General features: G+C 42.5%; 1 protein-coding gene across 2 annotated transcripts; it reads left to right on the plus strand.

Annotated features, from left to right (window-relative positions):
* The first annotated feature begins 33,381 nt into the window (after positions 1–33,381).
* On the plus strand, positions 33,382–110,968 carry dpm1 (dolichyl-phosphate mannosyltransferase subunit 1, catalytic). 2 transcript variants are annotated; one of them, XM_068048169.1, is made up of 9 exons: positions 33,383–33,557; positions 63,601–63,700; positions 79,060–79,093; positions 90,186–90,262; positions 90,341–90,366; positions 92,817–92,912; positions 98,493–98,561; positions 99,497–99,611; positions 110,700–110,968. In XM_068048169.1, exons 1-9 carry the CDS (start codon positions 33,433–33,435, stop codon positions 110,802–110,804), a joined length of 747 nt encoding a protein of 248 aa, XP_067904270.1. In that variant the 5' UTR covers positions 33,383–33,432; the 3' UTR covers positions 110,805–110,968. The 2 variants fall into 2 exon arrangements, with proteins under 2 accessions (XP_067904272.1, XP_067904270.1); XM_068048171.1 differs by lacking the exon at positions 92,817–92,912 and having other exon boundaries at positions 33,382–33,557.
* The last annotated feature ends 8,927 nt before the right edge of the window (positions 110,969–119,895 follow it).

Consider the following 119,895-nt stretch of genomic DNA (forward strand, 5'->3'; position numbering starts at 1 on the left):
GGGATAGAATCTCTTGCAATTGATGAACACTCCAGGCTGATCTGAGAGCATCTCAATTGCCACATGTGTGCAGTCAATGACCCCCTGCATCTGTGTGAACTCAACCACTGCAGCAAAACTGACAGACATCATCCATGGCAAAGTGGACATAAGTGGAAAATAAGGCATTGGTGACCTGGAAGATGCACTTTTGGGCAACAGATTGTGAGAACCTGGAGATGGCACCAGAAGATCCCTGGAAGGAACTGGAGGCAAAAAATATTCAGGGCTGTGGTGACCTTGATGGCCACTGGCAATGTGTGGCTGCCTGGCCCACTTGGAAGACAATCTTCTTCCAAGAGGCTGCAGATGTCAACAACCTGCTGTGAAAGCCTGAGCCTCCTGAGGCACTGCTGTTCTGTTATGTTGATGAAGCTCACCCTCTGTCTGTATACCCTGTGCTGTGGATACCGCCTCCTTCGAGTTGGAGGTCTGCATCCATTCCCTCTGTCATGTAGAGCGGCGTGTGGGTGTGGAGAAGGCAGCTTTGATGTTGTTGCTGCTGTTCCCGGTGCTGCTCTTGTTGTTCTTGCTATTCCTGGATCTGCTGCTATTGTGTGGCTCCTGGTGCTCCTCAGAGGCCCAGGCTACTGTTGCATAAGTTGCTCCCATGCTGCAATGAAGGGTGACAGCAATAAAATTGAGATCAAGGTGCGTAAACTCCAAGGTAGGTGAAAACTTCAAAAAAGTTGTAAATGACCTTCAAAGTAGTGAAATCAGGCCCTCAGACCAAACCCTGTTAAGCACAAGCCTTTCATTGAGGTTGGCCACAAGCTTTGCAATTTTACTCCTTAAATGTTTCCCAGCCTGTCAATTTCATTGAACAATAATTCCCCTCTGTACTCTCACTGTGAGTTTCTGACAGCTCGGGTAACCCACCTGTTAAAGCCAGAATGCTGGGTTAAATTCTCAGTTAATCGCCTCTTTGAATATTGTAATTACTCACCCGACAGCTCCACAGAGATTCCCCTTTTGCCTGCAAACCTGCCCAGGTTAAACCCGGAAGTGGGCAGGATCATGTTGGGTTCCCAACCCGATGCCACTTTTCAGGGCTTACATACAAACATACGAATTAGAAGCAGGAGGAGACCATTTGGCCCCTCAAGCCTGCTCTTCTATTCAACAAGATCATGGCCGATCTGATTGTAACCTCAACTCCACATTCCCGCCTATCCCCGATAACCTTCATCCCCTTGCTTATCAAGAATCTGCCTCTGCCTTAAAAATATTCAAAGACTCTGGTTCCACCCCCTTTCAAAGGAGAGAGTTCCAAAGACTTACAAACCTCAGAGAAAAAATTTCTCCTCATCTCTGTCTTAACTGGGTGACCCTTTATTTTTAAACAGTGACCCCTAGTTCTGGATTCTTCCACAAGAAGAAATATCCTGTCCACATCCACCCTTTCAAGATCCCTCAGGATCTTATATGTTTCAGTCAAGTAACATCTTACTCTTCTAAACTCCAGCAGATACAAGTCTAGCCTGTCCAACTTTTCCTCATAAGACAACCTGCCCATTTCAAGTATTAGTCTAGTAAAGCTTCTCCAAACTGCTTCCGACGCATGTACATCCTTCCTTAAATAAGGAGACCAATACTGCATCAATACTCCAATGTGGTCTCACCAATGCCCTGTATAACTGAAGCATAACCTCCCTACCTTTGTATTCAATTCCCCTCGCGATAAACGATAACATTCTATTAGCTTTCCTAATTACTTGCTGAACCTGCATACTAACCTTTTGTGATTCATGCACTAAGACACCCAGATCCCTCTGCACCTCAGAGCTCTGCAATTTCTCACCATTTAGATAATATGCTTTAACCACCCACCCCCGCTCCACCGGCCGTACCTGAACCCACCTCCCCTTGGCAGTTAAAATTCTGTCCATAGAAACATAGAATAGTACACAGTGCATGGGCGGCACAGTGGCGCAGTGGTTAGCACCACAGCCTCACAGCTCCAGCGACCCAGGTTCAATTCTGGGTACTGCCTGTGTGGAGTTTGCAAGTTCTCCCTGTGTCTGTGTGGGTTTTCGCTGGGTACTCCAGTTTCCTCCCACCACCAAAAGACTTGCAGGTTGATAGGTAAATTGGCCATTATAAATTGCCCCTAGTATAGGTAGGTGGTAGGAGAATATAGGGACAGGTGGGGATGTGGTAGGAATATGGGATTAGTGTAGGATTAGTATAAATGGGTCTACGGCAGCGAGGCCTGGACAACGTATGCCAGCCAAGAGCGACGTCTCAATTCATTCCATCTTCGCTGCCTTCGGAGAATACTTGGCATCAGGTGGCAGGACTATATCTCCAACACAGAAGTCCTTGAAGCGGCCAACATCCCCAGTTTATACACACTACTGAGTCAGCGGCGCTTGAGATGGCTTGGCCATGTGAGCCGCATGGAAGATGGCAGGATCCCCAAAGACACATTGTACAGCGAGCTCGCCACTGGTATCAGACCCACCGGCCGTCCATGTCTCCGTTATAAAGAAGTCTGCAAACGCGACATGAAATCGTGTGACATTGATCACAAGTCGTGGGAGTCAGTTGCCAGCATTCGCCAGAGCTGGCGGGCAGCCATAAAGACAGGGCTAAATTGTGGCGAGTCGAAGAGACTTAGTAGTTGGCAGGAAAAAAGACAGAGGCGCAAGGGGAGAGCCAACTGTGCAACAGCCCCAACAAACAAATTTCTCTGCAGCACCTGTGGAAGAGCCTGTTACTCCAGAATTGGCCTTTATAGCCACTCCAGGCGCTGCTTCACAAACCACTGACCACCTCCAGGCGCGTATCCATTGTCTCTCGAGATAAGGAGGCCCAAAAGACAGACAAGTATAAATGGGTGGTTGATGGTCGGCACAGACTCGGTGGGCTGAAGGGCCTGTTTCAGTGCTGTATCTCTAAATAAAATAAAATACAGCACAGAAGGAGGCCATTCAGCCATCGAGTCTGTGTCAGCTATTTTGAAGAACAATTCAATTAGTACCATTCCCCCCTTCTTTCCCTATATCCCTGTAATTTTTCTCCTTCGAATTTTCATTCACTTCCCCTTTGAAAGCTAATATTGAATCTGCATCCACCATTCTATCAGGCAGTATATTTCAAACCCTAAACATTTGTTGCATAAAGACATTTTTCCTCATGTCACCTTTGGTTCTTTTGCCAATCACCTTAAATCTGTGCCCTCTGGTTATTCACCCTTCAGCTATTGGAAACATTTTCTCTTTATTTGCTCTATCTAAACCCTTCATGATTTTAAACACCTCTATCAAATTTATTCTTAGCCTTCTCTGCTCCAGGGAGAACAATTGGAGCTTCTCCAGTCTATCCATGTAACTGTAATCCCTCATTCCTGGAACCATTCTAGTAAATCGCTTCTGAACCATCTCCAAAGCCTTCATGTCCTTCCTAAATTGTAGTGCCCAGAATTGGACACAATACTCCAGTTGGGACCGAACTAGTGTTTTATATAGGGTTAGCATAACTTCCTGGCTTTTGTACTCTATGCCTCTATTTATAAAGCCCTGGTTCCTATGTGTTTTATTAGCTGCTTTTTTCAATCATCAAAGATTTGTGCACAAACACCCCTAAATCTCTCTCTGCTTGCAGCCCCTTTAAAATTGTACCATTTAGTATGCATGGTCTCTCCCCATTCTTCGTACCAAAATGTATCACATTTACTTTTCTATGTTGAATTTCATCTTCCATGCATCTACCCTTTCCACTAGCATGTCCATGTCCTCTTGGAGTATTTTACTATCTCCCTCACTGTTTACTACACTTCCAAGTTTTGTGTCACCAGCAAATCTCAAAATTGTGACCTGTACCCCCAAGTCTAAGTCATTAATATTTATCAAAAAGATCAGTGGTCTTAGTACAGAACCTTAGGGAATGCTACTGTATTCCTCCCTCCAGTCTGTTAAAACAGCCATTCATCACAATTCTTTGTTTTCTATCCCTTAGCCAAATTTGTATCTATGGTGCTACTGCCCCTTTTATCTCATGGGATTCAATCTTGTGGCAAGTCTAATACATGGTATTTTATTAAACACCTTTTGAAAGTCCATATACAGAATAGATTCAGAAATGTGGAGGGTGCATACTAGGAAAGAGAGCCGGAAAATATTTCCAATGTAGGCTGCGGCAAAGCCATGGCAGGATTTGAACATAAGAATATGGATTTTGAACCATGCGCACTGAGAAAATCAGCAATCTACCACCATCCCAACTGAATCAGCTCTCTTGATGTGGATCAGAGAACAGAATCCCAGAATTTTAGAGCACTGAAGCAGGCCATTCAGCCCATCATGGCAGTGTTGGATCTCAAATACCTCCTTTTTATAAGTTGCTGTGCTTCAAGCATTATTTATTGCAGGGCATTCTATGTCCTAACAACCCTGGGTTTAAAAAATTCTCCCAATCACTCCTTTTGTTCTTTGGTGAAGGTTTTAAATTTAGGCCCTGTACTTAACAACTCACTGACTAGAGGAAAGTTTTTCTTGACTCAACTTAACAAATCTGCAGCTTTTCTGCTCTGTGTATCTTAACTAGTCACTGGATAAACACAGCAAGAGATTCTAGGCAGTAGATTTACCACACCCTGAGATATTCAGCTGGTATTAATGGTCACCAATCTGTAAAATGTCTCATTCTCCTCCCCCCACCCCAGTAGTGATGGATTACCAATAAAAGGCAAATGTTAATTAGGGTTATTGAGGGAAGGGTTACCTGCATCACCATGTCGTGCTCATGTTCCAGTGTTAAATTGTTGTCGTAAGTAGGCTTCAATTCTGAAAGCCAATTTATGATTTATTTATTTTTTTTAAACTTTTCTGTTTAGATTCACTTTTCTCATTTCCATATGCACCAGGATTACTCATGTTTATCTTTCTTTCATTTTTCTGTGTTATGCCAAATGTAGAATTGTAATCTCATAACTAAAACATCTGTCTGGCCTGCAACAACGGAGATGGTTTTGAAAACATCCACAAAATCTTTGAATGAGGCAATTTTGTGGATTTGCCCATAAAAACTGACAGCTCACATAACTGCACGGGGTAAAAAAAAATGACCAAATAGCATTATGTGTTGGATGATTAAGTGATGCAGTGCACTACTACTACTACAAGCATAGATATGCTATTATTAATGTAGAAAAACATTCCAAGGCACCTCACAGAGGCACAATCAAACAGAAATGGATGCCAAGCCAAAGGAGGAAATATCAGAAGGTCAAAGCTTGGTCAAAGAGGTGGATCTTAAGGAGCATCTTGAAGGAGTTGATGAAGGAGGGAGGTAGAAAGGTTTAGGCAGGGCTTTGCAGAGTATGGGTCTAGACAGCTTAAGGCACAGCTGCCAATGGCAGAGCAAAGGGGGAAATGTACAAGAGGCCACAGTTGGAGGGACATAGTGCTCTAGTGGGGTTTGTAGGGCTGGAGGACGTTACAGAAATAGGAGGGGCAAGGTCATGAAGGGAATTAAATACAAGGATGAGAATTTTAAATTGTTGGCATTCAAATGAGGAACCAATATAAAGCAGCAGGAATAAGAGTGATAGGTGACTGGGACTTGGTGCAGAAGAGTATATGGACATATGAGTATATGGAGTATATGAATGAGCTGAAGTTTACAGAGTATGGAAGTCAGGAGGCTGTCCAGGAGACCCTGTGAATAGTCGAGTCTGGAGATGACACAGATGAGAGTTTCAGCAGCAGATGGGCTGAGATAGGGCCAACTACAGGTAACATTTCCAAGGTAGAAGGCGTACTTTGTATTGTAGAGGATATGAGGTTGGAAGCTCAACTTGTGATCTTATAGGAGACCAAGATTGTGAACACTCTCGTTCAAACCTGAAACAGTAGCCAAGGAGGGGGATGGAATTGATACCAAGGATATGGAGTATGTGGGGTTTAAAAATGACTTCAGTCTTCCCAACGTGGAGGAAATTGTTGCTACCCAACTGCATGTTGTACAAGCAGTCTGACAGCACAATGACAGTGGAGGTGTCAAGGGAGGTGGTGTAGAAATGGAGCTGGTGTTGTCAGGAAACCCCACCTGCCAAGACTGAGGCACACATTATTTCACCACATGAACATTAAAACTTTAAAAATTGCAATCTCTGATTGGAAAGACTTTTCCATGGTAACTGACAATGTTGAAACAATGGAGACTCTGCAGTTGCTCTTCAATACACAGAAGTGGTCAGACTAGTTTTAGTCACATGGCTAGCTGGCTGGGGCAAAGAAATTTGAACCTCCAACAAGGGATGTGAAGAGACTGTTCCATATAAGGAAATAATCACATGACTAACCTGCTGAGCACACTGGGAGCTTTTTGAATTTGAACTCCCAAACAAAGGAATTGCCAGGCAGAATGCCGTGAGCTCTCCTGGAACTAAGAACACCCCTGCCTGCCTATCTCTCAGGGGATTGAAACCATTGAAGACACGTGAAAAGCAAAGAGAGAAAGGTTTGCCCCATGAACCAGGTTTTAAGATTACTGGGCCCCAACGAAACGCAAAAATATAACTTCAGTCAAGAACTATAGCGAGCTCAAGAAACAGTAACAATATATTGCCTCAAACTGTTCTACTTACCTCTTCTACTCTTTTCTGTCCCCATCTTGCATGTTTATATTGTGTGTGCATGCTAGCGTGAGCGTGTCATATATCTTCCGGCGTGAACCATATTAGAGTTTAGTTTAAGGTTTAATAAATGTCATCTTTCTGCTTTAAACCAAAGAAAGCCTGTTTGCGCTCAGTTATTTGCCTGATAATTGGAAACTGTGAACACGGATTCACAAAAAGAGAGCTCAAAACACAGTGTATTTAAAATTAAACCCGGTTACAATAAGACCAGGTGAAGACAGCAAGAGACCCCCATAGACACATTGCTCACCTGGTCGTAACAGCGTACACAGCGTAGATGTAGAAGCTGACCCTGCATGAATCTCTAGAATTATCAACTCAATATATGGCTAGTGTAAAAATGTAAGCAATATTTTTACACTGCGAGATGTTATGATCTGGAATGCACTGCCTGAAAGGGTGGTGGAAGCAGACTCAGTAGTAACTTTCAAAAGGAAATTGTATATATACTTGAAGAGGAAACATTTGCAAGGCTATGGGGAGAGAGCAAAGGGGTGGGGCTCTTTCAAAGAGGTGGCTTAAGCACAATGGGCTGAACGACCTCCTTCTGTGCTGTAGGATGCTATGGAGATAATGAATTGCATCAGCGGAGGGATAGATTACAAATCAAAAATTGCTTTTATTTGGGGTTAGTGCGCCATGGGGTCATTGGCTCCCAATCTGCAGGTCTTGTGCATACAGCAAGTGACAACTACAAAGAAAATTTCTAGATTCACTAAAGCCAATGATCATGATGATCCATTTTATTGACAGCAAAACCAGCATGTTTAATCTGAGTTGCCACTGACTGTGGAAGACCTGCACTTCTGGAAGCATTGGCCCTTAGATTCCACTATTTGCAACATAAAGGAATCTTTTACTTATACTCTCAAGTTATTTGAGACCTTTTAGCAGATTAAACTGGCTGAACCTGTTTTACTGGAATTGCAAACATATTTTCAGTCTCCAACAGACAATCTGTTACGAATGAACTGTGCAAAAGTAATGTCTTTTGAAAAGTCTGGAATTGCTGGTCAGTTTCATAATTAACCACTGGAAGTATTTTCTATCAGTTATATATGAAAAACTTACATTCAAAATCGCTGGAAGATGGCAAAAAGCAATTAGTTCCCGTTTCAATTTAAAAATCTTTAACCCAAAATTTCGGAATTCCCAACCTCTCTTAGAATCTGATTCAATGTGGGGGCAGTTCTCCATAATTCATGGTGTTGTAGCTACTTCCATTCCCGATCCACCTGCCACTTTTTGATGGCGGGCTTTCTTAGGCAGGCACCTCATTAATCACAGAATAATAGAATTGTTATAGTGTCTGCGCCAGCTCTCTGAATGAGCAATTCACCTAATGCCATTCCTCCGCCTTCTCCCCGTAACCCTGCACATTCTTCCTTTTCAAATAACAGTCTAATTCCCTTTTGAATGCCTCGATTGAACCTGCCTCCACCACACCTTCAGGCAGTGCATTCCAGATCCTAAGCAGTCACTGCGTGAAGCAGTTTTTCCTGATGTCACTTTTGCTTCTTTTGCCAATCACTTTAAATCTGTGCCCTCTTGTTCTTGATCCTTTCATAAGTGGGAACAGTTTTTCCCTGTCCACTCTGTCCAGACCCCTCATGATTTTGAATGCCTCTATCAAATCTTCTCTTAGTCTTCTCTTCTCCAAGGAAAACAGTCCCAACTTCTCCAATCTGTCTTCAGACCTGAAGTTCCTCATCCCTGAAACCATTTTCATGAATCTTTTCTACACTCTCTCTAATGCCTTCACATCTTTCCTAAAGTGCGGCGCCCAGAACTGGACGCAATACTTCAGCTGAGGCTGAACCAGTGTCTTATACAAGTTCAACATAACCTCTAAAATAGAAGCAAAATACTGCAAATGCTGGCAATCTGAAATAAAAACAGAAAGTGCTGGAAATACTCAGCAGGTCAGGAAGCATCTGTGGAGAGAGAAACAGAGTTAACATTTCAGGTCTGTGACCTTTCATCAGAACTGGCAAAGGTTAGAAAAGAATTCGATTTTAAGCAAGTGAAGTGGGGGAAGGGGGTTTGGTGGGGCAGAGAACAAAAGGGAAGGTATGTGATAGGGCAGAGGGCAGGAGAGATTAAATAAGAAAGCTGTCCTGGGACAAAGGCAAAGAGCATGTTAATGCTTGTGATGAAAGACAAAGCATTAGTCCAGAGAGAGTGTTAATAGTAGAATAATGAGCAGCTCAGCTCTCAATGTTCAGACTGCAAGGCTGCAGAGTGCCTAATTGAAGAGCAGGTGCTGCTCCTCAAGCTTGCGTTGATGCTCACTGGAACACTGGAGCAGGCCAAAGACAAAAATGCTGGCACGAGAGTGGGAGGTGGGTGGTGGGGTGGGGGGGGGCGCGTGGTGGTGGTTGGTGGTGGCAGGGGTGTTGAAATGGCAACCAGAAGCTCGGGGTTATGCTTTCGGACTGAGTGGAGGTGTTCCATAAAGCAGTCACTCAATCTGCATTTGGTATCCCCGATATAGAGGTGACCGTATTGTGAGTAGGCTTTCCAGGAGAAATGCGGCATCAACGTCGTCTGAAGAGAACTGCTACAAAAAGATCCCAGTCACAGCCGTCTATGCATATTTGGGAACGCCAGAATAAAGGAACAACTGATATCATTCCATACCTTCTCCTTTTCCTTCAAAGATTAACAAGTATTTATTTTGTCTTTTTTTGTAAAGAGATCTCTGCAGAGAAAACGTCTTTATTTTTTCTTTAGCGTGCGTGTGTGTGGCTAATTTAGAAGGGAACTGTCATTTTTCAATCTGTGTGTTCTTGCTTTGCATCTTTACTGAAGGAGTCTTGTTTTAAAATAAATTGATAATTTTGTTGTTTATTAAAGAAATCTGGTTAGTAGATTTTGTTCTGAAATAAAAAAAGAGTATATAATTGGCCATATCAGTATCAGAGTAAATATTGAAATATATGTTGTGACCCGTGGAGAAGAGGAACTAGAGAAAGACTGTATACGCCTCCTGCCTCGGTGGTAACAACTCTCACTTCCCTCAGTATCCTTGGATGCATCTCATCTGGCCCTGGTGCTCTTTATCAATTTTAAGTATAGACAGCCTTCTAATGCTCCATCCTTATCAATTTTAAGTCCTGCTACTGTATCAATTACTTCCTCTTTCACTGTGGGCCTGGGTAGCATCTTCTTCCTTGGTAGTGATAGATGCAATGTAATCATTTAATACCTCAGCTATTCCCCTGCCTCCGTATGTAAATCCACCTTTTGGTCCCTAATCGTCCCTGCTCCACCTTTTACCATTTAGTATGCTTATAGAAGACTTTGGGATTCCCTTTTATGTTAGCTGCCAGTCTCTTTTCATACTCCTTTGTTTCTCTTATTTGCCTTTTCATTTCCCCTCTGTATTTAAATCAGGATACTATGGTATCAATTGTAACCCCATACCACTTTAAGTTCAATAAGCAGTAATAATGCACACCACTGGACTTGCCCAGTACTACTGAGTGTTACAGGCTGGAAAAATCATTTGCAAGTCTTATTTTAAATGGCGCTCACCTACAAGTACTTAGATCATTTGCAATTCACCTGGATGGATTTTTTTAAATGTTTCAGCCTTGGATATCACTGTATTTCTGCTTTGTTCTGTTTCAAAGCCATCAAGAAGCTTAGTGGGTTGAGGGTTGTGGGTTTGGCGGGGTGGTGGGGGGAGGTGACTGCACTGTACTGAACAGTGCCATCTAGGCCACTCTGTTTGGAGGAAAAAGAGCAGAAGCAGCAGCAGCAGCAGCAGCAAAAACAATTTTGGGCAACTTCAGGGAGTTGTGGTTGGGGGTCAGACAAGACCTGCTCATAGGTATCCTTAGCCTGCCCATAGGTTCTATAGAACCAGAGCCACCTGCCTTCAGTTTTCCAAGCAGCAGAGTGTCAAAAGACTATGCTTCTCCAGACAGGCTGCCGTGGACTATCGAGATTCTACAGCAAAACCTATATGCCACTTTCCCAACTGGCCATGACTTGGCTCACAGTACAAGTAACGATGAGTCTCAATTCTTTCACTTTGGGTTCTGTCCAAGCTGCAACGGGTGGCATAAAATTAGACAGTCTGCAGTTCATAAAGTAAAAACAGAAAATGCTGGAAATACTCAGCAGGTTTGGCAGCATCTGTGGTGAGAGAAACAGAGTTAACATTTCAGGTCTGTGTGCACTTTATAATTTGCCTACATCCCACACCAGTCCTCCATCCCCCCACTCTGACCTACCTGCTGACTGCTTAGGAACAAGAGCTATCCTCTTTACACCTCATTCATGACACCTCTACGAAATCCATGCACACAGCTGAAAGGAGATACAACCTGAATCATGCAACCACGAGAGTCATCATTGAACAGACCATTGGAACAGTGAGGGCAGATCGTTTGGGATCGGAGAAGAGGTGAGAGGGATAGTGAAGATATGGCAAGGGATGAGATTTAAAGGAGGGATAGGATTAGAAGAAAAAGAGAAAATCAGAGCCCTCTCCTCTGTGAATCCTGCATGAATGGTAGAGTTTTCAGAAAGCTGGGATCCCAAAATTGGCACCTCTGTCCTTCCCACCAAATCCTGTTCCTGCTTACTTTCACTCCCTGGGCAGAATTTAATGAACCCCTCACAGGTCCTGGTGACAGAACCAGAATTGGGCACTGTCACCACTTATCACGTGTGTGGCCAACCCATCACGATCACACGGCGGGCGGCCAATTATAATAATGGAGGCCCAAGGCCCAGCCAATCACATGTTGGGGGCGGGTGGTGAGGCACCAATGGCGTCATCAGCAGAGACTATGCAGGTACTGGTACCATCTTTAAAGCACTGCCAGCCCTGCTTAAACTACTCTTTCACTTACTAGCTTTGCCTTTGATGAAGTTTTGCCATTGTTGCTGCTGACCATCACCACCCCCCCCCCCCTCTCCCCTCCTGCCCTTGCCTGGAGTCCCTCTGCTGCTGAACAGCTGTGCTGCTGATTCCCTGCCTGGAGTCCCTCGACTGATGAACTGCTGACCAAGAAGTCCAGGAGCTATCCGGAAACCAAGAGGGTCAATGTCAGGTGCAAGACACTGGATGGTCCCACAGTTCAGTGATGCCTCCCTGGAGGTTTTATTCCAGGCTGCAAGGGAAAAGCGGGAGATTCTCTTCCCCAGCAATGGCAAGAATAGGTCCTCCCACCTGACCAAGCAAGCCTGGATGGAAATAGCTGAGGACATTAACAGCTGTGGGGCCACCCCCAGAACATGGGTACAGTGTCGCAAGAAGGTCAATGACCTCCTTTGTTTTGCCAAAGTGACTGCTCCACAGCTCTTTTTTATTTTTAGTGATTGCAAGTGGCTACACAGGAGGAAGAGGGACATGGGGAATGAGACACTACAACTGCAGAGGGGATCAGGCTTCACCTCATCCTGACAGATGCATAGCTGCACCTCAGCCACCGGTCACCTTCTTTCACAGCTCACCGCTGAGAGCAGGCAGCAGCATGAGCTAGATGTGATACCTCATTAGGGGACGAGGGATAAAACTAGCAGAATTGTCATGATGATCTCTCTTTGAAGTATGACATCTTTCCACTTGCAGGACAAGAGGGCAGACAACAGGAGGGAGGCAGCCCGAATTGGCGGAGAAATCCCAGATCTTCAGTCTCTCTCTCTCATTAGCCGAGGAAGAGGCTTTAGAATTGGCAGGGACCCTGGGCAGCCACGCCATATCCAAATGGAGAGACTAGAGTCTCCATGCAAGAGAGTGAGGATCAGCTTCCATCAACATGCTGTTCACTACTGTAGACCCACAATACACATGGTTGGCACGACAAAAAGTCCTTACCAGCCCGCTCAGCTTGGGCTGCACAGACCAGCTTGCAAGATCAAGACTGTACTCCCCTCTTTCTGGCTAAAAACACCCAGGATGAGTGGATTGTTTGCATTCCCCCATTCCCTTTGTGATGAGATGATGTACCTCTTCCATCCTCATCCCATTTATTGGATACTGTTCCACTCAGACTACCTTAACCAAACTCTCACAGGTTGGATGGTGGCCCAGTATGATCTTGCATGTTGAACGGTGCATTAACCGATGCTTGCTATGCCTTCAGATGAACCCGCCTCCTCATACCAATTGCATCTTTTTACGTTCACAACTGCCCCAAGGGTCCTTGGACACAGTCAGATTGACTTCATTGGGCCTTTAATTAAATCACCAGGTAATTACTCTGATACTAGTAATCGTTGATCAATTCACTAAATGGATTGAAGCTTTGCCATGTCACAGTAATACAGCTGACTGCTGCCAAAACCCTATTGTGAGGTGTTCTGCAGGTGGGGACTGCCCCTACAAGTGGATAGTGATCAGGGTTCACATTTTACAGGTGAAATTTTTTCCTGCTTACAAAAATTGTTAGACATTAAACATAAATTGCACATTTCTCATCATCCACAATCAGAGATTGTGGAAAGGGGTAACAGAACACAGAAAACAATGATTTCTAAATTTTGTGCAGAACACCTAACTCAATGGGTTAACATGTTTCCGCTTTGCCTAATGGCTATTAGATCAACTCCACATAGGACCACTGGAATTTTGCCATACCAGTGAGCTGATGAGGATTCCAGGGCACCTGACTTTGATAGGTACTACTCTGCTAACCCTACAACCATGCAATCAAAAGTGGTTGGACAATTTGGTAGATTACAGAGGTGAGATTAATCGAACTATGGCTAGGAATTCAGGGGTGTTAAAGAAACAATTTAAGAAGCAATTTGACAAAAAAGGTCCAACCTTTCGAATATCAGATTGGTGACAAGGTAATGACTCACAATTATAGTTCAAAGGAACATTCCTTTGAACCAAAATGGAAAGGTCCTTTTAACATTGTGGACAAATTAAATCCGGCTGTTTATTTGACCCATATTTCCCCGGATAGGAAGTTGACCTAAACTTAAATGGTACCACAAAAATCAGATGAAAACGGAGAGAATAAATATCACTGCTAGCAATGACCTCAAGGAGCAGTTACATCAGTATGTCAGTAGATTTGGTTATGACATTCCCTCTTTTCCCTGGACATCTGAATGACCTATTACAAAGAAAATCAATAAATCCAAACAAACACTTTTATGTCCTGCAACAACAAAATGGGGAGATTAAAAAGAAAATCCGAGATAGGGGATAATAGCCACTGGTAATTGCTCAATTGGTGATAATTCTGATTTTGGTGTGTGCCTCAAGACTAATCAGGGGAATAATAAAGAAAATGAAAATTAGACAGGAGACCATGAAAGGATATGTCCTCCTTAAGAGATAATGTATGAGGATCAATGCCATCTGGCATTTCACCCTCAAGTGGGGACTGTAGGAACTAAAGGGTTATCCTCTGCTATGTTTTATCTGTTGGGTGTATCTGTAAGTTCTGGTCTGATAAAACTCACGAGATGCGAGGTTTTAAATTAGAATGATTTTAAGTGATGTTGCGGTTATGCATTAGATTAGAATTAATAATGCATTGGATTAGAATTAAATTGTGGACTTTGTGTTTAGAATCATGTTTTTAAATGTGAGATGTATATTGGTATACTGTAGCGGGGAGATGGTGGGAGACAGTGTTTATTATAACAACCATAGCAGAAGTAATGTTGCTATGAGACTGGATGCCCATTTTGCATTTTAATTAAGACAGACTCAGTCACAATAATGGACTTGTAGGCCTCATGAAAGATGGTAATGCAAATAACAATATTCAGATACCATTCAAGACAGTCCCAAGTAGACACGACACCCGAGGAGAGTCATGCACCAGTACAGGAAACCCTCAGGCAGCCGGGGTCCTCCAGGCCTCAGGCAGCCAGAGGATGACTGCTAAAGTCATCACAGGCCGAAGGGCAGCCTGATCAACAGCATGCCTCCAGCCCAGCTGCTATTGCTGGGATCACGCCTTGCAGAAGCACTTACAAATATAAAAAGAAAACTGACTAGACATACTTGGGGGTTCACAGGTGTTGCTTCATATAAAAATTCTTTTGTTCAAGCCAATACCATTGTGTAAAAGTGATTACTCTATCATGCCTTAATTGGGAGTTACTGACTCCACCATTACCCCTTAGTGGAATGACAATGTACGCATAGCCCTCATTTGAATATGATCTCCCATGGGCACTAATGCATATTTCAGCTGGGCGCTAGGCACAGAACATAAATGGGTAGGAACTAGTGACAGACTACATGCATTGAGGTGACTATTGTTTGGATTCTCTGAGTGGCCATCAGGGTGGCTGGAAGTGGGTAAATGAGATTGTCGCTTGTCTCCTTGGTCATTCAATCTGCCTGGCCTCTGGTGCAAGAGCTTCAACATCCAATGCTGCTTGCTCCTCTCCCTCCTCATTGGTGGAGGAGTGTCGCTCAGGCATCTCATCATCATGCAATGCCTCCCCTCTCTGCAGTGCTAGATTGTGCAGTGCACATGAGACGACAACAATACATGAAACCCTCACTGGGGCATACTGCAAGGCTCCACCGGATTGATTGAGGCACTGAAACCTCATCTTCAGCAGCCCAAAGGCCTGCTTGATGGTCACTTGGGTGGAGCCATGGCAGGTGCTGTATCTGTCCTCCGCTGCTTTGCGAAGGTCCCACGCAGGCATGAATAGCCAAGTCTTCAATGGGTAGTCCTTGTCCCCAAGAATCCATCTTTGAAGACAAGTGGGGGGGCTGAAAAGCTGTGGCACTTGGGACTGTCAAAGTATGTAGGTATCATGGCTGCTTCCTGGGAAGCGGCCACACACATGCAGGAAACGCTTTAGGTGGTTGCAGACCATTTGAACGTTGATTGAATGGAAGCCCTTCCTGTTGATGAAGGCGGCTGGCTGGTCCGTTGGAGCCCGGATGGCCACATGTGTGTAATCTATCACACCTTGCACCTGGGGAATCCAGCAATGGCCCCAAGTTCAATGGCCTTCTCGGCCTAACTGTCAGAGTCGGTCCGGTAGTGTGCATAGTCGCCATTCTTCTTGAACAGGACATTGGTCAACTCCTGAATGCAGAGGTGGGCTACTCCCTGGGAGACCCCACACATGTCCCCAGTGGATCCTTGGAATGATCCAGATGTGTAAAAGTTTAGTGCCACTGTGATTTGAGAGCCACTAGCATAGGCGAACCTCAAATGCCACAGGTCGCAAATTGTCCTGCAGCAGGGCACATAAGTCAGTGATGGCCTCCCTGGAGAGCCATAGTCTTCTGGCAATGCCGCTCAGATATTTGAAGGTAGCTAATTAGAGTCTGGTACACTCTCTGGCGCAGGTAGGCCCTTCATGGCATGGCCGGCTGCTGCCTTTCTCGTCGTGGAGCTTCACGGGCAGGCGCAGCTGCCTCTTGGCCCTCCCTCCGTAGGAGGTGCCACATCACATCACAGAGGTCCAAAAGTACAGGGTGTATGAGACTCATGTCAGATGACCAGTGGGCCTACAGAGTGCTGTCATGCAGAGACAATCCTGCGATATGAACTGAGCTTCTGCAACTTCTCCCCTCAAACTCCCTAATGGCCCCTAGTACCATCCTTGCTGATGGCCAACCCTCTCATCCAGCAGTATGGGCAACCACAAATCTCACCCAACAGTTTGGTCACCCGATAAAGTCATGCAATACCAAGGACCCCCTTGCAGACTCCCACCCCCAGAGCCAACCCCCTGAGATCCTGACACCCCTCCTCACCTTGCAGAGCCCCCCAGACCCTGATCCCCCTTGCAGTGACCCTCAGACCCGACCGCCCTTGCACAGACCTCAAGATCCCAAACCCCCTTGCAGAGCACTGCATCCAACAATGGCCTCCACACACCCCCCCTTCCCCTATGCATCACTGTTCATGCCTAGCTGTCGCGACAATGAAGCCTTGCCTCAGTGCCACAAGCTTTTAACAGTTGTGAACCCAAAAGCACGCGAGTGCTGCCCACTGAATAATAAGCCCACCATTAAATCAATGTGAACTGGTTGCAAATGCATTACAATTGACTGCTCAGAAACTTTAAAATCGATTCCCGACGTATCAGGGTGGCAACACCACCTTGGTGCTTTCCTGCCACTGACTAAATCCAGAACCAACGTCCCAATGCCGCATTTCTGGCTTCTGACGCAATTCTCCATCCCCCCACGCCGCCATTCCTGCTTCAAACGGCTGCACTAAATTCTGCCTCCAATTCACCCTGTGCAGACCCTGTCTCTAGATCATCCAGTTTCTGTGTTGGCTCTTGTGAGAGATGGAACAAACTGAAGTACTGTGGGAGCCCCTGAGGATATGAAAAGTGTATATAAATAAACCACACTTACCGTACTGTTTACAGTTCTGATCTCCATTTAAAGAAGGATAGAGAAGCACTCAAGGTACAAAAAAGATTTATAAGGATGGTAATTAAAACATCTCAGTTTTGCTGTCAGGAAAGACAGAACAGGCTGGGGTTAATCTCCTGATTAACCTTTTAGTCATTTTCTGCCTTTCGTTAGTCCTCACCTTAAAATTTTTCTTTATAGTAGGAATATACTTATCCGGAGTATTCTGAAATATCCCCTTGAACGTCTGCCACTATTTCTCTATTGATCTATCTCCTCACCTCGTAACCCAGTTCACTTCAGCTAGCTCAGCTTTCGTGCCGACATAGTTGCTCTTATTTAAGTTTAAAATACTAATCTTAGACTCACTCTTCTCTCTTTCAAACTGGATGTAAAATTCAATCATATTGTAGTCGCTGCTACCTAGAGGTGCCTTTACTCTGAGGTCATTAATTAATCCTGTCACATTGCACAATACCAAGTCTAATATAACCTGCTCTCCGGTTGGTTCCAGAACAAGCAGCTCTAAGAAATTATCTTGCAAGCATTCTATGAACTCCTCATCCAGGCTACTATTGCCAATCTGATTTTTCCAGTTTATATGTACATTAAAATCACCCATGATTATTGCCATCCCTTTATCACAAGCACCCAATATTTCTTCTTGTATACTTCATCCTACATTGTGATTGCTGTTAGGGGGACTGTGGACCACTCCACTAGTGACCTCTTTCCCCTACTATTCCTCATCTCCACCCAAACCGATTCTACATCCTGATCTCCTGAACCAAGGTCATCTCTAACTATTGCACCAATGCCAACCTTGATTAAGAGTGCAACCCCTCCACCTTTACATAGCTTCATATTCTTCTGGATCATCATATATCCCTCAATATTCAGGACCTAATCTTTGTCATCCTGTAGCCATGTCTCTGTAATGGCTATCAGATCATATTTATTTACATAAATGTGCGCCATCAGTTTGTCTACTTTGTTATGAATGCTATGTGCATTCAGATACAGAGTCTTTAGTTTTGTCTTTTTGTTATCTTTGTAACATCTAGTCTCAATTGTTGGCATGTTAAGTTTTTTCTCTCTGTCCCTTCCTGCTATTCTCGGGCCTTCATTTCCCATATTACTATTCTGCTCTCCTGCCTTGACTCTACTCCTTTGTTTGCTACATCTACCCAGGCTTGATCCCTCACCTCCTCCTCCCCCCTTCCCCCACCTCTTGTTTAGTTTAAAGCCCTCTCTACTTCCCTAGTTATATGATTTGCTAGAACATTGGTCCCAGCACAGTTCAGGTGCAGTACAACAGTACAGCCCCACTTTCCCCAGTACTGGTGCCAGTGCCCCATGAACCAAAACCCACTTCTCCCACACCAGTCTGAGCCACGTATTCATATCACTAATCTTATGTGCCCTCTGCCAATTAGCACATGGCTCAGGTAATGATCCAGAGATTATTACCCTTGAGGTTCTGCTCTTCAACTTAGTGCCTAGCTCCTCATACTATCTAAGGAGAACCTCTTTCCTAGTCCTACCAATGTCTTTGGTGTCTACATGGATCACGACAACTGGATCCTCCCCCTCCAAGTTCCTGTTCAGCCCTGAGCAGATGTCCTGAACTCCGGCACCAGGTAGGCAACACAGCCTTCTGGACTCATGCTCTTTGCTGCACAGAACAGTGCCAATCCCCTTCACTATATTATTCCCTATGACCACTACATTCCTTTTTGCTCCCCCCACTTGAAAGGCTTCCTGTACCACAGTGCCATGGGCAGTCTGTCTGCACATCCACCTTGCAGATATCGCTTTCGTCCACACAGGTTGAGAGCAACTCAAACCTGTTTGACAATTACAAAGTCTGATGCTCCTCCATTACTGTCAGCTCATTCCCTTTACCTGCCTCACTCACAGTCACATCCTCCTGTCCCTCATTGCTGACCAAAACAGATGACCCTGTTCTAAGAGGTGTGACCATCTTCCAGAACAAAATATGTAGGTATTTCTCCCCCTCCCTTATGTTGCACAGTGAGAAGAGACATTTGCCTTCGTGAGACATTGTCAGAGTGAAGCTGGAATTTGGTGCAAGTGGGAATTCAGTGCAGTGTTTGCAGTTCAGCTTCCAGATCAATAATCTGGATCTGGAATTCCTCTAGCTGCTTACACTTTCTGCAGACATGTTTGCCCTGGATCACCTTTGCATCCAAAAGCTCCCACATACCACAGCTGCAACATTACACCTGTCCTGCCATTGTTACTTATGCTATTGGTTAACTTTAATTACTTTCTCAATCACTTTATTAATTAACAGTTTCCCAATCTACTAAGTTTAACTAGTATTACTAAAGAAAAACATAATAATTTCTAAAATTACCTGAGTTTTGAAAGATAAATGATAAAACACTCACCAACCAATCATCTACCTTGGAGTCAAAGGAAGACAATTCACCAGCTACTGGAGGCTAAAAAAAAAGGAAAAGGAGCCCCTCTTTCCCACTGCGCACCAAATTCCAGTTTAACTTTGGCAACATCTCACTGAGGCAAATGTCACTTCTCACTGCATTCAGCTAAAAACTGGTCTGCTTCTATAGAGATTTTGATGACTCACTAGCTCAGCTTCTGCAACAATCACTCTTCTTCTTTGGCCTCCTTGTCTCGAGAGACAATGGGTAAGCGCCTGGAGGTGGTCAGTGGTGTGTGAAACAGCGCCTGGAGTGGCTATAAAGGCCAATTCTAGAGGGGCAGACTCTTCCACAGGTGCTGCAGATAAAATTGGTTGACAGGGCTGTTACGCAGTTGGCTCTCTCCTTGCGCTTCTGTCTTTTTTCCTGCCAACTGCTAAGTCTCTTTGACTCGCCACACTTTAGCATCTATTGAACCTACTGATTGGCAGATAACTGCCACTGCTGGCTGCTAATTGTTTAACAAGGCTATTTACAAAACCAGGAGATTTTAAAGCCTGACTCTTAATCTAAAATTTAAGCTTGACAAAAACTTACCACATGCACCAAATTCCAGCTTCACTCTGGCAACGTCTCACTCAGGAAAATGTCTCTTCTCACTGCATCGCCTCACTGCACAAAACCACAAAAAGCAGGGGACCCAGTACTGAGCCCTGTCGAACGCCATAGGAAACAGCCCTCCAGTTGCAAAAACACCTGTTAACAATTACCCTTCATTTCCTCCCACTTAGCCAACTTTGTATCCACCTTGCTACATTTCCCTGGATCCCTGGGCTTTTATTTGTTTAAACCAGTCTGCCATGGTGGACATTGTCAAAAGCCTTGCTAAAATCCATGTAGACCATATCAACTGCACTACCCTCTTCAATCTTCCTTGTTAATTCTTCAAAAATTCAATCAAGTTGGTCAGACAAGATCTTCCCTTAACAAATCCATGCTGACTATTCTTAATTAATCTGTGTCCTCCTAAGTGACAGTTTATCCTATCTCTCAGAATTGATTCCAATAATTTGCCCACAACTGAGGTTAGACTGACTGGCCTGTAATTATTTGGTCTATCCCTCGCTCCTGCACCACACCTGTATTCAGTGAGGACTGGAAAATGATGGTCAGACCTTCCGCTATTTCCTCTCTTGCTTCTTTTAACAGTCTGGCGTAGATTTCATCAGACCCTGGTGATTGATCAACTTTCAAGGATGCTAATCCCATTAATACTACTCCTCTTCCTTAACTACAATAACAGCATCATCTCCCTCTTTTGTGAAGAGGGACAGGGACCTGAAAAAGAGAGCACGGGGCTCAAGGCCCTCACTTACCTGGTGACCGGAGCGGCAGCTGGCTCTGTCTGTGTCTCCGCGCGCTGAGATTCGAAAGGGGGGGGGGGGGGGGGCAGAAAAACTTACAGTGACATCACAGGAAATCTGCAAGGTGATTGGTTGGGTAAGTAACAGATGTTAGTGCATTTAAATAGCTTAAAAAAAGGAAAGTTTTTTTGAGGAAAAATCCTCGTGATAAGGTGAGTACTACTAAAGTGTGTTTTTTTTTAATTAGTGTAATTTATTAAGGACTTTAGATTGTAGTGGGTATTGTTTGGAGTAGAATAAGGCCCCTAGTGTAATTTGTATTTTTTAAAGGGAGTAACTAATTAATCTAAAGGTAAGTCATGGCAGGAGAGCTCGCACCCGTGATATGCTCCTCCTGCGCTATGTGAGAAATCAGGGATGCTTCTGGTGTCCCTGACGACCATGTGTGCAGGATGTGTATCCATCTGCAGCTACTAGCTACCCGCATTACAGAGCTGGAGCTGAGTGTGGATTCACTGTGGAGCATCCGCAATGCTGAGGATGTCGTGGAGAGCACGTTTAGTGAGGTGGTCACACCGCTGGTAATGGCTGCACAGGCAGAAAAGGGATGGGTGACCACCAGACAGAGTAGTAGGCACAGGCAGGTAATGCAGGAGTCCCCTGTGACCATCCCCCTCTCAAACAGATATACCGCTTTGGATACTGTTGGGGGTTTGGCCTCCCAGCGGAAAGCAGCAACAGCCAAGTTCGTGGCACCATGGATGGCTCTGCTGCACAGCAGTGGAGGGGGGGAAAAGACTGGGAGAGCAATAGTGATAGGAGATTCAATTGTAAGGGGAACAGACAGGCGTTTCTGTGGCTGCAAAAGAGACTCTAGGATGGTATATTGCCTCCCTGGTGCTAGGGTCAAAGATGTCTCGGAGTGGCTGCAGGACATTCTGAAGGGGGAGGGTGAACAGCCAGTGGTCATGATACATGTTGGTAGCAACGACATAGATAGAAAAAGGGATGAGGTCCTGCAAGGTGAATTTAAGGTGTTAGGAGCTAAATTAAAAAGCAGGACCTCTAAGGTAGTAATCTCAGGATTACTTCCTGTGCCACGTGTTAGTGAGTATAGGACTAGGAGAATAGACCAGATGAATGTGTGGCTGGAGAAATGGTGCAGGAGGGATGGATTTAGATTCCTGGGACATCGGGACCGGTTCTGGGGAAGGTGGGACCTATACAAGTGGGACAGGTTACAACCAGGCAGAACCGGAACCGATATTCTTGCAGGTGCGTTTGCTAGTGCAGTTGGGGAGGATTTAAACTAGAATGGCAGGGGGGTGGGAACCTGAGCAGGGAGACTGAGGAGGAGGAAACAAGGATAAAGACAAAAGACAGGAAACAAAAAGGCAAAAGTGGAAGGCATAGAAATCAAGGGCAAGAAACAAATAGGGCCATAGTGCGAAATAATGCTAAGATGACTAAGAATGTTAAAAAGAAAGCTTAAAGGCATTGTGTCTCAATGCGCGGAGTATTCACAATAAAGTAGGTGAATTAACCGCGCAAATAGATGTAAATGGATACGATAAAGTTGCGATTACGGAGACATGACTGCAGGGTGACCAAGGATGGGAACTGAACATCCAGGTGTATTCAATATTTAGGAAGGACAGGCAAAATAGGAAAGGAGGTGGAGTAGCATTGTTAGTAAAAGAGGAAATCAATACAATAGTGAGGAAGGATATTAGATCAGAGAATCCCGATGTGGAATCTGTATGGGTGGTGTTAAGAAACACCAAGGGGCAGAAAACGTTGGTGGGGGTTGTATATAGATCCCCAAACAGTAGTGGTGATGTAGAGGATAGCATTAAACAAGAAATTAGAGACGCATGCAACAAGGGTGCAACTGGATGGGTAACTTTGATCTACATATAGATTGGGCAAACCAAATTAGCAATAATACCGTAGAGGAGGAATTCCTGGAGTGTGTATGTGATGGTTTGTCGGACCATTATGTTGAGAAATCAACTAGAGAACAGGCCATCCTAGACTGAGTATTGTGTAATGAGAAAGGATTAGATAACAATCTTGTTGTGCGGGATCCCTTGAAGAAGAGCAACCATAACATGATAGAATTCTTCATTAAGATGGAGAGTGAGAGAGTTGATTCCGAGTCTAGGGCCCTGAATCTAAATAAAGGAAACTGCGAAGGTATGAGGCGCGAGTTGGCAAATGATAGATTGGGGAATGTTACTTAAAGGGTTGACAGTGGATAGGCAATGGCTTGCATTTAAAGAGAGTATGGATGAATTGCAACAATTGTTCATTCCCGTCTGGCGCAAAAATAAAACAGCAAGGGTGGCTCAACCGTGGCTTACAAAAGAAATTAGTGATAGTATTAGATCCAACGAGGAGAAATATAAAATGGCCAAACAAGCAGCAAACCTGAAGATTGGGAGCAGTTTAGAATTCAGCAAAGGAGGACAAAGGGATTGATTAAGAAGGGGAAAAGATAGTATGAGAGTAAGCTTGCAGAGAACATAAAAACTGACTGTAAAAGCTTCTATAGATATGTGAAGAGAAAAAGATTAGTGAAGACAAATGTGGGTCCTTTACAGTCAGAAACGGGAGAATTTATAATGGGAAACAAAGAAATGACAGACCAATTAAATACATACTTTGGTTCTGTATTCACAAAGGAGGACACAAATTACCTCCCAGAAATGATGGGAACATAGGGTTTCGTGAGAAGGAGGAACTGTATGAAATCAGTATTAGTAGGGAAATGGTGTTAGGGAAATTGATGGGATTGAAGGCCGATAAATCCCCAGGGCCTGATAATCTACATCCCAGAGCACTTAAGGAAGTGGCCCTTGAAATAGTAGATGCATTGCTGGTCATTTTTCAAAATTCTATAGACTCTGGAACAGTTCCAATAGATTGGAGGGTAGCTAATGTAACCCCATTATTTAAAAAGGGAGGTAGAGAGAAAACAGGGAATTATAGATCGGTTAGCCTGATATCAGTAGTGGGGAAAATGCTAGAGTCCATTATAAAAGATCTAATAGCTGAGCACTTGGAAAACAATGACAGGATCAGACAAAGTCAACATGGATTTATGAAAGGGTAATCATGCTTGACAAATCTACTGGAATTTTTTGTGGATGTAACTACTATAATAAATAAGGGAGAACCAGTGGATGTGGTGTATTTGGACTTTCAGAAGGCTTTCAATAAGGTCCCACATAAGAGATTAGAATGCAAAATTAAAGCACATGGGATTGGGGGTAAGGTACTGACATGGATAGAGAACTGGTTGGCAGACAGGAAACAAAGAGTAGGAACAAACGGGTCTTTTTCCGATTGGCAGGCAGTGACTATTGGGGTACTGCAAGGATCAGTGCTAGGACCCCAGCTATTCACAATATATATTAATGATATAGATGAGGGAATTAAATGTAATATATCCAAGTTTGCAGATGACACAAAGCTGGGTGGGAGTGTGAGCTGTGAGGAGAATGCAAAGAAGCTCCAGTATGATTTGGACAGGTTGAGTGAGTGGGCAAATATATGGCAGATGCAGTATAATGTGGATAAATGTCAGGTTATCCACTTTGGTGGCAAAAACAGAAAGGCAGATTATCTGAACGGCGATAGATTGGGAAAGGGGGAGGTGCAGCGAGACCTGGGTGTCCTTGTGCACCAGTCACTGAAAGTAAGCATGCAGGTGCAACAGGTAGTTAAGAAGGCAAATGGTATGTTGGCCTTCATAGTGAGAGGATTCGAGTACAGCAGCAAGGACGGCTTGCTGTAATTATATAAACCATTGGTGAGACCACATCTGGAGTATTGTGTGCAGTTTTGGTCTCCTTATCTGAGGAAGGATGTTCTTGCTATGGAGGGAGTGCAGCAAAGGTTCACCAGACTGATCCCTGGGATGGCAGGACTGACATATGAAGAGAGATTGGGTCGATTAGGCTTGTATTCGCTAGAGTTTAGAAGAATGAGAGGGGATCTCATAGAAACCTACAAAATTCTAACAGGACTGGACAGACTAGATGCAGGAAGGATACTCCCGATGGCGGGGGAGTCCAGGACCGGCGGTCACAATCTAAGGATAAGGGGTAAGCCATTTAGGACTGAGATGAGGAGGGATTTCTTCACCCAGAAAGTGGTGAACCTGTGGAATTCTCTACCACAGAAGGCAGTTGAGGCCAAATCATTAAATATATTCAAGAAAGAGTTAGATATAGTTCTTAGGGCTAAAGGAATCAAGGGAAATGGGAAGAAAGCGGGAACAGGGTACTAAGTTTGGATGATCAGCCATAATCGTATTGAATGGCAGTGCAGGCTCGAAGGGCCGAATGGCCTGCTCCTGCTTCTATTTTCTCTGTTTCTATGTATTCATTAAGAACAATACCAACATTTTCCACCCCTACACATAGGTTACCTTTTTTGGGCCCTACTCTTTCCTTAGTTATCCTCTTACTCTTAATGTATTGATAAAACATCTTTTTTTGCTTGCCAATATTCTTTCATGCTCTCTCTTAGCTTTCCTAATTTCCTTTCTACTTTCACCGCTCCACTTTCTCTACTCATCTTGGCTTTCTGTAGTATTGAGTTCTCGGTGTCTTTCCTTTTCTGCCTTATCTTACCTTGACATCCATGGGGCTCTAGATTTGGCTGTCCCACCCTTTTTCTTTGTGGGAACATTTTTTTTTATTCATTCATGGCATGTGGGCATCGCTGGCTAGGCCAGTATTTATTGCCCGCCCTACTTGCCCTTGAGAAGGTGGTGGTGAGCTGCCTTCTTGAACCGCTGCAGTCCTTGGGGTGTAAGTACACCCAATGTGCTGTTAGGGAGAGATTTCCAGGATTTTTCCCAGCGACAGTGAAGGAATGGCAACATAGTTCCAAGTCAGGATGGTGGGTGGCTTGGAGGGGAACTTGCAGGTGGGGTGGTGTTCCCATGCATCTGCTGCCCTTGTCCTTCTGGCTGGTAGAGGTTGCGGGTTTGGAAGGTGCTGTCGAAGGAGCGTTGGTGAGTTGCTGCAGTGCATCTTAATTATGGTATACACTGCTGCCACTGTACGTGGGTGGTGGAGGGAGTGAATGTTGAAGGTGGTGGTTGGGGTGTCAATCAAGCAGGCTGCTTTGTCCTGGATAGTGTCAAGCTTCTTGAGTGTTTTTAGAGCTGCATCCATCCAGGCAAGTGGAGAGTATTCCATCACACTCCTGCCTTGTGCCTTGTAGATGGTGGACAAGCATTGGGGAGACAGGATGTGAGTTACTTGTCGCAGAATTCCCGGCCTCTGACCTGCCCTTTTAGCCACAGCATTTATGTGGCTCGACCAGTTCAGTTTCTGATCAATGGTGACCCCCAGGATGATGATAGCATAGGATTCAGTGATGGTAATGCCATTGAATGTCAAGGGGAGATGGTTAGATTTTCTTCTGAGATGGTCACTTGTGTGGCACGAATGTTATTTGCCACTTATCAGCCCAAGCCTGGATGTTGTCCAGGACTTGCTGTGTATGGACATTGGCTGCTTCATGGAGCCTATGCATCTGAGGAGTCACGAATGATGCTGAACCTTTTACAATCATCAGCAAACATCCCCACTTCTGACCTTATGATGAAAGGAAGGTCATTGATGAAGCCTGGATGGGCCTAGGACCCTACCCTGAGGAACTCCTGCAGTCCTGGGACTGAGATGATTGACCTCCAACAACCACAACCATCTTACTTTGTGCTAGGTATGACTCCAACCGGCGGAGAGTTTTCCCTGATTCCCATTGACTTCAGTTTTGCTAGGGCTCCTTGATGCCATACTCAGTCAAATGCCGCCTTGATGTCAAGGGCAGTCACTCTCACCTATCCTCTGGAGTTCAGCTCTTTTTTCCATGTTCGGACCGAGGCTATATGGACAGGAGCTAAGTGACCCTTGTGGAACCCAAACTGAGTGTCAGTGAACATGTTTACTCTGAACCCCTTGAAAGTCCCCTTTGAACTAGTAATTAAGGCCAGTAAGACCAAGAGGAAGAGCAGGCAGGGAGATGTTGCGGAGAACAGCAGGACTGGTGGTCTGAAGTGCATTTGTTTCAACGCAAGAAGTATAACAGGTAAGGCAGATGACCTTAGAGCTTGGATTAGTACTTGGAACTATGATGTCGTTGCTATTACAGAGACTTGGTTGAGGGAAGGACAGGATTGGCAGCTAAATGTTCCAGGATTTAGAAGCTTCAGGCGGGATAGAGGGGGATGCAAAAGGGGTGGGGGAGTTGCATTACTGGTTAAGGAGAATATCACAGCTGTACTGCGGGAGGACACCTCGGAGGGGTCATGCAGCGAGGCAATATGGGTGGAGCTCAGGAATAGGAAGGGTGCAGTCACGATGTTGGGGGTTTACTACAGGCCTCCCAACAGCCAACGGGAGGTAGAGGAGCAGATATGTAGACAGATTTTGGAAAGATGTAAAGGTAACAGGGTTGTAGTGGTGGGTGATTTTAACTTCCCCTATATTGACTGGGACTCACTTAGTGCTAAGGGCTTGGATGGGGCAGAATTTGTAAGGAGCATCCAGGAGGGCTTCTTGAAACAATACGTAGATAGTCCAACTAGGGATGGGGCCGTAGTGGACCTGGTATTGGGGAATGAGCCTGGCCAGGTGGTCGAAGTTTCAGTAGGGGAGCATTTCGGGAACAGTGACCATAATTCCATAAGTTTTAAGGTACTTGTGGATAAGGATAAGAGTAGCCCTCGGGTGAAGGTGCTAAATTGGGGGAAGGCTAATTATAACAATATTAAGCAGGAACTGAAGAATTTAGATTGGGGGCGGCTGTTTGAGGGTAAATCAACATCTGACATGTGGGAGTCTTTCAAATGTCAGTTGATTAGAATCCAGGACCAGCATGTTCCTGTGAGAAAGAAGGATAAGTTTGGCAAGTTTCGGGAACCTTGGATAATGCGGGATATTGTGAGCCTCGTCAAAAAGAAAAAGGAAGCATTCGTAAGGGCTGGAAGGCTAGGAACAGATGAATCCCTTGAGGAATATAAAGACAGTAGGAAGGAACTTAAGCAAGGAGTCACGAGGGCTAAAAGGGATTATGAGAAGTCATTGGCAAACAGTATTAAGGAAAATCCCAAGGATTTTTATACGTATATGAAGAGCAAGAGGGTAACCAGGGAAAGGGTTGGTCCACTCAAGGACAGAGAAGGGAATCTATGTGTGGAGCCAAAGGAAATGGGTGAGGTACTAAATGAGTACTTTGCATCAGTATTCACCAAGGAGAAGGACTTGGTGGATGATGAGCCTAAGGAAGGGAGTGTAGATAGTCTCAGTCATCTCATTATCAAAAAGGAGGAGGTGTTGGGTGTCTTGCAAAGCATTAAGATAGATAAGTCCCCAGGGCCTGATGGGATCTACCCCAGAATACTGAGGGAGGCAAGGGAAGAAATTGCTGGGGCCTTGACAGAAATCTTTGCATCCTCATTGGCTACAGGTGAGGTCCCAGAGGACTGGAGAATAGCCAATGTTGTTCCTTTGTTTAAGAAGGGTAGCAAGGATAATCCAGGAAATTATAGGCCGGTGAGCCTTACGTCAGTGGTAGGGAAATTATTAGAGAGGGTTCTTCGGGACAGGATCTACTCCCATTTGGAAACAAATGGACTTATTAGCGAGAGACAGCATGGTTTTGTGAAGGGGAGGTCGTGTCTCACTAATTTGATTGAGTTTTTTGAGGAAGTGACAAAGATGATTGATGAAGGAAGGGCAGTGGATGTTATCTATATGGACTTCAGTAAAGCCTTTGACAAGGTCCCTCATGGCAGACTGATACAAAAGGTGAAGTCACATGGGATCAGAGGGGAGCTGGCAAGATGGATACAGAACTAGCTCGGTCATAGAAGACAGAGGGTAGCAGTGGAAGAGTGCTTTTCTGAATGGAGGGATGTGACTAGCGGTGTTCCGCAGGGATCAGTGCTGGGACCTTTGCTGTTTGTAGTATATATAAATGATTTGGAGGAAAATGTAGCTGGTCTGATTAGTAAGTTTGCGGACGACACAAAGGTTGGTGGAGTTGCGGATAATGACGCGGATTGTCAGAGGATACAGCAGGATATAGATCGGTTGGAGACTTGGGCGGAGAAATGGCAGATGGAGTTTAATTCGGACAAAGGTGAGGTAATGCATTTTGGAAGGTCTAATGCAGGTGGGAAGAATACAGTAAATGGCAGAACCCTTAGGAGTATTGACAGGCAGAGAGATCCGGGCGTACAGGTTCACAGGTCACTGAAAGTGGCAACGCAGGTGGATAAGGTAGTCAAGAAGGCATACGGCATGCTTACCTTCATCGGTCGGGGCATAGAGTATAAAAATAGGCAAGTCATGCTGCAGCTGTACAGAACTTTAGTTAGGCCACACTTAGAATATTGCATGCAATTCTGGTCGCCACACTACCAGAAGGACGTGGAGGCTTTGGAGAGGGTACAGAAGAGGTTTACCAGGATGTTGCCTGGTCTGGAGGGCATTAGCTATGAGGAGAGGTTGGATAAACTTGGATTGTTTTCACTGGAACGACGGAGGTGGAGAGGCGACATGATAGAGGTTTACAAAGTTATAAGCGGCATGGACAGAGTGGATAGTCAGAAGCTTTTTCCCAGGGTGGAAGAGTCAGTTACTAGGGGACATAGGTTTAAGGTGAGAGGGGCAAAGTTTAGAGGGGATGTGCGAGGCAAGTTCTTTACACAGAGGGTGGTGAGCGCCTGGAACTTGTTGCCGGGGGAGGTGGTGGAAGCAGGTACCATAGAGACGTTTAAGAGGCATCTTGACAAATACATGAATAGGATGGGAATAGAGGGATACGGACCCCGGAAGTGCAGAAGGTTTTAGTTTAGGCAGGCATCAAGATCGGCGCAGGCTTGGAGGGCCAAATGGCCTGTTCCTGTGCTGTACTGTTCTTTGTTCTTTGAATGCCTCCCACTACTCTGACACTGATTTACCTTCAAGTAGCTGTTTCCAGTCCACTTTCGCTAAATCACTCCTCAGTTTAGTAAAATTGGTCTTTCCCCAATTGAGAACTCTAACTCCTGTTCTATCTCTGTCCTTTTCCATAACTATGTTAAAATGACTGAATTATGATCACTAGTACCAAAATGCACTTCCACTGCCACTCTTTCCACCTGCCCATCTTCATTGCCTAAAACTAAGTCCAAAACTGCACCCTCCCTTGTTGGACTTGCTACATACTGGGCAAAAAGCTTCTCCTGAATGCACCTCAAGAATTCTGCTCTCTCGATTCCTTTCACACTAAAACTATCCCAGTTAATATTGGGGTAGTTAAAATCCCTTACTATTCCTGTCCTATTGTTCTTGCACATCTCAGAGATTTGCCTACATACCTGCTCTTCTATCTCCCTCTGACAGTTTGGGGGGTCTATAGTACACTTGCAGCAGTGTGATTGCCCCCTTTTAGATCCTTAGATCGATCCATATGGCCTCATTTGATGAACCTTCCAACATATCATCCCTCCTCACAGCTGTAATTGTTTCTTTGATCAAAATTGCCAATCCCCCTTCTTTCTTACCCCCTCCCTATCGTGTCTGATAAGGTGCAAGCTGTAGCAGAGATGCAGCAACCAAAAGATATGAAGGCAGTTCAACGATTTGTTGGATTAGTGAACTACCTAGCCAAGTTCTTGCCCAATCTGTCATTCAGAGTATGAACGTCTACGCAAGTTCACTGTAAAGGATGTTCAGTGGTATTGGGGTACAGAACAAGAAGCAGCTTTCACTCACATCAAACAATTAGTGACGAGAACGCCAGTGCTGAGGTACTATGATGTCAATGAGGAAGTCAACCTGCAGTGTAATGCCAGTGAAACAAGACTTGGAGCAACCCCCATGCAGCAAGGACAACCAGTTGCATTGGCATCCAGAGCATTAGGCAAACTGAATGCACAGACCAAGAAAAAGTATCTGGCTATTGTCCTTGCTTGTGAGGATTTCAACCTGTTTGGGAGAAAGTGATGGTGCAGTCTGACCACAAGCCACTTCAAAGCATCTTTCTCAAACCGCTTTAATCTGCTCCAATACATTTGCAAAGGATGTTACTTCGTTTGCAGAGATGTCACTTGGAAGTGAAGTACAAGCAAGGGAAGCAGAAGTACATCACCGACATGCTGTCAATAGCTGTGCTCCTTTTGAAGGAAGTTGGTGATGCTCGTACAGACTGTGAAAGCTTCCAGATTCAACAAGAAGCAACAGCACAACATGCGCTGGAAGTCATCAGCCCAGCAGAGACGTTGAATCTGACAGACAAGCATTTTGCTCAGATCAAGCAAACTACGCGATGAGATGTAACTCTTCAAGTGCAACAGAAAGGATGAAAGGATGGCCTGAAACCATCAAGGACACACTTGTTGCTGTAAAAAAGTACTGGACACAGAGATGAGGTGACCGCCCAAGATGGCATCTTGTCCAAAGGGACTACTGTCATTATCCCTAAAGAGATGAGAAAAGAGATGCTGAAGCGCGTCCACGCAAGCCATCAAGGAATTGAATCTAATCTGAGGAAAGCAAGAGACGTGTTCTACTGGCCAAACATGAACAATGAGATTAAGGACCACATCAGCCAGTGCAGTGCTTGCAATAAGCATCAAGTTGAGCACGGTAAAGAGCCTTCATGACTCATGATATCCCAAATAGACCATGGATGAAGCCTGGAGTAGACATCTTCACACTTACTGGAGTTAATTATTCCGTCACAGTCAACTACTATTCAGACTACTGGGAGTTACACCAGCTGACAGCAACAACTACCAGTGAGATTGTAGAATGACTGAAAGCACGTTTCAGTTGTCATGGACATTGTGATGAGCAACACCGGCCATCAGTTCATGAGTGCTGAGTTCAGATGCTTCATGAATCATTGGGAAATTCAGCACTATACATCATCTCCGCACTAGCCCCAGTCAAATGGAAAGGTTGAGGCAGCGGTGAAAATTGCCAAGGGATCATAAAGAAATTTACTAGATCCAGCACAAAGGTGTACAAGGCAATCTTAGAGAGGAGAAACACACCTACTGAAGGCATGGACAGTAATCTAGTCCAGTGACTAATGTCACGCCGCAACAAGACGACACTTCCAACAGCTATGAAACTACTGAAGTCAGAAGTAGAAACTGGTGTGACGGTCAAGATCATAGTGAAAGTCAAATATCACTTTGATAAAACTGCCAAATCATTGCTAGAGCTGTGAGTTGGAGAGCCAGTCAAAGTACAAACATTCATGCGCTCAAGAAAAACGAGCCCACTTGGCAACTTGAATGAAGAAGTTGTCACCTCGATCGTACCAGGTGAAGGTGAACGACCAGATCTATTGTCACAATCACAGACATCTACGCTTAACTGGAGAAGCTGCTCCTTCAAGCAAACAACTGATGAGGCAGATCTGAGATCGCCAACTGAACTAGAAACTGAGCGGCCATCACTCTCAGAAGTCAACCCTACTCCAACAAGCGCAACAGATGAGCAGCAACAATCACCACAGCAACAACATTCCCCAGAGAAGCAACAGCAACAACATCACCCAAGGAACCAGCAGACACCAGACGAACAGCCAACAACAACTCACACGTACTATAAAACTAAATGAACATTTTAAAGATTATGTATGAAATGAGTGTGTCAGGAAAAACAAATTTGAAAGGACAAGAAAGAACAGACTTTTAATGAAAAGTTGGATGTTTGGATAAATACGTTTGTACACTTTGGCTTGCTGTACACATGTGACTTCTGATGTTGTGATCTGTAAATAAAGGATTTTGGCAGTTGCCATTTTATGTACCAGTAGAACAGATATAAAAATGTTTTCATTTGGGAAAGAGGGGCAGTCTAAAACTAAGGACCATAAATATAAGATAGTCCAAGAAATCCAATAATGAATTCAGGAGTAACGTCTTTAGTCAGAGGGTGGTTAGAATATTGCTACTACATGGAGTAGTTAATCATAGAAATGATTTAGTGAAATAGTTGAGGCGAATAACATAGATGCATTTATGGAGAAGCTAGATAAATAAATGATAGGGTGGGATAAAGTAGGGTGGGAGGAGGCTTGTGTGGAGCATAAACAATGGCATAGACCTGTTAAGCTGAATGGCCTTTTACTGTGCTGTAAATTTTATGCAGGCGCTTACCCATTGTCTCTCGAGATAAGGAGGCCAAAAAAGAAATTTTATGCAGTACATTCTTTATTTCCTTCCTCTCCCCTCAGCACTGCTTCTTCCCAGTGCTGTTTCTGGGAATGGAAGTGATTGTGGTAGCTGCATAATGTAGACAGAAAATCTTGTTCGTGTGAGCATTCCTGACCACTGTATACAACGGCTGAAAACTCTCCCATCAGTGCAGGATTCTCAGAGCCGAGCGTTCTCATGTTGTGCACTGCTTTTTGTCAATAGATGGCTGATGGTTATATGCAAATCAGTTTTTCTTTCTATTTGTGCTACTGGAAGTTTCCGAAACCTGTGCTACGATGGTCTATCAATACAGGTCTTGACGTTAGCCGCCCGACCCAGCCGAGGCTGCCAGACCGGACACTTTAATCCATCCCCCAGCTGCTGGAGGGTTAGTTTGAGGAGAAGCACCAACTTCCTGTCGGAGCGGAGCCTCCAACATGGCAAGTGGGGAGGGTGTTGAGCGATGGCGAGGTGATAAATACTCAGTACTACTACCCACCTACAATGAGAGAGACAATCTGCCACTCATCGTTTGGCTGCTGGTCCGATACTTTGATGAAAGGTACCCGGCTGCGCAATAAGCGGCGAGCTTTATCAATCCCGGGCTAGGGCCAGCAGGCAACAGGGGGTGTGGGACAGGCCTGCAAATGGGGAATCGGGAGAGGGAAAACCCAGGGCTACCTGTCCAACTGGGCCCGCGTTAGGATCAGGGCTGGAGAGTTCCGGGTGTTGAGGGTAAATGCTGCCACAACCCGTCCAGTAGCAGACGAAGAAGGACACCTGGCTGCCTCAAATAAGGCCAGAAAATGTTACAAATGAGCAACAGACTGATTGGGAGAGAAAGGTTTGTTAACTTTGTGGGTGTAATCCTTCAACCAAGATCTTTCTGAGATGGGGTTCATCCAAAATTTTCAACCACTTTTCTCTTTTGGATGCTGATACTAATACTAATGGTATTTCTTTCTGTGGGCTCTTTGAAGTGTCATGTCAAGGAAATCAAATGGTTAAAGGTGAAAAAAAATATGCTGTAGGGTTAGTCAAACACAATACTGCAGATTATTGGTTGATTTATTTTTTGGTGCAAGGCAGGGAGATGATTTGAAGAACCCTTCAAGGTAAATTTCCAGTGCCTTAAATGTTCACCTCAAAAGATTGCCTAGTAGAAATTGTCCCATAAGTGGGTTGTTATGCTCTATGACAGTGAATTGTACATGTATAGGTTTCCTGTTATTTTCAGGATTCAATTTAATCCAACCAGGGTGACTTGTCTGTGACTACAAAAAAAATAATATGGGTACATGTATATGTTGGTTACAAGTGTAGCAGATTTATTAAGTAATTTATGTTCAATGCAAAGAAGTAATACTTAACAAAGATAATCTGTTCCTCAGAACCTTGGCAGTAGCCTTCTGAGTGATTGTGGCACAGACTTTATTTATCTTGCTGTGTTCTGTTGACTGTAAATTCTCTTTGGATTTTCCGTGGTGCTGCTTATGTTTAATAGCTGTTCTTTTATACCATTTTTGGGCATCGGACCACCTTGTAGTTTGCCCAATGGTTGGTCCAGGTCCTGTGATGTCAGTTACTACCCTACTCTAATTGGGGCTTAATCGATAAAACATTTTGCCAATAATTGAGATAAAAAACCTATAAATAATTCTATTCATTATGGTTGTTGTATTAAGAGGGCTTACTTGACCTTGTTAAGTTATTACAGAGGATACAGTGTGGAAATGGTCAAGTTAAGCTAAAATCCCACTACTCAAACCTACTTACACATGGTCTTTGAAAGAAATAGACTCAATGGTTTAATAAGAGGTTGGCCATTTAGGACTGAGATGAAGAGAAATTTCTTCACTCAGAGTTGTGAATCTTTGGAATTCTTTATCCAGGAAAGCTGTGGATGCTCAGTTATTGGATGTCTTGCCACCCAACACTCCATCAATGTCATTTGCCTACAAGAGACCCATATTGGAACTGAAGAAGCAAGTTGTTATTCCACCAAAGGCTTTGACTTACTGTGCTACTCCCCTCATGCTAAACACGGTCATGCTATCTATGTTCGATCCTACATTGCCGATGCAGCCGCCCTGTCATCAACCATGTTCTGTGACACAATTTGGGTTAGCAGTTTCCATATTGAAAAAGTGTGGAAGTTGTTGCGTATATTCAAGAGGTAGATAGATTTTTGGGTACTAAGGGAATTAAGGGATAGGGTGATAGTGCAGGAAGGTGGAGTGGAGGTAGAAGATCAGCTATGATCTTGGATGGCAGGGCAGGCTTGAAGGGCCAAATTACCTACTTCAGCTCTTATTTTTTATGTTCTTAATTGGGTTTCTTTATTCCATTTTCTTGTACGTGATCAAAAAAGTTGACTGCGACCCCATTTAAACACAGGAAGCAGTGTTTATTTCTCAATGAATTACATCAAATTAGGTTGCATTTTTAATTTGAGAATCTTGCTCTAAATGAGCAATGCTTGATAAATTCATTAAATGTTTTCTAGTCGGAGAAGATGCAAAGATAAGTACATGAGAGGCTATTTAGTCTGTCTTGCGCAGTGTTCCATAGAAACCTATGATCCCCATCGCAGCATCTAACTGCTTCTACTACACTACCCAAAAGACCATGCCAGGTATTTCCTGATATCAGCCCTGAACTTGCCTTTCACCAGTTAGTTCCTTTTTTTCCTTTGACCTGCAGTTGTAGTTTACCTTGAAGTTGTGTTTTCTCTTCCTTTGGGACACTACTTAAAGCCTACCTCCTTAACCAAGCTTTTGGTTACCTATCTTAATATCTCCTTAGGCGACTTGATGTAAAATTTTGTCCGATAACGCTCCTGTGAAGTACTTCTAAACATTTTGCTACATTAAGGACACTACATAAATGCAAGTTTTTATTGATTAACCCTTTCTATCCCATGTCGTGTCTTGTAAACTTATGTAATATCCCTTGTCATTTACCTGCTTTCAGGCTGGAATGTGCGGTTTTCTAACTTTTCTCTTACAATAATGGTTAGCTTTATGGCTCTTCTCTGCACCAATTGCGGGCTTGGATGCTTTTCTTGTGAGCCTTGTTGATCAGAATCAAAAGGATCTAATCAGGGAGCTGCTGTTGGGTACAATATGGTAGCTGCTACCAGGTTTGTATTTTTATGTGTTCTTTCCAGGCGTTGCCAATTTTAATTTTCTTATCTCAATGGTTAGTCTTCTACCAGTGTCTTGATTCAAAATTGCAAAGTGATAACATTTCAAAATTCAGTTTTCTATTTCATTTCTTTGCCAATATCATTGAACTCTTGCTGTAGTAAGTACAGTATTTAGTACCTTAAGTATTAATATATTCCAGAAGCAGAGGGATGTTGGCATGAAGCAGTCTTAATACTGATCACTAAAATGGTCATATAATCATACCTTTTACAAGAACAGACTTCCCATTAGCTGTATCTCATAAGGTATCTTTTCTCTCCAGTTGTGAAAGTCAGCATAGTGAGTTGGTTTTTGGATTTGTTCCCCCAAAGTTGTTTAACAGGACTGTTATGAAAGAATTGGAGGACTTAAGATAAAGTGTTGAAACTGTATGACCTCAACATATGTGTACATGGTATATATTTTGATTTTCTTCAGTAATATTTTAAAATATTTGTATATAAACATTCTGAAAATCCTCTCTTAGTATTTTCAAAAGAATTTATTATGCTCAGTGGTTTCTCTGTATAGTGTTGTCATTAGGACTTTACATAAGAATATAAGAACATAAGAAATGGGAACATTCGAGCCCGCTCTGCCATTCAATGAGATCATGGCTGATCTTCTACTTCAACACCATGTTCCTGCTCTAACCCCATATCCCTTGATAGTTTTAATATGTAGAAATGTATCGATCTCAGTCTTGAACATACTCAATGACTGAGCCTCCACAGCCCCCTGGGGCAGAGAATTCCAAAGATTCACCACCCTCTGAATGAAGAAATTCTTCCTCATCTCAGTCCTAAATGGCCTGCCCCTTATTTTGAGACTGTGTCCCCTGGTTTTAGACTCCCCAGCCAGGGGAAACATCCTTCCTGCATTTACCCTGTTGAGTTCTGTAAGAATTTTATGTTTAAATGAGATCACCTCTCATTCTTCTAAACTCCAAAGAATAATGGCCCACTCTATTTAGTCTTTCCTCATAGGACAATCCCTCCAGCCCAAGAATTAGTTTGGTGAACTTTCGTTGTACTCCCTCTATGGCAAGTATATCTTTCCTTTGTGTAAGGAAACCAAAACTGCACACAGTACTCCAGGTGTGGTCTCACCAAGGCTGTACATAATTGCAGTAAGACATCTTTACTCCTATACTCACATCCTCTTGTAATAAAGGCCAACTTACCATTTGCCTTCTTAATTGCTTGCTGTACCTGCATGTTAGCTTTTAGTGACTCCTGAACAAGGACACCCAATTCCCTTTGAAGTTCAACACTTCCCAGCCTCTCACCATTTAAGAAATACTCTATTTCTGTTTTTCCTACCCAAAGTGGATAACCTTGCATTTCTCCACATTGTATTCCATCTGCCAAATTTTTTCCCACTTGCTTAGCCTCTCCAAATTTCCTTGAAGTGTCTTTGCATCATCCTCACAACTCACACTTCCACCTCATTTTGTGTCATCTGCAAACTTGGAAATATTACATTTAATTCCCACATCCAAATCATTGATATAGATTGTGAATAGCTGGGGCCCAAGCACTGATCACTCGTCACAGCCTGCCATCCTGAAAATGAACCATTATTCCTACTGTCTGTTTTCTGCCCATTAACCAGTTCTCAATCCATGCCAGTATATTCCGCCCAAATCCCATGTGCTCTAATTTTGTTTACTAACCTCTTGTGTGAGACTTTATCAAAAGTTTTCTGAACATCTAAATATACCACAGCCATCGGTTCCCCCTTATCTATTCTGCTAGTTACATCTTCAAAAAACTCAACAGATTTGTTAAACATGATTTCCCTTTCATAAATCCATGTTGACCCTGTACTGTTATTTTCTAAGTGTTCTGTTATCACATCTTTTATTATAGATTCTAGCATTTTCCCTGCAACTGATATTAGACTAACAGGTTTCAAGTTTTCTCTCTCCCTCCTTTCTTAAATAGTGGGATTACAATTGCCACTTTCCAATCTGCAGGAACCATTCCAGAGTCTGTAGAGTTTTGAAAGATGACCACCAATGTACTATTTCTGTGTAGCATCTACTATCTCTACAGCTACCTGTTTCAACATCTGCTTTAAGTCCCATTAATTTCTCTAGTACTTTTTTTTTTACTAATATTAATATCTTGCAGTTCCTCTTTTACACAAGACCCTTGATTTGCCATTATTTCTGGGAGGTTTTTAGTATTTTCTTCCATGAAGACAGACACAAAGTATTTATTTAGTTTCTCTGCCATTTCCGTATTCCCCATTATAAATTCTCCTGCCTCTGCTTATAATGGACCCACATTTGTTTTTGCTAATCTTTTTACATACCTATAGAAGCTTTTACAGTCCGTTTTTATGTTTCTCGCTAGTTTACTCTAATCTATTTCCCTTGTTAATCTTTTTCTTGGTCCTCCTTTGCAGAATTCTAAAATGCTCCTAGTCCTCAGGTTTACTATTTATTTTGGCAACCTTATACGCCTCTTCCTTTGATCTAATCCAATCCTTGATTTTTTTCATTAGCCATGGTTGGAACACCTTCCTTGCTGGGTTTTTTGTGCATTAAAGGGATGCATTTTTTAAAAACTATGTATTAGTTCTTTAAATGTTAACCATTGCCTGTCTACAGTCATACCTTTTAACGTAGTTTCCCAATCCACCATAGCCAATTTGTCCCTCATATCTTTATAGTTTCCTTTGCTTAGATTTAAGACCCTAGTTTCTGATTGAACTACATCACTTTCAAACTTAGTGTAAAATTCTATCATATTATGGTCACTCTTTCCTAAAGGCTCCTTTACAACAAGATTATTAATTAGCCCTTTTTCGTTGCACCATACTAGATCTAAAATAGCCCGTTCCTTAGTTGATTCCTCAACGTACTGCTCTAGAAAACCATCTTGCATATGTTCCAGGAATTCGTCCTCCACAACATTAGTACTAATTGGGTCTACCCAGTTCAAATGTAGATTGAAATCCCCCATGATTACTGCATTACCCTTGTTACATGCACCTCTAATTTCCTGATTTATATTGTGATTTACATTACCACTGCTGTTTGGCCTATAAACAACTCCCACCAATGTTTTCTGCCCCTTGTTGTTTCTTAGTTTCACCCAAACTGATTCTATGTCTTGATCTTTAGAACTAAGATCATCTCTCACTACAGTACTAATGCCCTCTTTAATTAGCAGAGCTATCCCACCACCTTTTCCCAGCTTCCTGTCCTTCCTGAATGTCATGTACCCTTGGATATTCAGGTCCCAGCTTCAGTTTCTTTTTAGTCATGTCTCTGTAATGGGTACCAGGTCATACATCTGAATTGTCAGCTCAAATAGAAATTCATCTGTTTTATTGCGAATGTTGCAGGCATTCAGAGCCCTTAATTCAGTATTTTATTTTTACTGTTTTTGTAAACTCTGGCCCTATCTGCTGGCACACTCTTAAGTTTGCAATCACCGTCCCTTCCTGCCATGCTCTGATTATCATTATCTTTATTTCTACAATGATCTATTGCCTTGTCATTTCCCTTTAATTGACTCAATCTTCCCCGACATGGTCCCTTCCCCCCTCTATTTAAAGTCCTCTCTCCTTCCTGGTTATACAACTCGCCAGAATACTGGTTCCCCACTTTCCCCAGTACTGGTGCCAGTGCCCCACGACCCAGAACCTGCCTCTCCCACACCAGTTTTTGAGCCACGCATTCATCTCTCTAATCTTATTTACCCTATGCCAATTTGTACATGGCTCAGGTAATAATCTAGAGATTATTACCTTTGAGGTTCTGCTTTTTAATTTAGTGCCTAGCTCCTCATATTCCCTATGCAGAACCTCTTTCCTCATCTATCTATGCCGTTGGTACCTACATGGACCAGGAAAACTGGATCCTCCAGCTCCCACTGCAAGTTCCTCTCCAGCCTTGAGCAGATGTCCTGAACCTTGGCAGCACAGCCTTCTGGATTCTCGCTATCGGCTGCAGAGAACAGTGTCCATCCCCCTGACTGTGCTGTCCCCAGCTACACTACATTCCTTTTACTCCCCTCACTTGAATGGTTTCCTGTGCCATGGTCAGTCTGCTCATCCACACCACAGCCTTTGCTCTTGTCCATACAAGCTGCAAGAACCTCAAACTTGTTGTTGAATTGCAAGGGCTGAGACTCCTCCATTTCCACCTTCTCGATCCCCTTACCTGCCTGATTCGCATACATACCCTCCTGTCCCTGACCACTGACCAAATCTGACGACTCTACCCTAAGGGGTGCGGCTGCCTTCTGGAACAAAGTGTCCAGGTAACTTTCCCCCTCCCTGCTGCATCGCAATGTCTGTAGCTTGGTCTCCAGTTCATTAACTCTGAGCCGAAGCTCCTCAAGGCACAGACACTACAGATGTGATTGTTATAGATTGCACTTGCATCCAGGAGCTCCCACATGCTGCAGCTGTTACACTCAGCTGTCCTGCCATCTTTATTGTGTTAATTAAATTTATTTTTCTTAATTTACAGTTCCCCTCTTCACTGAACTCTCTTTTCCCCCCCCCCCCCCCCCCCCCAACCAAACTCCCGGCTTCTCTCACTGCACTCAGGCAGCACTCACTGCAGCTTTAATGAAGTGTAATAGTTGCTATCTGACATTTCTACATTTGAACTGCAAAGTATCATAGAAACAAGAATAGGCCATAATGCCCTCAAGTCTGTACTGCAATTCAGTTAGGTCATGGCTGATATATACCTCAACTGCATTTTTCTGCCTTTCCTCCATATTCCTTGTTACACTTATTAGATTTTACCCTTTCAAATATGGCTATGAACTGAATAACATCAGCGTGGAATACTGATGGCTTCAGGTCTGATCCTTGCAGTAAGAGCTGTATCACAGAATAAAGGTATTAACACAGCATCAAAGTTTACTGCATTTGAAAAAAAATTCCTCTATAACCTTGATGGATCCTTTTTTTAAAAAAAAACTTCTATTTACTCAATAAGATGATCAAGCATATTTGTGCTGAAAAATCTTCAGTTTTGTCAACTATCCTGCTGAAGCACTTTGGGATGTTTTACTCTGTTAAAAGTGCTACATAATGCAAATTGTTGTAGCATTGAGCACTCCCAGGCTAGTAATGGAGAGTGTGACTGCCTGAGCTCTGGCCAAACAATGTGCTGCAGCTCAAAATCTCATTGGACTAGGTGCTACAGTTTTTAATTTATCCGAGTCTGAGTTAGCAATATCTGGGAGCTGACTCGGGAAATTTGGCCTATGCACACGTAAAAACCTTTACAGCCAACAGAGAGAAGAAACTTTCATCCAAATTAGCCAGGGCTGGATTTGAACTCGGGTTCCCAACTCTGAAAAGCTAGTGACTAACTCGCTGCAGCACCATCTTGACAAATATATGAATAGGAAGGGAATAGAGGGATATGGGCCCCGGAAGTGCAGAAGGTGTTAGTTTCGGCAGGCATCAAGATCGGCGCAGGCTTGGAGGGCCGAATGGCCTGTTCCTGTACTGTTCTTTGTTCTTTGTTCATCCAGTTCCTCATGTACACTTTTTTTTTATTTGCAATTTCAAGTTAAAGGAGTATGAAGGCTCTGTTGGTATGATATTACCAAAGAAAATCATCCATGAATAAAAAATATAAATCTTTAAAGATTTTGTACTGGTGAAGTCAGTGGGTGGCTATAAATTGTTTTCCTTTTCCCAATAAACATCTAACGAAGTATGACCAAATGGATCCTTTTTCCAAAGATAGTGCTCAAAATGTACGGAAGTGGCAGCTTGGCTTAGTTGGTAATAACCTAACCATAGAAATAAAAAGTTATGGATCCAAGTCCCACACCAGGATTTGAGCACTTAATTTGGATGGAGACCTCAGTATAATGCTGAGCTAAGGCTACATTGTTGGACCTCATCCAAGTGATCAACACTTTGCCGAAATGAGTGTCACCATTGCTATTTAATTAGAATTAGAACATTACAGTGCAGTACAGGCCCTTCGGCCCTCGATGTTGCGCCGACCTGTGAAACCATCTGACCTACACTATTCCATTTTCATCCATATGTCTATCCAATGACCACTTAAATGCCCTTAAAGTTGGCGAGTCTACTACTGTTGCAGGCAGGGCGTTCCACTCCCCTACTACTCTCTGAGTAAAGAAACTACCTCTGACATCTGTCCTATATCTATCACCCCTCAACATAAAGCTATGTCCCCTCGTGTTTGCCATCACCATCCGAGGAAAAAGACTCTCACTATCCACCCTATCTAACCCTCTGATTATCTTATATGTCTCTATTAAGTCACCTCTCCTCCTCCTTCTCTCCAATGAAAACAACCTCAAGTCCCTCAGCCTTTCCTCGTAAGACCTTCCCTCCATACCAGGCAACATCCTAGTAAATCTCCTCTGCACCCTTTCCATAGCTTCCACATCCTTCCTATAATGCGGTGACCAGAACTGCACGCAATACTCCAGGTGCGGTCTCACCAGAGTGATGTACAGCTGCAGCATGACCTCGTGGCTCCGAAACTCGATCCCCCTACTAATAAAAGCTAACACACCATATGCCTTCTTAACAGCGCTATTAACCTGGGTAGCAGGTTAATGGATTTCGCTGTACATCAGTGGTTTTCAAAGTTAGTATATGAGGGGCCCCCTGGAGTTTTTTTATTCTTTCATGGGATGTGTCACTGGCAAGACCAGCATTTGTTGCCCATCCCTAACTGCCCTTGACAACTGAGTGACTTGCTCGGCCATTTCAGAGGGCAGTTAAGAGTCAACAACATTGGAGTCACTTGTGGGCCAGACCAGATGAGAACATCAAATTTCCTTCCCAAAAGGACATTAGTGAACCAGATAGGTTTTTACAACAATCAATGATAATTTCATGGCACCATTACTGAGACTAGCTTTCAATTCCAGATTTTTATTAATTAATAGAATTTACTAATTAATTGAATTTTAAATTCCACCAGCTGTTGTGATGGGATTTGAACGTGTCCCCAGGGCATTAACCTGGGCCTCTAGATTACTAGTCCAGTGACATTACCAGTACACCAATGTCTACCCCTGTCGCTTCTAGATGCCTTTGCCCCAACTTATGAAAGACATTGTTTGTTGCTCCAAAGGAAGCTATGCTATCATTGCAAGATGTGTTTTTCTAAGTAAAGGGCAACAGAAATAAGTCAATGAATACAGGGGAAAAAATATAGAAGTATAGATGCAAATCTTTTTTTCTTAATTTGTGAAAATTCAGTGTACACGTAAGAAGGAAACATTAAAATCCTAAATTTATCTGTTGATGAAGAACTGTAACATTGAAGTAGTACCATCATGCATGTTTTTTGTGTAAATAGATTGGTTATTCAAACTATTATTATTTTTCTTTTTTTTCCTACCCCTTTGTTAAAATTTTGTCAAGTACTCATGTAAATAACTTTTAGTACTTTATCATTAGTATATGCCAGCCTTTGCTTAGTGGTAGCACTTTTGTTTTTAATTCCGAAGGTTGTGTGTTCAAGGCCCACTTCAGAGACTTGAGCATATAACCCGGACTGACACTACAGTATTGAGGGAATATAGCAAGGTTGGTACCTTTCCGATGAGGTGTTAAACCATCTCTGGTGAATCGCACAACACTATTTTAAGAAGAGCTGTGAAGAGCTCCCTGTGTTTTGGCCAACGTTTATTACTCAATCCACAATACCAAAACTGATTACCTGGTCATTCATCTTATTGCTGTTACCCACATAACAACAGTAACTACAGTTCTTTAATGTGGGATGTCCTGAGGACATGAAAGGCATGTACAAATGCCTTAGAAGAGAATGTGTAGTCTTCAAGAGAAAGTGGGTTAGATGCAGTCCTCTATCCATCTATCTATCGGTCCTATGTCACACTTACAATGAAAACTGCCAGGTAACATTGTCTCCCCAATTAAACCTTCCCAAAGGTTAATATAAGGCAGTTTTTATTACAAAAGTGGACATCATAACATAGAATGGAAAAAAGTTATCAGGAAATCCATGCAGACATAGATTTTTTAAATTGTATTTTATATTCCTATTCAGTTTGCTATAGCATTGCTTATGGGGAGTCAGAATATATCATTTTATAACGACAGGAATATTATAGTATGTAATGTATAATGTATTATTTTGATAATGTAGAAATGATCTGCCCCTTTAACGCCACAAAATCCAAGATTAAAAAGACACAATCTGAGGTTAATTAGAAGCTAATTGCTGTTGGCTTGTCTTTAGATTCACAGGAATTTGTGAATTGCTGATTCCTTGGAGAGATTGAGTTTATGAAGGTCATAAGTGACTTTCATTTTTCAAAATCGCTTTGTTCAGTCAGGATTCAAATTCCACATTTCCTCCCCTTAGGCTGAATAATGTGGACTACCATTTCTCAAAAACTAAGATTAACTTCATTCTACAATTAAGTGAGACTGATCCTGACAGTTATTCTTTCCAGTCCTCCTGCAGGAGGTGGTGCAACTACAGTCTCTCAAAAACGGCCTAAATTTTATAAAATGTGTCCACTAAAAACAGAATTAGTTCAAATGACAGTCAAGACCGTGAACTCTGGTTGGAAACTTTTAAGCGTTATGAGGCTAATCAGGATGATCTGAATTTTAATGTAAGTTATTCAAGAGTCCCATCACACAAAGAAACTCTTCGTGACTGAATACAGCTGCTAGTACGGACTACACATAGTCCCACAATGAAACTTTACACTAAACACAGCAAACAAATGATATCAATCATAAAGGCTGCAAATCCAATTTGTCATTCCAAAGGATAAACAAATTACAATAGTGATCATGTGATTTGGAGATGTTGGTAATAGCAGTAGAGTTAAACTAATGGAAATAATGGAAGAACATGGTTCTCATATGGGCTGAAGATACCATCTCCTTCTACCTAGCCTACAAATTCCTAAATCATCTTTAAAACAGCTTGTTCCCTGAGTATGAATACTTGTGATGCTTAATACATGTAGCTGTTCCTGTGCTGTAAATACTATGTATGTAAGATAAAACAAAGTAGTACTCAATAAAGAAAAGAACACATGGGTACTCATTTCAGTCCTGTTTAAAATGGTAAAAACATAAAACATCTTGCATGCCATTTTGCCAGATCTGTAAACATGGGAAAGCAGACAATGCTGTTTTGATGCTGCTTTTAGTGAGTTTGTCCACCCTGCTGAATTGACTATCTTTAAAAATGTATTAAAAGTGTTGCAGCAATTCACAACAGAGCAGATAGGCATCTGCTGCAGTGCATCATTACAATTACTATTCAATTGGAAAACTTTCAGTAGAGCTTTTGGGTTGGGCTTTTCCCTATTGTTGCAGTATTACAGCTGATTTGAAATGCCTGACATCCTCTATATTGGACAGCTGATAGTTCCATGCTTATTGATCTCAACCTGATTCAATCCCTATATTGTCAATTACTGACAGTTGTACATTATCTATTTGTGTCAAACATAAATACAACAAAATCAGATATGATTCTACTCCAGTGTATCAGCAATGAGAAAGGCAAAAAAAACCCTGTGATTCGACGTATTGTTGATTCACTGCTAAACAAAACACCAATCAATGGCTCGGATTTGCCGGTCAATCATGAAGTGACAGCGGTCGCCACTGACTTTAGAGAAAGCTTCCCACAAAGATTAGCGATTTCTTGTGTGAATTTCCCCTTTCCTGATGTAACTTTGAGTTTGGCATCAAGCAATAATACTGTCACTGAGCAGGCAGTCACATTGAAGCATTCACACAGACAACAAACCAGGAAATAAAAACCACCAATTATCCTTCACTTTTTAATCATTTACAGACAGCAAAATGAAATAAAGATTGGGACATACATGTGGGATTAAGGTAGAAGCTGAAGTAACATAGGCAAACGTTAAAAAAAGTAATTTTTATTTTAAAAGTCTAGGTATTTCCATTGAGTAATTTGACATTCCACAAATATAAAATTCAATTTTCAGGGCCAGATAGGTTGTTCAGCAGTAATTATGAATTTAGTACACTGTGAATAACCCAGTTAGATCTCATTCAAAGAGGTGTAACCTTTCAAGGGTTTTTAACAGCAAGACCATTGGTGTAAAAGCAGAAGCTTGCTTCAAATCTATGGAGACTTCAACAGCGCATCCTCTGGAAGAGCAGGGAATCATTGACTGCAACTTCTGGATTTCCTCGTTAACTGTGCATGTGCAGATGCCAGAAGTGGCTGTCAGTTTCACAGTTCTAATGACGGTGAACGTTGACAGTTTCATTGTAATTGCAACCACAGATATGATTCCCATATTGGCTACATTCCAAACACTAACTTCTCACCCAAAATTTAAAATCGGGGAAGATGAAAGTTTTAAATTTGTTCTATATCTCGTTGAGGTCTGTGTTTTTTAACATCACTGTTTCCACATCCATTAAACAGTACACAATTGTTCTGGGTATTAAAATTTAAAACCACACTAGGATTTCTAGCATAAATATTAATATGTAGGTGGGGAAGAGGGTGCATGACAGGCTAAAACTACTTTTTTGAAAGATTGTCATGAAAATGTAAATGATATGCCAAATATGTAAACTGCAGATGTATTATTAAATGTGACAATGTAAAGTCGAATGGTGCAGACAGGAAGTGCACACAAATGTAAGACCTTTTTAATATGAGATAGAAAGATTATAGTCAAACTTAATAATTGACTTCCTCTTACCAGACAGTGGATGTCTTTCACAGATGCATATTGGATTTAGTTTTGATTGTAAATTCCTAGCAATTATTAGGTTGATTAACAGCTACAACTAATGTGGCCGAAAACCCAGTTTAGACATCATTATCCCATTTTGTGCCATAATGCTCCTGTGAAGCACTTTGTAACATTTTATTATATTAAAGGTACTATATAAATGCAAATTGTTGTTTTGAGCTTTAGGTTGATTATAGTGATTGGTTTACCATACTGCTATCCTATCTTGCTATCCATTATTTTTTTCTGAAACATTGCTCTGACTTATTTCCAACACCTTTTTCCACATCATTTTTTATCTTTAATTACTTATACCATAGCCTTTTCTGCATAGATGCAACACAATTATGCTAGTGGACAACAGCCAACAGTACTTTTAGTTGTGTTATTAAAACAGCAGGCATTTGTTGTTGTGTTGCTATGGTCCCAACATAGCAACCAGTTAGAGCGTGCACATCTCCAGATGTGGTAAAGCTGAATAATAGCAAGCACTAAATCTGGTTAAATAAAAAATGACTAAGTGGGTCCAGACACAGGTGTCATATCTATGAACCAATTTCTCCAGACATTTTCAGTTTTCTCAAGTTATTTTAAAAATCCTTTAGGATATTCTGTTTCAGACCTGTGAACTGTATTCCTCTATGCATAAATATTTAAACATTTTAAATCATAATGCTTTGAAGTTATGCTTTTAAAAAGTTAATCACTTTTAAAATCAGTTTTTAAAAACATTTTTTGGGGTGACTTTATCAAAGTGACAGATGTGAAGTGCTGCAAAATAGAATGCTGTTGCATTTTGGCCACCTGTTGTCTGCATCAAGTGTTCCCAGCTCTGATTATAGGTTAAATGCAGAGCAAAACTTCCCATACTGTTCCATAACTTCAGTAGACCACCCTAACTGAGCCAGTGTGACATTTCGACTTCACACATCTGGCATATTTGCGGTGTTTCCGAATGAGGCTGCCAGTTAATCCAATTATGGGCCCATATCGATCACTCTAATTCAATGGATAGGTTTGTGAGAGGAGCACAGAGAGACGGACACGCAGAGAGATTTTAAAAAACTTTAATACCAGGACTTACTGGTGGAATAATTCTGCCTTGGAGCACTGTCATTGAGTTGTGCTATTCAACAAATTTAAATTGACTTTTACGCCAGTTTCCTTCTCCTACCTGTAATCGCTGGTGATCATACCATAGATGGATGCTCAAAATATCCAATTAAGTGTACACTCTGGAAATTGGAATAATAGATGTCAGAAATATGTCAGTGCTCAATTTTTCTGAGATTGGCAATTCTTAAATCGAAGTTTTTGTTTCTCATAAAAAAGTAGAATTAGCCATAGTACAAATTCACCAATTTTAATGAAACAACCCACCAATTTATAAAAAAAAAGGCCATAAAACAAACATCAAAGAAATTATATGTAAAGTCACACAATATAGAGTACTCAAACTTTAAAGATCCACAATAATAGTTCATTCATTTCATATAAGTTCAGAGTTTGCTTTCTGCCGACATTTATCCACAAAAGTTTCCACTTAGTGCCGAGAAAAGTTCCACCTGGATATTGGCTTCATTTCAGCCTCCAGCCCTAACGGTCAGCATTCACTCATTAATTGGAACTCATGGTTGTTGTGGAGGCTGTTTTCTCTTCCTTTATCTGCTTACTGGATCCAGCCATTTGGGCTTCTTATTTCTCAATTCCATTTCCAATAGCAGCAGTATCCGCCGATACAGCATCACTGATTTCCATGTTAATCAGCAGTCCAGCCCTCAGAATTTTGTTATCAAAACCGAAATGGATTCAAAACGTATGTCTGACGGGCAGTCACAACAGCAAATTCATGCACTCAAAAAGGTTCTCTGCTTCAGTCAGTCGTTGGTCTCTGTGTGGGAGCCTCAGCTGTTGCATGCAGCTGCTTCAACTGCTGCTGGGATGAAATTACAGTGCTAAAAACAATTTGCAATGATTCTACTTTCAACTCCTCCCAAGTTAAATGGCTCATGTGAGCAAGTAGAATATCCAATGAAAATGGCAAACCAGAATCATACATGGGAATCATTTTTTGCACTAAACATTTCTTGTAGTTCTGTTTCATATTTTGAATCACAACAGCGTCCATTGGCTGGATCACGGATGTCATGTTAGCATGAAAAGTATTAGCTCTGGCACATTTACATGTGAATCCTACAATTATCAGCTGTCAAAAAGATGACTTTATTCCCTGTGATGCTATGTTTTGCTGCCAGTCCTGTCAGAGTGCCAGTTATCTTAGCCTTTTAGTCGTTTAAGTAAGTTATAGGCAGAGCAACAGCATTGCAAAAACGTGGAGAGGGATGGGTTGCATCCCTGATCAGCAGCTGTGTTTTTTTTATTCCTCAGTTAATGCTATCCGAAACAGTAACTGTACTTTGCTGCTTTTCTTCCCCCCGCTCCCCCCCCCCCCCCACCTGAGTAGTATCCAATGATGAAGCTTGTAAAAAGTATATGGTTCACCAGCAGTCAAGATGTCTTCAGACTTATGATGAAATATATCAGGAATTTTATTGCACACCCAGTTGTTGATGCTTTTTGTAGGAATGTCCACCTCAAGCATAGACTGGAATTCATCGCGCAATGATTTTTGAAGCAGTTGATCCACGATGTAGGAAGAGGAAGGAAGTGCAGGGGGTTTGCTGCTACTTTTGATGGCTGCCTGGAACCCAGAAAAAGTCAGGTCCTGGATGGTTAAAGTTTGCCTCCTTTATACTGGTAAGCTAAAGATGGACCTATAGATGACTATAAAAGGAAACATCACTGGATTGACTCCTGGAAAGCAGGGTTTCATGTTCATGCTTTTGGAGCCAATACAAATGAATGTATCAATGCCGGACCTCAATACAATCCTTTTTTAAAAAAAAAAAGCCACGGTGGACCAGGTGGTCAAGAAAGACATGTTGGTGAACTTGGCAATGTGGAGGCTAATGGAAATGGTGTGGCTGTCTTTGAAATGAAGGAGAAACTGCTCCATGTATCAAGGAAATCTCCATAATTAGGCATACACTTGTTGGTTCATGAGAAGGAAGATGACTTGGGCAAAGATGGAAATGATGAGACCTCTCAAACAGGAAATGCTAGAGGACATTTAGCCTGTGGTGTTGTTGGAATCACTAAAGAATGAAATGAGTATATTTGTAGGGTGGATAATTGACATTATAACAATATAACTCTTCAATCTTGTTTCCGTCTCTACCTGTTTTGCCACCCCCACACCCGATTTCCTTGTATAAATGCAACAGCTGGAGTGCTGGAAATAGCAGCAGAGATACAATAAAAAAGTTAAGTTTGAATTGTACAACACACAGTTTAAGACTTCAAGCCTGCAGGCAATGTGTTGTGGCAACAGATCAAAATTCTGAGTGGCACCACAACATAAATACAATAATTTAAATTAGAAAATACAGTTGCTCATTATAGCATACATAGTGTACCTGTCTCCTATGTCCTTTCTTTGTTATACTGTACTAATTACTGTGCTTTCAGACCTCCAATTCATGTACTCATATTACTTTGATACAAATTAAATCATGATGTGATTGAAAAGGAGGTACCTTTCACTGATATTTGAAACTCAACATCTGAAAAATCATGTAATGACAAAGTTCAAACATGTACTGTACTAATCTATAGTATGTGAAATTTGATCTTGATTCACAGTTTGAGCTAATTTTTTGTTGAAAAAGTAATTTATTAGCCTCATGGTCAATGAAGCGTGCCTACTGAAAAATGCAGTGAATTTTGCCCTAAAATTGTTGTCATTTTAAGTAATATGAGCAAGTTTTACAGAATTTATTTTCCCTAGTGAGGGATCAACTTGGTGTTAATTGCACAGCTCCTGACCCTTCCTTGCATATTTTGCAGGTCTCCAGACAAGTTTAGTTAACAAACTGTCACACACAATGTCAGCAAATCTGTTGAAACTCCTCTTTTCAGCCAGATTTTCTGTTACTGATGTATTTTCATGCAAGACTTTTGCTAGTACACAATGGTTTCAAGTCATGAACCCAAATACAACATCTGGGACCTCTACATCTGTGGTATAGTGTAGAATAGCAATCTACTGAACTGAATATGTACAAGTCTGCACCAAAAGTTTCCATTTCTGAATTAAAACCTGAATAGTTCCAGCTTAAAGGAACAATATTCCTTAATTTGGCATTGCTGGCAGCAGACTATTAATACTATAATAATCTACTGAATAAATATTTAATGTTGCATTGAAATACTACACAAGATTTACTCAATTGTCCTAACTGAATCCTGTTCTTTTTCAACCACCCTGCCTGCAGGATGCATTTTGTTGTAACATGCCATTTGGCTGGTTCCCAAGTAGCATGTTCCAGCAGGAGTCTACCGTATTTAGTTACACGAACAGTTAGATCACTTGATTGTACGAGCCCCATTCTTTCTATTGCTAACATGTGCTAAGAGCCTACGTTAAAAATAGTATACATTCCAATAAAATGTCATTCAACCTGAGTAGCATTCAGGTTTTTGAAAAGCAGCTAGTTTGTATTAAGTCAATCGAAATATAAATAAATAGTTAACATATAACTTTGTAATCTGACAGCATTAACCCAAAAAGTACAGTTTTGCTGCCTGTGTTTTCTGGAAGCTGAAATATTGAAACCCATGGCATAAGGCTTTAAAACTATATGCTTTTACTTTGTGAAAAGTGACAGATGCGCATCCTTTTATTGGGCACATTACTCTTGTCAAACTCTCAAATAATTATCTTTGTAGTGAAAGTCAGCTGCACAGAGGAAAGGAATGACAGTATATGATGTGGGCAATCAGAAAGATGGAGTGCGCAGGCAAAAATTGATTCATATCAGAGCCACTCAGATCGTTGAACTATAAATGCTATTGTCCTCTTTCTTTTTCTTTTGGGCCTCCTTATCTCGAGAGACAATGGATACGCGCCTGGAGGTGGTCAGTGGTTTGTGAAGCAGCGCCTGGAGTGGCTATAAAGGCCAATTTTAGAGTGACGGGCTCTTCCACAGGTGCTGCAGAGAAATTTGTTTGTCGGGGCTGTTGCACAGTTGGCTCTCCCCTTGCGCCTCTGTCTTTTTTCCTGCCAACTACTAAGTCTCTTCGACTCGCCAAATTTTAGCTCTGTCTTAATGGCTGCCCGCCAGCTCTGGCGAACGCTGGCAACTGACTCCCACGACTTGTGATCAATGTCACAGGATTTCATGTCGCATTTGCAGACGTCTTTAAAGCGGAGACGTGGACGGCCGGTGGGTCTGATACCAGTGGCGAGCTCGCTGTACAATGTGTCTTTGGGGATCCTGCCATCTTCCATGCGGCTCACATGGCCAAGCCATCTCATGCGCCGCTGACCCAGTAGTGTGTACAAGCTGGGGATGTTGGCCGCCTCGAGGACTTCTGTGTTGGAGATACGGTCCTGCCACCTGATGCCAAGTATTCTTCGGAGGCAGCGAAGATGGAATGAATGGAGACGTCGCTCTTGGCTGGCATACGTTGTCCAGGCTTCGCTGCCATAGAGCAAGGTACTGAGGACACAGGCCTGATACACTCGGACTTTTGTGTTCCGTGTCAGTGCGCCATTTTCCCACACTCTCTTGGCCAGTCTGGACATGGCAGTGGAAGCCTTACCCATGCGCTTGTTGATTTCTGCATCTAGAGACAGGTTACTGGTGATAGTTGAGCCTAGGTAGGTGAACTCTTGAACCACTTCCAGAGCGTGGTTGCCAATATTGATTGATGGAGCATTTCTGACGTCCTGCCCCATGATGTTCGTTTTCTTGAGGCTGATGGTTAGGCCAAATTCATTGCAGGCAGCCGCAAACCTGTCGATGAGACTCTGCAGGCACTCTTCAGTGTGAGATGTTAAAGCAGCATCGTCAGCAAAGAGGAGTTCCCTGATGAGGACTTTCCGTACTTTGGACTATAAATGTTATTGTATTTAACCTGTTTCTATAGGGAGTTTGTATATACAATTCAGTGCAATGTCATTGTCACTTTTCTTAAAAGCAGTGTTCCAATCCAATAAAACATGATTTGAAATTGCTTCACAACATAGAACTTTAAAAGTTTTAATTTTGGAATTGATACAAATTACACTTTTTTTTCTCTTTAGTTATCATGTCTATTTAGCCTTTGAATATAGCATCTTTGAAGTTAATAACTCCCACAGGAGGAGCTTTGGTCGCAGCTTCTCATTGGTAGAGGCATTTAATGGAGCTGACACACTTTGTCTAAAGTGAGGTAGGAAAAACTGAAGGGCAGGTAACCCAGAAACTCTGAACATTCCTGCTTTTAGTTACAGGGCAAGATTGACCAAGCGCTAAGAGTAACCTGGCTGCCTGCCATCTCAGTCAGAAAAATAGAACCTAAAATGAAGGAAGGAAAACCATAGGAGGAAAGTCTGGATAGGGTGTGAACCTCAGTTGTGTTCAAACCTAATTGTTTAGTTTCCTGTAGATTTGGTAAACATGTAGCACTATGAGAATAAATAATATTGTGGAAGAGAGAAAGATGAATTAAAAATAGAGACCTAAAATGGTAGTATTGGAGTGAGATGCACTGTGTTACATCTATGTAATTGGTACACTTTGCTTTCTTAAATCTTTGAAGCTGTATTATAAGTTTTTCTTTCTTAAAAAATAAATTTACAACCATCATTAAGATGGTAATGGGGTACAGTTTCACAGGGACTGGAAGCTCCTCACCCAAATAGCCATTGTTTGTAAGCCTAGACAGAAATTGTCAGCAGGCTATTGTACTGTGGAGAGTACTACAGTCAAAATGCTGATGTCCACACATGTATTTTCCAGCAGGCTGTAACTGGCAGGCAATTAGGAATAGCAGCTGTATTTTATTTCTGCTTCACTCCCTCCCCCAGCTGAGGGGCACTAAAGTTGGTTGCAACATGCTCCCACCTCCACCCCAATTCTACTGAGGTCATTTAATCCTGGATGTTACTGGACTACAAAGCTCAGTAATGCCATTGTTGTATTTACGCATTCAGTTATTGCAATGGTCAATTTTAGTAATTGAAACTTGTAAAGTAGTAAAGTTACTGAGTTAATTCATACATCTCACATTTGTAATCTATAATAAGTAGCAAGGAAGAATTTGAATTTTGTCATGTGTTCAGGACATCCTGGAATGCATCACAGCCAGTGGATTTTCTTTGCAGATCCTGTTGGAAAATGCATAAGCCAGTTTGTGCAGTCAAGTTTTACAAACAGCAAATGAATGTATGACCAGATAATCTCTTTGGTAGAGTTGGTTGAGGGAACATTTTTGTCTAGGCAATCAGGAAAATCCCTGCTTTTTGAAGAGTGGTTACTTTATGTACATTTTGAGCTTGCAGACGAAGTCTTGCTTTAGAACCTGTTCTGAAAGATAGTACTTCCAGTAATGCAGCATTCCCTCAGTACTCCAAGAGTGTCAGTGGGTCTTGAGCTCGCATCCTACTGACTCTGAAGCAAGAGTGGTACCAAATGAACAAAGCTGACATTTGGGTAGAATCAAGTACTGAGTTGCTTTTTATATTTAAAAAAAATATCAGTGAAAGGGAACACTTTGAAAACAACTTGTAAGTAAGGAATAATGGATTGATAAATGCTGAGTAGGTTAATTCATATCCACTTGCTCAGCTTCTTGATACAGAACTCAAAATCCATTCATTATAATCAAACTTTTTTTGTAAACGCTCATGATATCCTCCCAATTTTATTCATGTATGCCACAATAATATCATTTATTTAGCTCCTTTAACCTAGTAAACACCCCAAGATGCTGCATGAGAAAGAAACAGATGTCTAGTAGTGATAGAATTGATGACTGCAAGTGTAGTCAGAGATGTTTTGAGGAGATTGGGGAGAGAGATGGCAAATGCAGGTGATTTGGACAGAGAGAGTTGGGCCATGATGGTTGAAAGTTCCCAGGTTGATGAAATGGGGTATGTAACAGAAGACTGAAAGGCATTGGCTGGATTCTAGAAATATAGGCTGCAGAAGTGGGATGGGTTAAGGCTGTGGAGTGAATTGTAAAGAAGGACAAGGATTTTGATTTCACTGCATTGGGGAATAGGGAGCGAGTGGAGGTTGACAAGTGAAATGACAAGTGGGACTTGGTGTGCAACGGAATGTGGGCGACGGACTTTTAAATGAGTTTTACTTTATGTAGGGTGCAGCAAGAGAGCCGAATGACACAAGGTATGCAAAATTGAGCCTGGAGGGAAGAAAAGCATAGATAAGATTCTCACTGCCATTGTAAATGAAGTAGAAGTACAGATGGAAATATTGCATAGTAGAAGGAAGTAGACTTGATAATGGCTACGATATGGTGTTTGAAGTTCAGCTCAGGGTCAAAGAGGACACTAAGGTTGCACACCATTGGGTTTAGCTTGATTGAACAGCCTGGGTGAGGAATGAAGTACTGACAAGATAATGCTTTTGTCAAGAGCCAAACCTGAGTGGCTTGACTATTGCCAGTGTTGAGTTGGTTTATCCATAATTTGATGTTGGACATGCAGTCTGACAGCACAGTGGTAACTGGAGTTGAGGTTTGCCATAGAGTTAAAACTGGTGGTGTCGATGTGCATATGGAATCTGACCTCCATGCCTATAGGTGGTGTTGAGAAGCAATGGGTAAATGAGGGAAAAACAGTGACATGTCAGCACCATCAAGGCAGATTGGAGTCCCATAGACCATGAAAGAGAGGCTGGAGAGGCTGAGGCAGCAAGACTAGTGCTTCACAGTGCAATCACAAAGGATATCATTTGTGAATTGACCAGAGTGGTCTGTGTTGTCAAAGCATAGAAATTGGACTGAAGGGAGTAGTGGGAGAGCTGAACATGGATCTGAATGACAGCAGTCTGTTTAAAGAGCTTAAAAGGGAAAGAAAGAAGCTAAGGTGGATAGTGTATTGTGTGGGAGAGGATATTTTAAACACACAGTTTTTTTTCAACTGTGTTTAAATATTGTACTGTAAATACTGTATTTTAGTGGTCTGACCAAAATGTTTGTAAACAAGTCTTAACTAGTTTTAATCACGGAACGAGGCAATTTATGTAAGGGAATCCATGTGAGGGATGCAAGGAAGTTCCTAAAATGCGTTTGTGTAAATGATAGAAGAATTAAAAACACATGCTTCAATGGTGGAGTTAGATTTGAGTATCTCTCTAATATGGTTGGATCCTAATGATTCTGAAGTATGGTCGAAAAGGAAGAGTGAAGCTGTATTTGTAAAGACTATATAGTTGTAATAGAAAGGGACGATATTAGTTTATAGGTTCTGGTATATCTGGTTAAAAAGTTGATTCTTAGCATTTGTAATAGATGGTAAACTTTTTTTAATAGTTTTGTCGGGCAGCAAAAAAAATGATTAAGGAACACTTGGGTCCTTTTGAGAATTTTAACAAGGTAGGATACGGTTGAAATATTGCATGTTACTTTGCATCTGTTTTTACTATTACAAATGGTACTAAGGTGTGAGTGGTGCTGGAGAGGGGTAATGCCATAAAGATCAGTCTTCACTTTGAATATCTTAATTACGGCTAATTGGGATGATTGACATGTAGGCTTTTATTCCAGGGTGCTAAAGGAAAGGGAGAGATGTAATATGAGCATTGGTTCATAGCTCCTTAAGGTTTAGGCTAGTTCCAAAGGACCTGGGAACTATAGACCTCTTAGTTTGTCATTGATGCTGTTTGGAGAATAGATGCTGAAAGGCGCGATAAGGGTTTTTACTTATGGCCACGAGGTGACTTTGATAGCTACTAAGGAATCTTGGCACAGTTTTCAAAAATGGAGATCCTGCCTCACTAATCTGAGTTTTTTGAGGAAGTGATCAGATTAATGGTTGATTGTCTAATTGATGAACTATATCTTGATTTCCAGAAATTTTTACTTATTCTGAAGATGTGGGCAGTGTTGGCAAAGCAGAATTTATGGTGGTGGGCTTTCCCCTTGAACCATGGCAGTCCTTGGGGTACTAATGCTCCTGAGATGGTGTTAGGTACAGAATTCCAGGATATTGATCCAGTAATGTTAAAAGAATGGCATTATGTGTTCGTCAGGATGATGCATTACTTGGAAGAGATTGTGTTCCCACAGTATTGCTGTTTTTGATAGATGTGGGTGGAAGAGCAGCTGTCAAAGTAACGGTAGGGAGTTGCTGCAGTGCTTCCTGTAAATAGTAATTGTTGCAGCTTTAGTGCCCTGGTTATTGAGAGGAACAATATTAGTAGCAGGGATGCTGATCAAATGAACTGCTGTGTTCTGCATTTTGTTGTCTTCTTGAGAGCGCCGTTGTGGCTGCATCCATCCAGGCAAGTGGTGAGTATTCTGTCACACTCCTGGCTTGATTGGAATTGGTGGTCAGATAGTATGTCAGATAAGAAAATGGTTACAAACTTGTAAGCAGATGGTTGTTATCACTGGGAGTAGATCTGCATGGGCCAGGTCAAGAACCGAGTTCTGCAAGGGTTTTTGTTGAAGCCATTGTTATTTATAATCTTTATTAATGATTTAGATAAGTACATTAATGGAATCATCCACATATTTGCAGATGACAATAATATGCTCAGGAGTTTGGTATTTTGGACAAATAAGTATGCCAGTTTAGATAAGGTAGGGGAATTGACTCATGTCATAGAGTTATACAGCGCAGAAACAGGCCTTTCGGCCCATCATGTCCGTGCCAGACATCAAGCACCTAACTATTCTAATCCCATTTTCCAACACTTGGCCCGTGGCCTTGTATGCTATGGCATTTCAGGTGCTCATCTAAATACTTCTTAAATGTTGGGAGGGTTCATGCCTCTTAACACCCCTTTAGGCAGTGCGTTTCAGATTCCAACCACCCTCTAGGTGAAAATTGTTTTCCTCAAATCCCCTCTAAACCTCCTGCCCCTTACCTTAAATCTATGCCACCTGGTTACTGACCCCTCTGCTAAGGGAAAAAGTTCCTTCCTACCTAACCTATCAATGCCCCTCATAATTTTGTATACCTCAATCAGGTCCCCTCTCAGCCTTCTCTGCTCAAAGGAAAACAACCCTATCCTTTCCAGTCTCTCTTCATAGCTGAAGTGCTCCAGCCCAGGCAACATCCTGGTGAATCTCCTGTGCACCCTCTCCAGTGCAATCACATCCTTCCTATAGTGTGGTGCCCAGAACTGTACACAGTACTCCAGCTGTGGCCTAACTAGCATTTTACACAGCTCCATCATAACCTCCCTGCTCTTATATTCTGTGCCTCGGCTAATAAAGGCAAGTATCCCATATGCCTTCCTGACCACCTTATCTACCTGTGCTGCTGCCTTCACTGATCTATGGACAAGTACACCAAGGTCCCTCTGACTCTCTACTTCCTAGTCTCCTACCATCCATTGTATATTCCTTTGCCTTGTTAGTCTTCCCAAAATGCAGCACTTCATACTTCTCAGGATTAAATTCCATTTGTCACTGCTCCACCCATCTTAGCAGCCCATCTATATCGTCCTGTAATCTAAGGCTTTCCTTCTCACTATTTACCACACCACCAATTTTCGTATCATCTGCGAACTTACTGGTCATACCTCCTATATTCATGTCTAAATCATTAACGTACACTACAAATAGCAAGGGTCCCAGCACTGATCCCTGCGGTACACCACTGGTCACAGGCTTCCACTCGCAAAAAAAACCCTCGACCTTTACCCTCTGCCTCCTGCCACTAAGCTAATTTTGGATCCACTTTGCCAAATTGCCCTGAATCCCATGGGCTATTACCTTCTTACCAATCTCCCATGCGGGCCCTTGTCAAAAGCCTTACTGAAGTCCATGTAGACTGCATCAACTGCTTTACCCTCATCTACACATCCAGTCACCGCCTCAAAAAATTCAATCAACTTAGTTAGGCACGATCTTCCCCTGACAAAGACATGCTGACTATCCCTAATTAATCCCTGCCTCTCCAAGTGGAAATTAATCCTGTCCCTCAGGATTTTTTCCAATAGTTTTCCTACCACTTGGTTTATCCCTGCTACCCTTCTTGAATAATGGTACCACATTTGCTGTGCTCCAGTCCTCTGGTGCCTCTCCTGTGGCCAGAGAGGATTTGAAAATTTGTGTCAGAGCCCCTGCTATCTCCTCCCTTGCCTCACATAACAGCCTGGGATACATCTCATCTGGGCCTGGGGATTTATCCACTTTTAAGCCCACTAAAACAGCTAATACTTCCTCCCTTTCAATGCTAATATGTTCAGATATATCACAATCCCCCTCCCTAATCTCTACACCTACATCGTCCTTCTCCATAGTGAACACGGATGAAAAGTAATCATTTATAACCTATGTCCTCTGGCACCACACGCAGATTGCCACTTTGGTCCCTAATGGGCCCTACTCTTTCCCTGGTTATCCTCTTGCCCTTAATATATTTATAAAACGCCTTGGGAGTTTCCTTTATCTTGCCTGCCAGTGTTTTTTCATGTCCCCTCTTCACTCTCTTAATTACTTTTTTAAGTACCCCCCCTATACTTTCTGTACTCCTCGAGTGCCTCCACTGTTTTCAGCACTCTGAATCTGCCATAAGCGTCCTTTTTTTTCCTTATCAAATTCTCTATATCCCTTGCCATCCAGGGTTCCCTGGACCTGTTGGTCCTACCCTTCACTTTAACGGGGACATGTTGGCCCTGAACTCCCACTATTTCCTCTTTGACTCCCACTGGTCTGACGTAGACTTTCCTACAAGTAGCTGCTCCCAGTCTACTGTGGCCACATCCTGTTTTATCATATTGAAATCGACCTTCCCCCAATTCAGTACCTTTATTTCCAGTCCATCCTTGTCCTTTTCCATAACTACCTTAAATCTTAGAGTTGTGGTCACTATCTCCGAAATGCTTCCCCACTGACACTTCTACCACTTGTCCGGCTTCATGCCCTAGGATTGGGTCCAGTACCGCCCCTTCTGTTGTCGGACTTTCTACGTGCTGGCTCAAAAAGCACTCTTGTATGCATTTTAAGAATTCCACCCCCTTTAAGCCTTTTGCACTAAGACTATCCCAATTGATATTGGGGGAGGTGAAATCCCCTACTATTATTACCCTATTATTTTTACACCTCTCTGAGATATGCCTACATATCTGCTGCTCTATCTCTCCCTGACTGGAGGCCTGTAGTACACTCCCAGCCAAGTGATTGCCCCCTTTTTGTTTTTAAGTTCTACCCATATGGCCTCATTTGAGGAACCTTCTAAGATATGGGCGGCACAGTGGTGCAGTGGTTGGCACTGCAGCCTCACAGCTCCAGCGACCCAGGTTCAATTCTGGGTACTGCCTGTGTGGAGTTTGCAAGTTCTCCCTGTGTCTGCGTGGGTTTCCTCCGGGTGCTCCGGTTTCCTCCCACATGCCAAAGACTTGCAGGTTGATAGGTAAATTGGGCATTATAAATTGCCCCGAGTATAGATAGGTGGTAGGGAAATATAGAGACAGGTGGGGATGTGGTAGGAATATGGAATTAGTGTAGGATTAGTATAAATGGGTGGTTGATGGTCGGCACAGACTCGGTGGGCCGAAGGGCCTGTTTCAGTGCTGTATCTCTAAATAAATAAAAATAAATAAATAAATATCACCGCTCCTTACTGCAGTAATTGACTCCTTGATCAACAGTGCAATGCCAGCTCCTCTTTTACCCCCTCCCCGACACGTCAAGATTTTATGCCCTGGAATACTGAGCTGCCAGTCCTGCCCCTCCCTCAACCATGTCTCTGTGATGGCAATAATATCATATTCCCGTGTGTTAATCAACGCCCTCAATTCATCTGCCTTACTAGTAAGACTTGTTGCTTTAAAATAGATGCAATCCAGCTTTGCATTATTCACTTGTGACTTAACAGGTCTATATTTGCTCTGCCTTCCAGACTGACTCAGTTTCTCTTCTGTATTTGACTGTGCATCCCTGCTACTATATCTCCACTCTGTATCCCATCCCCCTGCCAAATTAGTTTAAACCCCCCCCCACCCCCCCCCCCCCCAACCCAACAGCACTAGCAAACCTCCCAGCAAGGATGTTGTGTGACAGATGTTCTTTTGTGTGATTAAGTACAATGTTATGCATCTGAGTCTGTGATGTTCGAGGCATGTAGGGGGTACTCACAAAAAATTATGCAACAGGAAAGGCACCTGGAGGTCATAGTTGTACATCATTGAAGATCCATAAAAGTGGCATGGATTTTCTGTGGTAAAGATGCCATCATTACTCTAGTGAAAATAACAGCAGCTTCAAGAGTCCAGACATGCGCAGAATAATGCGGATGTTCAGAAGTTGCAGTCAGTGAGTCTACACTCCTTCGGATGCGCTGTAAAGATTCTCAGAAAATGCAATCTTCCTTGCAATCATGAACAACTTCCACTTCTATGTTGTTTGTCTCGTCGTAAAAAAGCCTTGAAAAAGGTGCATCTTCTTGAATGAGGTGCAACTGGATTTTTAATTTCATAATTACTTATAAACATCCTTCCTAGCCCTGAAAAGCTAATTTTACTTTTGTAGAATGCCACATTTCTCCACAATGATTTAAAAAATCCAGTTTAAAAAAAAAATTATTTTTCTTTTAAAGTTTTTTTTTTTAGCTTCTAAATACAGTCATACATTTATTTCACTAGTTGAAAAATTTAGTTGAAAGTGAAGGATTTTAAATGCTTTTAACTTCCTGGTTTGCTGTCTATGAATACTTCAGTGCGATTGGTTGCTTACCCTGCTTGCTGACGTCACTATTGCTGCATTGTAAGACACCCCTTTGACTTGGCACCAGATTTAAACTGCCATCAGGAAAGGGGAAAATCTCACCACAGAGATCGCTAGATCTTTGCGGGTAGCTTTCTTCAAGGCCAGCGGTGAGTTGCCTTGCTTTGCTGCTGCCCGCAAAATCTGGGCCAGTGTGATCAGGCCATTGGGAAAGAAACGTTTTGAGTTGTATTGCCAGGACAATACAGAATAAAACTACTATACTTAGTTTGTACAAGGCTTCATTACAGCAGCAGTTGGAGTATCGTTCCCAGCTTTGGTCCATGGAGGGAGGCAGTGGAGTAGTGATAATGTTACTGAATTGGTAATCCAGAGTCCCAGACTAATGCCTTGGGGACATTAGGTCAAATCCCATCATGGCAGCTGGTGGAATTTACAATTCAATTAATTAATACATTTAACTAATAAAAATCTAGTATTGAAAACTAGTCTCAGTAATGGTGCCATGAAACTATCATTGATTGTTGTTTAAAAAAACCCCATCTGGTTCACTAATGTCCTTTTAAGGAAGGAAATCTGCTGTCCTTACCTTGTTTGGTCTGCATGGACTCGAAACTTACAGCGACTCTTAACTGCTCTCTCAAATGGCCTAGCAAGCCACTTGTTTGTCAAGATCAATTAGGGATGGGCAACAAATGCTGGCCTTGCCAGTGGTGCCCACATCCCATGAAAGAATTTTTAAAAAAATGGACTGTGGAAAAAATATAGAGGAGAACAACTAAAATGATACCCAGTCTTGTGGCTTGCATATCAGGATAGATTCAAAGAGCTGGGGCTATTTTCATAGAGAAATATAGTCATGGAGGAGATATGATTTAAGATTTTTGTAACTAGAGAGGGATTATTTTGAGATGACGGGAGAAATTGGGACCTAAGTATAAAACACACAAAAGAGTTGGGTTAGACATTAGAAAGTATTTCTTTTCACTGAGTCAGTCCCTCTAGGATAGATTACCAGAGCATATGGTGAGTATGGATTCGCTGCAGTCCTTCAAAAAAGAGCTAGACATGTTCCTGAGAGAGGAGGACATTTTCAGATAAAGACCAGTTGAGAATAATAGACTTCACGAGATACCATAATTTCCTGGACCTTTGCTTGATTGCTTTAGGGAGTTGGAGAGGAATTTTCAAGAGGTTTTTTAAAATTGGCTTCAGATTTATTTCCTATCCCAGGAGATTAGACTAGAGAGGTGAATAACTGAAGTGACTACACCTTGTCTGGATGGGTTGGGCTTAACGGGCCAGGTAATTCTTTTTTGTATAAATGTTGAGTGTATATAATGCATTTAATTTTAATGATTGGAATTCCACTTCTTAAAAATAGTTCATTTTGCTTTTTTTTTCATTACCATTTGAAACAATACATAGGCCCTGATGCTAACTCAAGGCAGGTTTTGCAATGGTGGGTGGCAAGGTGTGTTGGCAACTCACTCACTGCTCCAAAAGTGAGGCCAGAGCTAATTTAGCTTTTTTTTCAAAAGGAGGATTTCGTTTTCGCAGACTCGGTCCAGGGCAGGTGTGGCCAAAGCTATATTTGTGGGGACCAGAGAAGCACCCTTGCTGCCCCAGCCCCACAAAACCAAGTAAAAAAAAAAGTATCTTTTTTTGGACTCTTCTGCAGCTGATCTTCTCTGGTTCAGCCTGGTGGGGAAGCTGCAGTAGCTTCTCCACTTGGTCTTAAGTTAAAATTGCAGTTGGGTCCCAATTATGCTATTGAGACCTGACACACACATGTAAAGGGGGACTCCATCAGCCTTTTACAATTGAAAAGATCCCTTTTGTCTGGCTGATCAATGAATGTTTTGCCATGTAAAGTTTTGCACTCCAGTAATAGTGATGTGTGTTATGTTCTTATTTACAGTGGATTTGACTATGAAATTATAGTGATTGATGATGGAAGTCCTGATGGGACTCTTGAGGTTGCCAAACAGTTGGAACAGATTTATGGATCTGATAAAATTGTAAGTATTTGGGCAGTATCTGTAAAGTAACCATATATGCGAGTCTTTTTCTTCAGGGAATTGGGTGGTCAGGTGGTATAATCCTTTCACTTCTGGGACTTTTCTGAAATTAGTGCAAACAGGATAAAAATTATCTCTGTGACAGCTGCTAAAGGTTCCAAGGGAACTGAGTTTATAGCCAAAGTTGCTAGAACAGAACACCCCATAATTTGGCACTGACTGGCAGTTTCACTGAGATGGACCAGAAGGATGGCTCTTTTGGGAAATAGAAATGTTATGCTGTAGCAGTAAGAACATAAGAATGTAAAGAATGAGGCAAGGCCATTCAGCCATTCAAGGCCATCGAGCTACTGTAGTTCCATCTGCTGTTTTTGTTATATTGTAGTTAGTTCCCATCTATAGTTCCTTCTGTATCGGTCAACCCCAAACCATAGCTCCTATCGCCATTCTGTCCTCCATTTAAACTGTGATTTCATAACCAAAACCTGTCTAATTCTCTTTTTTGAAAGAATCTACTACTTCATTCACTGGATAAAATTACAGCTTTTTCCATACATTTTCAATGTAAGCAATTCCTTCAGAACTTAAATTCTGAACTAATGTTTCTAAGACTTATCCCCTTACATGATCCTGAGTTACTGTAAAGAGTTGGTGACTTTTTGCAGGAAAGGAAGAGTTGCACCAGGGCCTGACGGCCAAAAGTATAAGGAAGGTAGAAAGATGCTGGCCTCTTTATTTAAGACTGGGAAGCATTGCTAAGCTGGGTGTACAATAAATACTGCTGCAGACCAGCAGGGAGTCATAGGCCGGAATTTTATGGCCTCCAAACGAGCAGGCTGGTGGGGTGTAGGGTGTTGGGCGGCCAAAAAATTGAGTGGGAGGTGGGGGGTGCTGTTCCTGACGCCTTTCTGCCTCCACTGTAATTTTTGCGGGGCGGCAGCAGCGAGAAACAGCCCGCCCACCCCAGGCCAATCAAAGAATAGTACAGCACAGGAACAGGCCATTCGGCCCTCCAAGCCTGTGCCGATCATGATGCCTGTCTAAACTAAAACCTTCTGCACTTCCGGGGTCTGTATCCCTCTATTCCCATCCTATTCATGTAATTGTCAAGATGCCTCTTAAACGTTGCTATCGTACCTGCTTCCATCACCTTCCCCGGTAGCAAGTTCCAGGCACTCACCACCCTCTGTGTAAAATAAAAACAAACTTGCCTCGCATATCCCCTCTAAACTTTGCCCCTCTCACCTTAAACCTATGTCTCCTAGTAACTGACTCTTAACTGGCCAATTAACTGCCACATAAGGGCTTCCTTCCGCCGCTGCTGGTATTTTACCCGCGGAGGATGGGCGGCAAAGGCCTTAAGAACACCGCCAGGTAAAAGCTGGCGGCCTTCTTGCAGGCTGGGGCGTTGGGGAGCCCTCCTGGTCGGGCACCCTGTGCCCCACAGAGGGCTGTCCCCGAGGTCCCAACTGCCCCCAATGCACAACACTCTTTTCTCCCCCACCCCATCCTCCCAGCAGAATACCCTTGCCTTACCAGGGCCCAGACTGTCCCTGGTGAGGGTCCAAAAACTTAACTTCTTTCTGGGGGCCCTCCTTCCTCTTCCTGCTGAAGTTGGCATTAGTCCCAGCAGTGGCCACCCCTCCCCGTGGCGCTGCTGGAACAAGAGCTTCCGGCCCGCTGATTATCTGGCAGCTCCATTAGGTGGGACTTCTTGCCTCAAGGAGATGGAAGCCCAGCCCAAGGCCAATTAAGGGCCTCGGAGCGAAAAATCCCAGCGTAGCTCCCCACGCCCAGCGGAGGCGGGCTCGCAACCGACTTTCTTGCCTGTGGGTGGGGCCCCCTGCCCAATGTTAAATTCTGGCCATAGAGTCATTTACAGCACAGAAGGAGGCCATTTGGTCCTTTGAGTCCATGCCAATTCTCGACAGAACTGTCCAGTCAGTCCCACTCTCCCGATCAATCCATATAGTCCTGTAAGTCTCTTTCCTTCCTCTTGTAGTCATTACTTGTCTCCACTTCCACCACCTTGTGGGCAGCGAGTTCCATGTCATTACCACCTACTTTGTAAAATAAGCTCTTCCTCATATTCCCCCTGCATCTCTTGCCCAAAAGCTTCAATCTGTGTCCCCTAGCCCTTGTACCATTAGTTAATGGAAACCGTTTTTCCTTGTCTAACTTATCTAAGCCTGTCATAATCCTGTACACTTATATTAAATCTCCCCTCAATGTCCTTTGTTCTAAGGAGAACAAATCCAGCTTTTCCAACCTAACCTTGTAACTAAAATCCTTCATCCCTGGAACTATTCCCTGGTACCCTCTCAAGGACCCTCACATGACAGGCTTGCTCAAGTCACACAAAAAATCCCGACCCGAACCCGACGGAACCACATGGGACCCGAGCTCGACCCGAGTCCCTCCATGCTCGACCCGACTCAACCCGACCACCGGAATGTTCCCTTCACTTACCTTCCGACTGCCAATCTTCAGGAAGCTGCAGCATCAGTGTGATGACGTCATAGAGACGCTCACACGCTCACTGTGCAGACTCAGAATTTCCCTGCTTGACGTCCCGGACTCGCAGCTCAGGTAAGTTTTTTTAAGTTTTAGCACTTACCTTGCTGTGTGTGCCCAACTTTGACCCAGAAGAGCGGCCCAACCCTATCCAAACCTGACACATCATGTCGGGCTCGGATCGGGTAGCAGGCCTTTATCTGACATCTTTTATGAAGTGTGATGACCAGAAATGAATGCAATACTCCAGTTGGGGCCTAACCAGGGCTTTATAAAGTTTCAGCATAACTTCCCTGCTATTGTACTCAATGCCTCTATTAATGAAGCCCAAGATCCCATATGCTTTACTAACCACTCTCTCAATATGTCCTGGCACCTTCAAAGATTGATGCACATGCACCCCCAGGTCCCTCTGTTCCTGTGCAGTCTTTAGAACTGTGCTATCAAGTAAATATTGCCTCTCCCTATACCTTCAGCAGTGGTTTTCAAAAGGCATACTAACTCCTTCAGCATTGGGACCAGTAGATTAGCTGGTTTCCCATGTGCAGATCCTGCTGCTGTTCCACTTGTAACTTCCAAAATTAGCAGGAGCAATACTAGTCAAATCATTAGATCTACTGGTTCTGAAGCAGATCTAGTTAAAGGTTGTGCTGTCTCTCTTCGGAATTGTACTGCGCTCGCCCTCTTACTGATATGTTTCTTCGTAATTGTCCTTTGCAGTCTTGATCTTTCCTGATAACTCACTTGCCAAATTTTCCAATAATCATCAGTATGCCTAATCTAATAATATGATTGCTTGTGCTAAATGATCATCTGTATCCCGCTTTCTGATTCCCTGTTCACTGTTACATCTGATGCATCTGCCCTGGTCCAGTGATTTACAATGTTGTAAGCAACCGCAGTCCTAAACTGCCTGAATTAATTTAATTCCTCCCCAATCCAACTACTTTGTGCATGATTGAAATTGCCCATGCTCCCTGTCCTCATCTATCAGTGGCATCATCTTCTTGTCCAAATTGTTCAGTGCTAGCTTGTTCACGTTAGCCTCACAGTTGTGGAATAATTAACTTAAAATTCTGTGTTTCAGTCTCATCTGTAAATCAAGGATATGACTTGAGCAGAGCAATCCATTTTGTGTGAATTTTGGCAGCTACCGTAAAAATCACACCTTTGATCCTCTCACTGTAATCTCATGGCCCGGCATATCCCTCACTCTGCCATTATCAAGCTAGGGGATCAAATCTGGTTCAATGTGGAGTGGAGGAGACCATGCCAGGAACAGCACCAGATATATTTAAATATGAGGTTCCAACCTGGTGACACTACAACACAGAACTACATGCATGCTAACAGAGGAAGCAGCATGTGATAGCAAAGCGATCCCACAACTAATGGATCAGATCAAAGCTCTGCAGTCCTGCCACATCCAGTCATGAATAGTGGTGGACAATTAAACAACTAAGTGGAGGAGGAGACTCCACAAACTTCCCCATCCTCAATGATGGGGGTGCCCCTAATGTCAGTGCAAAAGAGAAGGCTGAAACATTTGCAACCTCCTTCAACCAAAAGTGCCCAGTGGATGATCCATCTCGGCCTCCCCTTGAGGCCCTCAGCATCACAGATGCCGGTCTTCAGACAATTTGATTCACTCCACATGATATCAAGAAGCAGCTAAAGGTACTGGATACAGCAAAGGCGACCGGCTCTGAGAGTATCGCAGCTGTAGTAATGAAGACTTGTGCTCCAGATCTAGCCACATAGCTTGCCAAGCTGTTCCAGTACAGCTACAACACTGGCATCTACCTGTCAATGTGGCAGATTGACCAGGAATGTCCTGTCCACAAAAAGTAGGACAAATCTAATACAGCTAATTACCATCCCATCAGTAGCAAAGTGATGGAAGATGTCATTAACAGTGCTATCAAACAGCACTTCCTCAGCAATAACCGGCTCACTGATGCTCAGTTTGGGTTCTGCCAGGGACACTCAGCTCCAGACCTCATTACGGACTTTGTCCAAACGTGGACGAAAGAACTGAATTCCAGAGTTGAGGTTAGAGTGACTGCCCTTGACATCAAGGCAGCATTTGACCAAGTGTGGCATCGTGGAGCCCTAGCAAAATTGAAGTCAGTGGGAATGAGGGAGAAAACTCTCCACTGGTTGGAGTCATACCTAGCACAAAAGAAGATGGTTGTGGTTGTTGGAGGCTAATCATCTCTGCCCCAGGGCATTGTTGCAGGAGTTCATCACGGTAGTGTTCTAGGCCCAAATAGCATGAGCTGCTTCATCAATGACCTTCCCTCCTCATCAAGATATGGGAATGTTTGCTGATCCTTGCAGTGTTTAGTACCATTCGCAACTCCTCAGATACTGAAGCTGTCTATGCCTGCATGTAGCAATGTCTGGACAACATTCAGGCTTGGGCTAGTAAGTGGCAAGTAACATTCGTGCCTCAAGTGCCAGGCAATGATAATTTCCAACAAAAGAGAATCTAACCGTCTCCCCTTGATGTTCAACAGCATACCCATTACTGAATCCCCCACCAGCAACATCTTGGGGTTACCATTGACCAGAAACTTAACTGGACCAGCCATTTAAATACTGTGGCTACAAGAGCATGTCAGAGGCTGGAAATTCTGCAGCGAGTAACACTCCACCTGGCTTCGCAAAGCCTGTCCACCATCTAAAAGGCACAAATCAGGAGTGTGATGGAATATTCTCCACTTGCCTGGATGAGTGCAGCTCTAACAACACTCAAGAAGCTCGGCACCATCCAAGTCAAAGCTACCTACTTGATTGGAACCCCACCCACCACCTTAAATTTTCACTCTCACCACCACTGGCGCACAGTGTGTACCATATACAAGATGCACTATAGCAACTCGCCACGCCTCCTTCGACAGCACCTTCCAAACCCACGACCTCTACTGTCTAGAAGGACAAGGGTGGCAGTCACATGGGAACACCATCACCTGCAAGCTCCCCTTCAAGTCACACACCATCCTGACTTGGAACTATATCGCCGTTCCTTCATTGTTTCTAGGTCGATAAGCCGGACCTCCCTTTCTAACAGCACTGTGGGTGTACCTGCACCAGATGGACTGCAGCACTTCAAGGCAGCAACTCACAACCACCTTCTCATGGATAATTAGAGATAGGCAACAGATGCTGGCTTTGCCAGTGACACCCACATCCCATGAACAAATAAAAAAAACTTTTGCAAGTGATACAGTTCTTTTTATCTATAGCACTATTTCAATCATAGTTAACCCTGAGTTACACCCAGCCTGATTTTGATGGTTTACTTTCCAGAGAGGGGCTGTCTCTTTCATTCACTGTCAGCTCAACCAACTACAACAATAAGGATATCCTCTGCCATTCCAGTGATCCTTTCTGAGCACTCTAAAACCTACAACATGCACCCAATTAGTGGGTTGACCTTTTGAGTCTGTAATTCAGGTGCATTATTGGAGGAGTGCATCAAATTCTCTGAATAACCTTTATCTTGAGCATGCCAGATATGTGAGTACTTAATCTTGAACACAGATTTCAGAGAGGGAAAAAATGTTCTTTTTCCCAGTACTTTGTTCTTTTGACCTTGATGTGTCTGCATACATGAGGTAGGGAACTGGACTGCAATCTCAAAAAAAAGGCATTTCTGTTTTCCATAAAATAAGTGAGGCATTCAGGATTCATGTTTATTCTCCTTTTCCCCACAAAAAACCACCACAGCATCTTGCCTTTCATAATCAACATTTGTTTTGTCAGGTAAAAAAAATAGTCGATGGATGGAGCACAGTGATTTCGAAAGAAGAGTTAATGAGAGATCCTGCACTGCCAGCAGGGAGAATGGGTGAACACTCATGGAAAAATTGGGGCTACTGTGCTGTAATTCTATCTCTGACCCATGCTTCTTCCAAGTGTTGATCCCCACTGGGAACATGGCATCATGGAGTTATCCCAGCACTCAAAAAAAAAAAAAGGAAGTGCACTAGTCCTTTTTAAACTGAATTCCGCAATCCCTAAAAATGAAATAAATCATTCCATTAAAAACTAGGGCATCCTATTATATCACAACACCAAATGAGTAGCATATGAAATTTATATTGCCTGTGCTTCTGCAGTATGCTTTCTTTCAGTTCTATGCACAGTCATACCATTAAAATAAATCTCTTGTAACATATGTTCATTTCAACCAGTCTTCCTGAAATCAATCTTTTTATTTGTCCATAGTGGAAGTGGTTCAAGAGTTCATCTACCTAGGCTCAACTATCACCAGTAACCTGTCTCTAGATGCAGAAATCAACAAGCGCACGGGAAAGGCTTGCACTGCTATGTCCAGACTGGCCAAGAGAGTGTGGGAAAATGGCGCACTGTCACGGAACACAAAAGTCCGAGTGTATCAAGCCTGTGTCCTCAGTGTCCTTGCTCTATGGCAGCGAGGCCTGGACAACGTATGTCAGCCAAGAGCGACGTCTCCATTCATTCCATCTTCGCTGCCTCCGGAGAATACTTGGCATCAGGTGGCAGGACCGTATCTCCAACACAGAAGTCCTCAAGACGGCCAACATCCCCAGCTTATACACACTACTGAGTCAGCGGCGCTTGAGATGGCTTGGCCATGTGAGCCGCATGGAAGATGGCAGGATCCCCAAAGACACATTGTACAGCGAGCTCGCCACTGGTATCAGACCCACCGGCCGTCCATGTCTCCACTTTAAAGATGTCTGCAAATGCGACATGAAGTCCTGTGACATTGATCACAAGTCGTGGGAGTCAGTTGCCAGCGTTCGCCAGAGCTGGCGGGCAGCCATAAAGGCGGGGCTAAAATGTGGCGAGTTGAAGAGACTTAGCAGTTGGCAGGAAAAAAGACAGAAGCGCAAGGGGAGAGACAACTGTGTAACAGCCCCGACAAACAAATTTTTCTGCAGCACCTGTGGAAGAGCCTGTCACTCTAGAATTGGCCTTTATAGCCACTCCAGGCGCTGCTCCACACACCACTGACCACCTCCAGGCGCTTGCCCATTGTCTCTCGAGATAAGGAGGCCAAAGAAGAGTGGAAGGGGCATATTTAGATAGTTATCTGCATGCTTTACAGCTGTGTCTTTATCTCGTTGGTCATTTGTGGACTAACTTTCTCATTTGAAGTGCATGGCAAACTTTGGTGAATGGATGGTTGTTGTTCCTTCCGAGGTTCTTGAATAATATTATTATTGTAAATGACCAACCTTGACTTTTTCCTTTTTTTTAAAACTAAAACTGAAGCATTTAAAGAGAAACAAAATGAAGATGCAGTCATAATGCTGTGTGGCCATTTTAAAAAATCTGTCAGCTTGGATGTGATGAGCAAAGAAGAGCTCATTGGTTTGATCTGTTCTAGTGTGTACAACTTGTGACCAAGGAGAATTGATGGTGAGAAAGAGGAAAACTGTTGGAAGAACAAAGAGAATGAGAAAAAAGATGTTGGCGAGAGCAAGTGAAAGAAACTCTGTTAAAGGTGAAAGAGAGACGGATACTTGTGGGGCCAGGTGTAGCAGGAATGCTCTTCTGGGTCCCACAAGGATAGCTGAAGCCACTGCCGTCTCGGACTTCTGCTTTGCAAAAGCCTTAAAAAGAAACTAAAATAGCCCTTGCCTTGTATTTGGAGCACCAGGTGAATTTCCAGCTCACCTCACCACCCACCATCCCAAAACCTGCCTTGAGCTAGCATCAGAGCCTATGTATTGTTTCAAATGGACCTGAAAAAACTTATGTTGATATTTAATTAAACTTATTTTTAATAAGTGGAGTTTCAATAATTATTGTATGTATTTTTCAGATTATAAAATTATTTAGACACAACATTTATACAATTATATAAAAAGACTACATCAAACCCACCTGTCATGCAGGCCCCCACCTGCCAAGAATGAGTCATATTAATTTTGTCATATGAACATTGATTTTAAACTGTTGCTGGGAAGAAGAGAAGGCCCGTTACAAGGGCTGCCAGACACTTAGCTGAAAAATATTTGCATACTCAGACAGTGCTTGTGGAGAGAGAAGGGTCATTCCCTGACACGTTCAGCCCACACTGGATTTTGATCACCAGACATTGAAGGTGTAAGGAAGAGCATTCCAGAGACAGCTAAGGTGATGCAATCCACAAAAGCCAAAACTGGTTAATTCCAGCTGGTCACATGACTAGCTGGTCCAGGGTTTTTTGAACTAGCCACAGTTTTTGAATTCTGAAAGATTGTTTGCTCCTGGAGTGAAAAGACCACTCCTGTCTGCTCCCATGTCTTTCTCACAAGCCTCTGGACCCACTGAGGACGCACGAACTTCAAGAGAGAAAAGTCTCCTAAATGGAACAAGGTTTAAGAAGAATACCGGGCCCCAACGAAAAGCACAGTAACCAAAGCCATCTTCAGTTATTGCGTCAAAGTTTTCCACTTTATTTCTTCATCCCTTTTCTTTCTCTATCTGCATATGTGTATTGCATATACATGCTAGTGTGGGCGCATCGTGTACCAGTAGGCGTTAACAGAATTCGAGTTTAATTTGAATAAAGTTCAACCTTTTTTCTTTAAACCTAAGAAAAACTGTTTGGCTAGTTTTTTTGCCTTAGAATTGGAGGTTAGTGAACAAGGATTCACTAAGGGGGAGCTTAAAAAAAAAAAGGTGTGTTTAAAATTAAACCCTGTTACGGTAAGACCAGGTGAAGGTTCCCTAGACCTCTTTCTCACCTGGTCATAACACCACCCCATCCAGACAAGGTGCTGGCACTTGATGCCTGGCAGGCAGTCAAAATGGCTCGTCCGACTTACCTGCACTGATCCTGCTGACTTCTCAGTGGTTGCGATCTTAACTTGCTTGTCTGCGCATGCGAGATGGACAGCTGTCAGAAGGCAACAGGTTCCTTTTTTAAAATATGCAGATCGGCTCTCATGACTATTTCGTCATGTCCCTCATGATGGCTCACTGTTGCCTGACATTCTTCTGATTAGCTACCACTTTCTGCTAGGTTAGAGTGGAAGACTGACAAAGCCTACACAGGTACGAAGGGCTGAACGATTTGACTTCTCCCTCCAACTCCATCTATAGGACTTGCGGTCTATTGTGAAAATTGGGGCTTTTGTGTTTGGAGGATGAGAGAGCTTCTGTTGAGAGGAAAAAGATTGAAAGAGCAATTGTTAAGAGAGATTGAAAGATTGTGTGGAGGGAGAAGAGTGTGAAGAGAGATGGTAATGGAGTTTCACAGGCACCAAATGCCCCTTGCCCAAGCATTGTTTGTAAGCCTAAAGAGAGAAATATGGACTTCCAGAAGGCTTTCAATAAAGTCCGTCATAAGAGACTTAGCTAAAGTTGATGCCCGTGGAATTGAAGACAGATTACTGTCCTGGTTAGGAAACCAGCTGAATGGCAGGGAGCAGAGTAAAGATAATGGCTAGAGTCTCTTAATTGGCAGAATGTGACTTGTGGTGTCCTGCAAGGATCTGTGTTGGGGGCTCAAGTATTCACCACATTTATTAATGACTTAGATGGGATAGAAAACCAGATATCCAAGTTTGCAGATGACACAAAAATGAGCGGTGTTGGAAGCAGTGTAGATGGAAGCATAAAATTACAAAGGTATTAATAGATGAAATGAATGGGCAAAATTGTGGCAAATGGATTTCAATGTAGGCAAATGTGAGATCACCCACTTTGGACCTAAAATAGATTGAACGAGGTACTTTCTAAATAGTGGAAAGTTAGATGCAGTGGAGGTCCAAAGAGACTTGACGATCCATGCACTTGAATCACTAAAATGTCACAAATAGGTACAGTAAATAATGAAAAAGGCTAATGGAATGCTGACCTTTATATCTACAAGACTAGAATACAAGGCGATAGAAGTTATGCTATAGCAATGTAAAGCCCTAGTTAGGTCACACCTGGAGTAGTGTGAGCAGTTCTGGGCAGCACACCTTTGGAGGGAGTGCACCATAGATTTACCAGAATGATACTTGGATTCGAAGGGTTACATTACAAGAGGAGATTTCATATACGAGGGTTTCCAGGAATTTAGGTTAAGGGATGATTTGATCAAAGTTTACAAGATATTAAAGGGAACAGAGAGAGTAGATAGAGAGAAACTATTTATACTGGTTGGGGATTCTAGGACTAGGGAGCATGGTCTAAAAATTAGAGCCAGAATTTTTGAAATTGGGAAACACTTCTACATGCAAAGGGTGGTAACAAGTTTGAAACTCTTCCACAAACGGCTATTGATGCTAGATCGATTATTAATTTTAAATATAAGATTGATAGATTTTTGTTAACCAAAGGTATTGAGGGATATGGGGCAAAGGTGGTTTTTGGAGTTAGGTCAGAGAACAGTTATGATCTTACTGAATGGTGGAGCATGCTTGAAGGGTTCTGTGACTTTCTATTGGGAAGACTGAACCCATTGTTTCCGGTCCCTGCTCCAAACTCCGTTCCCTAGCTAATGATTCCATCTCTGTCCCTGGCAATAGTCTGAGATTAAGCCAGTCTGTTCGTAACCTCGTTGTCCCATTTGACCCCAGATGAATTTCTGACCTCATATTCGACCACTAACATTGTCCAACTTTTTCCCTGTCTCCGTTCATCTGCCGCTGAAATCCTCACTCATTCCACCCTTACCTCTAACTATTCCAGCGCACTCCTGGCTGGTCTCCCACATTCTACTCTCCATAAACTTGAGGTCATCCAGAACTCTGCTGCCCATATCTTGCACCAAGTTCCCCTATCACCCCTGTGCTCACTGATCCTGGTCAAGCAATGTCTTGATTTTAAAATTCTCATCCTTGTTTTCAAATCCCCCCATGGCCTTGACCCACCCTATTTCTGTAATCTCTTCTGGCCTCACAACCCTCCAAGATATCTGCACTCCTCTATTCTGGTCTCTTGTGCATCCTGATTTTAATTGCTCCACCATTGGCTTTCCTTCAGTTGCCTAGGCCCCAAGCTCTGAAATACCCTCTCTACCTCTCCAACTTGCTTTCCTCCTTTAAGACACTCTGTAAAACCTACCTCTTTGACTAAGCTTTTGGTCATCTGATCTGATGACTCCTTTTGTAGCTTGGTGTCATATTTTGTTTTATAATGCTCCTGTAAAGCACCTTGGGATGTTTTATTAGGTTAAAAGTGCTATAAAAATATAGGTTGTTGTTGTTTACTCCTGTTCCTGTGGCCCTTGACATCTTATTTGGTGGAGCTAGAGTTCCCCACCCCCTGCAGGAGGAGAGACTTTATTGAGTGCAGGTATAGAGGGAGGAAAACCCTATTACAGGGAGATGAGGAGGAGAATTACCTTTGTTAGTGGGAGGAAAAGAATTGGAGAGAACCTTTTGAGAGGAATGTATAGAGAAGGAAAAATGCATGTTGAGGAAGGAGGAAGAGAGAGACCATGTTGAGGAGGGAAATGTGGAGAAGGGTCTGGTTCAGGTGGTGTGAGACACAGTCACACATTCTATTGTGGTGGGGGAGGGGAGAGTTGTGATTTGGTTTTGTGTGTATGTGTAATCGAGAGAGATCGTACTGCTCGGGGAAAGGTAGTGGTGGGATGATACCATTATTGAAGTTTGGGCAAAGTTAGTGATACCTACCTCTGAGTTAGGCAGTTGTGTGTTCGGGCCCCAAACCAGGATTGAGTATATTGCATTATCAGAGGTACCATCTTTTGGAATGTGATGTTAAACTAAGGCCCATCTGCCTATTTCAGTGATGCAGGTGGGCATTAAAGATTCTGAAGCACTATTTGGACAAGAGCAGAGTATTCTTTCAGTGCCATGGATAAAATTTTCCCTCAGCTAAGATCACCAGAAATAGATTGACCTGGTAATTCATTTTATTGCAGTTTGTGGGGCATTGCTATTGTAAAATGGCTGTCACATTTGTTTTCAAAATAATTAATTATAAGTAAAAGGCCCAGGACATTTCTGACATGAGATCAGGTGTAAATGCAAGTTTGTTTTTTTAAAAAGCTCTGAATTTAAACTTGTTTCTTAAGCTGAACCTGTTAGTAATGAATGCTGTTGTACAGCTATTTGGTAAAGGTGAAAAGATGCAGTTATAGAATCATAGATTGGTTACAGCACAGAAGGAGGCCATTTGGCCCGTTGTGTCCCTGCCAGCTCTTTGCAAGAGCAACTTACCTAGTACCGCACTCTGCCCTGTAGTCCTTCAATTTTTTTCTCTTCAGGTAATTGGGCAATTCCCTTTTGAAAATCATGATTGAATCTGCCTCCACCACACTCTCAGGCAGTACATTCCAGATCCTAACCACTCACTGCATAAAATAAGTTTTTCCTCATGTTGCTGTTGCTTCTTCTGCTAATCACCTTAAGTCGGTGCCTTCTGGCTTTCAATACATCTGCCAACGGGAGCAGTTTCTCTCCATCTACTCTGTCCAGACCCCTCATGATTTTGGAGACCTCCATCAAATTTCCTCTTCTGCAGTCTATCCACGTAACTGAAGTTCCTCATCCCTGGAACCATTCTCACGAATCTTTGCTGCACCCTTTCTAATCCCTTCACATCCTTCCTAAAGCATGATGCCCAAAACTGGACACAGTACTCCAGTTGAGGCCGAAGCAGTGTTTTATACAGGTTTATCATAACTTCCTTGCTTTTGTACTCTATGCTCCTACTTATAAAGCCCAGGGTTCCTGCTTTCTCAACTTGTCCTGCCACCTTCAATGGTTTGTGCACATATACCCCCAGGTCCCTCTGCTCCTGCACTCCCATTAGACTTGTATCCTTTATTTTGTTTTGCCTATCCTCATTCTTCCTCACAAAATGAATCACTTTTCTGCATTAAATTTCATTTTCCATTTGTCTGCCCATTCCATCAGCCTATGTCCTCTTGAAGTTCATCACTATCTTCCACACAGTTTATAAAACTTCCAAATTTTGTCATCTGCAAATTTTGCAATTGTGCCTTGTCCACTGTCATGCAGGCCCCCACCTGCCAAGAATGAGGCATATTAATTTTGCCACATGGACATTAAATTTGAAATTGTTGCTGGGAAGAAGTGAAGGACTGTTACAAGGAGTTGCCTGGCCCCTGACTGGAAAGACATTTTTGCATATTAACAGACAGTGTTTGTAGACCAAGGACCATTCACTGACCCACCCAATACACACAGCCAGCAGTGGTTATACCAGTCACGTGACTACCCTGCTGGCCAGTTTGGGAAGTTTTAAGTTGCAGAGACAGTGTTTAAACTGAGAAAGCTCTTTGCTGCTGACTGAAGAAGACCTCCTGTCTGCCTGTGCTCCCATCCCTTTCTCACGGAACTGAAACCCACTGAAGCCACATGAACCCCAAGAGAGAAAAGTCTCCTACAGTGAACAAGGTTTAAGAAAAATACTGGGCCCCAACGAAAAGCAAGATCTACCTACAAATACGGACTCTACAGTGAGCTCGAAGACCTGTAATAAAAAAACTCTTCAGACACTGCCTCAAACCCTTCCACTTTATTTTTCTTCTCTTTTCAGTTTCTATTTGCATGTGCGTATTGTGTATGCATGCTAGCGTGGACGCGTCGTGTATCTGTAGGCATCAACTGAATTGGGGGTTAAGTTTTAATAAATTTCAATCTTTCTTTAAACCTAAGAAAGCCTGTTTGTGCTCATTTCTTTACCTTTTAGTTGGAAAGCGGTGAACAAGGATTTACCAAGGGGGAGCTAAAAACAGTGTTTAAAAATAAAATAAAAGCAAAATACTGCAGATGCTAGAAATCTGAAATAAAAACCAGAAATGCTGGAATCACTCAGCAGGTCTGGCAGCATCTGTGGAAAGAGAAGCAGAATTAACGTTTCGGGTCAGTGACCCTTCATCGGAACACTGATGAAGGGTCACTGACCCGAAACGTTAACACTGCTTCTCTTTCCACAGATGCTGCCAGACCTGCTGAGTGATTCCAGCATTTCTTGTTTTTAGTTTAAAAATAAAACCCCGTTTCAGTAAGACCAGGTGAAGGCTGAAAGGGAACCCTAGACCTCTTTCTCACCTGGTCATAACAACACCAACCTCTAGGTCATTAATATATATATCAGGAACAGCGTGGGTCCTAATACTGACCCCTGGGGGACTCCACTGTATGCCTTCCTCCAGTCCGAAAAACAATTGTTCACCACTTACTCTCCGTTTCCTTTCATTTAACCAATTTCATATCCATGCTGCTTACTGTTTCTTTTATTCATTAGGCTCTAACTTTGCTGACAAGCCTGATGTGTACTTTATCAAATGTCTTTTGGAAGTCCATGTATACCACATCTACCCTCTGTTACCTCATCAAAAAACTGTAGCAAGTTAGTTTTACGTTTTGCAAAGATTCAATTTTTTTTGGCTTTTGCCACAAAATCCCATGTAGTAAAAAGATGAACAGTAAAGGCTTTCCCATGTTACTTGCAGAGATTACTTGATCACACAGTGATGTGTAAGGGGAATGCTTTTATTTATCCACTTGCAGTGGGTAATGAGAGCACTTTATTTTCCAGCAACCAGTTTAAAAAATATTTTCTCCACACTGTTTTGGAACTGATCTATTACTAATTTCTTCCTAAATCTTTTTAGTGGAGGTGTGAATCCTCACTTCCCCACCACAGAAATCTCCTCCCATTGTGACAGTGAAACCATTTTGAGCAATGCCACAGAGGATCTGACAGTAATTAAAATAATGAGTGTAATCTCTGTGTAAGACATAAAGTTGCCTATAGCTTTCAAGTTGATTAAGAACAATAGGCTCTGTATAAACTGTGCTTTACTGTAACATGTGGCTTTCAAATAGAATTCTTGGGGATTTTGCTGTAATTACTGTTGAATGTTTTCACAGCTGCTGAGACCTAGAGCAAAGAAGCTGGGATTAGGTAAGAGCTATGTTGTTGTTCTTTATGAACAAAAACTTAAAAAGCTATTTTAATCAACAGTTGAATCTTAAGTTACTTGATTTATATATTGTGGTCTGTAATGAAAATAATTTATTGAAAATGGAACTTCTCGTTTACTAATTTCAGCAATCTAAATGTTCTGATCATTTCTAATGCTTAAAATGGGATAACACTGCTGCATTGTGGAATATTTTAAATCCGTTTAAGCAGAGCTTAGTGTTTTTGTTTCTATCTCGGTTACTGTAGAGTAATGGTTGCATTACTGGAATAGTAATCCAGAGGCCTAGACTAATAATCCAGAGAATCTATCAAATTATATTTAAAAGTTCAACTGACTTAGTAATGTCCTTTAGATGCTCTCTGGCCTATATGTGACTCTTAACTGCCCTCTGAAGCAGCCAAGCAAACCACTCAACTAGCAATAAATGCTGCCATTCAGAGGTGTGCACAATAAGGTTTTTGCAAGCCTAGATATCTAATTACATCTCTGAATTAATAATGAATTGACACCAATGAATCAGTTTTTTTTTAATGACTTAACTGCTGGAGTATGAATGCTGCCTTTTTTAAAGTACTGTCTAAGACACTGGGCAGAATTCACCTCCCCCCAATATGGAGGTGGGCAGTCATGTAATTTGGTGCCACCAGCCATCATGCCAGCTTGCCGTCGCCATTCATACTGTCGGCCATTTTGCTCAGGAAAAGGGAAGGTGGGGCCTGACAGCCGACCTGATTCAGATCAGTGGTCAATGAAGCTTGTTAACAAGCTTGTTGTCAGCTTGTCAAGAGCCAGTTTGCTTTTTTGCCCGGGGAGGCACAGGTTACTCGATGGATCTGGAACAGTCCAAGTAGAAGGAGGCGGCAACACAACAGGGAGCCATTCACGGCCATGCCATTCAATTAGGTGGGCCCATAAAAGGGTGCACAGTTGAGAGGGGCACTCATCCATTGGCACACAGTTGTCATCGGGTGAGCAGAGTTACCGGAGCAAGTAGACTGTGCACACTCAGTCACTGGAGGCGGTCGCAACCCTCCGAGGATTGAGGGGCCATGCCATCTGGGGGGGGGATCCAGTAAGCATTGTGAGTGCAGCTGACCACAAGTAAGGCAACATTTGGTCATGGGATTAAGATACTCAGATAGGGATGAGTAGCGATGAGGATCAACATCCTCGGGAGCAGATGCAGAGCCCTGGGCATGAGAAGGGCAGAGGAAAGGGACGAGGGGCAGGAAGGCAACGAAGGCCATACCCTCCGCATCGAGTACTGCCAAAGCTACCTAACCATGCCAGTGATTCAGTGCCACAGGGGACTTTTTTTTTTTATATTTCCAAAATATACTTTATTCATAGAAATCTGTATTAAAAAAAACATTACCAAACCGTTTCAAGCAGCACCAAGTCAAAAAATACAAACTGTGCAAAGGAGAACAGTTTCCTTCAATACAATCATGTGTTGCCTCACAACCCTACCATTTACATTTTTACATTTTACAGCACACAAAATTTTCTCGATACTGTTGGAGGGGTTTCCCATGGATCCAGCCTCTCAGTTCAGCTTGGTGGGGGGACCTTACACAGTGGTCTTTCCCCATTGAGCCTTTGCTGCGGCTACCCCAAGCTTTAGTGCGTCCCTCAGCACGTAGTCCTGGACTTTGGAATGTGCCAGTCTGCAACATTCGGTTGTGGACAACACTTTGCGCTGGAAGACCAGCAAGTTTCGGGCAGACCAAAGGGCGTCTTTCACCGAATTGATAGTCCTCCAGCAGCAGTTGATGTTTGTCTCGGTGTGCATTCCTGGTAACAGCCCGTAGAGCACAGACCCCTGTGTTATAGAGCTGCTTGGGATGAACCTCGACAAAAACCACTGCATCTCTTTCCACACCTGCTTTGCAAAGACACATTCCAGAAGGAGGTGGGCAACCATCTCTTACCCACCACAGCCACCGCAAGGGCATTGTGCGGAGGGGGTGAGAGTTCGGGCGTGCAGGAAGGATCTGACTGGGAGGACTCTTCTCATCACCAGCCAAGCTACATCATGGTGCTTGTTTGAAAGTTCTGGTGATGAGGCATTCCGCCAAATGACTTTGGCGGTCTGCTCGGGGAACCATCCCACAGGATCCACCGTCTCCTTTTCGCGTAGGGCCTTGAGGACGTTCCGTGCAGAGCACTGCCTGATCATTTGGCGGTCAAAGGTGTTTTTCCGCAGAAACTGCTCCACGAAAGATAGGTGATACGGCACAGTCCAGCTGCATGGAGCGTTCCGCGGCAATGTGACCAGGCCCATCCTTCGCAACACCGGGGACAGATAGAACCTCAGCACGTAGTGACACTTGGAGTTTGCGTACTGGAGGTCTACACACAGCTTGATGCAGCCGCACACGAAGGTAGTCATCAGGATGAGGGCGACGTTGGGTACATTTTTCCCGCCCTTATCCAGAGGTTTGAACATGGTGTCCCTCCGGACCCGGTCGCTTTTGGATCCCCAGATGAAGCGGAAAATGGCTCGGGTGAAAGCCACAGCGCAGGAGTGGGGTATGGGCCAGACCTGCGCCATGTACAGCAACAACTTGAGCGTCTCGCACCTGATGACCAGGTTCTTACCCACAATGGAGAGAGATTGCTGCCCCCACATGCTCAGCTTGTGTTGTACCTTGGCTACTTGCTGCTCCCAGGTTTTGGAGAACGCCCCGGCTCTTCCGAACCATATTCCCAGCACCTTCAGGTAGTCTGACCTGACGGTGAAGGGGACAAAGCATCGGTCAGCCCAGTTCCCAAAGAACATGGCCTCGCTCTTGCCATAGTTTACCTTGGCACCCGAGGCCAGTTCGAATTGGTCGCAGATGCTCATCAGTCTGCGCACAGACAGCGGATCCGAGCAGAAGACGGCGAAGTCATCCGTGTACAGGGAGGCTTTAACCTGAGTGCCTCCACTGCCTGGGATTGTCACCCCTCTTATGCTCACATCCTTTCTAATAGACTAAGCAAAGGGTTCGATACAGCAAACAGACAAGACCGAGGAGAGAGGACAGCCCTGTCTGACTCCAGATTGGATTGGGAAACTTTCCAATTCCCACCCATTGATTGAGACTGCGCTACTGATGTTTGTGTAAAGCAGTTTGATCCAATTGTAGATTCCCTCCCCAAATCCCATTTTGGAAAGCACGTCCATCATGTAGGTGTGCGATATCTTGTCAAATGTCTTCTCCTGGTCCAGGCTGATGAGGCAGGTGTCCACCCTCCTGTCCTGTACATAGGCGATCGTATCCCTGAGTAGCGCGAGACTATCAGAGATCTTCCTGCCGGGTACAGTACAGGTCTGATCAGGATGGATCACCAACTCCAGAGCAGACTTGACTCGACTGGCTATGACTTTGGACAGAATCTTGTAGTCAACATTAAGCAGTGAGTTGGGGCGCTGATTTCTGCCCTCTTCCCCCTACCGCTTGTAGATGAGGGTGATGATGCCTTTCCTCATGGATTCTGACATTCTGCCGGCCAGGAGCGTACTTTCGTATACTTCCAGCAGGTCTGGGCCGACCCAGTCCCACAGGGCCGAATACAACTCAACCGGTAAGCTATCGCTTCCGGGAGTTTTACTCGTCTCGAAGGACTCGACTGCCTTTGTAAGCTCGTCCAGAGTTAGCGGCTTGTCCAGTCTCTCCCTCATGCTGTCATCTAAGACCTCTGTGATAGATAGCAGGAAGGACAGGGAGGCTCTGCTGTCTGTGGGCTTCGTGTCATACAGCCCAGCATAAAAAGATTTGCTGATCCTTAGTATGTCGGACTGCGAAGACGTTACCGAGCCATCCTCTTCCTTCAGGCTGCTGATAACAGAGCTCTCTCTGTGTACCTTTTGGAAGAAGTAACGCGAACAGGTCTCATCCTGCTCAACGGAGCGGACTCTGGACCGGAAGATGATCTTGGAGGCCTCCGTGGCAAAGAGCGAGGCCTGCTGGCTCTTCACCTCTTGGAGATCCTCCTTGACCTCAACCCCCATCGACTGCAGCCGGAGCAGATTTTGCATACTTTTGTGGAGTCGGGACATTTCCCTCTATCTCTCTCTCGTCCTCTGAACCCCTTTGAGGATAAAGAACCTCTTGATCTCCTTGATCGCTTCCCACCAGTGAACTGGAGACTCAGAGAGGGGTTTCACAGTCCTCCAACCTTTGTAATCCCTTTTGAGTTCCTCAACGTTCTCTGGGGTTAGCAGTGTAGCATTGAGCTTCCACGTCCCCCTGCCAACCCGCTGGTCGTCCTGTTAGTGACAGTCAGTCAGTAAGAGGCAGTGGTCGGTGGATCCGACCGTGACAGCACGGGACACAAACAGGAAGTCAATCCTGGAACGGGGAGACCCGTCCGATCTTGACCGGGTGTATCTACGCTGCGCTCCGTCTGCAGGTTTTCTGAAGACGTCTTGTAGTTTGGCATCTTTAGCTGTTTCTATTAGGAATCTGGACGTAACGTCCAGTTTGCTATCATCTCTGCCAGATCGTCCAACTGCATCAATGATGCAGTTGAAGTCATCGCCTAGGATGACCGGCCTGGACATCGCCAGCAGCAGTGGGAGCTGCTGGAAGACAGATAACCGCTCGCTGCATTGAACCGGGGCGTACACATTGATCAACCGGAGTGGAGCATTGTTATACATTACATCTTCTACGAGGAGGCGACCGCCCACCACCTCCTTAACTTCGGAGATGGTGAAGTTACCTCCCCGCAGCAGAATACCCAGGCCGGAGGAATGGCAATCATTACCCCCTGACCAGATCGATGGCCTGTGGGACCACCATCGCAACCACTGCCTGTAGGTGCTGAGGTGTGGTATTCCACACTCCTGCAGAAACAGTAGGTCGGCTTTGACCTTGGCGAGGTAATGCAAGGTTGAAACACATCGCGTAGTGGATTTAATGCTACGCACATAAATTGAAGCAATCTTTATACCCATTTTTTAAAAGTTAGTTGTTGCTTCCCATACCATTTGTCCTTGCTAGTCCCAGTCCTACGGGATGTTCCTGCATACCCATAGTGTGCGCAAGCTGTTTCATATTCGTTGGGCTCCGAAGCCCCTCTTGGTTTTTCATGCAGGGTTTGTTCCGCTGGGGTGACATCAGGGGAGTCTTGTAGGCAGCAAGGATTGGGCTGTCCTCTGCTGTTCCCCTCTGTTCCTTCTTGAAAACATCACTGCTCTCGTTGTCCCAGAGCTGGGATGCGCTAGCCATGTTGCTAGGTGTGGCGCTTTGGGGTTGGGGCACACCGGGCCCATCACAGCTTCCAGTGCCTGGGGGCTGGGGGCCTTTATCTTCCAGCTCCTTGGAGTTCTGCCGCCTTTTTTGAAGGGGCCATCATTCCAGCGCTTCCTCGTCCAGTGATGATGAGCTGTTGTAGTCTGTCTCAGACGGTAGCCTCCTCTTGCCACTTGTTTGGGTGGTGGCCTGTTCCGCTTTTGGAGGTCTTTTCTTTGTGGTTTTCCTTTGTACCACTTGCCACTGACCTGTTTGTCCATCTGCTGCCTCCTCCTCCATTGATTCTGTCTGTGGAGGAGGGGTTTCCGGGTGCTGGGTCGCTGGTTTCAGCTGCCTCCCCTTTCTTCTCCTTTTCAGGTAGAATTTCCTCACTGCGGAGAAGGTTGCTTGTCTCCTTTCCAGCAATGGACGCCTTCGTCGTACCTTCTCCCGTCCTTTCCTTGGGGACTCCACCCTTCTCGGCAGATGGTATCTGAGATTTGTGCCCTCTTTGAGAAAGACCTCTCACTACTGCTCGCCATGCCCTGTCAGTAACCATTAAAGTCACTGTGGCCTTGAACTTCTTCGCCTCTGGCTTATTTAAAGGATCAGCAGTAGACCTTGGTGCCCCCCTTTCTAATCGCACACAAGGACCCACCGAAGTTAGTGTATCTGCGCTGGTGGAGGGTGAGCTTGAATGATGTGACAGTGCTGGATTTGTTCGAGGCCCGCAGTAATCCTGCAGCAGCACTGGCATGCTCCCCCTACACCCCTGGCCCTGTTGGGAGTTATAAGAAGCAGATCGTGAGAATTTGCCTGTGACAGCAGCTGCCTCTGCAGAGATGAGGCTTCCCAATGCAGCTGAGGCTTTGGCAGACTGTTGGATGGAGAGGAGTGCACTCCATCCACTTCATCTACAGATTTCAATATCATTTCATCCTCTCCTCCAGGTATTCCCATCTCTCCATCGCCCACTTCTTCATGCAGCGCCACCCTTGCAATATCCATTGCCGCCTCCTCCATAGCAGTGAGGATGGCGAACTTGGACACACTCTCCTCCTGTGTGCGTCCTCTCCCTTGCATTCTGTGCCCTTTTCTTCTGCAAGGACAAAAGAAAGAGATAAGGCAATGCTGGCTGGCCTCTATTACCAATACTCTCAGCTCATTTAAATAAGAAGTTGCATGTTCAGTGCTGCCAGGTCCTCAAAATCGCTGGGCCCTGAGCCTTGCTGACAAGTCAGTAATTACCCTGGGCACACATTGCTCCCCAAGTTCAGGAGCATCATGCACCCTCAGGCTGCTCAGCTGTTGTCTGCTGCTGCCTCCAGAACTGGAGGCCTGTCAACTGGGCCTAGCGCGGTGCTCATCTTGACAGAAGAAAGGTCATAAAACCTGTGGCGACACTGCACCTAGGTCCTCTAGACGACACTAAGGCTGACATATTCTGCCACCTCCAGACATGTCTGCTTAGGTTGGCTGGGTGACCTTCTCCTGCCACCCTTTGGGAACAGGACCCCTCAGGTTCTGCCTCGAACATTACCTTCAGGGCAGCATCAGTAAACCATGGGGAAATCCTGCCATAGGTACCAGGGCTCTGCCTCTCCTCCTGCTAACTTCTGCCTTTCATTGATTTGCAAGATATCTGCCACTATAATGGCTGCCATCATGCCTTTAAATCAGGCCCACACTTTCCAAGTCCTGCCTCCATCCCACACCCACTGCTGCTAATTGCTAGCCAAATCCACCTCCAGCCAATTAGCTAACGACCTCAAGGAAAATCGTGGGCTGTGAATACTGCACCCCCCCCCTCTGAAACCCCACACCCCCCGCCCACCTGCCCACCCCTCCTTGGTCGGTAACTCTGAAATGGTTCCAGCGTAGGGGTCCCGAGCCCCAACAGAAAATCTCACTCTGTGTGTGCATTGATGGCACAATGATCAGTGGCTCTAGATACTGCTAGAAAGGCATATTGAATGCTTGAAAACATCTGTTTATTGTGGCAAAAGGTCTCAGTTGTGTACAAGTCTGATTTCTGCCAATTTCAATTGTTTGTTTTATTTATTTATATAAGACACTTAATAATTTTAATTGCCAAGCTTGAGCCTGAGGGCCAATCAGACCAACTGAGTTTGTTAATATGTACCTGCCTGGCTTACTCTGAAATGCAGAATAGTTTAAAAAAGATTCCACACTCCTTTTCTCTCACTCAGCATTTCATAGTTAGCTTGCACCATTTCACAGAAGTTTTTGTTCCTGTCATCTTCGGCTGCTACACAGAGCTTACTGAAGAAATCTGGAGTTCAAAAGAACTTTAAGAAGCATATATCCATACATATGCATATAAGTAATAGTATATGCATAGCAACCTTTCTTTCTCTTCCCCTCTTCATGGTTTCTTCAGCTGGGTTGGCAACACACCCCTTTCTGTTCAACCAAGAAAGTGCTGTCGAGGTTTATGCACTGACTTGAGTAGGGCAGGAGCTGCTAGGGATAGTGGATGTCTTCCTCACCGAGAACTGCTCTAATCCACTTGGCAAGACCACCAACATCTAATTCATCTGTGAATGTCATTAAATCAGATTACAAAATTAAATTTCTTTACTTAACATAGCACTGCTTGATACTGAGTGGGTACAAACACTGGGAAATGTCATTTCCAAAATTTATGCCACCTACATTGATGAATACAAAAATGTACACCCATATTCCCTTACAACCCACTAAGTATTTGAGTTTAACATTCCCTTTACAAATTGAAATTTGAAAGCTCTGTGGAAAAATCCATTTCAGAAGTGTCAACATTAAATGTAGCATGCCCATTACAGCGGTAGGTGGCACCAATATTTCTTCTAAATTTGTTTGTAGAGTGCTTGGGGGTGATTTTGTTTTTGTGGCCCCTTTAAAATTTTTTGCGCAGCTATATATGCACAATAATTTAAAGGCGCTGACTTGTTCAGGGACTTTTGGGTTGGAGGGAAGTTTGGGTGGCGCTGCGATGGACTTTACAATATTATAAGTCCAATCATGTAATATTAGTTGCTATAAATTAACTGAAATTGCATACTGGTGATTTGAGTTAGTAATGTAAAACCAAAGACGTTTTATAGCATAGTAAGAGGCTGTTCAGCCTGTTATGTCTGTCAGGGCTGTTTGCTACAGCAATGCTGTCTACCCATAGCCTTGCATTTCCATCTACTTCAAGTTTATAGAACCATAGAAGTAAGTATATTCTACACACGAACCACTGGGTTACTTGATAACTCTTTGTGTGCTCTATTTTGGAAGATTATTATTGGATTGATTTTTCTTTGAATTGTAAGTATTCACTGTAATGTGTTATGACCAGGTGAGAAAGGTGTCTAGGGGTTCCTTTTAGCCTTCACCTGGTCTTACTGTATCAGGATTTTATTTTTAAACACTGTTTTGAGCTCCTCCTTGATGAACCCTTGTTCACTGCTTTCCAATTATAAGGCAAAGAAATGAGCATAAACAGGCTTTCTTGGGTTTAAAGAAGAAAATTGAAATTTATTAAAATTTAAACTTAAACTCTAATTCGGTTTATGTCTACGGATACATGCGTCCCATGCTAGCATGGATACGCGATACGCACATGCAAATAGAAACAGAAAAGAGCAGAAGAAAAATAAAATAGAGGTTTGAGGCAATCTCTGAAGAGGGATTTTTGTTACTGTGCTTCGAGCTCGCTGTAGTCCTTGTTTGTAGGTAGATCTTGCTTTTCATTGGGGCCCAGTATTCTTCTTAAACCTTGTTCACTGTAGGAGACTTTTCTCTCTTGGGGTTCATATGCCTTCAGTGGTTTCCGAAGCTGGTGGGAAGATGAGAGCAGACAGGAGAGAGGTCTTTTCCAGTCCAGGAGAAAACAGCTTTCTCTCTTCAAACACTCTTTCTCCAATTTAAAACTCCCCTAGTTGGTCAGCAAGTTAGTCACGTGATTGACTGGTTTGACAAGGTCTCTTATGTGTATTGGGAGCATCTTAGCAGCCAACCTGGAATGCTAGCTTCTCCACCTTCAACGTCTGATAATCAAAAGTCCATTGTGGATGAAATTGGAGCAGTGAGTGGCCCTTTTGTCCTTTCCAAGTATTGTCTGTTACTATGCAAATGTCTTTCCAGTCAAGGGTCTTTTTTTTTAAAACAAGTTCTTTCTTTACTCCAGTAACAGTTTAAAAATCAGTGTTCATGTGGTGAAATTAATGTGGTATGTGGGGGCCTGCATGATGAATGTAATTACGCTAAAGCTTACTCTTTCAACACTTCAAACTGTCATTTACCAGGCTTGAACTCCCTTACAGCCATGGCAAACTTGGTTAAGCACAAACTGCCTCAATCCATCATGCTATTCAAGCATTTCTTGTTTTTGTTTCAGATTTCCAGCATCCGCAGTATTTTGCTTTTATGCTATTCAAGGAATTGTGCAATTTAGTTTTGAAAAGGATCCATTTAGGCTGAAGTTAGCTGTCAATAGAATACTATATCGCATTTTCTTGTAGCAAGATCCATTTTTCAGCAGCTTTGTAAATCATGATTTTAAATGTATATACTGCTATGCTGCTACACTTGATGTTCAGTGGGTGATACAGATGTTAAGTGATCTGACTAGTAGAAACATAGAAAGATTTATGGCACAGAAGGAGTTCGACCCATCGTGTCCATGCTGACCGAAAAATACCTATCCAGTCTAATTCCACTATCCAGTTATTGGTCCATTGTCCTGTAGGTTATGGGTCCTCAAATGCATATCCAAATATTTTTTTAAATGCGCTGAGGGTTTCTGCATCTACCACCCTTTTTCAGGCAGGGAGTTCCAGAACCCCTCTGGGAGAAAAAAAAAATACTCGTCAACTCTTCTCTAATCATTCTACCAATTACTTTAAATATATGCCCCTGGTCATTGACCCCTCTGCTCAGGGATATAGGTTCTTCCTATCCACTCTATCTAGGCCCCTTATTATTTTATACGTCTCAATTAAATTACCCCTCAGCCTCCTCTTTTCCAAAGAAAACAACTGCCAGCCTATCCAATCTTTTCCCCATAGCTAAAATTCACTATTCCTGGCAACATCCTCATAAATCTCCTCTGCACCCTCTCTAGTGTGATCACATCCTTCCTGTAATGCAGTGACCAGTACTGTACAAAGTACTCTAGCTGAGGTCTAACTAGCGTTTTATACAGTTCTAGCATAACCTCCCTGTGCGCGGCCTAGAGTATAAGAACAATCAAGGAAAATTTCCCATATGCCTTCTTGATGAACTTACTTGCTTGTTCTGCCACTTTCAGGGATCTGTAGACATACACTCCAAGGTCCCTCTGTTCCTCTACACTTCTCAGAATCCTACCATTTATTCTGTATTCCCTTGCCTTGTTTGCCTTCCCAAATGCATTATGTCACACTTCTCTGGATTGAATTTGATTTGCTCCTTTACTCCCCACCTGACCAGTCCATTGATACCTTCCTGCAGTCTACAGCTTTCTTCCTCATTAGCAGCCACAAAGCTAATTTTCGTATCCTCTGCAAACTACGTAATCATGCTCCCTGCATGCAAATCTAAATCATTGATATATATACAGCAACAGACCCAGTAATGTTGTCAAGCAATCAGTTATTTTTGGTAATAAAGAACTGCTACAATTATTAAAATAAAATGTTCAGACTGAATAACATCAAACATTTTGTAACTATAGCTCCTTTTTGATGTATATTGCTTTGTATGTTAAATTGTTCTTTAAAATATATTTTAGTTATAAACATTTTTAAATGTGTTCTTGGAAGTCAACAAAATGAACTCTGCTCAACATATTCATTCTGAGTATTTATTTTTACTTTAGGAACAGCATATATCCATGGAATACAACACGCCACTGGCAACTTTGTCTTTATAATGGATGCTGATCTTTCGCACCATGTAAGTTTATTTTCACTTTGAGTGGATTTTTATAATTAATATATTTAAGTAACCAATTTCTTTTTCTTTCAATTTTAGCCAAAATTTATTCCTGAATTCATAAAGTGAGTATTATTCTTTCTGCTTTTGTAACCAACTTAGTATATTGGTTATACACTAGGTGATGAGGTTATCTTCTCAAATATTTGGTGGTTTTTGGACATAACATAAATGATGAATAAAGCAGTTCATGATGACATCAATATGTTTCCAATTAAATCAGTGTGATTTTGTACCTGTGATTTTATAGTATTTCTTATAATTGTTGTGAACCAATCACAAAAAAGGAGATAAGACATGAAATAAGCCAATCCTGGATCCAGCAAATCTATTTACACTGATTAATTCAAAACTGCCCTCGTGTCCATCTTTACAAAAACATCACTATTGTACACTCCTCCCATGCAAAACAGGTATGTTGCATTTTGGCTGTCTCTCAATAGTTTAATATAGTAAAACTGTATTCTAAATGAAATTTATAATTCAGAGTTGTTATGACCAGGTGAGAAAGGTGTCTAGGGGTCCCTCTCAGCAGTCACCTGGTCTTGTAACGGGGTTTAATTTTAAACACACCGTGTTTTTAGCTTCCCCTTGGTGAATCCTTGTTCACCGCTTTCCAATTGTAAGACAAAGAAACCAACACAAAACAGGCTTTCTTCGGTTTAAAGAAGAAAAGTTGAAATTTCTTAAAACTTAAACGCTAGCATGCATATGCGATACACACATGCAAATAGAGACAGAAAAGAGCAGAAGATAAATAAAGTGGAAAGGTTTGAGGCAATATCTGACGAGTTTTTGTTACGGTTCTTCGAGCTCACTGTAGTGTTCTTGATTGTAGTTAGATCTTGCTTTTCGTTGGGGCCCAGTGTTATTCTTAAACCTTGTTCGTAGGAGACTTCTCTCTCTTGGGGTTCATATGTCTTCGGTGGATTCAGAAGCTTGTGAGAAAGAGATGGGAGCAGACAGGCGAGATTGTCTCAGTTCAGGAGCAAATGGCTTTCTGCCCAAATTGTTTATACAAATTAAATAAAGTCAGGTTGCCCAGCAGGTTAGTCATGTGACTAGCTGGTTTGACCATGTCCGTTTGTGTATTTGGCCATCTTAGCAGTCAACCTGGAAAGCGAGCTTCTCACACCTTCAATGTCCAGTGATCAAAAGTCCATTGTGGGTTGAATGTGTCAGGGAATGGCTGTTTTGCCCTTCCAAACACTGTCTGTTAATATGCAAATGTCTTTTCCAGCCACGGTTGATCTAACAAGTCCTTTCTTCACTCCAGTAACTGTTTAAAATCAATGTTCATGACAAAATTAATGTGCCTCATTCTTGGCAGGTGGGAGCCTAGCATGACAGAGTTCAGAAGGTTACAAGATGAGAAACTACTTCTGCTTAATCTACTAAAATTATGTTACTGTGAATGTTGCATCTATTTTTACTTTATGTACTTCCAACTTCAGTTTTCTTAGTAAATTTTTCCTGTTAAATGTAATGGGACATGACTACATAATTTGCATTCTGTAATTGGAAAGTACCTTCCCCGCATCTGTCTCCAAATCCCTTTAAGTATAGAAATAGTGGCCGGAAGTTTACGTCAGGAGGCCCCATCCACCTGCCAGAAAGTCGGAGGCGAACTAGCCTCCGCCGGATCTGGGGAGCCACGCCAGGATTTTATGCTCCGCAGGCTCTTAATTGGCCTTGGGTGGGACATCTGCCCCTCTGAGGCAGGAAGTCCTGTCTCCAAGACCTGCCTCCCACTCAGTTTTACAGTCCCATCCCCCGCCACACCACCAACCCGCTCCTGCGGGGGGGATAACTTGTTAAATTCTCAAATGCTACATGTTTCAATGCATTAATATTAAAATCAAAAGAGATTTGCTTTTAATAGTTTTCTGGATGAGTTACCTGTGCTGTTCTATTTCAAAATGCAGTGAGGGTGTTTTCACATCATACATGTAACAAGGCAGCTTTATAATACTTTGAAAGTTACATTTTGCAATAGATTTGGATTAATTTCCATATGTTGATTTATTTTGATATCTTAATTGAGTTCCCTGGATCATCAAATGCTTCTTTTTGTTTTGTGTGGAGTGATTAATGGATTGCTTTGGATATAGGACTTTGTTTTATCATGCTATAACTTGACAGTTTCTGGAAGTAGGTGTAGTCACATACTTTTCAAATTAAGTCAAGCGTTACGAACAAGTTAGAAAAATATGGTTGCCCTTTCTTCTGCTTTAAGTTGAAAATCTGCTTTAAATGAAATTCTTCACCCATTTAGTTATTAATATGTAAGTTATACACTGAAAATACATTTCAAATGATTCTTTTCACATCTAAAACACTTAAATGCATTCATTGTGTTTCAGTACAACGAGAAAGTACTTTTTTGGGGAAGTAAAGGCAATAGCTAATGGGAAGTTTGAAATGAAAAGCTACAAATGCATTTTCTATAGAATTACTTTACTAGCTTTCTGCTTCAGAAACCTGAAGTTATTCTATTATTTCAAAAATATTACAGAAAACAAAAGGAAGGAAATTATGATGTAGTGTCTGGCACCCGCTATAGAGGAGACGGAGGAGTATTTGGCTGGGATCTGAGAAGAAAACTAATCAGGTTTGAAGCACACATCATAAATACTATGGACTCCTACCTAAAAGAATGATTGCAGCACTAATAAAGCACCATTGCAACTTAGTTAGAAGATCATTCTCATAATTGACTTTTATATTAGTTTTTGATCCCAGCAGTTCAGAAAATAGCTGCGGTGTCTTCTGTTTCAGTTCTGCTTTTGATCAACCTCAGCTACTCAAAACTGGAAGTGACATGGGTCAAGGGAGGACTCCTGAATAAACTGTATAGTATGCCCATACAAATGTAGTAACCCTGAAGATGTGTGTAACAATGCTGATGTTCTTCTGAGTTGTTGCAGTTACATTTCTTCTGTTAGGATTATCAGTTGGCGGACCATGCCCCACTCTTCCCTTCTCCAGTGTTGTATAATCAAGATGACCACATTGTTGATTGTTTCAGATGGATTTTACATGGGATGTACAGCACAGAAACAGGCCATTTGGTCCAACTGCTCAGTGCAGGTACTATTGCTCTGCACAGTCCCCTCCTATCAACATAACTTATTCTTTTCTCCCTTCTGTGTTTATCCATCTGCTCCTTCAATTCATCTATGCTACTTACTTCAACTACTCCTTGTGGTAATGAGTTCAGCATTCTAACCATTCTTTGGGTAAAGAACTTTCTGCTGAAATACCCTATTGGTCTTATTAGTGACTGTCTCACATTTATGATCCTTAATTTTGCTCTCCCCTAATGTGGAAACATCTTTTCTACATGTACCCCATCAAATCCTTTCATAATTTTAAAGACTTCTGTCTAGGCCCTATCAACCTTCTATTTTCTAGAGAAAAGAGCCCTAGCCTGTTCAGCCTTTCCTGATGGTTATAACCTCTCAGTTATTATAAATAATTTTGCACCTACTCTATCATTTTTATAGTATGGAGACCAGAACTGTGCGCGGTTAAACATTGAGAAGACCATAGTCATTGTCTGCATCACCTTCTACAAACTTTGTTTCCTTGACATCGATTCCATACTGCTCCTTGACCACTGTCAGGCAGAACCAAACTGTTGGCAGCCTTGCATCCTGTTTAATCATGAGCTGATCTATTCTATCTCAAAGACCACCTACTTGCACTTCTGTAACATTATGCATTCCCACCCCTGTCTCAACTCAATCTCAACTCATCTGCTGAAATTCTCATCCATGCTTTTGGATGGTGTGACTGTGGCTCAGCTAGTAGTACTGTTGTCTCTGAGTCAGAAGATTGTGGGTTCTAGTCCTACTTCAGGACTTGAGCATAAAAATTAAGCTGACCCTACAATGCAGTACTGAAGGAGTGCTGCACTGTCAGAGGTGCCATCTTTTAAATGAGACATTAAACCGAAGCCCCGTCTTTCCTGTCAGGTGGACATAGAAGTTCCCGTGACACTATTTCAAAGAAGAGTAGGGGAGTTATCCTCGGTGTACTGGCTAATATTTATCCCTCAATCAACACTACAAAAACAGGTTATCTGGTCATTATCACATTACTGTTTTTTGGAGTTTGCTGTGCACAAATTGGCTGCTACACGTCCTACATTACAACAGTGATTATACTTCAAAAAAAGTACGCTATTGGCTGTAAAACACTTTGAGACATCCTGTGTTGTGAAAGACATGATATAAATGCAAGTCTTTTCTATTTGTTACCTTCATGCTGGACTATTCCAACCCTGTCCTGGCCACCTCACATTTCCCAGCCTCCATAAAATTGAGCTCCTTTAAAACTCTGTTGTCTGTATCCTAACCCGGATCAAGTCCCGCTTACCCATCACCTCTGTGCTCCCTGACTTTTCTTGGCTTCCAGCCTACAAACAGCTTGATTTTTAAAATCTTCATCTTTGTATTCAAACCCCTCCATGACCTCTTTGCATCACCAACATCCTCCAGCCCTACAAGATTTTTTCTTCCAACTCTGGTCTCTTGTGAATTCTTCACCTCCTTTGCCCCACTGTTGGCAGCTGTGCATTTAGCTGTCTAGGCCCCACACTGTAGTATACCCTCTCTAAAAGCTCACCATCTTTCCACCTCGCTGCTCCTTTAAGACCCTCTTTAAAATCTATCTCTTCGATCAAGCTTTTAATCACCTGCCCTAAAAGATCCTCCTTTGACTCGATGTCAGTTTTTGTCTGGCCCTGAAATTGCTCTGTTGTATTTTATGGAAGACTGATCTATTAGATCAAGCACCCAACTTTCTGATTGATTTGTTTTAACCAGCCAGCTATGAGAAAAAGAAAATTTCTGCTCCTTTTCAACCATCATTATGGTTGATGCTTCAGTGCCCATGCCTTCGAAGATGTAGTTCACAGTTACCTCCAGAGCTGAACTATCTGCACTCTCCCTCTCGAGCCCTCCACTTTCCCGAGTCTTTCATCATCCGTACTATCTCAGTTAAAACTTTTCCACTTGTTCTCCAAGCCTCGTGTTTTCTGGACCTTGGTCTTTGCCGGCTACTCCTCCTTGGACTTGCTGTTGCATTTGTTCTTGGATCTTTGCTGCTCAACCTATAAGCAACATTCCAGAATATATACTTTTTATAGTCAGTGTTATGACCAGGTGAGAAAGGGGTCTACGGGTCCCTCTCAGCCTTCATCTGGTCTTACTGTAACAGGGTTTAATTTTTAAAAGTGCTTTTAGCTCCCCCTTGGTGAATCCTTGTTCACTGCTTTCTAATTCTAAGGCAAAAAAACCAGCACAAACAGGTTTTCTTGGATTTAAAGAAGAAAAGTTGAAATTTATTAAACTTGATCTTAAACTCTAATTCGGTTGATGACTACAGATACATGATGCACCCACGCTAGCATGCAAATAGAGACAGAAAAGAGCAGAAGAAAAATAAAGTGGAAAGGTTTGAGGCAATATCTGAAGAGTTTTTGTTACGGTTCCTCGAGCTCACTGTAGAGTCCTTGATTGTAGGTCGATCTTGTTTTTCGGTGGCGCCCAGTATTATTCTTGAACCTTGTTCGCTCGAGGAGACTTTTCTCCCTTGGGGTTCATGTTTCTTCAGTGGATTCAGAGGCTTGAGAGAAAGAGATGGGAGCAGATAGGAGAGATCTTCTCCGTCCAGGAGGAAACGGTCTTTCTTAGTTCAAACTCTCTGTGGCTAGTTCAAAAAACCTTGGAACAGCCAGTTAGTCATGTGACCAGCTGGTCCAACCAGTCCTGGCCCCTGTGGATTGCATCACCCCAGCAGGCCCTGGAATGCACTTCCCCAGCCCTCAAATGCACTTCCCCAGCCCTCACTGGTGATCAACATCCATTGTGGGTTGAATGTGTCAGGGAATTGTTCTTTGTCTGCACAAGCACTGTCTGTTAGTATGCAAATGTTTTTTTCAGCCATGGCTGATCTGTTCAAGTCATTTCCTTGCTCCAGCAACAGTTCAAAATCAATGTTCATATGACAAAACCAATGTTCCTCATTCTTGGCAGATGGGGGCCTGCATGACATCAGTCAGGAACAAAGATAACGGCTGTGGGAACTTACAGTAATTCATTGGCACACGGTGAAAAATAACTATTTACAGCCCTTTAATAAGCATCAGAAATACGATGTTAAACTTGAAGGCCTTTTAGCTTGATATCCATAATGGAAGAAACGTTGTGTTTATTATAAACAAAAAACAGTCAAAACCAGCAAATGATAATACAGGTAGTAAATCCAAGCCAAAATGGATTTTAAAAGCAGATTGTGCCCAACAAATGTTTTTGATGTGGTGAAGTTGGTGGGTGATATTGCGGTTATTATACGTCTTCACGTTCAGAAAGTGCGCGATTAAATTATGGTTAAACTGAAAACTTGTAAAATCAAGAAGGTGATTATAAATTGAAAATAAAAACTGAGGGTAATTGTTAATGGCTGCTGTTCAAGTATGGCAGCTGCAACCATCAAGAGTCCACGAAGGATGCTGTGAATAATATTAACAACCTTAATGAGGATATTGTAAGTAGAATGAATGTAAATGATACAAAGTTGTGTGGGAAAGCAGGATGCTGTGAGAAAATGCAGATCAGCGATTTAGACCTTAAACTGATATTGGAAAGCATTTAATATTAAAAAGTCTAAGGTAATGTGTATTGTTCTAATAAGTATACGTGAAGTAGGAAAAAGATTTGGGTGTGGTAGTTGACGTTCTTTTGATGTTGTGAAACTATATATTACTGTACTCAATATGAGATATCATGCTTATGAAACTACATTGAGGAGCAAGAGTGGTTCCAAGTTTAGAAATGAAGAGAAGCATTGGGAGTTTAGTGTATTTTCATTGGGGAAACAAAAGTCTTTAGTGTCTAGAGGGAAAGATGAGATTAAAAAACACCAACTAAGATTGTACTTGAGAGACATCTTCCTTGTTACAACTGCATGACCACTTGTTTTTCAAGTCTGCAGGGAATTATTAATGAGAAAGAATTAACACCTATTTCCCCTTCTGCCCAGATAAACCAAATCCTGACCCTATCTTTCAAAGTTAACTTACTTTGCCTCGCTTTTTATACCCTTTCCCTTAATTGCAATGCACAGCATTGGGGCATAGAAGAGAGATTATTTGTTTCTGAAGATGAAAGAGGCTTTTGTCTTAGGCGCAGTGCTTAATGGGTCCAACTAATGCAGAGCAGCAATTAACAGAGGCAGTAGAATGTTGAACTATGTGTCCAAACGGTAGATATTATGATCAGACAATAATGCATTGCTCAGAACACATGCTGAGTACTGTATCCATTTCTTGTCATTGTGACATTTGAGTGCTAGAGGCAGTGCAGAGAAGAGCCATGAGGCTGATACCTGGTGTCAGGTCTGAGTTATGAGAAAAGACTGGAAAGACTTGCGCTTTTCAGCACTGAGGTCTTCACAGTGATTACAGAAGTTAACATAGTTAAGGGTATGGAAAAGGTAAATCTGAAAAATACTTTAAATTATGAGAACAGGACAAAGGGACATGTAATTTTAGGACTGGTATTAATGCATGGAATAGATTTCCAGATGGATTAGTAGAGGCAAAACCATATAATATCAAAAACAATTGGATACTGCAGTGGTGCAGGGGGAGTGGGTCTTTTGACCTTTTTCTGGATGGGCTGAATGGCTGTCTTCATATGTAATGATATTGTGATGATAGACAAAATTCTCAATTGTGAAGTAAACTGGATGGGCGGAATGATCCCCGTTACCGGCATTAAAATTCATTTGGTTGAAATGATTGACTTTTTTTTGTTGAAATAAAATTCAGTCAAAAAGTCATGGACTCGTTATTAGTGCAGCAGTTACTCTGATGCACCAAATGCAAACTAGCGCAATAGCTAAGTAATCAGTGTTTAAAATAAGGTACAAATTTACTTGTGTTTTAATTTTATGGATTTTACACTTTTTCTTCCTTTTGTCACCTTCCAAAAAATACTAATTATGTTTACATACACATTTTACGATGAGTTAATCTATTTCACTGATTTATGTTTAAATCCTAATAATTTATTCAGCTGCTAAGTGTGGAATTTAAACAAGCATTGACTCTAAATTCTCAGTTAATGAAATTACATCACTTTGTTTTCAGTTTGTATTTATTCAGTCCTTTTTTTTAATGCAGCCGAGGAGCAAATTTTGTCACTCAGGTATTATTGAGGCCAGGTGCTTCAGACTTGACGGGTAGCTTCAGGTAAGAATGTGGTTTAATATCTTGTGCTAATCTACATTTGTGTGGGTGTAATTTTATAACTTCGGGGCATTGTTAAAGATTATATAGTTATCAAACCACAGCCACAAGTACAGTCTTCCTATTAGGTTGCATTTTCATATCAAGCACATCGTGCCTACTGTATTGGGAGAGTGGTGAAGAATAAAACTTAACCTTTTTTAATAAATGTAATTAGTATTGGCGGATTAACTCTAAAATTAATTTTATACCACACTGATCTTGCAGAACAGTTAGCTGACATACATCTGACACTTGTATATAGCCATAGGTTTCTGATGTGGGTAGAATGGACTGGACTTTGTATCAGCACTTTTATGTTTTATTGTGCTGCAGCACTAGTTAGCAACTTGAACTGTTTGATTCTATATCTCCTCAATACATTAATATTGCAGTATTTGTAATGATAAACAGTTTTCCCACACTTTCCCCTCGTATTTTGTTGAAGTTGTTCTATTTGGAAACATCGAAGTATTGTAGCTGCCCTTCACATGAACCCTCAACACTTTCCAGTAAGAGGTCAGTGGAAAGCGATCAGAGGAATGAACCTTGGCTGATTTCTCTCCCTCCCTTTTCTAGCCAGGGACAAACTGCACTGTCCTGCCACTGCCCTGGCTGAGACCAGCTAACTCAGATCAAGATTTTGAGCTTTCTGCCCTTGGTGACTCAGTCTAATATCATGCATTTCATTTTCCTATGAATCATTTGCTCAGTACCTTTGCTTCTGGAGATGAAAGATATACATGCTACAGAATGGCACTTTTCCAGTTGAAGCGATGGTGTTTCTAGTTTTGAATTAGAACTTGGAGGAAGCATGGGAGTTTGTTCTTTTGTTTTCTCTCCAGTTTCTGTTCTGAGTAGTGCATTTAAATATAGGTTAAATGTGTTTGTATTCACAGATTATACAAAAAAGAAGTACTGCAGAAACTGGTTGAAAAATGTGTGTCAAAAGGCTATGTCTTTCAAATGGAGATGATTGTCAGGGCTCGCCAGCTGAACTACAGTATTGGGGAGGTATGAAATGAGCACCATAAAATAAATCTAAAAATGAACTTCTGAGAATCAGCTGTTCCCCATTACAAAATTTCTTGCATAAATGTATCCGTGCTATGGAACATAATGCAATGACTTAGGTAAACTGTTTTGAGTAATGCTTGATGAAATATAACTAATGTTTCAATGTATGGCTGCTGCACAGTCTTCAAAAGATAAAACAGGGAACATTGCAATTCTTCCATTCTGTTACAGATTGTTTTTAATACTGCCATTTACTGTACATATTGTGTACCAACATCAGATTGTTTTCCTAGAATGATTAAACTGTAACTTAAATACACAGTGTGCACATGACCACACCAACATAAAATATGGGTGGCATCAACTTCTGAATTTTTTTTAAACATTTCAAATGTAGCCCTGTTACCACTGCTTATTGTTTGACAATATTGGAGTAGGTAAAACAAGAGGGAAAGGCAAAAGGTGGCTGGCGTATCCTGCACAAAACATAGTTATTTCTCTTTTTTAAAGAAGTTATCATTGTTTAGTAACTAAGTGGAAGATTCATTATTGTGAAACTGTAAATGCTTTTTATATACGTGTTATGATTGCTGGATTTTGTAACATGATTGTTTTAAAAATTGAGATTTTTTAAAAGTTTAAGATGGAATCTCGAAGGTCAGATGACCTCACATCTACTCTGCTAAAGGACAAGACAGAACAAAGACACTTTTTTTTCAGAAAAAGAGACTGCTGGGGTAACACTTGAAGAACAATGGGTTTTGCCCTCCCAGACTTTCGGATCATAAACAAGGGGTCAGTGATTTTGAAGATGCAAATGTACCAAGCAGCTGTTAACACCTGGGAACAATGGAAGGCCCAGGTGACTCTGTGAAACCAGATTTCTGGACTTTGCATGTTGGAACAGGTCAATAAGCTATTGAACTTTGACTCCAGATAAGTTTAACAGGTTATCTGAAGGCAGACAGGCTGTAAGAAAGACAACCAACAGTGGTGACCTCGAGAGAGGGAGAGAGAGAGAGGGGGTGGAGAAACACCTACTTTTGGAAGCCGGATACAGAAAAAGGCTGTGAAGACTTGAACCTGTTCTGAAAGTTGACATTTGTGGATAAGTAGAAGATCAGGTCGGAAGTGAGCGAAGAGGACATCGATTTTTGAAAAGGTCTGGGAGATCCAACCCATTGCAACTGGGAGGAGTTTGGGACTTTAACCGCAAAGATCTTGCCATCAAAGAGAACTGTGTAATTAAGAAGTGTGGTGTGAGGTTTTCAAGTATTTTAATAAGTAAAGAAAATACCTTTCTTTGTAATTTGGGATATCAGCTACTTATAGAGTACTATTTATTTAATGGGGATTTTCTTTAGTTTAGTTATCTTAAAACATGAAATATGGTGTCATTTAGTAATTTGATTTGGGTGTTCAAATCTCATATTTTAACTGAGGTCATTACGCGTGTATATAGAAACTGAGCCTGTCTTTTTTTAAAGTTCATTCATGGAATGTGGGCGTTGCTGGCTAGGCCAGCATTTATTGCCCATCCCTAATTGCCCTTGAGAAGGTGGTGGTGATCTGCCTTCTTGAACCGCTGCAGTCCATGTGAGGTAGGTACACCCACAGTACTGTTGGGAAGGGAGTTCCAGGATTTTGACCCAGCGACAGTGAAGGAATGGCAATATAGTTCCAAGTCAGGACGGTGTGTGACTTGGAGGGGAACTTGCAGGTGATGGTGTTCCCATGCATTTGCTGCCCTTGTCCTTTTAGTTGGTAGAGGTCACGGGTTTGGAAGGTGCTGTCTAAGGAGCCTTGGTGCATTGCTGCAGCGCAACTTGTCGATGGTACACACTGCTGCCACTGTGCGTCAGTGGTGGAGGGAGTGAATGTTGAAGGTGGTGGACGGGGTGCCAATCAGGTGGGCTGCTTTGTCCTGGATGGTGTTCAGTTTCTTGAGTGTTGTTGGAGCTGCACGCAGCCAGGCAAGTGGAGAATATTCCATCACACTCCTGACTTGTGCCTTGTAGTTGGTGGACAGACCTTGAGGAGTTAGGAGGTGAGTTATTCGTCGCAGGATTCCTAGCCTCTGACCTCTTGTAGCAACAGTATTTATATGGCTACTCCAGTTCAGTTTCTGGTCAATGGTAACCCCCAGGATGGTGATAGTGGGGGATTCAGTGATCGTAATGCCATTGAATATCAAGGGGAGATGGTTAGATTCTCTCTTGCTGGAGATGGTCATGGCCTGGCACTTGTGTGGCATGAATGTTACTTGCCACCTATCAGCCCAAGCCTGGATAATGTCCAGGTCTTGCTGCATGGACTGTTTCAGTATCTGAGGAGTCACGAATGGTGCTGAACATTGTGCAATCATCAGCGAACATCCCCACTTCTGACCTTATGATTGAAGGAAGGTCATTGATGAAGCAGCTGAAGATTGTTGAGCCGAGGACACTACCCTGAGGAACTCCTGCAGTGATGTCCTGAAGCTGAGATGATTGACCTTCAACAACCACAACCATCTTCCTATGGACTAGGTATGACTCCGACCAGCAGAGAGTTTTCCCCCTGATTCCCATTGACTTCAGTTTTGCTATCTTCTTGATGCCATACTCGGTCAAATGCTGCCTTGATGTCAAGGGCAGTCGCTGTCATTTCGCCTCTTGAGTTCAGCTCTTTTGTCCATGTTTGAACCAAGGCTGTAATGAGGTCAGGAGCTGAGTGGCCCTGGTGGAACCCAAACTGAACATCACTGAGCAGGTTGCAAGTGCTGCTTGATAGCACTGTCAATGACACCTTCCATCACTTTACTGATGATCGAGAGTAGACTGATGGGGTGGTAATTGGCCGGGTTGGACTTGTCCTGCTTTTTGTATACAGGACATACCTGGGCAATTTTCCACATTGCTGGGTAGATGCCAGTGTTGCAGCTGTACTGGAACAGCTTGACTAAGGGCATGGCATGTTCTGGAGCACAGGTCTTTAGTACAATTGCCGGAATGTTGTCAGGGCCCATAGCCTTTGCAGTATCCAGTGCCTTCAGTCGTTTCTTGATATCATGCGGAGTGAATCGAATTGGCTGAAGTCTGGCATCTGTGATGCTGGGGATTTCAGGAGGAGGCCAAGATGGATCATCAGCTCGGCACTTCTGGCTGAAGATTACAAATGCTTCAGGCTTATCTTTTGCACTAATGTGCTGGGCTCCCCATCATTGAGGAGGGGACATTTATGGAGCCACCTCCTCCAGTGAATTGTTTAATTGTTCACCACCTGTTTAATCTCTCTCTCTCCTGCCTAAGGAAAAAACAAAATCTTTCAGTGTATAATTTTATTCTTTTCTGACATTTTCCCCTTTATATGCCTCTTTGTAAAGAAAATAAGAAATAGCAGGAGTAGCCCATTTGGTCCTGCGGGCCTGTTCCACCATTCAACAGGATTATTGCTGATCATCTATCTGAACTCCACCTTCCTGCACTATCCACATATTCCTTAATTCCCTTAGTACCCAAAAATCTATCCGCTCTGTCTTGAATATACTCAATGACTCAGCATTCACCATACTCTGGGATAGAGAATTCTAAAGATTCACAACCCTTTGCGTGGAGAACTTTCTGCGCCTCTGAGCCCTAAATGGCCAACCGCTTATTCTGAGACTGTGGCTCTGTGTTAGAGATTTCCCAGCCGGGACACATTTTCTCAGAATCAGCCCTGTCAAGCCCCTACAGAATTTTATATATTTCAATCAGATCACCGTTCATTCTTCTAAATTCTAGGGAATATAGGCATAGTCTACTCAATCTCTCCTGATAGGAGAATCCCCTCATTCCAGAAACAGTCTAATGAACCTTTGTTGAACTCCCTCTAGGGCAATTATGTCCTTCCTTAGGCACATTGAACTCCAGGTGTGGACTCACCAATGCCCTAATTGTAGTAAGACTTCTTTACAAGGGGATTGCAGTACAAGAGCAAATAGAGCTAACATACCATCAGCCTTCCTAATTGCTTTCTAAACCTACATGTTAACTTCCTGTGATTCATGTGTAAGGTCACCCAGATCCCTCTAACTGCAAACATCTCCCAGTCTCTCACGATTCAAAACATAATCTGCATTTTTAATTTTTCTATTAAAGTAGATAACTTCACGCTTCACCACATTTTATTCAATCTGCCATGATCTTGCCCACTCACCCAACCTGTCTATATCCTCTTTGCATCCTCCTCACCGCTTATTTTCCCACCTGGCTTTGTATCATTGGCAAACTTGGGTATGTTTCACTCTGTCCCCTTATCTAACTTGTTAATATAGATTGTAAGTAGTTGAGGCCCAAGCACCCCACTAGTTACATGCTGCCAACCTGGAAATGTCCTGTTTATTCCTACTCTCTCCTTCTTTTCTGTCCATTAACCAATCCTCAATCCATGCCGATATATTGCCCCATGAGTCTTAATTTCGTGTAATAACCTCTTGTGCACCTTTATCAAAGCACCTTTATCAAACATTTTTTGAAAATCCAAATACACAACATCCATTGATATTGCTTATCCATCTTACTAGTTACATCCTCAAAAATTGAAGATTTGTCAAACACAATTTCCCTTTCATAAATCTGTGTTGACTCTGCTTGATCATACTATGATTTTCTAAATGCCCTGTTACCACATCCCTAATAATAGATTCTAGAGTTTTTGCCTATGACTGTTAGGCAAACTGGTCTATAGTTCCTCGTTTTCTCTTTATCTTTTCTTTAATAGTGGAGTTACTTTTGTTACCCTTTCCAATCCTTAGGAATTCTAGAAGATAAAAACCAATGCATCCACTATCTCTGCAGCTACCACTTTTAAAACCCTATGATACAGGTCGTCACATCCAGGGGATCTGTCACCACTTGGTCTCATTAATTTTTCCAGTACTATTTCCTTACTAATACTAATTTCTTTAAGTTCCTCATTCATGCTAGACCCTTTGTTCCCCATTAAATCTGGAATGGTCTTCTACCAACAAGACAGACAGATACAAAGGGCTGGAATATAGTTCTGGGTCAGGACCCTGACGACGGGTGTATTTCTAGGTTCCGACCCCACATTGCATTGGCACCCAACACAATTTTTGATGAGCTAGCCAATTAATGACGGAGCACACTTGCCGTCCAATTCAGGATGACAATCGGGCTCCCGAGGCAGAAGGGCCAAAAGGAGGCCCTGCATCCCCGAGAGATCAGCAGCCCTGTCGTCTGAGGTGGGAGCTGCTGATGCATGCAGGAGAGGGCGCCGCAAGATGTGGTGCCCTCTGAAGACATTTTTAAAAGTTGAGATTAAATCTGGCCACAACTGTCAGACTGTGACTGTAGAAGGGGAACCCGTCCACATGGCAGCTTGTGGCTGCAGAGGTGGCCAACTCACAATCGCAGCTATGTTGGGGGTGGGGGTTGCGCAAAAATGATAGATGGAGCGCTGGTCCCCCTGTTCAGCTGCCGGGACGCTGCCTCCATTCCTGGGCCATGTTTCACCCTCGGTGGGGGGTGAGGCCACCCACCTGCCTGCCTGCCTACTGGAAAATTCCAGTCAGCATTGGCAGAGTGGCCTTAATTAGCCCTTAATGATGCCTAATTGGCTACCTACCACTTGCAGTCAGGTAGCTGTTCCCACTCCCCCAAAAGGGCACATTTAAAAATAGCCTAGAGGCAGGAACATGCCGGCCAGTATATATCTATCAAATCAGTTACAATCTTATTCCATCTCTTGCTAGTTTACTCTCATATTCTCTTTTTTTCTTTCCTTATCAATTTCTTGGTCTTCCTTTGCTGAGTTCTAAAATGCTGCCAATCCTCAGGCTTACTACTCTTTGGCAATGTTATATAAGCCTCTTCCTTTGATCCAATACTATCTTTTAACTCCTCTTGTTAGCCACGGTTGGAGCATTTTTTCTGCCTTTTAAAGGAATGGATATTTGTTGCAAATTATGTATGAATTTTTTAAATGCTGACCATTTCCCATCTACCATTATACCCTTAAATGTAGTTTCCCAAGCTACTTAGTCAACTCATCCCTCGTACCTATGTAGTTTGCTTTGTTTAGATTTACGACCCTAGTTTTGAACTTAAAGTTACTTTCAAACAATTTAAAATTCTCTCATATTATGGTCACTCTTCCCTCGAGGCCCCTTTACTACAAGATTAGTAATTAACCCTTTTCCATTATGCAGTATTAGGTCCAAAATAGCCTGTTCACGTCTGTTCCTCAGCATACTAATCTAGAAATGAATCTTGTATGCATTCCATGAACTTATCCTCCACACTGCAAATTTGGTTTGCCCAGTCTATAAGTAGGTTGAAGTCCCCATGATTATTGTATTACCCTTATGACATGTGCCTTTAATTCCCTGATTTACACTCGCTGTACACTACTGCTACTGTCGGGTCCTATAAACAACTCCCACCAATGTTTTCTGCCCCTTTCTATTTCCTAGCTCCACCCAAACTGATTCTACTTCTTGATTTTTTTTTCAGCCAAGATCACTTCTCGATAGTGTCTTTATTCCATCCTTTATTATTCTCCTCATTTTCCATTTTGCCTATCTCTTCTAAAAGTTAAGTTTCCTAGAATATTTAGTTCCCAACCTTGTCACTTTGCAACCACATCCTAATGGCTAATAGATCAAACCTGTTAATTTCTCTCTTATGCTATCAATTCATTTAAGTTGTTGTGAATGCTTCATGCCTGAAGATGGCCCCGAATGACTTTGACGCTGGCAGGGCCCAGCCCAATCCTCCTGCCAGCAGCGAGGCCCCGTGGTGGCTTCCCTGCCACTGTGCAGTGGGACCTGCATTAATATATGCAATTGAATAAAATTAATAAATTAACATGCACTTATCTGGGATCTTGCGGGCCTGCCACGATCTTCAGAGTGGCGGCTGGCATTCCCGCGCTTTCAGATCCTCATCCAGGGAAATGAGGCACAACACTGATGGAGAGGGGGGTGGAGGTAGGTTTATCACTGCGGGTGGGAGGGATGGCACGGGAAATGGGGTCAAATTCACTTCATGAGTGTCGGGGATGGTGGGAAGGGTTGTTTAAACTTTGTGCAGTTTGTGGGGGAAGGTCAGATGGTAAAGGTAAGTATTTTTTTTGGGGGGGGGGAAGGGCAAATAATCAATTTAATTGTTATGGGGGGGGGTGGGAGAGGGGCAAAATAAATGTATTTATTTTAATTTTATTCCATCTATCGTTAAATATTTCAATAAGCCGTAAGGCTGACAGCCCTTTAAAAACGGCGTCAGTGCCTTCACACAGGCAGCTGATGCCATTGCCTTGGACGGATCCGTGATCCAGAGGGGGGTGGGTGGGGGGGGGGGCGGGCAGCCCGCCCCGGCTATTTAAATGAGCCACCGTGCTTGAGATCACGGCGGCTCTTTGGCGTGCGACCTGCATGAGCGGGCCGCCATTTTTGAAGCTCGCCACATAAAATCCAGCCCATTGTTTGTTTTTCTGTCTTGATGTCCTACATCTATAGGCCAAAACAAGTACCCACTTGCTGCTCCTACTCCCAGTGTTGCTGCAGTATTTTACTTCACCAGTTGATCCCATAACATTGCTTGCAAGCAAAAATAGAAAAGTGTATTCTCTGATTGGCAGGAGGTGACATGACCTGGATTAAGGGATAGGGAGTTGTATATTGAAGTTTGCAGATCGCACTTTTAGATGGAAGCAGGAAGCTACAAAGGGAGATAAACAGCATAAGTGAGTGGGCAAAAGTATTGCAGATGGAGTTCAATGTGTGAGGCTATCTGCTTTGAATCTGAGAAAGACCGATCAGAATATTTTCTTAGTGGTAGGAGATTAAAGTCTTTAAAGGAGCAAAAGGATTTAGATATCTGTGTACACAAATCACTAAAAGTTAGTACATAGGTACAAAAAGTAACCAAAAAGGCTAATGGCATGTTGGCCTATATCTCAAGGGATTTGGGATCTAAAAGTGAGGAAATTATGTTTCAGTTGTACAGAGCCTTGGCCAGATCCCATCTGGAGTATTGTGTTCAAATTTGGGTATCACATCACATGAGGAATATATTAGCCTTGAGCAGGTATAGTGCAGATTCACGAGAATAATACTGGAACTTAAAGGATTAAGTTATGAGAACAGGTTCCATAAATTTAGCTTGTACTAACTTCAGCATAGAAGGTTCGGGTGATCCAATTAGCTCCTTTAAAATGATAAAGGGATTCAATAGCGTAGATACAGAGATTTCCTCTGGTGGGGTATCGTGAACAAGAGGGCATAATCTTAGAACTAGAGCTAGGTCATTTAGGAGTAAAGTCACATTGTCACAAATGGTAATTGAAATCTGGAACACTCACTGAAAAAGCTGTGGATGCTTGGTCGGTTGAAACTTTCAAAGCTGTGATTGCTGAACTTTTGTTGGGTGTGGGTATCAAGGGACTTAGAGTGTAGGTGAGTAAATGAATTTGAGTTAGAAATCTACTATGATCTAACTGAATGGCAGAACAGGCTCAAAGGGCTGAATGGTCCTCTTTTCCTATTTAATATTTTTTGACTTTGTATGTTTATATCATCTACTTTGTCCGCCTGTGCTATATACCTAAGTTTCTAATAATTGGGAAGAAAATGTTGAAGTCTGTCCTTAAAATTTATTTAATGGAAATTGTATTTATATTTTTGCAGTTCAAAGAAAATAGTTGTCATGTCATTATGGTATTATGCATTGTTGTGGTCATGTGATTATTAGGCACCAATGAGCAGTAGCTACCATAGACTAATGAGAGATGAGATTTTTCATTGTTTCTACAGACCAGTCATAAAAAAAAGTCTCATGGAATCGGCGACGTTATTACAAGGAACTAAACAAACTTGTCAAATCTCCCTCGCTATCAACCTTAATTGGCCTTTAGCAGCATTTCTCCAGACACCTGTCAATTCAATCAGGTCGATCAAGCGATTACCTACAGCCAGTGACAATGCTAGAATGTGACCTGAATAGAACGGTCACCTGATCACCATTGGGTTACGAGATTGCTGGAAAGTGTCAACCTGTTGGAAAAATTATGATCACTTAAGCCAAAAGGACATTTTTTTTATATGACTTATAAAGTAGGTGTCGTATATGCAGTCTTCTTTGGCCTCCTTGTCTCGAGAGACAATGGGTAAGTGCCTGGAGGTGGTCAGTAGTGATTGGAGCAGTGTCTGGAGTGGCTATAAAGGCCAATTCTAGAGTGATAGGCTCTTCCACAGGTGCTGCAGAAAAATTTGATTGTCGGGGCTGTTACACAATTGGCTCTCCCCTTGCGCTTTTGTCTTTTTTCCTGCCAACTGCTAAGTCTCTTCGACTCGCCACACTATAGCCCCGCCTTTATGACTGCCCGCCAGCTCTGGCGAATGCTGGCAACTGACTCCCACGACTTGTGATCAATGTCACAGGACTTCATGTCGCGTTTGCAGACATCTTTGAAGCGGAGACATGGACGGCCGGTGGGTCTGATACCAGTGGCGAGCTCGCTGTGCAATGTGTCTTTGGGGATCCTGCCATCTTCCATGCGGCTCACATGGCCAAGTCATCTCAAGCGCCGCTGACTCAGTAGTATGTATAAGCTGGGGATGTTGGCCGCCTCGAGGACTTCTGTGTTGGAGATACGGTCCTGCCACCTGATGCCAAGTATTCTTCGGAGGCAGCGAAGATGGAATGAATTGAGATGTCGCTGTTGGCTGTATATGCAGTATATTGTAGGAAAGTCCTAAAATTGATAGTAAGTTGCTAATGTTTGCCACAATCCATATTTTGAGCCGTTTACTTCTAAATCAAAAGGAAATATTGAAATTTACAATCTGTAATAAAGAATGCATGCAGGATTCCCTTCTCATAATATGCAAAAATCTGTGGCTTCTGTTTCTTTCAATCATAAAATATACTCGTTGACAATTTAGCAAAATGCATTCACTTCTTTCTGGGTATGATTCCACACCAGCCAGTTTTCTCAATATCTCACTCGAGGTTATTTATATGTAGGCTTTGATGACGAGTGTGTGCTAATTATTTGAATGTGGTGGGGGGGAATCACAGCTGCAATTGATTCTATCATGACTTTACATCAATACACTAAGGCCATCTTCTGTCTATTGTTTATTTCAATTTGTAAGCTTAATATATCTGCTTCAGTCATTGTGATTTAAATAAGAATCACTCAATAGCATCAAATAGTAAGAACCTTAGCTACTTTGTTACTCCTATTATGTACAGAGACACTAAGGCCAAATGTAGCCCTTTTATTGCTGCCCCAACTGAAGTCAGCTGATCCTGCATAAACCAGGGTTTGAGCCTGGGATCTTCCTGGTCTGCAGGGTCCAGCTACTCAAAGTAAATTTGCTGAGCCATTAAGTAGTCCACTGAGATGTTTCCCTTTTCTTAAACCTTTCTATGCTACATCTATAAGAAGATGCAGTATTCAGTTGTTTTCAGTTCTATGATTTTAGTTCAGTTTTTAATTAAAATATAGTTGGCCTTCACTGATATTTTTACATTTGCTATAGGTATTTTTAAAACATAAAATTGACTGGGGAAAGAACAAGTTTGGAAAGTGTAGTATAAGGTATTGCCAATTTATTTCAGCATGCACACTGCTTATGGCATCAAGATCCAAATATTCATCCTCATTCAGTAATATTAATGAAGGTATATGGAATTACCCTAAAATTAAACCCTACATCATGAGAGCATGTTTAGTCATTCTTGTTTGAGCAAGATGTGCTTTTCTTAAAACAAAAATAAGTCCTACAGTGTGAATGAAAATATATATTTATATAGCCATCCTGATCTCCATATGGCATCAGAAAAGAAAAACTGACATTATAAAACAGTTTTACCTTATTATTGGGGAAAAGACATTCCTTCAAAATTATGTTACCAGTTTCCTAAATAGATTATAAATTTATTCCCAGTGATAAAATTGAGATATATAGTGTTGGCATTCTGTTATAGGGCATTCATATACTGAACATTTTGACAATTCTTGACAGTTTCCTTTGTTCTGTAACGCTCATCTTTACATTGAATTAACACATCTCTCTTCTCCCAATTATTACAGGTTCCTATAACATTTGTGGACCGTGTGTATGGCGAATCTAAACTGGGAGGAAATGAAATTGTATCATTTTTGAAAGGACTGATGCATCTCTTTGCCACTACATGATCAAAAATAATATTTAGTACTGAAATGTTCTACGTCTAGAATGTATTTCCCTATTTCACAATCTCATTGTAAAGTCTAATTTTATATTTGTACAAATCTGTACCACGCATCAGTATGCGAACAATTGTAAAATATAATTTGAAATAAACCATTCCCGTCTTTGAGTAAGTCTACTCTTAAATATTTTTGCTTGACTCATTTAATATTTCTACCCCTTCCATAGTTTCATTTTGCTGTAATATTTTAACTATTTTATAGTTATTTTATACAGTTAAAACACAGGTATAGCCTTATTACGATTTATCACTAACACAACTGCCATTACCGATATTTTGCTTTTTGTCCCCTAGTAAAACCAGAAGAACCTATGCTCTGGTAACAGCTGTTTAACACATTCATCACATCAGATGCCATTGTAATCAAACTTCGAGTAACTTTTAACATTTACTTCATTTCCATAGTATTTTGATGTGCAAATTTACATATGTAAATTGGGATATAATTGACAATTCATTTTTCTTTTCTGTAAAACAATGTATAGGTAGGATATTCTTGGAGTTCTAAAGGTTTCTATAACTTAATTACCATCTATAAAAATTTCAGTTGGTATAATATAACAACTTTGCTAAAGGTTTCTGATGTCTTTTTTTACTTTAGTGTTTCCACTAATTTTCATGTAAGATTTTGATTGAGACAACTTGTATATCCCTGGAATAACTGATCCTTCATTTTTCACGAAAATAAAAAAAAAAGATACAAATGTCCATGTAAACATCCACGTAAATGCAATTTCCTCTTCTATACTGTTACACCCAACAGTCTGTAGGCTCGTCTGTTTTATTTTTAGTGTCCTTGGACACATTTATTGGCTTAATAATTCCAGCCCTCTTAATTTTTCTTCTCTCAATCCAACAGTATTCAGGGAACCTGCTCTCAGGGCTATCCCTGTGCCAGCATAGAACTGACAGGAAGAGACACTGTGTATTTTTATTTGGTTTTTTACCTCATCCTCTAATTGGTGAAGTTCCTAGTTGGCGTATGACGCCTCCATCAATCTGGCTGTGACCAAAATCTTGGCATGGCAGGAATAATCAATGTAAGCCAGTGCCATACCTCTCCATGGCATCACGTTAACAAATTTGTCAAAAATTAGTACAGGTTTTACCTTCAAGTGAGCATGCTTGGAATTCAATGAACTGCATGTATGCAGTCACTTTTTCATGGTTTTTAGTCAATTCTGTCTTCAAGTAAGGTCCAGAAATTTTAATCTTTCAATTTTGCATCATTTCAAGTTATCAATGAAAAGTGTGTAGGTATGTTTACTGCATTGTCTCAATGGAAAATCAGCTGCATGTTCACTTAACTAATCTGTGTGGTTTTCAGTGGTGTTCGTGTATACTCTTAACTTAAATTCCTGACTTGTTTCAACCTCTGTTAGACTAACATGAAACTTCATATTGAGTTCTGATCTGCTTTTGATACAGGCTAAATTAAATGATTTTTTTTATTAGATTCTTATCACATTTGGCCAGATACTGATTGCCTATTGAAAATAAGCATTCTGGGACCTGCTATATGCATTGACTGTGGGTGAGTAAACAAATTATCACCAATAACTCACACATACCAAACTCTTTTGGATTTTTGCCAAAAATAATTCCTGACTATCATGATATTGCAGGTGCTTATACAGAATGGTGACTTTGGGTACTGTCTTTGCACTGACCATGTGCCTGAAATGTGATAACCGCAATGCTGGGCAGATCGCATGCCACTTTAAATCTTTCCAAGAACCTCATTTTTGAAGGCTATAAAAAATTTTCTTTACAAGCTGCTATGTGAAGACTTCAAGCTATAGTATTTTGTAATTTTACCCTAAAAATGGTTTTACTAATAGAGTATCAATTTAATGAGAAGGCTGTTTGTGCCTGATCTCAATCTAGTGAGTTCACATCTCAAAACAGAAGTTTTAGAAAGAAAGAACTTGCATCTATATATGATCTTTCACATCCTTGGGATATCATAAATATGTTTTCCAAGCAACTTTTGAATTGCCGTGATTGTTGTTACGCAGGCCAAAGTACCAAGTGGCTAAATAAATGACGAGATAATCTTTTTGTTGTGGTGTTTGAGGGTGGAATATTGACCAGGACAGACAACTCCCTGCTTTTTTATGAATAGTGCCATTGGATAATTTACATGAATTTGTGGTAGATACAGTATTGGTTTAACATCTAAGCTGAAAGACAGCACCTCTGACAGTGCAACACTCCTCAGCTGTGCTCTGAAGTGTCTGTGTAGATGACATGCTGAAGTCCATTGTGGGGCTTGAACCCACAATCTTCTGACTTAAACGTGTTGAGTCTGAAAAGTTTCTCATAGGGAAACAAGTGCATATGTCTTTGTGGTCAACTTGACTAACAATAAAAAGATCAGTGCCTCTCACCCTGGCCATTTCCCCCCATACAGCCCTCCTCTCCACGCCCTTAAGTCCAATGGATACAGACTTGAAAGGATATGATGGACAATTTGATTTGCCGCCAGATCCGGCAGGACTACTAAAACACTATCGAGTCCTACTGTCATCTGCTAAAACTACTCACTATTCCAGGATCATCTTGGAATGCAAAGATAATCCCCAGCTTCTTTTCTCTATTGCTCGTTCCCCGTTCCCTCCACCCTCACCTCGAACAATAAGTGTAAGGAGCTAATGGACTTCTTTGTCACTAAGATAGAGACCATTGCTGCTTCTGTCATGTCCCTCCCTTCCACTAGCCCACCTGGCCAAACTTCCTATAATGCTAGCCCCTTCCCTAACCCTGAACTTGCATCTTTCTCTAGTTTCTCTTCTATTTCCCCTCATGCCCTCTCTGAGCTCATCTTGTCCATGAGACCCACCTCCTATTCCTTGATCCTTTTCCCACTAAACTGCTGATCATCTAACTTCCCCTTCTGGTCCTCATGTTAGCCAATATTGTAAATGGTTCTCTCTCTTCAGGTGTTGTCCCTCTCTCCTTTAAATCTGCAGTCATCAACCTTTCCTCAAAAAAAAAAACCCTTAACCCCACCACCCTTGCAAACTACCGTCCCATCTCCAACCTCCTTGAACACGTTGTCGCCTCCCAAATCTGTTCCCATCTTTCCCTGAACTTCCATGTTTGGATCCTTCCACTCAGGTTTCTGCTCCTGCCACAGTACTCTTATCAAAGTCACAAATGACATCCTATGTGGCCGTGACAAAGATAAACTTTTCCTCCTCGTTCTTCTCGACCTGTCTGCAGTCTTTGACATGGTTTGTTTGCAGCCTTGGTGTCACATTTGACCCCAAGATGAGCTTCGGACCTCATATTCGTGCCATCACTAAAACTGCTTATTTCCACCTCGAACATTGCCCAATTTCACCCCTGTTTCAGCTCATCTGCTGCTGAAACTCTCACTCGTGCCTTCATAACCTCTAGACTTGACTATTCGAATGTACTCGTGGCTGGTCTCCCAAATTCTATCCTCCATAAACTTGAGGTCATCCAAGTCTCTGCTGCCTATGTCTTAACTCTCATCAAGTCCCATTCCCCTATCAGCCCTGTGCACGCGAACCTACATTGACTCCCAGTCAAGCAACATTTTGATTTTAAAATTCTCATCTTTGTTTTCAAGTCCCTCCATGGCCTCACCCCTCCCTATCTCTAATCATCTCCAGTTCCACAACCCTCCAAGATACCTGTGCTCTAATTCTGGCCTCTTGTGCATCCCAGATTTTAATCGCTCCAGTATTGGTGGCCATGCCTTCAGTTGCCTAGGCCCTAAACTCTGGAATACCCTCCTACACCTTTCTGCCTCGCCACTTCACTTTCCTTCTTTAAGGCACTCCTTAAAACCTACCTCTTTGACCAAGCTTTTGGTCATCTGACTTAATACCTCCTTTTGTGGCTTGGTGTCATACTTTGTTTTATAATGCTCCTGTGAAATGCCTTGGGACTTTTTTTATGTTTAAAGGTGCTATTTAATACAAGTTGTTGTTGACAAAGGTCTGGGACCAAGGCACCTTGCTAACTCTTGACTGGAGAATTGCTATATGAGCCTGGAGAGCCCAATAAAAGGAATACATGAGAGATGAATGAAACATGAATTAAAAACAGATATCTGTTTTTAATTCATGTTTCATTTTTCTGAATGTATAATTTTAATATGCCACTCCCAAATATACTTTTTGACTTCAGCTGCAATCCGAGAATTGCCTCTGATCCCAAACGAAGTTTCACTAGACTGATGAGATTATCCTATGAGAGATATTGAATAAACTAGGCCTATATTCCTAGCATTATAAAGGCATAGAAGGAGGCCATTCGACCCATCGAGTACATGCTGGTTCTGTATAGCAATCCAATCTGTCCCATTCCCCTGCTCTATTGCGTAGCCCTGCAAGTTTATTTCCCTCAAATACCCATCCAATTTCCTTTTGAATCATTCATTGTCTCCGCTTCTACTGACCTCATAGGCAGTGAGGTGCAGGTCATTACCACCTGCTGCTTTTTAAAAAAAAAAAGTTCTTCCTTACATCGCCCCCGATCCACTCCCCCCACTGCATCTCTTCCCCAAAACCTTAAATCTGTGTCTCCTCATCCTTGTACCATCAGCTAATGGGAACATCTTTTATTTGTCTACCTTATCTAAACCTGTCATAATCTTGTACCTCTGGCAAATCTCCCCTGCTCCGAGGAGAACAACCCCAGTCTCTCCAACCTGACCTTGTAGCTAAACTGCCTTATCCCTGGAACCATTCTGATAAATCCCCTCTGCACCCTCAAGGACCTTCACATCCTTCCTAAAGTGTGGTGACCAGAACTGGAGGCATTACTCTAGTTGTGGCCTAACCCGAGCTTTATACAGGTTCAGAATAACTTCCCTGTTTTTGTATTTAATATGCTATTTATGAAGCTCAAGATCCCATATGCTTTGCTAACTGTTCTCCTAATATACCCTGTCATCTTCAAAGATCTATGCACATGAACCCCAGGTCTCTTTGTCCCCATACTGTGCCATTTAGGCTATACTGCCTCTCCCTATCCATTCTGCCAAAATGCACCACCTCACACTTCTCTATTAAATTCCATCTGTCACTTGTCTGCCCATTCTGCTAGCTTATCTGTCCTATTGCAGTTGATTGGTATCATCCTCGCTGTTTGCCACTCCTCCAAGTTTATAGAGATATATATCTATCTAGCTATATATCAAAAAAAGCAGTGGTCCTAGGCACTGATCCCTGGGGAACACCACTGTCTACTTTCTTCCAGTCTGGAAAAACAACCATTAACCACGACTTACTGTTTTCTGTCCTTAAGCCAATTTTTTTTGTTTTAATCCAGGCTGACACTGACCCCCCCCCCCCACCCCGCCACCCCAGTAGAAGGATTTTGGGTTCCCTTTTTATGTTAATAGCCATTCTATTCTGATATTCTCTCTTTGTCAGTTATCATTTTCCTCCTCACACCCCCTCTCAACTTACAGTATTTGGCCTAGCTCTCGCTTGAAGAATTCACCTGTCAGGCATCATACACCCTTTTTTTGTTTCATCTAATTCTTTATCTCCTTCCTCATCCAAGAGCCCTGGTTTGGTTCCCTTACCTTTTGCCCTTGTTGGAATGTACCTAGCCTGTACCTGAAGCATCTCCTCCTTAAAGATCACCCACTGATCAATTACAGTTTTTCCTGTCAATCTTTGATTCCATTTTACCCTGTCTAGATCCCCTCTCATCCCATTGAAGTTAGCCGCCTTCCAATTTAGAGGTTCCACTTTAGATACAATCTTACGATACAATGATCATTCGTACACAAGTGTTCCCCCACAGACACTTGGCTCACCTTACTTCCCCAGCACCAGATCCAGCAATGCCTCCTTCCGAGCTGGACTGAGAACATACTGGCCAAGGAAGTTCTCGTGTACACATTTCAGAACTTCCTCCCCTTACACTTTACTGTAGAATTATCCCAATTGATATTTAGGTAATTAGGGTCCCCTAATATTACCACTCTAGTTCTTGCACAATTCTGTGATTTCCCTGCAGATTTTCTCCTCTATCTCTCTCTCTCTCTATTTGGAGGCCTATAGAATACCCCCAGTCGCATGATCATAACCTTTTTGCTTCTCAACTCTGACCAAATGGATTCTGTCTTTGCCTCCTCGTGGACATGCACCCTTTCCAACAAAACAATGGCTTCCCTAATCAGTACTGCCACCCCACCTTCCTTTTTTCCTTCCCTATCTTTTCTGAAAACATTGTATCCTTGAATATTAAGCACCCAGTCCTCACTATTTTAAGCCACGTTTTCATTATTGACAATACATCATATTTCCACATGCTTATAGCTCACCAACCTTACTCACCACAGTTTGTACATTTACATACATGCATTGTAAACCTGTCTTTGCATTCCCCATAGTCCTTAGTCTGCTTCTATCTAATATGGTACTTATTCATTCCCTAGTACTATTCAACACACACTCCTTTATGTACCTTATTCCTCTTTTCTACCTCTATATGGTGGTGCCCTATTCCCTAGAGTTCAGAAAATTAACAGGTGACCTGACTGAAACATATGAAATTCTTAAGTGGCTTGACAAACAAGATACTCAGTGGATGTTTCCGTTGGCTGGGGTGTCTAGAATGATATAAAATTATAAGAGGCCTAGATAGAGTGGATAGCGAGGATCTAGTCCCCTTAGCAGAGATGTCACTAACCAGGGGTATAAATTTAAAGTAATTGGCAGAAGGAATAGAGGGGAGCTGAGAAATTGTTTTCACAAAGAGAGTGGTGGGGAACTGGAACTCACTACCTTAAAAGGGTGGTAGAGGCAGAAACACTCATCGCATTTTAAAAAAATACTTGGATATGCACTTGAGGTGCTGTAACCTACAGGGCTACGGACCAGGAGCTGGAAAGTGGGATTAAGCTGGATAACTCTTTTTCGGCTGGCATAGATACATTGTGGCAAATGGCCTCCTTCTGTGCCATAAATGTTAAATTTTTCTATGTTCTAACTAGGGGGTCACAGTCTCAGATGAGGATGAATTTCTTCACTCAAAGAATTCTTTACCCCAGAGGATTGTGGATGCTCAGTCATTCTGTTTTTTCAAGACAGAGATTGATAGATTTTTGGATACTAAGGGAATCAAGGGATATGGGGATAGGATAGGAAAATGGAATTGAGGTAGATGATCAGCCATGATCTTATTGAATGACTGAGCAACCTCGAAGGGCTGAATGGCCTACTGCTGCTCCTGTTTCTTATGTTCTTCTGTTCTCTTCTCACTACTGTTCTTGTACTTTTTTATTGATAGTCCTGCACAGTCTCCACAGTCTGGACAACATTACAGTAAATTAACAGGATGCAAAGCACCTCACAGGCCTTTATTGCACATGTTAAAGTAGCAACAGTGACTTGCTTTCCAATTTTTACTTCCTCCCTCCAAAGCAGTACCTATCCACTTAGTACATAGAATCTCTTCAAATGAGTTTGGGAAACTGCATGCCCGAACTCTCTCATCAGTTAATTGAGGGTACTGTGCTCTTAAAACAAAAAAAGTTAAAGAAAGTTATGTTAAGGATACAATCACAGATATATTTGCATCAGAACACCTAGTGTTTCTGATCCATTTAAAATGAAACACCTGATCATTTCCTAAACAAAAATACAACACTACAGAGATATTAAAATAGGAACCAGACAGGCTGGGTGGTGGGACTTGATTTTAGACCACTGTGGACCCAGTATCAGTGACGGGCTCTAAGAATAGTGCTGCCAGCCTGTTTGCCATTTCCCTGGCTCCATCTTGCCGCCAGGCCATTCTTGTGGATGTGGGACTGGGGGGTTGGGCAGCAGGGCTACCCAACTCTCTGTGGCAGGTAGCTGATTAAGATCATTAATAGCCAATTAAAGGAAGCTGACTGGGATTTTCGTGTCCGCCTCCCAGTCCCTGCAGGTGGCAGGGGCCAATTTAACTGCTTGGAGGCAGTCTCCTGTGGCAGACTGGGAGAGGTCAGCACTCAAGGTAGACCCAGAAGCCCCCTCCCTCTGCCTGCCTGTGTGCTGCAGCCCCCCCAGGCCACCCTGTCGAGGGGCTCCCTCTCTCCCCAACAAACCCCTAACCCACAGTGGTGACCTGGCTTCAAAAGCCATTTTTTAAATTTAAATTATAAAAAGTTGGACAGAGCGGCCTCCATTTTGAAGTGTCCTTTCCTTCACTTACCTACCATTGCAGCCTTTTGCTCCTTTCAAGCTGGAAGGCCTCTGATTGGTCCTTCAGCTTTGAAAGCCTGCCCACAATCCTTAATTGGATGTTGTGCCTGCCCTATGGCCATTGACTGGCCGTTCTGGTGAAAATTGTAATGAGTGACTGTTTCCCACACAGTGTGGGCTTCTGACCCACATTTTCAGCCTGGCACTGAGGTTCAGAAGCCCACAGGAAAAATCCTGCCTTTGGAGTCCAAACGCCTTGACCGTCAATGGTAGGCTGTGGATATGTGTTTACGATCCTCCAATTGAGTTCCCAACCTCCACTGTACTGTTGTGTGGAGGCATCCAGCATGCTCAAAAAAAACCCAACAAAGAAAGAGAAATACAAAGCTAATAGCCATCTGAAGTATTATCTAATGCACTGATGGTAAAGCAAAGTAGCCTGTAAGTTGCTTGTGCTCTCCATCAGTATATGTGATATTGACTGATAATAGGTGGAGAGAATCTTTTTTTGAGGTCTCATTTTTCTTCCCATTCTCCTCTCCACCCTGAAAAAGCTAGGTTTGTAAAATAATAAAACTCCCGTTTGCCCTTACTGTTGGTTTATTCACTGAACACAAAGTACAGTTAATTTAAACTTTATAATTACTACTAGTGTAGTACTGTGTATATTTTGTGTTCAAGTGGGAAATAGTACTGTTTACTGATGCACCACAATAGCAACCATGTACAACCATTTGAGTTATATTATTATACAACCATTGGTTGATTATACTAATACTTTTGATGTAAAGCAGTTTGAGGTAAACATTGACAAAAATCCATAGTGTAGCCTGGGTGCCTGGTTGTAGATCTGAC

This window comes from Heterodontus francisci, chromosome 16 (assembly GCF_036365525.1).
Source record: "Heterodontus francisci isolate sHetFra1 chromosome 16, sHetFra1.hap1, whole genome shotgun sequence".
Taxonomy (NCBI): domain Eukaryota; kingdom Metazoa; phylum Chordata; class Chondrichthyes; order Heterodontiformes; family Heterodontidae; genus Heterodontus; species Heterodontus francisci.

What these genes read in the sequence shown, in the direction of transcription:
- dpm1 (XM_068048169.1), top strand. Translation starts at nt 33,433, where the DNA reads ATGGCAAGTGGGGAGGGTGTTGAGCGATGGCGAGGTGATAAATACTCA. An exon ending in GTCCGATACTTTGATGAAAG is followed by an intron (nt 33,558 to 63,600) that starts GTACCCGGCTGC and finishes TCTTATTTACAG; the next exon opens with TGGATTTGACTATGAAATTA. An exon ending in TGAACTACAGTATTGGGGAG is followed by an intron (nt 99,612 to 110,699) that starts GTATGAAATGAG and finishes CAATTATTACAG; the next exon opens with GTTCCTATAACATTTGTGGA.